The following is a 144,179-nucleotide window of genomic DNA, read 5'->3' on the forward strand; positions in this document are numbered from 1 at the left end:
AAAGTGATGGACATCCATTGTGATTTCCATCTCCACTTCACCGATGAAGGAAATTGTTGAGGATGTTTCACCCACCTTGAACCAAAATAAATTTTCCCACTGCAATTTGGTGTTTTTTTTCGGAGACACCATCTCCGTGGAAGATGGCCGATGGCTCCCAAAGGGAGCTCATCCGCCCTTTGTCAGGTGTTATTTTTCTTCTGGCAGGATATCACAGTCACCCTGCCCCCCGAGTAAAGCTCGTTTGGGGTGACGGTTTAGTCGCCAACAACCCAACCATGTGGCAGGCCACAGTGGGTTACATGTTACCTCTCGGAGTCCCTTAAGACCTGGCAAAGGGTGGATGTGACCTGACTCATGAATGAAAAGCACGAAGGAAAATAAACCATCCACAACAATGCCCACCAAAGGGAAAAGTTGACGGGCCCCAACCACGCCCGTCAAAGTGATGGACATCCATTGTGATTTCCATCTCCACTTCACCGATGAAGGAAATTGTTGAGGATGTTTCACCCACCTTGAACCAAAATAAATTTTCCCACTGCAATTTGGTGTTTTTTTTCGGAGACACCATCTCCGTGGAAGATGGCCAATGGCTCCCAAAGGGAGCTCATCCGCCCTTTGTCAGGTGTTATTTTTCTTCTGGCAGGATATCACAGTCACCCTGCCCCCCGAGTAAAGCTCGTTTGGGGTGACGGTTTAGTCGCCAACAACCCAACCATGTGGCAGGCCGCAGTGGGTTACATGTTACCTCTCGGAGTCCCTTAAGACCTGGCAAAGGGTGGATGTGACCTGACTCATGAATGAAAAGCACGAAGGAAAATAAACCATCCACAACAATGCCCACCAAAGGGAAAAGTTGACAGGCCCCAACCACGCCCGTCAAAGTGATGGACATCCATTGTGATTTCCATCTCCACTTCACCGATGAAGGAAATTGTTGAGGATGTTTCACCCACCTTGAACCAAAATAAATTTTCCCACTGCAATTTGGTGTTTTTTTTCGGAGACACCATCTCCGTGGAAGATGGCCGATGGCTCCCAAAGGGAGCTCATCCGCCCTTTGTCAGGTGTTATTTTTCTTCTGGCAGGATATCACAGTCACCCTGCCCCCCGAGTAAAGCTCGTTTGGGGTGACGGTTTAGTCGCCAACAACCCAACCATGTGGCAGGCCGCAGTGGGTTACATGTTACCTCTCGGAGTCCCTTAAGACCTGGCAAAGGGTGGATGTGACCTGACTCATGAATGAAAAGCACGAAGGAAAATAAACCATCCACAACAATGCCCACCAAAGGGAAAAGTTGACGGGCCCCAACCACGCCCGTTAAAGTGATGGACATCCATTGTGATTTCCATCTCCACTTCACCGATGAAGGAAATTGTTGAGGATGTTTCACCCACCTTGAACCAAAATAAATTTTCCCACTGCAATTTGGTGTTTTTTTTCGGAGACACCATCTCCGTGGAAGATGGCCGATGGCTCCCAAAGGGAGCTCATCCGCCCTTTGTCAGGTGTTATTTTTCTTCTGGCAGGATATCACAGTCACCCTGCCCCCCGAGTAAAGCTAGTTTGGGGTGACGGTTTAGTCGCCAACAACCCAACCATGTGGCAGGCCGCAGTGGGTTACATGTTACCTCTCGGAGTCCCTTAAGACCTGGCAAGGGGTGGATGTGACCTGACTCATGAATGAAAAGCACGAAAGAAAATAAACCATCCACAACAATGCCCACCAAAGGGAAAAGTTGACGGGCCCCAACCACGCCCGTCAAAGTGATGGACATCCATTGTGATTTCCATCTGCACTTCACCGATGAAGGAAATTGTTGAGGATGTTTCACCCACCTTGAACCAAAATAAATTTTCCCACTGCAATTTGGTGTTGTTTTTCGGAGACACCATCTCCGTGGTAGATGGCCGATGGCTCCCAAAGGGAGCTCATCCGCCCTTTGTCAGGTGTTATTTTTCTTCTGGCAGGATATCACAGTCACCCTGCCCCCCGAGTAAAGCTAGTTTGGGGTGACGGTTTAGTCGCCAACAACCCAACCATGTGGCAGGCCGCAGTGGGTTACATGTTACCTCTCGGAGTCCCTTAAGACCTGGCAACGGGTGGATGTGACCTGACTCATGAATGAAAAGCACGAAGGAAAATAAACCATCCACAACAATGCCCACCAAAGGGAAAAGTTGATGGGCCCCAACCACGCCCGTCAAAGTGATGGACATCCATTGTGATTTCCATCTCCACTTCACCGATGAAGGAAATTGTTGAGGATGTTTCACCCACCTTGAACCAAAATAAATTTTCCCACTGCAATTTGGTGTTTTTTTTCGGAGACACCATCTCCGTGGAAGATGGCCGATGGCGCCCAAAGGGAGCTCATCCGCCCTTTGTCAGGTGTTATTTTTCTTCTGGCAGGATATCACAGTCACCCTGCCCCCCGAGTAAAGCTCGTTTGGGGTGACGGTTTAGTCGCCAACAACCCAACCATGTGGCAGGCCGCAGTGGGTTACAGGTTACCACTGGCAGTCCCTTAAGACCTGGCAAAGGGCGGGTGTGACCTGACTAATGAATGAAAAACAAGAAGGAAAATAAAGCATCCACAACAATGCCCACCAAAGGGAAAAGTTGACGGGCCCCAACCACGCCCGTCAAAGTGATGGACATCCATTGTGATTTCCATCTCCACTTCACCGATGAAGGAAATTTTTGAGGATGTTTCACCCACGTTGAACCTAAATAAATTTTCCCACTGCAATTTGGTGTTTTTTTTCGGAGACACCATCTCCGTGGAAGATGGCCGATGGCTCCCAAAGGGAGCTCATCCGCCCTTTGTCAGGTGTTATTTTTCTTCTGGCAGGATATCACAGTCACCCTGCCCCCCGAGTAAAGCTAGTTTGGGGTGACGGTTTAGTCGCCAACAACCCAACCATGTGGCAGGCCGCAGTGGGTTACATGTTACCTCTCGGAGTCCCTTAAGACCTGGCAAAGGGTGGATGTGACCTGACTCATGAATGAAAAGCACGAAGGAAAATAAACCATCCACAACAATGCCCACCAAAGGGAAAAGTTGACGGGCCCCAACCACGCCCGTCAAAGTGATGGACATCCATTGTGATTTCCATCTCCACTTCACCGATGAAGGAAATTGTTGAGGATGTTTCACCCACCTTGAACCAAAATAAATTTTCCCACTGCAATTTGGTGTTTTTTTTCGGAGACACCATCTCCGTGGAAGATGGCCGATGGCTCCCAAAGGGAGCTCATCCGCCCTTTGTCAGGTGTTATTTTTCTTCTGGCAGGATATCACAGTCACCCTGCCCCCCGAGTAAAGCTAGTTTGGGGTGACGGTTTAGTCGCCAACAACCCAACCATGTGGCAGGCCGCAGTGGGTTACATGTTACCTCTCGGAGTCCCTTAAGACCTGGCAAGGGGTGGATGTGACCTGACTCATGAATGAAAAGCACGAAAGAAAATAAACCATCCACAACAATGCCCACCAAAGGGAAAAGTTGACGGGCCCCAACCACGCCCGTCAAAGTGATGGACATCCATTGTGATTTCCATCTGCACTTCACCGATGAAGGAAATTGTTGAGGATGTTTCACCCACCTTGAACCAAAATAAATTTTCCCACTGCAATTTGGTGTTGTTTTTCGGAGACACCATCTCCGTGGTAGATGGCCGATGGCTCCCAAAGGGAGCTCATCCGCCCTTTGTCAGGTGTTATTTTTCTTCTGGCAGGATATCACAGTCACCCTGCCCCCCGAGTAAAGCTAGTTTGGGGTGACGGTTTAGTCGCCAACAACCCAACCATGTGGCAGGCCGCAGTGGGTTACATGTTACCTCTCGGAGTCCCTTAAGACCTGGCAACGGGTGGATGTGACCTGACTCATGAATGAAAAGCACGAAGGAAAATAAACCATCCACAACAATGCCCACCAAAGGGAAAAGTTGATGGGCCCCAACCACGCCCGTCAAAGTGATGGACATCCATTGTGATTTCCATCTCCACTTCACCGATGAAGGAAATTGTTGAGGATGTTTCACCCACCTTGAACCAAAATAAATTTTCCCACTGCAATTTGGTGTTTTTTTTCGGAGACACCATCTCCGTGGAAGATGGCCGATGGCGCCCAAAGGGAGCTCATCCGCCCTTTGTCAGGTGTTATTTTTCTTCTGGCAGGATATCACAGTCACCCTGCCCCCCGAGTAAAGCTCGTTTGGGGTGACGGTTTAGTCGCCAACAACCCAACCATGTGGCAGGCCGCAGTGGGTTACAGGTTACCACTGGCAGTCCCTTAAGACCTGGCAAAGGGCGGGTGTGACCTGACTAATGAATGAAAAACAAGAAGGAAAATAAAGCATCCACAACAATGCCCACCAAAGGGAAAAGTTGACGGGCCCCAACCACGCCCGTCAAAGTGATGGACATCCATTGTGATTTCCATCTCCACTTCACCGATGAAGGAAATTTTTGAGGATGTTTCACCCACGTTGAACCTAAATAAATTTTCCCACTGCAATTTGGTGTTTTTTTTCGGAGACACCATCTCCGTGGAAGATGGCCGATGGCTCCCAAAGGGAGCTCATCCGCCCTTTGTCAGGTGTTATTTTTCTTCTGGCAGGATATCACAGTCACCCTGCCCCCCGAGTAAAGCTAGTTTGGGGTGACGGTTTAGTCGCCAACAACCCAACCATGTGGCAGGCCGCAGTGGGTTACATGTTACCTCTCGGAGTCCCTTAAGACCTGGCAAAGGGTGGATGTGACCTGACTCATGAATGAAAAGCACGAAGGAAAATAAACCATCCACAACAATGCCCACCAAAGGGAAAAGTTGACGGGCCCCAACCACGCCCGTCAAAGTGATGGACATCCATTGTGATTTCCATCTCCACTTCACCGATGAAGGAAATTGTTGAGGATGTTTCACCCACCTTGAACCAAAATAAATTTTCCCACTGCAATTTGGTGTTTTTTTTCGGAGACACCATCTCCGTGGAAGATGGCCGATGGCTCCCAAAGGGAGCTCATCCGCCCTTTGTCAGGTGTTATTTTTCTTCTGGCAGGATATCACAGTCACCCTGCCCCCCGAGTAAAGCTCGTTTGGGGTGACGGTTTAGTCGCCAACAACCCAACCATGTGGCAGGCCGCAGTGGGTTACATGTTACCTCTCGGAGTCCCTTAAGACCTGGCAAAGGGTGGATGTGACCTGACTCATGAATGAAAAGCACGAAGGAAAATAAACCATCCACAACAATGCCCACCAAAGGGAAAAGTTGACGGGCCCCAACCACGCCCGTCAAAGTGATGGACATCTATTGTGATTTCCATCTCCACTTCACCGATGAAGGAAATTGTTGAGGATGTTTCACCCACCTTGAACCAAAATAAATTTTCCCACTGCAATTTGGTGTTTTTTTTCGGAGACACCATCTCCGTGGAAGATGGCCGATGGCTCCCAAAGGGAGCTCATCCGCCCTTTGTCAGGTGTTATTTTTCTTCTGGCAGGATATCACAGTCACCCTGCCCCCCGAGTAAAGCTCGTTTGGGGTGACGGTTTAGTCGCCAACAACCCAACCATGTGGCAGGCCGCAGTGGGTTACATGTTACCTCTCGGAGTCCCTTAAGACCTGGCAAAGGGTGGATGTGACCTGACTCATGAATGAAAAGCACGAAGGAAAATAAACCATCCACAACAATGCCCACCAAAGGGAAAAGTTGACGGGCCCCAACCACGCCCGTCAAAGTGATGGACATCCATTGTGATTTCCATCTCCACTTCACCGATGAAGGAAATTGTTGAGGATGTTTCACCCACCTTGAACCAAAATAAATTTTCCCACTGCAATTTGGTGTTTTTTTTCGGAGACACCATCTCCGTGGAAGATGGCCAATGGCTCCCAAAGGGAGCTCATCCGCCCTTTGTCAGGTGTTATTTTTCTTCTGGCAGGATATCACAGTCACCCTGCCCCCCGAGTAAAGCTCGTTTGGGGTGACGGTTTAGTCGCCAACAACCCAACCATGTGGCAGGCCGCAGTGGGTTACATGTTACCTCTCGGAGTCCCTTAAGACCTGGCAAAGGGTGGATGTGACCTGACTCATGAATGAAAAGCACGAAGGAAAATAAACCATCCACAACAATGCCCACCAAAGGGAAAAGTTGACAGGCCCCAACCACGCCCGTCAAAGTGATGGACATCCATTGTGATTTCCATCTCCACTTCACCGATGAAGGAAATTGTTGAGGATGTTTCACCCACCTTGAACCAAAATAAATTTTCCCACTGCAATTTGGTGTTTTTTTTCGGAGACACCATCTCCGTGGAAGATGGCCGATGGCTCCCAAAGGGAGCTCATCCGCCCTTTGTCAGGTGTTATTTTTCTTCTGGCAGGATATCACAGTCACCCTGCCCCCCGAGTAAAGCTCGTTTGGGGTGACGGTTTAGTCGCCAACAACCCAACCATGTGGCAGGCCGCAGTGGGTTACATGTTACCTCTCGGAGTCCCTTAAGACCTGGCAAAGGGTGGATGTGACCTGACTCATGAATGAAAAGCACGAAGGAAAATAAACCATCCACAACAATGCCCACCAAAGGGAAAAGTTGACGGGCCCCAACCACGCCCGTCAAAGTGATGGACATCCATTGTGATTTCCATCTCCACTTCACCGATGAAGGAAATTGTTGAGGATGTTTCACCCACCTTGAACCAAAATAAATTTTCCCACTGCAATTTGGTGTTTTTTTTCGGAGACACCATCTCCGTGGAAGATGGCCGATGGCTCCCAAAGGGAGCTCATCCGCCCTTTGTCAGGTGTTATTTTTCTTCTGGCAGGATATCACAGTCACCCTGCCCCCCGAGTAAAGCTCGTTTGGGGTGACGGTTTAGTCGCCAACAACCCAACCATGTGGCAGGCCGCAGTGGGTTACATGTTACCTCTCGGAGTCCCTTAAGACCTGGCAAAGGGTGGATGTGACCTGACTCATGAATGAAAAGCACGAAGGAAAATAAACCATCCACAACAATGCCCACCAAAGGGAAAAGTTGACGGGCCCCAACCACGCCCGTTAAAGTGATGGACATCCATTGTGATTTCCATCTCCACTTCACCGATGAAGGAAATTGTTGAGGATGTTTCACCCACCTTGAACCAAAATAAATTTTCCCACTGCAATTTGGTGTTTTTTTTCGGAGACACCATCTCCGTGGAAGATGGCCGATGGCTCCCAAAGGGAGCTCATCCGCCCTTTGTCAGGTGTTATTTTTCTTCTGGCAGGATATCACAGTCACCCTGCCCCCCGAGTAAAGCTAGTTTGGGGTGACGGTTTAGTCGCCAACAACCCAACCATGTGGCAGGCCGCAATGGGTTACATGTTACCTCTCGGAGTCCCTTAAGACCTGGCAAGGGGTGGATGTGACCTGACTCATGAATGAAAAGCACGAAAGAAAATAAACCATCCACAACAATGCCCACCAAAGGGAAAAGTTGACGGGCCCCAACCACGCCCGTCAAAGTGATGGACATCCATTGTGATTTCCATCTCCACTTCACCGATGAAGGAAATTGTTGAGGATGTTTCACCCACCTTGAACCAAAATAAATTTTCCCACTGCAATTTGGTGTTTTTTTTCGGAGACACCATCTCCGTGGAAGATGGCCGATGGCTCCCAAGTGGAGCTCATCCGCCCTTTGTCAGGTGTTATTTTTCTTCTGGCAGGATATCACAGTCACCCTGCCCCCCGAGTAAAGCTAGTTTGGGGTGACGGTTTAGTCGCCAACAACCCAACCATGTGGCAGGCCGCAGTGGGTTACATGTTACCTCTCGGAGTCCCTTAAGACCTGGCAAAGGGTGGATGTGACCTGACTCATGAATGAAAAGCACGAAGGAAAATAAACCATCCACAACAATGCCCACCAAAGGGAAAAGTTGACGGGCCCCAACCACGCCCGTCAAAGTGATGGACATCCATTGTGATTTCCATCTGCACTTCACCGATGAAGGAAATTGTTGAGGATGTTTCACCCACCTTGAACCAAAATAAATTTTCCCACTGCAATTTGGTGTTGTTTTTCGGAGACACCATCTCCGTGGAAGATGGCCGATGGCTCCCAAAGGGAGCTCATCCGCCCTTTGTCAGGTGTTATTTTTCTTCTGGCAGGATATCACAGTCACCCTGCCCCCCGAGTAAAGCTAGTTTGGGGTGACGGTTTAGTCGCCAACAACCCAACCATGTGGCAGGCCGCAGTGGGTTACATGTTACCTCTCGGAGTCCCTTAAGACCTGGCAACGGGTGGATGTGACCTGACTCATGAATGAAAAGCACGAAGGAAAATAAACCATCCACAACAATGCCCACCAAAGGGAAAAGTTGACGGGCCCCAACCACGCCCGTCAAAGTGATGGACATCCATTGTGATTTCCATCTCCACTTCACCGATGAAGGAAATTTTTGAGGATGTTTCACCCACGTTGAACCTAAATAAATTTTCCCACTGCAATTTGGTGTTTTTTTTCGGAGACACCATCTCCGTGGAAGATGGCCGATGGCTCCCAAAGGGAGCTCATCCGCCCTTTGTCAGGTGTTATTTTTCTTCTGGCAGGATATCACAGTCACCTGCCCCCCGAGTAAAGCTAGTTTGGGGTGACGGTTTAGTCGCCAACAACCCAACCATGTGGCAGGCCGCAGTGGGTTACATGTTACCTCTCGGAGTCCCTTAAGACCTGGCAAAGGGTGGATGTGACCTGACTCATGAATGAAAAGCACGAAGGAAAATAAACCATCCACAACAATGCCCACCAAAGGGAAAAGTTGACGGGCCCCAACCACGCCCGTCAAAGTGATGGACATCCATTGTGATTTCCATCTCCACTTCACCGATGAAGGAAATTGTTGAGGATGTTTCACCCACCTTGAACCAAAATAAATTTTCCCACTGCAATTTGGTGTTTTTTTTCGGAGACACCATCTCCGTGGAAGATGGCCGATGGCTCCCAAAGGGAGCTCATCCGCCCTTTGTCAGGTGTTATTTTTCTTCTGGCAGGATATCACAGTCACCCTGCCCCCCGAGTAAAGCTCGTTTGGGGTGACGGTTTAGTCGCCAACAACCCAACCATGTGGCAGGCCACAGTGGGTTACATGTTACCTCTCGGAGTCCCTTAAGACCTGGCAAAGGGTGGATGTGACCTGACTCATGAATGAAAAGCACGAAGGAAAATAAACCATCCACAACAATGCCCACCAAAGGGAAAAGTTGACGGGCCCCAACCACGCCCGTCAAAGTGATGGACATCCATTGTGATTTCCATCTCCACTTCACCGATGAAGGAAATTGTTGAGGATGTTTCACCCACCTTGAACCAAAATAAATTTTCCCACTGCAATTTGGTGTTTTTTTTCGGAGACACCATCTCCGTGGAAGATGGCCAATGGCTCCCAAAGGGAGCTCATCCGCCCTTTGTCAGGTGTTATTTTTCTTCTGGCAGGATATCACAGTCACCCTGCCCCCCGAGTAAAGCTCGTTTGGGGTGACGGTTTAGTCGCCAACAACCCAACCATGTGGCAGGCCGCAGTGGGTTACATGTTACCTCTCGGAGTCCCTTAAGACCTGGCAAAGGGTGGATGTGACCTGACTCATGAATGAAAAGCACGAAGGAAAATAAACCATCCACAACAATGCCCACCAAAGGGAAAAGTTGACAGGCCCCAACCACGCCCGTCAAAGTGATGGACATCCATTGTGATTTCCATCTCCACTTCACCGATGAAGGAAATTGTTGAGGATGTTTCACCCACCTTGAACCAAAATAAATTTTCCCACTGCAATTTGGTGTTTTTTTTCGGAGACACCATCTCCGTGGAAGATGGCCGATGGCTCCCAAAGGGAGCTCATCCGCCCTTTGTCAGGTGTTATTTTTCTTCTGGCAGGATATCACAGTCACCCTGCCCCCCGAGTAAAGCTCGTTTGGGGTGACGGTTTAGTCGCCAACAACCCAACCATGTGGCAGGCCGCAGTGGGTTACATGTTACCTCTCGGAGTCCCTTAAGACCTGGCAAAGGGTGGATGTGACCTGACTCATGAATGAAAAGCACGAAGGAAAATAAACCATCCACAACAATGCCCACCAAAGGGAAAAGTTGACGGGCCCCAACCACGCCCGTTAAAGTGATGGACATCCATTGTGATTTCCATCTCCACTTCACCGATGAAGGAAATTGTTGAGGATGTTTCACCCACCTTGAACCAAAATAAATTTTCCCACTGCAATTTGGTGTTTTTTTTCGGAGACACCATCTCCGTGGAAGATGGCCGATGGCTCCCAAAGGGAGCTCATCCGCCCTTTGTCAGGTGTTATTTTTCTTCTGGCAGGATATCACAGTCACCCTGCCCCCCGAGTAAAGCTAGTTTGGGGTGACGGTTTAGTCGCCAACAACCCAACCATGTGGCAGGCCGCAGTGGGTTACATGTTACCTCTCGGAGTCCCTTAAGACCTGGCAAGGGGTGGATGTGACCTGACTCATGAATGAAAAGCACGAAAGAAAATAAACCATCCACAACAATGCCCACCAAAGGGAAAAGTTGACGGGCCCCAACCACGCCCGTCAAAGTGATGGACATCCATTGTGATTTCCATCTGCACTTCACCGATGAAGGAAATTGTTGAGGATGTTTCACCCACCTTGAACCAAAATAAATTTTCCCACTGCAATTTGGTGTTGTTTTTCGGAGACACCATCTCCGTGGTAGATGGCCGATGGCTCCCAAAGGGAGCTCATCCGCCCTTTGTCAGGTGTTATTTTTCTTCTGGCAGGATATCACAGTCACCCTGCCCCCCGAGTAAAGCTAGTTTGGGGTGACGGTTTAGTCGCCAACAACCCAACCATGTGGCAGGCCGCAGTGGGTTACATGTTACCTCTCGGAGTCCCTTAAGACCTGGCAACGGGTGGATGTGACCTGACTCATGAATGAAAAGCACGAAGGAAAATAAACCATCCACAACAATGCCCACCAAAGGGAAAAGTTGATGGGCCCCAACCACGCCCGTCAAAGTGATGGACATCCATTGTGATTTCCATCTCCACTTCACCGATGAAGGAAATTGTTGAGGATGTTTCACCCACCTTGAACCAAAATAAATTTTCCCACTGCAATTTGGTGTTTTTTTTCGGAGACACCATCTCCGTGGAAGATGGCCGATGGCGCCCAAAGGGAGCTCATCCGCCCTTTGTCAGGTGTTATTTTTCTTCTGGCAGGATATCACAGTCACCCTGCCCCCCGAGTAAAGCTCGTTTGGGGTGACGGTTTAGTCGCCAACAACCCAACCATGTGGCAGGCCGCAGTGGGTTACAGGTTACCACTGGCAGTCCCTTAAGACCTGGCAAAGGGCGGGTGTGACCTGACTAATGAATGAAAAACAAGAAGGAAAATAAAGCATCCACAACAATGCCCACCAAAGGGAAAAGTTGACGGGCCCCAACCACGCCCGTCAAAGTGATGGACATCCATTGTGATTTCCATCTCCACTTCACCGATGAAGGAAATTTTTGAGGATGTTTCACCCACGTTGAACCTAAATAAATTTTCCCACTGCAATTTGGTGTTTTTTTTCGGAGACACCATCTCCGTGGAAGATGGCCGATGGCTCCCAAAGGGAGCTCATCCGCCCTTTGTCAGGTGTTATTTTTCTTCTGGCAGGATATCACAGTCACCCTGCCCCCCGAGTAAAGCTAGTTTGGGGTGACGGTTTAGTCGCCAACAACCCAACCATGTGGCAGGCCGCAGTGGGTTACATGTTACCTCTCGGAGTCCCTTAAGACCTGGCAAAGGGTGGATGTGACCTGACTCATGAATGAAAAGCACGAAGGAAAATAAACCATCCACAACAATGCCCACCAAAGGGAAAAGTTGACGGGCCCCAACCACGCCCGTCAAAGTGATGGACATCCATTGTGATTTCCATCTCCACTTCACCGATGAAGGAAATTGTTGAGGATGTTTCACCCACCTTGAACCAAAATAAATTTTCCCACTGCAATTTGGTGTTTTTTTTCGGAGACACCATCTCCGTGGAAGATGGCCGATGGCTCCCAAAGGGAGCTCATCCGCCCTTTGTCAGGTGTTATTTTTCTTCTGGCAGGATATCACAGTCACCCTGCCCCCCGAGTAAAGCTCGTTTGGGGTGACGGTTTAGTCGCCAACAACCCAACCATGTGGCAGGCCGCAGTGGGTTACATGTTACCTCTCGGAGTCCCTTAAGACCTGGCAAAGGGTGGATGTGACCTGACTCATGAATGAAAAGCACGAAGGAAAATAAACCATCCACAACAATGCCCACCAAAGGGAAAAGTTGACGGGCCCCAACCACGCCCGTCAAAGTGATGGACATCCATTGTGATTTCCATCTCCACTTCACCGATGAAGGAAATTGTTGAGGATGTTTCACCCACCTTGAACCAAAATAAATTTTCCCACTGCAATTTGGTGTTTTTTTTCGGAGACACCATCTCCGTGGAAGATGGCCGATGGCTCCCAAAGGGAGCTCATCCGCCCTTTGTCAGGTGTTATTTTTCTTCTGGCAGGATATCACAGTCACCCTGCCCCCCGAGTAAAGCTAGTTTGGGGTGACGGTTTAGTCAAAGGGCGGATGGGTGAAACATCCTCAACAATTTCCTTCATCGGTGAAGTGGAGATGGAAATCACAATGGATGTCCATCACTTTGACGGGCGTGGTTGGGGCCCGTCAACTTTTCCCTTTGGTGGGCATTGTTGTGGATGCTTTATTTTCCTTCTTGTTTTTCATTCATGAGTCAGGTCACATCCACCCTTTGCCAGGTATGAAGGGACTGCCAGTGGCAACATGTAACCCACTGCTGCCTGCCACATGGTTGGGTTGTTGGCGACGAAACCGTCACCCCAAACGAGCTTTACTCGTGAGGCAAGGTGACTGTGATACCCTGCCAGGAGTAAAAATAACACCTGGCAAAGGGCGGATGAGCTCCCTTCGGGAGCCATTGGCCATCTACCACGGAGATGGTGTCTCTGAAAAAAAACACTCAATTGCAGTGGGAAAATTTATTTTGGTTCAACGTGGGTGAAACATCCTCAAAAATTTCCTTCATCGGTGAAGTGGAGATGGAAATCACAATGGATGTCCATCACTTTGACGGGCGTGGTTGGGGCCCGTCAACCTTTCCCTTTGGTGGGCATTGTTGTGGATGCTTTATTTTCCTTCGTGCTTTTCATTCATGAGTCAGGTCACATCCACCCTTTGCCAGGTATGAAGGGACTGCCAGTGGCAACATCTGCTACCTGCCACCTGGTTGGGTTGTTGGCGACTAAACCGTCACCCCAATCGAGCTTTACTCGTGAGGCAGGGTGACTGTGATACCCTGCCAGGAGTAAAAAATAACACCTGGCAAAGGGCGGATGAGCTCCCTTTGGGAGCCATATAGTCAGTCCTTGAGCCAACCGGCCATATTTTGAAGTGAATGCTCCGGCGGGGGGAGTAATTCTCATTATGATTTTCCATTAGACCAATGTCTCAAGTGTCAGAAAAGGTGTGATGGACATCTGAGAACGGTAGCTTAGTGCCCGGATGGACGCCATCTTTGAAACCACCCAGCTCAAAAATGCCCATTTGGTGGGGTACATTGTTGCACGTGTATCTGGACTTCTATACTAGCTATCGATGTGCGGTTGACGACTAAATATACGTCCGATGTGTACCGTCTAAATAAAAAATAATATGAAGCATTTTGTTTTAGATTAATTATTATAAAAATCAATTATCGAAAAAAAATCATATATTTTTCAATATTTTATTATTAGACTTGTACTTTTTTTAGTGAAACAACACTGGTATGATTTTCCAAATTATGCATTGCGCTACACCGTTTATCTGTCTATAAAAATAACTCAAAAACTAAAACATATCATCCACCACGAGTGTACACAAAAAATATATGAAAAGGCATGCACTTTCCACAAACCGAAACTATGTCAGTTGGAATTTCCCGCCGATAATCAACCCACAGAACCCAGTGCCGAAAGTGACGTCAGTCTATTCTATATCTATATTCTATATTCTATATCTCAGTCTGAGATTTGTTGCGGTGACCTGATTAATTTCTGAGGGGGGGGGGGGGGTGGGTGGCTTAAGAACTAAAAGTGAACATGTTAGATGGCGCCACATACAACTCTATTATAGAGTTGTATTGTGGCGCCATCTAACATGTTCACTGACTTGGATGAGTATGTCTATGTAAGCTGGCGAGCTTTTCGGATATCGGAGTAATCTAACGTCAGTCTTTTTGTTCTTTCAGCTGAGATGGCCGGTGTCGAGGCGAAACGGGCGAAGATTGAACCTGAGTCCGGAACGTGCATCCTGTGCAGCAAGAAGTCGCCACTCTCTGAACTAAGCAAGGCAGCGGGCAACAGTTCTTGGAAGACATTGTGTGACGCAGCCGCAGTTAGAAACTTTTATCCAATTCTAAAGCTAGTCCAAGAAGGCGCAGTTGAACTTCCTAATATTCCAATATTATACCATAGGGCTTGTAGATCAGACTTCACTCACAAAAACCACCTAGCTACTTTGACCAATGCAGCTAGAAGTTCTTCAGTTGATACTGGCGATGCGGTGCGACGGCGATCATCACGGGAAGAGACAGGATCAACTTCAACGGTCTACGATGATAAATGCATTTTTTGCCAGCGTGCTTCAAAATTCATAAAAGGCAGTCGTACCCGTGAAACAGTTGTCTTGGCTGTTGAACTTCGAGCAGATAAGACAATAAGAGATGCTGCGACAGCTCGCAATGATGAGAGAGTTTTGGCATTGACTACACGAGATATGGTTGCAGCTGAGGCTCACTACCACTTCTCCTGCTATAGAAACTACACACGGCCCCAAAAACCTCAAGTAGAAACTGACATTGAAGATAATATCGAGAAAAAAGAAATGATACGATGTATATTCAATTTCATTCGCACTGACTTGTTCTTGAACCCGAGGATTGTTCCAATAGTTGATGTTGCAACAGATATCCTGTCTTCAGATACATTTTCAGTTGATGTTCGTGACTCCATCAAGAAGAATCTGCAGCGCACATTACAAAGAGAGTTTGGAGAATCGCTCATCTTCTTCAATGTGAAACACCGTGTATACTTGATGCCCGATAATCTGACAAAGCGAGAGATTGCTGCAGAGTGCGTAAACCTGAAAGCAGAAGTGAAAGCATTTGAACGAACGGACGGTGAAAGTAACATTGTGCGTGCAGCTACTTCACTGCGACACCAGATCAAAGATGCTCATTACAATGAACGTTGGCCGCCTCAGCCAGCAGAACTCACTTCAGATTACGTGAAGATACCAGATATTCTTCGTGTATTTCTGCATACTTTGATTTGCGGGAGTGGGGGTAGCTCTGCGCGTGCCGACACACTGGTATGGTCGATGGCTCAAGATATCATCAATGCTGTACACCGGAGTACCATCAGAACATCGAAGCATGTCCTACTTCCGTGGGTCATGAAAACGCTCACCGGTAATACAGAGGTCATCAGAATATTGAATCGACTCGGGCACGGATGTTCGTACACAGTTCTGGAAGAAATCGAGACAGCGCTATGCATAGACAAATTAGCAAGTGTGGAGAAAGATACAGTACCACTTCCGTCACATGTGCACCCTTCGGTCCCGACTGTATTAGCATTCGATAACATCGACAGGCTAGAGGAATCGCTGAGTGGTGGCGGAACATCGCATCGCGTCAACGGTATCATCGTCCAACCGAAGTCGCAGTCGTGTTTGCCGCCCCAACCTCCATCGGCAGTATCCAAAGCAGATAAGAAGCGATCTATCCCGTCATCCAGCGATTTAGTTCCAATATACAGCGGTGGGAAACGAGAGGGCCCACCTGCAATCAAGCCTGCAGATCTTTCTGACACTCTTGCAGGCGCAACATCCCTTGCGCAGCGCCGAAATCACGTATGGATTATGACTCGCATGCTGGAACCATGCGACCAGACAATCAGTTCGTGGACTGGTTTCAACATCATGACTAGAGATCGTGTTCAGGTGACGGAAGATGTAGTTGGCTACCTGCCGACTATAAACGCGCCTGCCACAGATATGGCAACAGTGCAAGAAATCCTCAGAGAAGCTCTGAACATCATGTCATCACTTCAGCTTGAGCGTATACCGGTGGTGCTAGACCAGGCACTATTTGCTAAGGCGACCGAAATAGCATGGAAAGATGTCGATCGATATGGAAGAATCGTGCTCATGATGGGGAACTTCCATACCATCTGTAACTTCATGTCGAGCATTGGGAAAATGTTTGGAGATGCAGGCCTTCGGGATGTAGCTGTTGAGTCAGGAGTAATCGCTGAAGGTTCCATCAACAGGGTTCTGGAAGGCAAGCAATACAACCGTGCTGTGCGACTCCACAAGTTGATGTACGAGGCACTAATGCACATCATTTGGAAGGGCTTCCAGGTGTGGATAGAAAGCAATCATCCTGACAAGGAACCCCAGATTCGAAGCACTGACCTCAAAATTCGCAGCATCAAGGAGGATGTTTGCCACGAGACTCTCGCTGCTGCTCTCGATGATGATTCATGTGTACAGAGCTTTGACATGTTCGCGAAATACCTACATCTTCTGCGAACCAAACATGGAGACCTGGCTCGCTTCTGGATGATGTATATTGATATGGTAGAGACCCTGCTGGGGTTGATTCGTGCGGATAGAGAAGGCGACTGGATGCTTCACTTGGCTTGTGTCAGAAGAGTGATCCCTTGGTGTTTCGCAATGAACAAGGTGAACTATGCTAGATATCTACCAGTGTACTATGCACAGATGACGCAACTCCACGAAACATGCCCCGAGTTGTACAGGCATTTCAATCAAGGCTACTTCTCCGTACAGCTTAGACCAGGGAATCCATTTGCCAGAATCGCTGTTGATCAGACAACAGAAGAAACAGTAAACAAAGATACGCAAACAGCTGGAGGAACACGAGGTTTTAGTCTTCGACAAGGGGCTGTGTCACGATACTATCCAACTGCAGAAAATCGGGCTACTGCACTGAGGCAACTACGAGAAACTATCCTTGTGAATGGCAGCGACACATCTCACGCCAAGCACCCTGACTTGTCTACTTCTCGCATCAAACGTGATGAGTCTGGCGTCACAGCTATCTGTGATCTACTGGAAAATGACTGGACCAATCCATTCGCCGATGATCCGTCATGTCTTCTCAGTATATCTACCGGAGCGGCTGCGAGGGAGGACGTTTCTAATGACCTACTCAACACCCTGCAAAAGGGGGAAGCGGCGTATCAAAGCTTCCAGAAACGTCTTGAAGAGGGAACAGGCTTTCATGACACATTGAACAAGCTAAACTTGAAGACCTTTGGTAAGATCAAGCAGAAAGTTGTGAAGGGCACAAACAAGGAGATCGTCCTGAGAGCTGACAGACAACTGTTTGCCACCATGATACTCATCGCCAAGACAAGGAACCTCGACATGCAACTTGTCCTTTGTCACCCACTAGGGCCGTTACCATGGTCTTTGGCAAACGTTGATGGGTCAATGAAAAAAACGAACAAAGCTGCACTTGCGAAACACATGGAAGGTCTTGTGGAACCAGCCGAGAACGTTGACAAGCGAAGTGCAACAATAATTGATGCGATGGCTCTCATACAAAAGATGCATTGCGAGAACGACACATTCGAAGAACTATCTGACCGCATCCTTGCTGCAGCGCTTCACGCTGGTCAAGGCAGTGAGCGCATCGATGTTGTCTTTGACACATACACAGAGGAATCCATCAAAGCAGCTGAGCGTGTGAACCGCGGTTCAAATGAAGGCATCAGTTTCAGCGAGATCAGACCCGCACACAAAATCATGAACTGGCGGCGTCTCCTTGCTTGCCGCCAGACAAAGGAGAAACTGGTTGTGTTTCTGGCGGAGTCGTGGAAACATGAAACAAATCGCGAAAAGCTAGGCAACAGAACACTGTATGTCACCTGTGGTGAAAAATGTCTGGTACTGACCCGCGATAGGTGGAAGTTGGTGCAAGCACTCGAATGTAGCCACGAGGAAGCAGACACGCGTATGTTTCTCCACGCAAAGCACGCCGCTACCCACTACAAGACGATCATCTTAGTGGCAGATGACACCGACGTTCTGATCATCAGTCTTCATCTCAGCAGAACCATCGATAGTCAGCTCTTCATCAGACGAGGAACAAAGGTTCGAGTCAGAATGATCGACGTTGGAAAGTTGGCTGCGGTATTGGGGTCTGGAGTTTGCAGTGCATTGCCAGGGCTTCATGCATGGAGCGGGTGTGACACTGTGAGTGCTCTGGCTAGCCAAGGAAAGATAAAGGCTTTGAAGCTTGTGCAAGCGAATGAGCTGTATCTTCAAGCATTCACAGATCTGGGATCTTCGTGGAATGTACCAACAGACGTCTTCAATAGCATTCAGGCCTTCACGTGTCAGCTGTACGCCAAGAACACGAAGATCGTCGGTGTTAATTCGCTCCGTTATCACATGTTCTGTGCAAAGAAGGGCCAGATCGAATCTGGACAATTGCCGCCTTGTGAAGACTCCTTGATGCAGCATACGCTTAGGGCCAACTATCAGGCGGCTATCTGGCGACGCAGCCTTGAAAACCTACCAGACGTCCCAATAACATCAGCAGGACATGGTTGGGAACTCGATGATGGCGGTTCGCTCACAATCCGATGGATGGCGGGTCTACCAGCTCCAGATGTCGTCTTGAATCTCATCTCATGCACATGCAGAAGGACGTGTCGACCGTCAGATTGCTCCTGCATACTGAATGGGTTGAAGTGCACTGTTGTGTGTAAGCTGCAGGGATGCTCCAACATGGTGCAGGATGATGCTATCGTGGCTCAGGATGCCAATGACTCTGATGGCGACTCTGATGATTAACTTTGTGTGCACTGTATATTGTATAGCATATGTTGTTCTCTATTATAATGCAGGCCAAATTGCCTGAAAATCTTTATAGACAGATAAACGGTTTAGCAAAATGTATAATTTGGAAGATCATACCGGTGTTATTTGACTAAAACATGACATGTTCAATGATACCTCCGCTTGCTTATTAGGAATATACATCGTATGGTGTTAAAATCAGCTCCATACGTCTTTCCAAACTCTAGTAATGAATAATTAATATAATTGGCGGCCATTTTGAAATCCAAGATGGCCACCAAAGTGCAGATTTCCTATGTAACAATTTCCGCCTGCTTATTAGATATCGTATGGTGTTAAAATCCTCTCCGTACGACATTCCTAACTTGCGTTATCGTCAGAATAGATAATGCCAGCGGCGGCCTAAGTCATTTTATGCCTCTTTACATTTATTTGTTGTAAACTCGTGGTGGATGATATGTTTTAGTTTTTGAGTTATTTTTATAGACAGATAAACGGTGTAGCACAATGCATAATTTGGAAAATCATACCAGTGTTGTTTCACTAAAAAAAGTACGTCTAATAATAAAATATTGAAAAATATATGATTTTTTTTCGATAATTGATTTTTATAATAATTAATCTAAAACAAAATGCTTCATATTATTTTTTATTTAGACGGTACACATCGGACGTATATTTAGTCGTCAACCGCACATCGATAGCTAGTATAGAAGTCCAGATACACGTGCAACAATGTACCCCACCAAATGGGCATTTTCGAGCTGGGTGGTTTCAAAGATGGCGTCCATCCGGGCACTAAGCTACCGTTCTCAGATGTCCATCACACCTTTTCTGACACTTGAGACATTGGTCTAATGGAAAATCATAATGAGAATTACTCCCCCCGCCGGAGCATTACTTTTGGTCTGGCTCAAGGACTAATATGCCATCTACCACGGAGATGGTGTCTCCGAAAAAAAACACCCAATTGCAGTGGGAAAATTTATTTGGTGCAAGGTGGGTGAAACATCCTCAACAATTTCCTTCATCTGTGAAGTGGAGATGGAAATCACAATGGATGTCCATCACTTTGACGGGCGGGGTTGGGGCCCGTCAACATTCCCTTTGGTGGGAATTGTTGTGGATGCTTTATTTTCCTTGTTTTTCATTCATGAGTCAGGTCACATCCACCCTTTGCCAGGTATGAAGGGACTGCCAGTGGCAACATGTAACCCACTGCTGCCTGCCACATGGTTGGGTTGTTGGCGACTAAACCGTCACCCCAATTGACCTTTACTCGGGGGGCAGGGTGACTGTGATACCCTGCCAGGAGTAAAAAGAACACCTGGCAAAGGGCGGATGAGCTCCCTTTGGGAGCCATCGGCCATATACCACAGAGATGGTGTCTCCGAAAAAAAACACCCAATTGCAGTGGGAAAATTTATTTTGGTTCAAGGTGGGTGAAACATCCTCAACAATTTCCTTCGTTGGTGAAGTGGAGATGGAAATCACAATGGATGTCCATCACTTTGACGGGCGGGGTTGGGGCCCGTCAACTTTTCCCTTTGGTGGGCATTGTTGTGGATGCTTTATTTTCCTTCGTGCTTTTCTTTCATGAGTCAGGTCACACCCGCCCTTTGCCAGGTCTTAAGGGACTGCCAGAGGTAACATGTGAGAGAGATTCGCCGCCCCGACCGCTATGGTTGGGACTGACTGACATGGACTGGCAACTGCTGCTCACTGATATTACTCTGCTACTATGTGCTGCTAGCGGAAGTGTAGTTTTAACGGCGGGGAGAATGTAATGAAATTGTGTCTAAGTTGAACCCAGGTGTTATGCTGTCTCCAACCACTGAGAGGCTTCTATAAGAACGTGGACGAACATCGCTCCGATACATTCCTGTGACATTTATTCGGTGTGATAGTGTATACTCGAATGGTGCGTATATCTAGATGTTCCAGGCTTGCTTGCACTAATTGCTAATTGATTGCAACTTCCATGATTCCAGAATACTGATACAAAGCTTGATGATTTCTTACAGGTGTTGCCAGAGATCGAAACTGAATTAAACCTACGATTGGGACAATGTCGTAGATCTTGATTTCTTGCAACAGTGTCATTATTTAAAGACGAGTTGGCCAGATAAATCACTGTCCGAGGAGCTGTTACCATTTTCCGAAGACAAACAGAACTAAGCATCGACATGAACGGGGAGTGTATTGTATAGGGTGATTGTTCCCATCCCAGGCCGGGCTCGGTTCTTGGAGGAATTACATGAGGCTCATCCTGGAGTGAGCATGGAAGGGTTAGCACATAGTTATTTGTGGTGGCCGAATTTGTGTAAGGACATCGAGAGTGTTGTACATCTGTGTAATGCTTGTCAGATGAATGTGAAGAATCCTCCTATTGCTATGTTACATCCTTGGGTATTGCTTGCCAAACCTTGGTGGAGATCGATCACTCCACGTCAGATCAAGTACATCCAGTCAGTAACAGGTTAGCAGAACGTTTGGTAGAAACATTTAAATATTCCATGTAAAAGATGGCAGCGGACAATGATGAGTTGTCCAACAATGTCACTCAGTTCCAGCTAAGATATAACGCCACACCTCATGGCAGTCACCGTAGTTTCTCAGGCACAGTTGTTATTTCAAAGAAATGCAATATTGCATCTTGTTTTGATCAAACCCAGGTTATGTGTGCAGGTGGGAAAGTATCAGGACAAGCAGAGACATCGAGGTGAAACATCAAGGAAATTTGAGGACCATGAATAGATATGTCAAATATGCCAATAACATGGGGTAAGGGATACCATGGATACCAGGAGTTGTTTCGAAACAAACAGATCCAACATCATATCATATTCTAAATGAGTCAGGCCAAACACTTCGATTTCATGTTGATCAAATGCGGACTCGGGAATCTGATTGACAAGACACGAGGAGGACAGAGTCTGTTGGTCTGGTACAGCGTACAGCCAATAACGATTGTAAGGAAATGTAACACTTACAGTGGATGTTGAGTCTTCTGTAACACCAGTGCGTCGTTCGCAACGAATGTCCAAACCACCAGAGTAGATCACGTGAAGGATTTTGTTGTCACTTGATGGAAATGGACGTCATGTGTCAGAGTTCCACGTCAGGACTGCTCTCTATCCCCACGTCAAAGAGTATTAGCTCGTGGCTCATTTTTCTTGGGAACGATCCGTTTGTCTGGTTTGTTGATGTTCCGTTACTAAGCAACGGGCAAGCGCTTGCCAAGCCAGCTGTTCCTTAGCAACGGTTTCGAATGGAGTGCTTGCTTTAGTGCTTAAGCCGCTTGATAAGCCCTCGACAAGACATTTGGTAACTGAACACACCCGACCCTGATCTTAATAACGACGCATCTCTTAATCTAAAGGAAATGCAAAACGAAAAGAGGAAACGAAATATGTCGGGAACGAAATGAAGAAGGAACTGCGTCGCTTTCTCGATTAAATAGTGCAGAATGAAATGAGGAATCTAATTTGGAGGTGATTGTTGTATTGGTTCTTCAAGAGGACGCCGATTTAGATCAATTGAAATAGACTTTTACCGAAAAACATTCCCAAAACCCGCCATCGACCCGGAAGTGACGTATTTTCGGAGTAAATCCGGTTGTTGTTATAAATTCCGGATGGCATAGGCACTGCAGATGTTACAAATGTAATCAAATCGGGAGGGAACTGCGCGGCTTTCTCCACAGAAGATGAAATATGAGGGGTGAAATTATTGTGGGGAATAAAATCTGGAAGGAACTCCGCATCGTTATCTCCATTGGATGAAATAGGAGGAATTAAGGAAGGATTGAATACAATGTGAAGGTGATTGAAATCTGGAGGGAATGAATTGGGAGGGGTCTGCGCGGTTTTCTCCTCATTTGAAATACTGTAGGTGGGAATGAAATCTGTAAGGAATGAAGCGAAAAAGTGATTGAAATCATGGGAGGAAATGAATTGTGAAATCTGGAGGGAATGAATTGGGAGGGGTCTGCGCGGTTTTCTCCTCATTTGAAATACTGTAGGTGGGAATGAAATATGTAAGGAATGAAGCGAAAAAGTGATTGAAATGTGGGAGGGAATGAATTGTGAAATCTGAAGGGAATGATTTTCTCCACAGATTCAATATGGAGGAAATTTCACTCTCTCCGTGTCCATGCTGCCAAAAACGGGGTAATCGTCTCTCTCGCAGTAACGGGTCACTGGAATACCGCTTCATCTCGCGTGAATTGTTGCTTTTGTTTATTTTATTCTTTCCATTCCGTATATTGATGCGTTTTATAATTTATGTGATGAATTGTCTCCAAGGGTGCTTTAAATGTGTTGAAGTGCGGTGCTGTGCGCACGACCTGTTTGCCAAGAAGATAAGCAACAACGCGGGTAACCAAAAAGAGGATGAGGATGTTTTGAGGATGTTTCACCCACGTTGAACCAAAATAAATTTCTTTTTACTCCTGGCAGGGTATCACAGTCACCCTGCCTCATGAGTAAAGCTCGTTTGGGGTGACGGTTTAGTCGCCAACAACCCAACCATGTGGCAGGTCGCATTGGGTTACAGGTTACCTCTCGCAGTCCCTTAAGACCTGGCAAAGGGCGGGTGTGACCTGACTAATGAATGAAAAACAAGAAGGAAAATAAAGCATCCACAACAATTCCCACCAAAGGGAAAGTTAGTTGATGGGCCCCAACCCCGCCCGTCAAAGTGATGTACATCCATTGTGATTTCCATCTCCACTTCACCGATGAAGGAAATTTTTGAGGATGTTTCACCCACGTTGAACCAAAATAAATTTTCCCACTGCAATTGGGTGTTTTTTTTCGGAGACACCATCTCCGTGGTAGATGGCCGATGGCTCCCAAAGGGAGCTCATCTACCCTTTGCCAGGTGTTATTTTTACTCCTGGCAGGGTATCACAGTCACCCTGCCTCACAAGTGAAGCTCGTTTGGGGTGACGGTTTAGTCGCCAACAACCCAACCATGTGGCAGGCAGCAGTGGGTTACATGTTGCCACTGGCAGTCCCTTCATACCTGGCAAAGGGTGGATGTGACCTGACTCATGAATGAAAAACAAGAAGGAAAATAAAGCATCCACAACAATTCCCACCAAAGGGAAAGTTGACGGGCCCCAACCCCGCCCGTCAAAGTGATGGACATCCATTGTGATTTCCATCTCCACTTCACTGACGAAGGAAATTGTTGAGGATGTTTCACCCACCTTGAACCAAAATAAATTTTCCCACTGCAATTGGGTGTTTTTTTTCGGAGACACCATCTCCGTGGTAGATGACCGATGGCTCCCAAAGGGAGCTCATTCGCCCTTTGCAAGGTGTTCTTTTTACTCCTGGCAGGGTATCACAGTCACCCTGCCCCCCAAGTAAAGCTAGTTTGGGGTGACGGTTTAGTCGCCAACAACCCAACCATGTGGCAGGCCGCAGTGGGTTACATGTTACCACTGGCAGTCCCTTAAGACCTGGCAAAGGGTGGGTGTGACCTGACTAATTAATGAAAAACAAGAAGGAAAATAAAGCATCCACAACAATGCCCACCAAAGGGAAAGTTGACGGGCCCCAACCCCGCCCGTCAAAGTGATGGACATCCATTGTGATTTCCATCTCCACTTCACCGATGAAGGAAATTTTTCAGGATGTTTCACCCACGTTGAACCAAAATAAATTTTCCCACTGCAATTGGGTGTTTTTTTGTCAGAGACACCATCTCCATGGTGGATGGCCGATGGCTCCCAAAGGGAGCTCATCCGCCCTTTGCCAGGTGTTCTTTTTACTCCTGGCAGGGTATCACAGTCACCCTGCCCCCCCGAGTAAAGCTCGTTTGGGGTGACGGTTTCGTCGCCAACAACCCAACCATGTGGCAGGCAGCAGTGGGTTACATGTTGCCAGTGGCAGTCCCTTCATACCTGGCAAAGGGTGGATGTGACCTGACTCATGAATGAAAAACAAGAAGGAAAATAAAGCATCCACAACAATGCCCACCAAAGGGAAAAGTTGACGGGCCCCAACCACGCCGTCAAAGTGATGGACATCCATTGTGATTTCCATCTCCACTTCACCGATGAAGGAAATTGTTGAGGATGTTTCACCCACCTTGAACCAAAATAAATTTCCCCACTGCAATTGGGTGTTTTTTTTCGGAGACACCATCTCCATGGTAGATGGCCGATGGCTCCCAAAGGGAGCTCCTCCGCCCTTTGCCAGGTGTTCTTTTTACTCCTGGGAGGGTATAACAGTCACTATTCCCCCCTAGCAAAGCTAGTTTGGGGTGACGGTTTCGTCGCCGACAACCCGACCATGTGGCAGGTAGCAGTGGGTTCCATGTTACCACTGGCAGTCCCTTAAGACTGACCTGACTGATGAAAGCAAAACAAGAAGGAAAATAAAGTATCCACAACATTGCCCACCAAAGGGAAAAGTTGATGGGCCCAATCCCACCCGTCAAAGTGATGGACATCAATTGTGATTTCCATCTCCACTTCACCGATGAAGGAAATTGTTGAGGATGTTTCACCCACCTTGAACCAAAATAAATTTTCCCACCGCAATTGGGTGTTTTTTTCAGAGACACCATAAATTATTTAATTTTAGAATTGATTCTTCACCATTGGGAGATAGGGCCAAAAACGATACAGGATATCTCAAAAACTTATGCATGTATCTGGAGGAAACTTATTGCACAGGTTGTGTGTGTAAAATGGAAGAATCGATTCAATATTGGCAAAGATCCAGATCCAGCGAGTAGAACTTTCAAGTGATTCTTCACCATTGAGTGATATGGCCAACCAGGAGGTAATGCTCTCTACCCATTGCCATTCTATTTGATGGCTGTGATTTTGGTGGACAATTTCAACTCAAAGAAATATCAAGACACTGGTAAAAATAATGAAAGTGAAGAACACGTAAATGCTGAGGTTTTTGCAATTGTCATGCCTGTATTGTTTGTAACAGCACACATATATTTTGCAATCAAATTGAAACTATCTTCCCAAAACAGAATATTGAGTGATAATTGAAAATAGCACATTGCATTGATTGAAAACCAAAACAGCATCAAAGAATCAACTTCAATAAATATGTTGGAACCCATCTGTGGATCGGTCCCATCGGCCGATGGGTCTGACCCATCTGTGGATGCACGAGAAATGACAATGCAGACCCATCGGCCGATGGGTCTGCGCCATCTGCGGATGTGTTGTTCACCTTGAAGGAATGTGTATGCATCAATGGTGGATGAGTATGTTTATTTGACCTAAAAATAAGCAATTGATGTCATAAATGTTTATAAAGCAGTCCGTGACATGTGGTTTGTCGATAACCGTTTGACATCAATTGCTTATTTTTAGGTTCAAATAAACATACTCATCCACCATTGATGCATACACATTCCTTCAAGGTGAACAACACATCCGCAGATGGCGCAGACCCATCGGCCGATGGGTCTGCATTGTCATTTCTCGTGCATCCACAGATGGGTCGGGCGACTCATGCGGATCCGCAAACGGGTCAGACCCATCGGCCGATGGGACCGATCCACAGATGGGTTCCAACAAATAGACTCCAACAATAAAACCAATATACTTTTACTGAAGCATCATAGTTAAACACTTTTCCATCAGGTAAAAACAAATACAATCATCAAAAGACTAAATAAGAAATGAGGATGTCCATTTTAAATTTAAATTTCAAATCTATTTTGACAAATAAATAAAATGATGTTCAAAATTCCAGAGTATTGAGCAATAATTGAAAATAGGACATTGCACGTAAATTGGGGCATTTGGATTGACACCCAAAGGAAGACGAAAGTATAGCCTTCAATATTATCAAATAATAAATAATAATAACGATGTGTAAGGACATCGAGAGTGTTGTACATCTGTGTAATACTTGTCAGATGAATGCGAAGAATCCTCCTATTGCTATGTTACATCTTGGGAATTGCTTGAAAAAGCTTGGGAGAAACTGCATGTGGAATACTCAGGTCAATTTATGGGATGAATGTTTTTTGTAGCAGAAAATGCTTTCTCTAAATATGTAGAGATGAGGATTGTAACCTCAAATTCAGCATCCACAAAGTAACTGTTAAGCACCTCATGGATGTGTTCAAAACTTATGGAGTAGTTGAACATTTGGTATCAGACAACGGCACCTATCTCTTTTACGTCTGCTGAATTCAGGACATTTTTCCATCGTAATGGAAACTATCACTCCACCTCGGCTCCAGTACATCCAGTCAGTAACAGGTTAGCAGAACGTTTGGAAGAAACATTTAAATATACCATGAAAAATATGACAGTGGACAATGATGAGTTGTGCAACAATGTCACTCAGTTCCAGCTAAGATATAATGCAGACATCTATCTGCATTATCTGCATCATATCATCTTGGTGCTCTCATCTTGCATCCAAGCATCTTGGTGCTTGGTGCTATCATCTGCATCTTGATCCCTGGTGTTGGGCTAGCGGCTAGGGTGCCGGCTTAGGATCCTAGGATCCTGGGTTCGAATCTCGGTCATCGCCGAATTAATGCCAGGGGGGTTGACTCAGCCTGTCATCCTTCCGAGGTCGGCTAATTGAGTACCAGTTCACTGGTAATTCCCTGTTTGTCGTTGAAGGCGGCAAAAAGGGTTGGCGTCAGGAAGGGCATCCCGCCGTAAAACATTGCTTCAAAAAGGGGACCAAAAAACAACAACTACCACGGTCCCCGAAAAGGCCAACCCCCGCTTTGCGGGGAAAAATGGCCTCTAAACGGTGGTTTTATATCATCTATCATCTTGTCAAACTCCTCAAGCAGACCCCGGAGTTTCTCCGGCCCAGTTGTTATTTCAAAATGCAACATTGCATCTTGTTTTGATCAAATCCACGTTGTGTGTGCAGGTGGGAAAGTACCAAGACAAGCAGAAGGAGCATCATGGTGAAACTTTGAATGGAAATTTGAAGAAGACGAATGGATATGTCAAATATGCCAAGAATATGGGGAAAGGGACACCGAATACCAGCAGTTGTTTCGAAGCAAACTGATCCAGCATAATATCATATTCTAAATGAGTCAGGCCAAACAGATCGACATCATGCTCATCAAAGCATACTCAGGAATCTGTTTGACAAGACACGAGTAGTACAGAGTCTGTTGGTGGGGTACAGCCAATAACGATTGTAAGGAAATGTAACACTTACAGTGGATGTTGAGTCTTCTGTAACACCAGTGTGATGTTCGCAACGAATATCCAAACCAGCAGAGTAGGTCACGTGAAGGATTCACTTGATGGAAAGGTACGTAAGGCTGCTGGGCCATAGAAGTTCACGTTTCACGTGTCACGTTTCACGGTTCACGCGTGTAAAGAAAAGTGGACAAACGTAGTATGACTTGCTCTGGGCCATAGAACGCCTTTCATGTTTCACGTTTCACGTGTCACGTTTCACGCGTGAAAGGCGGAATGAACATGCACACTTTTTCTATGCGTGAAAACGGAGATCTCGGTCGACCTGATTATTTTTAGACTGACATCCGGGCAAAACTGACATCCTAGATCATCACGACCAACACCACATTATCCAAATTAATAGGTACCAACCTGAGAGTAATGATGAGCTTTTGTTCTGCTTCGATCGATTTTCTCCAGTTTGTTTGACCTGGCTGTAGATGTTCCAGGACGAGGGTCTTCAAGGCATCGTAAGTCCTGTATGACATCCTGGTATAATTGAAAAACAGTTCTTCATCGGGATTGTCAAGCAGATAACGGAATGTTCGGTGGAATTCACCACGGGTTTCTCTCAGAAGGAAGTGCTCTCGGCTCCAAATTCTGTGCCTTTTTCTCTTCCTCCGTCTTTGTAGAAGCAGAATGAGGCAATCTTCTTCATCCGAAGAGTCCATGTTGACGGTTACTCGGCCAAAGCAGAACTGGCGCGCAACACGTGAACAGCCAAGCGTGAAATCCTATGGCCCAGGGTCCGATTGTTCACGTGAACGTGAACCGTGAAACGTGAAACGTGAACCGTGAACTTCTATGGCCCAGCAGCCTAATGTGTCATTTCCCAATGAAAGGGTTCCCAATGAAGGCGATTGAAATATAGAGGGAATGAATGTGGAGGGGTCTGTGGAGTTTTCTCCACAGATGAAATAGGTGGGATTTAAATATGTAAGGAATGAAACATGAAGGTGATTGAAATCGGAGGGAATGACATTCTCCAAAGATTAAATGTGGAGGAAATTTAACTCTTGCAGTGTTCATGCTGCCAAAAAACGGGATAATCATCTCTCTCGCAGTGACAGGTCACTGGAATACCACAAAAACATGGAGGAAAGTAATGTTGAGTCATCAGCATACGAGTGCATTTGGTTATTTGTCGAAGAAAGCAGGTCATTGATAAAAAGAATGAGGAGTGTTGGAGACACGACAGAACCCTGAGCGACACTGCTGTTGATAGGGAAGGAGGGAGATGTTGAACAAGGAGGGAGATGTTGAACAATTATGGAGATTGAGCGGTCGGAGAGAAAACTCAATATGAGAGAGCAGAGTGAAGGAGGAAAGCCGAAAGAGGGAAGCTTGGATATCAGACCCGGATGCCAAACTCTGTCAAAGGCTTTTGAGATATCAAGGCCTACAAAAGGGATTCCCCAAAGTCTCTCAGAGAAGAGGCCGAGACATTCGTAATGTAAGAAAGGATATCACCGGTAGATCTGGCCTTGCGAAAGCCATATTGATGGTCAGATATAAGACTGTGAAATTCAAGATGCTTGAGGAAATGGTTATTGAAAAGACATTCAAAGACTTTGTAAATAGTAGTAGTCAGAGCAATAGCATGGTAGTTGGAAGGGTTTGATCGATCACCCTTCTTAAAATAAAAACGAAACAAACGAGCAAGCATGGGTGCAAGTCCTGAAGCACACTCCTTCAAGACACGAGGAGGATGCCATCTTGTCCGTATGCCTTGCTTGTGTCCAGAGAGAGGAGTACTTTTTTTATTGCATGAAAATTGATTATATGGAAGGGCATAGGATTGGTAAGGGGTGCATCAGAGGGAGATGGTATGTTAGCGTCATCCAGAATGGAATTAGAGGAGAAAAGAACCAAAAAGAGTTGCTTTATCAGTTGGAGAGACAGCAATAGTATCACGGAACGGAAAAGCAAAAGAAAGGTAGAGTGACAGAAGTTGTTGGAAATACTTTTAGCGAAAGACCAGAAAGATATATTAGTGGAAGAAGATGAGAGGTTGTCACATTTGTTTTGGATAAAGGAATGCTTCGCCTCAATAATAACATGTTTGCAATGGTTTCTAGCAGATATGAAAGCTGATGTGAGTGGGAGGAAGAAGAGGTTTTCCATGTCTGATGTGCCGCATCCCTTGCACGAATGGCTGCAGAGCAGGAATTATTGAACCAAGAATTGGTAGGAGAGACAGCCTTGAAAGAGAAGGGGATGTATGCCTCCATTCCTGCAACAATAACTTCATCTCTATGTTTAGCAGAGATAGAGGCAGAATCCGAGGAGAGGCACTAATCTTTCCAGGGAAAATCAGAAAAGAAGTTTTGTAAACCAGTAGAGTCAGCGCTATTGAAATGCCAATACTGGTATTTAGTCACAGCAGTTGGGGGAGAAGGAATGGGGTAAGTAAAGTGATGTTCACACGATTGTGGTCAGAAGAACCAAATGGAGGTGAAATTGTGTAGCTGTAACGCAACGGATTGGAGGTGAAGAACAAATCCAAAGTATTGAAAGAGTGGTCATGACGATCTGGGATATGGGTAGAGTCGGTGAAAATTTGTTCCGAACCATTGAGAATGGAAAATGTAAGAGCTTCAACTCCCCCAACATCCGTGTGGGAAGATGTCAATCACTCTCTGTGGAGAAAGTTGATGTCATCTGGCTCTGGCATCTGGCTTTGAAAGACAGATGCCAGAGCATGGCATCTGGCATCTGGCTTTGATGTCATCAAAGCATTGAAGTCTCCTAAATAAAGGAATTCTGCTTGAGGGTGTTCGGATGTCATGGCCTCATAGCAGGAACTAAGATAGTCAAAGGGAGTTATACAGTTTGTAGAATAGGGAGAGCAGTAAGTGAAACAGAGAAAAATGGTGATGGTCCGGAGACAAATCTTAAGCCAGATGACATCAAAGTTTGGAGATTCGAGGTCCACAAGGCGTACAGCAGGCGTATTGATGTTGGAGTAGACACAGCCTCCTCCTGTGAAGCAGAATCGTGAGTGAAAGTTGTCGTTTGAAATGTTAAAGGAGTTAACAAGAAAATCATGTGACAATTGGGTCTCTGAGAGAATCAAGATTTGAGAGGAGAGGTACTTGCTAGATGATGTTTAACAGAGGAAATAGGACTCTTTATATTAAATTGGACGTTTCTGAAGAAATGGGAGGAAAGTAAATAAAAGAGAGAGAATGTAAAGATGAGGAGTGAAAATGAGTAAGAAAAGTGTATGATGTTTGTTTGCAAGAAAGAGAGATTGAAGCTAGCCCAGTAGCTACAGTTGCAGTGAGACAGAAAGTAATAATGCACAGTCACTGTAACAGGTGTATAACACAATAACTCCTGTCGTGAAAATCGAACTCTGACACGACTGGACCTCTAGGTAGGTTTTAATATCATTTAGATCCAAAGGCATTCCTAAAAGAATACATTCAAGCAACAGGCATTAAATCAGCATCACATGAGTAGCAACGGTTGCATACAGGTGCGTACAGGTAGTATAACTATAAGCGAGCTTGTGATATTTATAGCAGAGTCGTTACCTTTCTAGGGAAGCCCAGAGTAGCGAGAGAGAGTTACATTTCGATTATGGATGTACAACTCCTGTCCGCGCTGATATATATAGGAACCGCGAAAGGGTCGCGTAGCGGCCATGAGGCGAACAACATCCGTGTCGTAACTTGGATGACGATTGCATATGACGATTTCATCACATTCTCCCCGCGCTTAGATCTTAACTCGGCGGTGAAGAACAGCAGACTCATACAGAGGAACACGTAGGAATGCAAAGAACGAAATACATTTGAAAGATGTCACGGCCGGTCGGACGTCCAAGGGGCCATCAATCCCGATGGCAGGGCTACTGCGTTTCAGCCTGTTAGCCTGGTTAGCAATCAATCCCCAGCTATAGATGTGTCGAGGAGGAAGTCCCAGTCAAGAAGATATCGGACCGAGCAAGCAGTGGTCATCCCAGGGAGAAGACGTTGAGCCCGTGGGTAGCAGTAGTCTTCCAGTGGGGTAGTCTGAGTAGATAAGTGTACCCTTTGCGATTCGCAGCTCATAAGGTGTGCCATGACGAAGAGCGGCTGTCCATACGACGCAAAGCAACGCATTTCGGGCTGATGTGTCGGTGTGGAAGATGTGTAATTCAGTAAGTCATGTCTATTCGTCGCAGGGCAACACATTTCAGGAAGAGGTGTCGAAGCGGAAGATGTGTAAATCAGTAAACCTCAACAGTAAATCAGTAAACCTCAACAGTAAGTAAGATTACATAACAGGAGGCCACTACAGGAAGACCATTATAGTAGGTCTGTACCTGCCTTGGCTCCCAAGGGTACATACGCTGTACAAGCTCATGTAGCGGCACGCGAATCTACCGTTGGCAGCGATCGCTCGAGACACGAGCGGCCTCTGAAGGCTGCCTGGACGACCGGCATTTACGACGCGCCTCTCCAGCGAAACGCGCAGGTCCTCCGGGATGCATATGGCAAGCTTGTCCAGCAGCACAGCGCGCGGAGGATCGGAGAAGATCGGCAGACCGAGAGAGCCCCGGCTGGACAAACCATATTTGTCCCAGCGTCGTCCCGGATCGTTAAGATTGATTGTCATGTTGTCATGCTAGATGTCCCGGATGGATTGGCCATCCCGGATCCATCCAGTTAACGCCATCGTTGCATGGCACGGATCCAGCCGGACCGCGGAATGGCTCGGATCGACCATCCACGGACGCAAGGTCTCCCCGGATGGGCTGTCCATCCACGGATGTCCGACCAATCCATCCATTCAACACATGGAATGGCTCGGATCGTCCATCCGTTCATCACATGGAATGGCTCGGATCGACCATCCATGGACTCAAAGTCACGCTCAAAGACACAAAGGCATCCATGGTAACACATGGAATGGCTCGGATCGACCATCTATGGTCAACATACCGAAGTCAACAAGAATACCGGACGGCTCCCGGAGCGAGCAACAAGAACTTCCCGAGGTGGCCCGATCTCAGGGGGGGGGTCATGTCGAGGAAGGGTCGCAGGGGCCATGGGTCACGGTGTACCCAGAAGACTATCCACCAGCGCGACCTCAAGGAAGCGCGGCAGATTAGCAACATGGTCATATCCCTTGGACATACTATCCACAAACCGCAAGAACATCGAGGTAGACAAAACACGAGACAAAACAACTGTTAAGGAGGTGGCTGCAGCGCGCTGCATACCGAAGACAGACGGCCTTCACAGTCTGGGTCAGGATGAGTCACAGTCAGACGGGGGCAGAGGGGAGATTGGAATCAGACGAGGCGTCTCGCAGTCTCGAAATGTACGAGGCAAGAGCTCTGTTCGATAACAACGAGCCCAGAGTCAAGGACGAGCATGCGGTCAAGGGAGTCGGGCGCGACGCTCAATGTCACGAGGTCACCGTGTACACCCTAAATGGTGCTGGCGCGCGACCCTGAGGGAGCGCCGCGTTACGTTGTTCACGTCGTTACGTAAAGGACAATGGGTACGCAGTCACCAAGGTACACGGTAAGGCAAACGAACCCCCGATGAGATCACGGGAAGCACGCCATTACGCTAATGACGCCGCGAAGCGAACGCGTCAAAGATGCTGTAAAGCGAACGCGTGATACAGTCGATGACGTCAACAAGTAGGTCGGGCGGGTTGGCGAGCTCCAGCCGAGCGGCCTCCCCAGACGGAGTCGCGCGCAGCAACACCCGAGCGAGCCCGAGATCGGCACACGGCACACGAACCCGGCCGACGGCGAAAGCAACATCTAGGGCGCAGCAACACCCGAGCGAGCCCGAGATCGGCACACGGCACACGAACCCGGCCGACGGCGAAAGCAACATCTAGGGCGCACCGCGTACGAGGGAAACCGAAAGCCGCGTCTCGGCCCGTTGATCCAGAGCGGGCGAGCCCGCCGAGCCGAGGGGCGAGCAGGCCGAGTCGAGTTGGCGAGCACGCCCGGCAGCGACAGACCGCACGACCCGAAGCAGCGCTCCGCCTGCCTGGCTGTCGGGTCTAAGGAGCGAACACATACAACGCCCTGACGTAGCATCTCATTTGGAGGTGCATTGAGCATGAAGGATGAAGAGGGGCCTTTCGGTCCGTCAGGCCTGCTCTACACCACATAAACGCAATCCAACAGCTTATCAAATTAAATTAATTGGGTGAAACGCGGGGTGTGAAAAAGAAGAATGAAAGCATACGGTCCACATACATTCCATGCACAGCATTTTTACAATGGTCGCAGGTGGTTAACGAATACGCCGTTTGAAGATCGGGAACACCAAATCAAGGAAAACAAAGGACGATCACTTATAGAATACACATGGTAGCCAGGTATACGATCAACCATTAGAAGCATATGCCCGTGTGTCGTGAAAGGCTATGAAGGTCCCGCTCGACGTCCATAGAAACTCGTCCGTGCTGCGACGAGTCCTCGCCAGGGCCCAAGCGAGCCTCCATTGAGGCGTTTCCGGGCGATCCCCTACTCAGTGGGGCCGGCGAGAGGAATCCAGCGAAGATGCGGCGCGCGCAACGGGCGCGTCGTGCATAGTAGGGATTCCATCCAGCGACGGTGCGGCGCGTGATTCGCGTGTAAGAGGGGATCCGACGAGCAGCGAGGAATCGCCGGCAACGCAGAGAGGGCCGCGATGGGTGCCACGTGTGGCGAGTAGGAGGTGATTCCGAGCAACGAACGGAATCGAGGGCCACGCCGATCGTCGTGGGCCACGCCGAGTGCGGGAGCAACGTGCGGCGAGGAGGTGCTCAGAATCAGAATGGAGGCCCCGATTCGCGTGGAGGAGGTGGTGGTTCCACCGAGTAACGAGTGGTCGGAGTGAGCCGGTCGTGCCGGCGTGAGTCCGACGAGTAGTGCGCGATCCGCACGGCGGAGATGGGCCACAGAGTAGCGAGTGGTCGGAGTGGAGCCGGTCGTGAGAGAGACACGGCGTGATTCCGACGAGCAGTGCGTGATTCACGCGGAGGAGAGGGGCCACAGAGTCGCGAGTTGTCGGAGTGGAGCCGGTCGTGAGCTCTATGTTCCGCTGATCTCCGCTCGTCACGGAATCACGATCAGCGGAATGCGTGCCCCGAGCGGCCTTTCTGCAGACCTTTCGCAAAAGGGCCTTAGTGGAGCACAGGTGACACGTCGCCTGTCGGGCCGGCATTCGGAGCGAGGATGCGGCCGATGTCCACACGAGTAACGTTTTGCATACCGGGTAGGCCGGGCAGCGGCGGCTGCGGGGGAGCTCCGGAAGCGGGATGGTTCTCTCGGACGGAGCCGTTAGCGATTCGAGTAACCGAGGCGAGGTTCATACCTTCGGCTCCAAGCGGGTCCGTTGTTCCGACAGGGGGTTGCGGCCCAGGTCATTTCCCAGTGGCCTCCTTCAGCAGGTGCTGTGCCGGAGTCATGCCTGCTCCGGCTTTCGGGCCTACGCTACAGGAGAGCAGCCTGCGTTTTGACGACGCGGTCCCGCAGAAGGCTTGCGAGGTCCCCATCGTATCCGGCCCTCGTGAGGCAGACCGGTGGCGAGAGGAGTCGGAGCTCCGTCGCTGGAGCGAGCTCGACGGGTCCTCCGCCGGGCGTTCTTCTCCGTAGCGCCGCAGCGAGCAGTGCGGGAGCGTGGGTTGATTCCGAGCGATGTCAGGAGAAAGTTGGTCTGTAACACGGAGCGGTGGGCTCGGTCTCGTGAGCCGCAAAGTTATTCTGCCGCGCGTTGAGCCAAGGAGCAACTCCGACGCAGATCCCTCCGCTTGAGGGTCGGCTCCGCGAGGCGGTACCACGATCATCATCCGGCGATCTCAAAGATCTAAATGATATTAAATGTCGTGAAAATCGAACTCTGACACGACTGGACCTCTAGGTAGGTTTTAATATCATTTAGATCCAAAGGCATTCCTAAAAGAATACATTCAAGCAACAGGCATTAAATCAGCATCACATGAGTAGCAACGGTTGCATACAGGTGCGTACAGGTAGTATAACTATAAGCGAGCTTGTGATATTTATAGCAGAGTCGTTACCTTTCTAGGGAAGCCCAGAGTAGCGAGAGAGAGTTACATTTCGATTATGGATGTACAACTCCTGTCCGCGCTGATATATATAGGAACCGCGAAAGGGTCGCGTAGCGGCCATGAGGCGAACAACATCCGTGTCGTAACTTGGATGACGATTGCATATCACGATTTCATCACAACTCCAACAATGCACAGTAACAGGCACCAGCAATACTGACTGGAGAGTGTAAGATGGTTCCAGGCACCACTTTAACGCTCCTAAGTCCAAACAGTAGTACTACCATGGGCAGTTGCTGTCTACAACCTACGATATAAAAACCATTCCAACCGGATGTGTGTTTTTGAAGAGACACCATGTGTTACGGATTCGTCACTTCCGTTGTTGTGGTTCTCATCCACTGTAAACATTGTTGGTTGCATGTACTATTATTGTTATCGTTTAGGTGATATAGAGATAACTGTCTACGAAAGGTAAAAAAAAGTTAGTGTTTTAAAAGAAACCCGGAAACCGGATCGGGAACCGGACGAAGAAGAAGAGGAGGAAGCATAAAAAAGGAGGCGGAGCAAGTGAGGTCGGAGAAGGAGCCGAGCTGCTTGGAGGTCTGGAGCAAACGCTGGCGAACGGGGGTCACTAGCGAACTTTGGGGTTTCCTGGGAAAGGGATTCCTGCGACAGAGTTGTTATCGCTGTGACAGATAAACCTGCGTGACAGGTTTTGCGGTTGATTCCGAAGAGAATCATTGGAGTGCCGTTAAGTCTCGAGAACGGACCGTTGGCCATTTTGCCTCGTGCCTGATTTCGCATCGCTCCAGGTTTTTCACCTCGCTTCAACCATTTCACCGCATCCAGACGTAAATGGTGTGTGTGTGTAGCGTGGATTTTGAGTGGGAATTTGCGGTTCGTCGATTGGGAGCCGTTGAACGTCCATACCCGAAGGTGTGTTTTCCCAGTCGCCTCTTGAGGGTACCTTTGCCCATCTTTGGCAGTGTGACTGTCAACCGAACGGGATTCTTGTCTCGATACAACATCGTTCTGACGATCACTGGAGCGTGGATCGACTTTGGTTTGAAGCTGGGACAGACATTGGGAATGTTATTTTCGCTCACTTGGAACACAGTGAGTTATATTGTACGAAACTGATGGTACCATCATAGGAATGATATATTGGTTGTACAATTGATTAATATTGTTATTGTACTGTTATTCTTGTGTGACCTTAATGCAGTACTTGTTTGTTGGTAACAATTGGTGTGGTTTCACCGTTGATCTTTGACACACAGAATAACATATCTTTCTGCCGTGACTCCTCTCGGGGCTCGGAGGTACAATGTGACCGGGGTTTGGGGAGGAGCACGTAACACATGTCCTTACTGCATGGCCATTGGCTCACGAAGGGAGCTCATCCGCCCTTTAGCAGGTATTGTTTTTAGTCCTACAGCGTGTCACGGTCACCCTCCTCAGTGGCTGAGGGTAGTCGGTTTAGTTGCCGACTATCCGACCAGGCGACCATGTGGCAGGTTACACTGGGTTGCATGTTACCAGTGGCAGTCAAGTGAAGATTGCCTTCTATTTAAAACTAGCAGGAGTACGGCCTTGCCGGGGGAGTGGGGAGACAGGAGAGGGAGGACGAGTGAGGAAGGGAGTGGGGGGAGTGGAAGGGGGAAGATATACGACATACATCTTTTGGGGGGGGGGCTTTGACAGGCCCCTCCGTTTGGGGGAGAGGGGGAAGAAACATTTACCCATGCAAAGAGTGCTTTAATCTCAGTGTTGCCCAAGTAAAAAAGGAAATTGTAATACCCTCTGCCACTATCACCAGGTGGCGTTACATGGTACACATTTACATAGAGAATTTACGCCCCTCTCCTGGTCCCACACACCCCTGCATGAGGCCGCGGCCAGACAAAGTTGTATTTGTATTTGTACCCCAAGTAAAGTATATAAACGTTTATAGCTGGAGTACCCGGCATTGCTCAAGTGAAAAAGAACCATTTACATATTTAAAATGAGGGCAAATATAATGGAAAAGCAATTACATCTAAATCAGAATCCATCACAAATGTCAAATCATCATTTTACCTTTTTGTTGAATATATGCTGGTGAATGTGCCATTGATCACGTTTCTGAGTTAAGTATGATGACATTCAGGAAAAAGAAGAAGCCTTACCACCAACTTCAACTGCTTCCAGAATTGTTTGATTCTTTGTGTTTATATGTCTGTTAATTGTTTTGTATTTATTTATGTGAATGTGAACTTGTATATAACTGTCATTAATCAAAAAGGCTTCGGCACTACACAGCAATTTTTTTAAATCCAAAAAAAAGAACTTTTTTTTACTTTGCCTACAATACTCCCAAACCGTCACTGATTAACCTCTGAAAGTTTGACGAAGATCCGTTCAGCCATCTCTGAGAAAAATGGCAACACACACACAGCCCAGCGGCTCTCATATATAGTCGATGGTTGAAAAATTTCAAGATGACAGCTGTCTATCTATGTATCACTGAAATGAGTTGAAACATAATGGTTTGAAAATGGAGTTCATGTTTATTAACGCACAGGTTGTAAACCTGGTGCGTTATAGAGTTCGCCTGGGAATTTCTGTCTCTCCAAAAGTGAAGCTCCAACAGTGTAGACAGTTTCTGTCGCTCAGATGTGTAAACATGACGTGAAGCTCCAAAAGTGAAGCTCCAACAGTGTAGACAGTTTCTGTCGCTCAGATGTGTAAACATGACGTCATCAAATCTATATTTAGGCTAACCATGGGCTACCCCTTTGGCTGGTACGCGGCCGCTCGCTAGTACATAATGTGAATACATTTCGTGAAATGGCAAACTATGTTGCCGCTATGTTGGCGTTAAACTATGTTTTAAAACTAATTAAAACTAATTTGCGATTCTTTCGCTTTCCTGCGCGTTTGTGCACGCGATGGCGATTTCTTTACCAAACTCCGGAAGCCGTTCGCTTTGGACCAAACCATTTCATGTAAATAGAGGGGGGGGATTGTCACCGTACTCGCAAGCCGTTCGCTTTGGACCAAACCATTTCATGTAAATAGAGGGGGGGGATATAATTTTAGATATAGATATAGTACGGGCATGCCCTAGTAATGTGAATACTAGTAGCAATTTTACAAAAACCATGGCATAATTTCAAATCTTGACCCGAGATGATAATTATGCTACATCATAATTTCCATGTGCCAACCTGGGCGGAATCCAAGTGGATTCACTTGTTTTTGTTATTTTTGGTGAAAGCTTTATCTTTTGTCCCATATTGTTTTGGTATTTTGATCACAGTGGTCGACCTCCCTTCCATGGAACAACTGAAGCTTGTGGTGAGGCAGTTGCCCTGAAATGCCTCTTGGAAGGCTAATCCAACTGAAGGCAATCTCCATTCCTTTCACAACGCTTGGAACAAGTGTGTGTCTACCCTCAGGAGAGCCTGGAAACACTATCTCTCGACTCTCAAGACTGAACTCTCAAACATGTCTCCCTCCTCCAAATCCTGGTGGTGTCTGGTCAAATCTGTTTCTGGTGTTTGTTCTCCCCTCCATAACCTCCCTTAACTCAAACGGCTACACAGCCGACAGCGCACGTGACAAAGCCGAATGCCTAATTATTGTGTCCCAAACCCATCTCTATCTGTACCCACCTAACCCTAACAACCCAGCTGCTCCTCGACTCTGTCTTTCTCTCCTGACAAGGTGGATAGATTTCTGTAAAACCTCGACTCTGATTCTGCAACTGAACCTGACAGCATCAGCCGATGGGTCCTAAAATCCTGCTCTGCGGCTCTATCTCACCTTCTCTGTGTTCTCTTCCTTTGCTCAAGGTCATCTGCCATCTGCTTGGAATCAGCCAACGTTACCGCTTTACACAAAAAGGTGCACAAACAGATCCTTGCAACGACAGACCAATCAGCCTGCTCCCAATAATTAGCAAGGTCATGGAATCCATGGTCGCTTCTGACATTAAATCTTTCCACTTCGCCAATGGCTTGATCTCGGAACAACAATTTGGATTCAGACCAGGTCATTCTACTCTGGACATGCTGCTTCTGCTGTCTCAACAATGGATGGAGGTCCTCAATGCCAAACAGGAAATCAGAGCTGTATCCCTTGACATATCTCGTGCCTTCAATACGGTCTGGTACCCCGCCCTGCTCACTCCTACTATGGTATCCATGGAAACCTCCACGCATGGCTTGCAGACTTCCTCTCTGGTCGCAGTCAACGTGTGGCCCTGAATGGAATTCTCTCATCTCCCCTTCCTGTTCAGGCTGGAGTTCCTCAAGGCAGTGTTCTGGGCCCTGTGCTTTTTCTGGTCTTCATTAAAGATCTCACCGAATCTCTGGAAAATCCTCTCTTTCTCTTTGCGGATGACCCCTATGACAGCAGAATGACCCCTTTTCTGTATTCAAACTGGTTGAATGGGTGGTGGTTCATGTGCAGCCACCCGGCTGCTGAATGCATCATTTTTCTGTGGGTGCGTCTGCCGCTGATGCAATGCCTCTCTATAACCAGTTATCTGGTACTCATTTTGCCGACCTCGGAAGGATGACAGGCTGAGTCAACCCCACCTGGCGTTAAGTCAACGGGATTCAAACTCAGGACCTTGGGATACCAAGCCCGTCGCCCTAACCATTAGGCCAACACTAGATGATACTGGTTGAATGAGTGATTTTTATATTGCAGGCACCCATCAACTCACCAGAGGTGAGTTCAATTCGAAAGTAAAGGAGAATCACCAGATTGAAATCTAATTATTTCTAACAACTTCTAAAAGGTGCCAATAACACTGTCCAGTCCATTTTAGGATTTCTGTGTGGAATAAGCTATGATTTATTACATTTTTCAGCTTTTTTTGTTTTGTTCCACTGCAAACCAAAGAAATACATATGTGAATACCAAAATATTTTTTAATTTCAACAATTTTCTGGAATAAATGGTGCATTGTTTGAAAAAATTGCAAGGGTGCCAATATTTTTGGCCACAACTGTATATATGAAATGTCTTACTCCACTGGCGTCAGTGTCTGACATTACCAATGATATGGAAAACAGATTGTAGCCTAATCTGCATATTCTGTTAATCTAATCTGCATGAACAATACGATGTTTGTAAATCCTCCGAGGGTCAAACAGACCATTGTTGGAAAATTCACTCCGTCATCTCCGTATCTCTTTGGAATGTAAAGGCTTTGTTATGATAATCTCAACATATGGGACATTTGACCCACAAAGGGGGTGGTCATAAGCTGTCCTGCACTGATATCTCAGGCTATCTCAGGTTCTGTATAAATGGTGAAAGGTTTTCTGCCTCTTCACAGGTTGGCTTGATGTAATCCCAAGACAATCTCCCCGCAAGTGTGATGTTATGAACGATATTATATTTGGTTGTTTTATTTTGAGTTTAATAAAATATTGATATGCTCCGACAGCACCAAGCCACCTCCTTGCTTATGGAGCACACCAAGCGACCTACTTGCTATCGGAACACACCAATTGACCTCCTTGCTATCGGAACACACCAATTGACCTCCTTGCTATTGGAACACACCAATTGACCTCCTTGCTCACGGAACACACCAAGCGACCTCCTTGCTATCGGAACACACCAATTGACCTCCTTGCTAACGGAGCACACCAATTGACCTCCTTGCTAACGGAACACACCGAGCGACCTCCTTGCTAACGGAACACAACAAGCGACCTCCTTGCTAACGGAACACACCAAGCGACCTCCTTGCTTTCGGAACACACCAAGCACCTCCTTGCTAACAGGGCACACCAAGCGACCTGCTTGCTAACAGAGCACACCAAGTACACTCATATAGTCGATATTTGACATTATGTTGCCTTGACTGCTCACCTTCACACACAGTCAAAGCTAACTCAAACGGATCATTGATTTCGACACTGGAATCACTTTTGGCACCTTGAGTAGTCGGTTGTTTGTTTTGATGTTTATTGCTTAACAATATACCATTTAAATTACATCTCAGAGAATACACATTAGTAGTAGTAGGAGAATGGGGGTTCTGAAGCACACTAGAATTTAACATTGAAGTCAATGGAGAAAATTAAGGATAATTATTGACTCACTGGATTTTCAATGAGACTTTATCCTCAAATTCATTCCCATCCTCAAGATTTCAAGATGTCCAACAGATATTCGCTGACGCTCATTCTCACTCATTCTTTTTTTTATCTCCTCCATATATAATTGATGTTTATAACTTCTCATTGAATTCATCATTCTATACTCTTCCCTTCTCAACATCAAACAATCATAATCTTGCTCAAAATGTATAGTCTCTTGAATTACATTCTTCTTTATTCCCTTCCACTTTCTATCATTCTTTTTAACATCCCCATCAATATATTTATATGCAAAGACCTTCGCTCTCATTCCCAAAATTTAATCGTAACATTTCCACCCAATTCATCTTTAAACTTTCCAATAACCTTTTTATTAGTTGTAGAAAACAAGTTGGTGTTTTGGTTATAATTACTTGTATCATAAATATCAATATCTTGAGACATATCCTTAAAAATATCTTCCGTATTGATTTTCAAAATAAAACTGTCTGTATCTGATGTGGATTTCTTCAGACCCCTCAAACAGATGGAGCCAGATTGTGGACAAGACAAAAAGGTTACATGTTGCACTATGTCCTATAAAACAGCATTTCATTTATTTAATATGGGTGATAACCTCCCCTAGTCAACTATGTACTATTTCTCTGCACGAGGCAGCTATCCGTATCGGTTGAAGGAATGAACACAAGATGCATGTTGACAGTTATCTCGACCTTGGCCAAAAGTATATTAATGCCAGTGTAACTTGGCGTGGTTAAGATTTCTGAGTCGTGGAACTCTGAAATTCTTCCTTACGTAAGTCTCATCTTGAATAAATTTCTCTTGTGCACTGTCCGGAGTTCTAAGTGATTTCTTGAGTGATTGGAAACTGGTAAAATCCCTGACATATCCATATAAAATAAATTAATATCATCCACATATCTCCTCTTCAAGTTGTAGTAGTAGTCATCTATCTATAATTCCAGTAATCTCTGTGTGTGTGTGTGTGTGTGTGTGTGTGTGTGTGTGTGTGTGTGTGTGTGTGTGTGTGTGTGTGTGTGTGTGTGTGTGTGTGTGTGTGTGTGTCTGTGTGTGTGTGTGTTTGTCTGTGACCGCTGTTTCTCGACAACCACGGGTCCGATATACTTGCAACTTGCCAGGTATATTGCTGGGGACCCGAGGATGTGCCTTTTCAAGGTTTCATATTAATCGGACAAGTAGTTACCGAGCTATGTCCAAAAAACGATTCAACCAATCAGAGAGCAGCGAGCTATCACGTGTGCCGAACGTGGCGAACAGACTCTGCCTCGGACGGCACATTTGAGAGCGTATTCATTTATTTCACGTTGGCAAACTATGTTGGCGTTAAACTATGTTTTAAAACTAATTAAAACTAATTTGCGATTCTTTCGCTTTCCTGCGCGTTTGTGCACGCTATGGCGATTTCTTTACCAAACTCCGCAAGCCGTTCGCTTTGGACCAAACCATTTCATGTAAATAGAGGGGGGGGATATAATTTTAGATATAGATATAGTACGGGCATGCCCTAGTGTATTAATAATTTTGACAAGCCAAGAATTGTTGTTCCTATATAAACAGGCTTATCCATTTCAATACTCTCTTTAATCATATGAATAGCACAAAAGTTCTCTGAAAACACCTCTACTCTTTGAAAACTGGGTCTATTAATTAATTTAGATGCTTGTTTCCAAGATGTAGCAAGTCTTATATTTTGTCTGTTCCTAACTTTTTCCATTGTCTTCCAAACACAGCATTGTTCATCAATTTATAAAAGTCCTTCTCAAAATCTGTCTTTGCCTCTGTTCTTCTCTTTCGATTAAAGTCAATGTATGTTTTCAACCAATGACTTGGTTTAAACTTTAAAACTCTATGAATCTTCGTTCCTCTCAAACCAGCCGCCAAATATTGACTCACATTCCTTTGATGAATGAATGAATATGAATGAATGAATGATCGTTTTAAGGCCATTTTCCCCTCAAGAGCGGGGGTTAGCCTTGCGGGCCCCATGACAATCATGGTTCCCTGTTTGCGGCAATGTTTTTATGGCCGGATGCCCTTCCTGACGCCAACCCTTGGTCACGCTCTTACGATGCGCAGGGATACGGTGTACCTATTCTAAATCGGGGTACACACCGTGATCATTCATCCCAGCAAGCTGGTACTCAATTTGCCAACCTCGGAAGGATGACAGGCTGAGTCAACCCCACTGGCGTTAATTCAGCGATCGATCGGGATTCGAACCCAGGATCCAAGGATCCCAAGCCGGCACCCTAACCGCTAAGCCAACACCAGGCTTTGATGTAGGACAAAATTTTCTTTATCATAAAATGTAGTAAGTAGTTTCTCTGCAGGCTTTCCTTTAGTAGAAAATGATTGTTCATAATCACCAAACCATTCCTTCTTTGGTTTCATCTTATCAGGGGCAGAGGGTAGGTCTTTATGTTTGTTATGTAGTTTTTCCAGATATTTTAAATCAACCTCAAAATAATATCCTACCTTTGATTTATCCAATTCACTTTGATTTGATATAACAATATCTTGTAGAACCTTTTCATAATTCTTTTCTTTTACCCATTTAAGTTTTCCATAAGGTAAAGCCTGAGACATAGCCCATCCATACAAATTGTTAGCATCATAATGCATCAAGTAAGAACTATCTTTTGTTGCATCATAACCAGGAAGATATTTGTTGTTTGCTTTAGCATATCTCTTTGAACATACTTGAGATATTCCTCCTCTTTTAGCCTTCTCTATCATCAAAAGCATATCTACATCACCGATTAAATCCAAATCCTGTTTTGTCATTTTTAACATCGCACTCCAAGCCAACCTTGGAGCTGTATAATAATGAGCAGGGTCTAATCCATATGAATCCTTATTATGACAAACTTCTCTGAAAGCCTCAAACACATTAGCCAATAAGAGCACATCAGTCTTGAGATATAAATCATGATATTCACCAAGATTCTTTATATTAAACTTCTTCCAAACATTTTGTGCTTGAGTATAATCTTTATCAGTTATATGAGTTTTATTCAACTTGTTGTAGAAGTCTTCTTTAGAGGGGAGTTGTGTCTCTTCAAACCTCTCAAACGGGTTAATATAATCATATGAATGTATTCCCTGCTGTGATCGGAGTTCAATATCCTCTTGATTTGAAAAAGGTGATTTAAGATTAGGAAACTTTTTAATGTTTGATGCAAAATTAGATAAAGGACTTGACATAAATTTAAATGTGTCAAGAAATCTGATATGAGTTCTGTGAGATGTATGAATTTTTTGTGAAAGAGATGTATTTCTGATCTGTGTTAGGAATGGCTGAAATGTCTCCAGGTGTTTCACTCAATTATTTTATAAACAGATGTGTATCATAGTGTGCATTGTTGTGAAGAAAGACTGGAATGAAAGAGGGGGGTTTATAATAAATATTACAACTTTGATGAGCCGGAGCCCTGCAGGAACCTGTGAGATGACAATGATCTCTTACCTTCACTAATTTCCTCTTCACAAATATGACAGATATTGTTCTGCTCAAATTCCCTTTTCTCTTCTTTTGTTATATTAATTGGCTCATTGTGTTTTCTCATTATCTTAGTGAATCTAACACAGTCCTTTTCCTGTCGTCTCACAAACTCTTCTGAAGCATCTTCTCCTCTATAAAGTTCTAACCTGTTGTATTATCACCAACAGATGATTTGATGTAATAGCAGAAACCACAAGGAGTATGCTTTTGATATTGATTTGTGTATGATTGTTTGGGATTTGGAGAAGTAGTATTTATCTTTTCAAGGACACATTTAAAATCAGCGTATATTACAAATGGATGTTTTATAGTCCTGTTGAAATCTTTAAATGATATGTTTGAACCTACTTTGGGCAAAGTAATTACAGTTGAATTATTACTACAATATTTTGAATGTTGGTTTAATCGCTATTTCGTATGAAAGAAGTTGAGACCGCTTACAGGGATATGTTTTACATTTTCTATTGACTACTTGTGAAGTGGTCAATCTTGATAAATTTTTGATGTAAGCATAATGTGAATTTTCTGCTGAATTATAATGAAGAAGATCAATATGTGTTTTATCATTTTTGTAGTCATCCGTAAGTTTCAAGATCTGAACTTTGTTTGTATCCGTTAATCCATATACATTAACAGACAGTTTATTCATTTGCTCAAATTTAGGAATATCAGTTAATGACATTGGAAACTCTTAATCTTTAACATTCAGCATATCCTCATATTTCTTATAATGAGATACTGTTTCAGAATCCTTTTTAGAAGGATGTAAATGAGCAAGAACAGACCATAGAAAACATTTAATATCTTTGTTTTGAATATTAATAACCACCTTTTTAAGTTTAATTTCTCTTGGTAAATCAATGTAAGAAGAAGCAGGAAGAGGGTCTGATTTCAATATGTGTCGATCCAGAAAAATGATTTTACTCATGCTAAATCCACCACCTACCACAGTTTTATCAACATCCAGTTCTTGTCTTTGGAGTTCATCATAAACAACACAAACTGATAAATCTTTGAATGATGTGATAAAGTGAGGGTCTGTTCTCATATGGGGAGTTTCTTCATCTCCTTTTCTTGCCATATTCATTTTTACTCCCATATAAAACTTAAAAGTATTCATTTCACTTAATGTGTTTTTAATTAGAATTTCAACACTTGGTTTAATCATATAAATTGCCTCGGCTATTGAAGATGGTCCTGGGTCTTCAAATTGAAAGGTTCTTATTTTTATATGTCCTTTGAATGCATTATCACTCTTTTCATCGAGTATCCAAACATAGTCTTTTGTTTGCGTGATTGACGGTGAGACTTGAAGCCTCCCTTTTTAATGTCCCTATTACAGACATCACAGTGTATAACATTAGATGCCAGAGGCAGTTCTCCAACATTTCGTCTCTGCTTTTTTGTTGTAAGGTGTTTGTTATAACAGACCTTTGAGACATACTTAGAGCAGACATCACAGTGCATAACATTAGACTCTGGAGGCAGCTCTCCAGCATTTCGTCAATGCTTTTTTGTTTTCAGATGGCGAGCCAAAGCACGCTTATGATATTCGCGATTACAAACATCGCAATACCTTGTATTCACCATATTTATATAGAAAAAAACCTGATGAAAATCTCGTGGTAATCTATAGATACATTTTCGCTTAAAATAACATTTTCTTGATGAAAATCTTGTGTTAATTTATAGATACTTTTTTGCTTAAAATAATATTTTCTTGATGAAAATCTCATGGTAATTTAAAGATACGTTTTTGCTTAAAATAATATTTTCTTGATGAAAATCTCGTGGTAACATATAGATACTTTTTCACTTAAAATAAAATGTTCTTGATGAAACTGCCGTGGTAATTTATAGATACTTTTTCACTTAAAATAAAATTTTCTTGATGAAACTGCCATGGTAATTTATAGATACGTTTTTGCTTAAAATAATATTTTCTTGATGAAAATCTCGTGGTAACGTATAGATATACTGAAAACCACTTATTTTTGGTCATCTTTATGCAGGAAGTTCAATTTTTTTTTTACTTAATAAATACAATGTATCAAGATACAAAAGACAAGTTTCACTCAATCACTACATTTGTAAAATATACTGAGAAATATGTCAAAGATGTAAAATTGAACAAGGATAATTATAACAACTACTGGATAAACCAATTATGAGTGATAATATGAGTTCTTCAATTTCCTTCAATGGAAGAGCTTTTAATATATCTGGAAGAACATCCATTAAAGTAGTTCTAACAAAAGTTTCACCTCTAAAATAGCAATCTATTTTAAGCTGGAAAAAGCAATGAAAAAAGTAAAAGTATCAGAAAAGAAAACCCTTGTGGATGAAACTTTAGAAAGAGTAGATAAAACCATTAATAATAAGCATGGATAAATTTGTATTTTTTTTAACAACCCCAAATGTGTAAATCTTGATGAAATGAAGGATGTTAATATATCAGGTGAAATGACATTTCGTTCAGTGGTGGTTAAGAAACATTTTAAAATTATCTTTAATATAAAAAATGTAGTAGTTGAATCTGTTAATGAAAAAAAAAAAAAGGATATACGTATATGGCAGTTTTTTCTACTAATTAAATACGAGTCATTATTCAAGTGAAGATTTTGAGAATTATGATAGTGATAACAGTATCTCTAATGGAACAGAAGACAGTTATGATACTGAGAGTATGTGTTCAAACGAAAGTTATGAAAGTAGTTTTATAGATGATGATTATGAAAGCACTGATTATAGTGAAGATGAAATTGATTTAAAGTAAAGTTTTACGACAAAAATATGATGAATCTAAATGAAATACCAGATGTTCAGCCTCTTGAATTCCCTGACACTCCATCTATCTATAATTCCATTAATCTCTGTATGTGTGTATGTGTGTATGTGTGTATGTGTGTATGTGTGTTTGTATGTTTGTCTGTGACCGCTGTTTCTCGACAACCACGGGTCCGATATACTTTAAACTTGCCAGGTATATTGCTGGGGACCCGAGGATGTGCCTTTTCAAGGTTTCATATTAATCGGACAAGTACTTACCGAGCTATGTCCAAAAAACGATTCAACCAATCAGAGAGCAGCGAGTTATCGCGTGTGCCGAACGTGGCGAACACACTCTGCCTCGGACGGCACATTTGAGAGCGTATTCATTTATTTCACGTTGGCAAACTATGTTGCCGCTATGTTGGCGTTAAACTATGTTTTAAAACTAATTAAAACCATTTCATGTAAATAGAGGGGGGGGATTGTCACTGTACTCGCAAGCCGTTCGCCGTTCGCTTTGGCGTTGCGAATGGACCAAAACATTTCATGGACCAAACCATTTCATGTAAAGCGTTCGCCGTTCGCTTTGGCGTTGCGAATGAACCAAACCATTTCATGAACCAAACCATTTCATGTAAATAGAGGGGGGGGGGGGGGGATTGTCAGTGTTGTCACCGTACTCGCACCCACGTACCCACGTACGGGCATTGCACCCACGTACGGGCATGCCCTAGTATGATAAATTAGAGAATTGTCCGGGTTGTGATAGTGGGATTAAACACAGAGTCAAAAGCCCATAAACAATGTTTATTCTGTGATTACCTTTTAATTAATGACAATAAAAAATATAAAAAGAAACAACTATTTTAAAATTACACCAAAAATGAATTACTTTACAAGATTAATAAGAGAAATTAACGTTAAGTATGAGGGTGATACAGATAATACACCTTTCCTTACAACGGAAGAGATTGATAAAATTTGGGTGAAGTTTCAAGGATTGATGTTACTTGCTATTCACGATTGTCATTTTCAGGGAAATATCAACACAAGATATTATATAAATAAAATAATGAATTATCTTGAAATTAAACCTGAATTCAGGATAAAACATAGAGTTTCTAAAAATAAACGCCTTGTCGCCTGCAAAACAGCACAGAAAGTTCTCCCAAGACCAAAGAGACAACAGGAGACCTGATTGGCAAGTAAAATATGGACCAGATAGATCAGATAGTACAGGGGATGATAACAACTGATGTTTTCTGTGTGGACAACTGGGACATTGGAAGAGCCAATGCCCGCAGGCCAACTGGAGAAACAGTGGACGAAACCAGACGAAGTGAAAGTTCTCCATTAAACTTATTGAACGACAATCTTCTTGGAGGGGACTTCAATCATTTGCATATTCCTCCACCATTTGGCGAGCCAGGCAGGAGGATTCTCTTGGGAAAGTTCTCAACCAAGTTAATGCCTCTTGAGGTGGGAAGCGAAGTGCCATCTGCCCCGCCCGAATCCAAATTGTATCCTTAAGATGAAATAGATTAAATAGTGAGGTATGAGGAAGAATCACATTTTCCCACCGCAGGCGTCTTCCCCCTTCCCATGATCAACATGGGGGTCAGAAGGTTGGATCTGTTCAAGATGCACCTGTTGCACCTGGTATACCTGTTGTATCTGTTGCATCCCCTAGCGCACCTTTGGAAGAGCAGGTACATGTGGTAACACCTGGACCTGGTGAAGGAGCTGCTGCTGCAGGCTCCCCAGGTGAGACTGGAGGTGAGATGTCACCTGTAACCATGCATGTTGAGGTTGAGGAAGAAACGACTAGTCCAGGTACTGCCCAGGCAGGTGCTATGGGAGGACAGCAGGTAGATCTTGGTAATGTGGGGAACCAACAGAGTAACCAAGAACCGATGGTCCTGCCCTCAAATTATCTCAACCCTCAGCATGGTTCCCCAGCCCATCATTTGCGAAGTAGTGGGCCTGCTCCCGCACTGCCACCAGCCTCTCAAAGGGTGACACCCTTGAAGGGGGACCATGACACTGTAACGACGGGGATCTCTAAACTGTCATCCTACATTACTAATTTCTCCCAGAGACAGGTTCCGGGGGTTGGACAGAATAACAGAGTCTGTGTGCAGACCTTTTTTTTTTCTTTTTTTTTTGTATACAGAGTCGAGGCTCGTGAAAGAGCTAACATTTATCAAACAAACAAATCAAACAAACAAGCAAACAAAGTATATAAAAAGGGGAGCGGTCGACAAGATGGGGAGAGAAGGGGAGGAAGCACACAAACACAACATTTGAGAGCAGGGACATTGGGAGATGTGTGGGAGGGAGAGGGCCTGGGGGGAGGCAGGATAGGCATAAAACGCAAGGACACCAAGGACTTCCAGGAAAGAAGTCGGCACCTCAAAAAATTGGATTTGAGGTGAAATTAGCGGGGGTAGAAAAGATCAAGGTTTTGGATTGGGGAAGATAAGAGATGGTGGTGAACAGCCGTTTTAAAGACCTGGAGGGAGGAGTGGGATTGAAGAGAGTCAGGGAGTTTGTTCCAGAGGCGGGAGAAAAGAGGAATGAAGGAGTGAAGGTGAGCAGAGAGTCTTGATTTTGGCAGTTTAACCATAAGAGGGTTGCGGGCAGATCTTGTGCGACCTGTAGGAATATTTGGGGGACAGAGCCCACAGAGAGCTGGGGGAGCAAGGCCGGAGAGGAGTCGGTGGAAGACGGAAAGACCACCAACCTGCCTGCGGTGAGTAAGTGAAAGGCCCTCGGAGATAGCGTCATCGCGGGAGATTCCAATGATTCTGAACGCTTTGGTTTCAACAGCGTGAAGACGGGCTAGGTGTGAGGCAGGAGCACCAGCCCAGAGGGGAGAGCAGTACTCCATTGAGCTGCGGATGAAAGCCTTGTATGTGGTGAGGAGCTCAGGTGTGCCAAGGAAGGACTTCGCACGACGGAGGATGCCCAGTCGGCGACTGGCTTTGGAGGCCAGCTTGGAAATGTGGTTTTCCCAGGAAAGATCATGGCAGATAGTGAGACCCAAAAGCTTGAGTGACAGAACTTCTTGGAGAGGATTATTCAGAAAGTAGATGGGAGGGTTGTCCAGTCGGTCTTTTCGGAGAGACATCGTAAGAGTGTGAGATTTGTCAGGATTGAAAGACATGTTCCACTTGTTTGCCCAGTCTGTGATTTTGTCCAGGTCTGCAGAGAGTTAGGAGGCTGCAGACAGCCGATCTGAGGGATGAGGAATGGAGCGGCAGAGAGTGGAGTCATCAGCAAAGAGATAGAGAGGATTTTCAAGAGAGTCAGAGAGATCATTGATGAAGACCAGAAAAAAAGACCTTGGCCTTTTTATGAGCTTAGGGAAATAAAAAAAACAATGTGCCATCGATTAGGCGTGATCCGATTAAATTTTCAGATGAATTGAAGATGATTGTAGATACTCAACTACCAACTGTGAGGGACTTGGACATCCTTCTTCTGATTATAATTCCCAATTTCACACAGCTGGCACAATTGAAATTGGAGATCAGAATTAGATTGAAATTAGATTGAAATCAGTGCAAAATGGGGAATTGGGCTTGGGGGAGGGTGAAACGAAGGAGCAGGTAGGCAAGCTGATGTAGGCCATAAGGAAACTTCGACCAGAGGCTGACTGGAGCAAAGTAACGACTTGTAAACAGAAGACTGGGGATGATCCAACTGATTATTTGGAAAGATTGTGACAAGTGTTCAGATTACATTCAGGGGTCCCTGGGGAACAGGTAGACCATTCTTTGAAACATATTTTTGTGCAAGGCATATTTCCCAAACTGAGGGGAGAGGGAGAAAAACAGTGTGTTACCTGGGAAACTAGGCCTGTTGCAGAAATATTGGCGTATGCTTTGCATCACCATCATCTGCAGGAAAAGAATGCTTCATCAGCTGCAGCAAAGCTAATGCATTTGCAGACGCAAACCTTGTTGCCTGCAAAACAGCACAGAAGGTTCTCCCAAAACCCAAGACCCAATAGACAACAGGACACCTGATTGGCAAGTAAAAGATGGACCAGATAGATGAGATAGTACAGGTGAGGATAACAACCGATGTTTTCTGTGTGGACAACTGGGACATTGGAAGAGCCTATGCCTGCAGGCCAACTGGAGAAATAGTGGATGAAACCAGACGAAGTGGAAGTTCTCCATTAAACTTCTTGAACGACAATCTTCTTGGAGGGGCCTTCAATCATTTGCATATTCCTCCACACTGCAAAAACACAACAACAACATGCATTTTAAGGCCATTTTCCCTGCTAGAGCGGGGGTTAGTCTTGCGGTCCCCATGACAATCTTCTCCATCTTGCCCTATTTTCTGAATTTCTCCTTGTTAACCCCCTTGCCCGCATTTCTTCTTCCACCATCTTTAGCTAAGTCTTTCTCGGTCTTCCCCGTCCTCTACTTCCTTCTACATTCATTTCCATCACTCTTTTCAACAAGTCACTTTCAAGTTTCATCCTTCCTCAACACATGACCAAACCATCTCAACCTGTTCCTCTTCACAGCATCAATCACAGGCTCTATTCCTATCATTTTTCGCAATTCATCATTTGTCTTCCTCTCTCTCAACGATACTCCGCACATCCATCGAACCATTCGCATTTCCACCCTTTCCAACCTTCGTTGCTGCTCTACGTTCATTACCCATGTCTCGCTCCCATAAATCATAACACTTCTCACACATGCAGCATACACCTTTCCCTTCAGCTTCAACGACGCTCCCCTCCTCATCAGCACGCCACTCAGTTCCCGAAACTTCTTCCATGCACATCTCACTCGAGCAAACGTTGCCGAGTCTGATCCACCTTCTCCATTCAGCATGTCTCCGAGGTAGCAAAATGTTTTCACACCTTCCAGCTTCATGCGGTCTCCAAGATCCAACTCAACATTTCCTCCATCTGCAGCTCCCTCTGTGCACACCTTACATTTGAATGTAGCTGCCACACTGGTTAATGACCCTCTCAGACCACTACATTTTTGATGAACCCACTCAGCGCACATTGTACATTGAATGGAGTTAACTCCGACACCCTTCCTGCACACAGCACAGGGCCACTTCCCAGTTCTTTCCACCTCACCACATGCTTTACCACTTGCCATCACCTTCGTCTTTCTGATATTCACCTTCAGACCTTTTGTCTCCATACATTCCTTCCACTTGTTCATCTTTTCCTTCAGTCCATCCATACTTTCCACGATCAACACCAGATCATCTGCATACAACAACTCCCACGGTAAACCATCCTTTACATTCTGAGCCAGCACCTCCAGCACAGCTACAAATAGTAGTGGACTTAGTACCGACCCCTGATGCACTCCCACCTTCACCTCAAACTCACCACTGTTCCCGTCCTTCGTCCTTACAGCTGTGCGCGCTCTTTTGTACATTGCCATCACTACTCTGATCAACCATTCCTCCACTCCTAACCTCCTCATTGCCCATGTCAATACTTTGCGTGGAACCCTATCGAATGCTTTCTCCAGATCAACAAACCCAAGAATCAACTTCTTCCTCTTCTCCATGTACTTCTCCTGCAACTGCCTCACAATAAAAAGCACGTCTGTCGTTCCTCTTCCTTGCATAAATCCAAACTGCATTTCGTCGATCTTCACTTTCTTCCTTATCCTCCTCTCCAGCACCCTTTCCAATACCTTCATTCCATGCTCCAATAACTTTATCACTCGGTACGAGCCACACTCTAGAGGGTCACCTTTCCCCTTGTATAGAGGGACGAGGGTACTCAGTTCCCAAGCCACTGGAATGCGGCCTTCTTTCACTGCCAGATTACAGATCTCTGTCATTCTCTTCACACCCCAACTTCCTGCTGCCTTCAACATATGTCCCACAACTCCCGTCGGCCCTCCCGCTTTTCTACTCTTCATTGCTTTTATCGCTTCCTCAACTTCCTTCTCAGTTATCTTCTCTGCCGGTCCTAAAACTGGGTTACTCTCTATGTTGCCATCCCATTCATTCTCTGTATTCAACAGCATTTCCATATATCTTTTCCATCTTCCTTTAATTCCATCTGGGTCTACAATAATTTGTCCCACTTCATCCTTCAAGCAACTCACCGCCATCACATCACACCTCTCTTTCGCTATCTGCTTTGCAATCCTGAATACTGCTCTCTGACCCTCTTCCGAATCCAAGGGTTCTCCGAAAAATTTCCTACATGCCTCCTGCGCCTTTGCTACCTCTTTCTTTGCAGCCTTCTTGGCTGCCTTATAACTTTCATGCTCTGCTGTTTCTGCTCCCATTCCCTTCGCCCTCTGCCACTCCTTGAACTTCTTCCTCTTCTCGTCAATCCTCTTTCCAACTTCCTCATCCCACCACCATGTTTCCGAGTGCCTCTGTGGTCCTTTTGTCCATCCACATATCTCACCAACGGCTCCCAACAGACTAGCTTTCATTGACATCCAACCACTTTCAAGCTCAACCACATCATCCTCTACCCTACTCAGCCTCTCTTTTAATGCCTCCCTTACTGTCACCTCTTTCAACCTCCACACCTTCATTCTCGGTTGGTACTTCACCCGCCCAGCTCTCCTCGCACCTTTCACCATTATGTCGCAGACAACCAAGTGGTGCTGTGAAACAGCCTCTGCCCCCGGGGCACCTTTGTGTCCCGGAGGTGCCCCCTATCTCGCCTACGCACCATCAGGTAGTCAACGGTTGTCGTCGACCCACCTGACGTGTATGTAACAAGCTTATTATCCTCTTTCTGGAACTGAGTATTACAAATCAACAAATCAGCTCCATCAGCAAACTCCAAAATCCTTTCACCTTCTCCATTTCTCACACCATATCCGTAACCCCCATGACCTCCCTCAAAACCATCCATACTCCTTCCCACATGTCCATTTAGGTCTCCTCCTTCCACAACAACTTCCTCATCTTTCACGTTTTCCATCAGCTTCTCTATCGCACACCAGAACTTGTCCTTCTCTTCATCGCTCCGACCAACCTGCGGAGCATATCCCGAGATGACGTTCACCAAGAGCTTTCCAATCATCATTTTCACCATCATCAACCTATCACTCACTCTAGTCACACTCACCACACTGTCTACAAACTCCTCAGAAAACAGGACACCAACACCATTCACACCCTCCAGATACCCTTGCCACACAAACTTGTATTTCTGTCCCTGCCTACCCTTCACCATTCTCACACCACTTCCCTTCCATCTCGTCTCTTGCACACAACATATGTCTACTCTTCTTCTGACCAATACTTCCACCACTTCTCCTGATTTCCCTGTCATTGTCCCTACATTCCATGTCCCAAACCTCAGAAACCGATCTCCACTTCGGGCTGTACCCTGCCCATTTGTAGTTGTAATTGTCATGGTTCTCTTTTTGAGGCAATGTTTTTATGGCCGGATGCCCTTCCTGACGCCAACCCTCTTAGTCGTCTCTTACGACACGCAGGGATACGGTGTACCTATTCTAATCCAGGGTACACACTGGGAAACGTTTAAAACATGGAAATTCTAGGGGGTGTGGGGGGGTGGGGGGAGGCATCACGGCTGCGGGGGCCCCTTCAGCACCACGCCACGGCGGCCCGGTCAGCACCACACCACATCGGCCCGGTCAGCACCACACCACGGCTGCCCGGTCAGCACCACACCACGTCGGCCCGGTCAGCACCACACCACGTCGGCCCGGTCAGCACCACACCACGTCGGCCCGGTCAGCACCACACCACGTTGGCCCGGTCAGCACCACACCACGGCGGCCCGGTCAGCACCACACCACGGCGGCCCGGTCAGCACCACACCACGTCAGCCTGGTCAGCACCACACCACGTTTGCCCGGTCAGCACCACGGCGGCCCGGTCAGCACCACACCCTTAGAAAGGACTTCGATGCTGTGGAGAGATCGAAGCAAGCCTCCTTGCTCGAGCGGACCGGAAGCGGCAGTCCATATATATAAGCACATATATATAATGTGCACATTTCTCCAAGGATATAATATATTGTGGGCTTTCACTAAAAATACTCGCAAATAATAACGGTGGGGTAGCAGAAAAGGAGGTGGGGTTGAGAGGTTGGGGTATTAAACCAAGCCTCTCAAAATATCAGCACCACACACCACGTCGGCCCAGAGCCTGGCGCGAAGTCCAAGGATATCAGCACGTCATCCGAAAACAGCTCCGGTTGGTGCGAACCACTCGGTCAATGGCGCGAACCAGGTCCCGACACGCCCTTGCTCGCTTGGCCCCGATGAAGGCCTCGCCGGGTGTTCTCCAAACAGGGGCAAAATCGCCCAAGCCGCGCTGGATTTCGGCGGCGGAAAGCAGCCACGATGCGACGATATTCGGTCAGGATGAAAGGGTAGTGGTAGGAAGGAAGATAAGGCAGATGGCAGGGAAGGAAGGTCCGGGCAGATGGCTCTGGCGTCGAGGTCGATGTTGGTGGTGCTTATGACGATGGAGTAAAAAAAAAATTTTTTTATGTCAAATAAATATTCAACAAGGGAAACGAGTAGAGGATTTCTTCCGTTTCTAATTCCTTTATTTGCTGGTTTAAGTGTGGCGGGAGCATTGACGGGTGGTATTTCAGCAGCGGTAAAAACTGCTAACGAAAGGAAGGTTCAAATACAGGCTCAAAATAGTTGGGAAGACATAACAAGGAGTTGGAGAAACAAATTAGTGGAAGTGGTGTCATTGTAGATTTTGCTGAAAAGACTGAAAGCATACCTGAAAAAGCGAGATTAAAGTATAATTTGTCTTTGATATGAAATCCAACGTTGAGAGAGAAAGTTGATAGATTTATCGTGAAAAAATTGATAAGTGCTAAATTGAGACCTGGGCTTGGTTATCAAAAAACTATTAAGCTCTAATGATGTCATCATGACTGAAGAGCAAATCGTTTTAGCTGATGAATTACATAAACCTATAATCACAAAATTTCAAAGAAGGAAGGTTTATTTCAAAGGTGTTGATTACATCTGGTCTGCTGATTTAATTGAACCAAATAAGTATAGGGGATACAAGTATGCTTTAACCGTTATTGATTTGAGGAGTAGATTTGCATGGGTTGCTCCGTTGAAAAACAAAAGGGGTAATACTCTTATGTTAGCTTTCAGTGAAATATTTAGTAAAAGCAAAAGGAAACCAAAGACGTTATGAACTGATGAGGGATCAGAGTTCTATAACAAAACATTTATGAGATTTCTTAAACATAATGGTATTGCATTATCCAGCACCTTTAATGAAGAAAAGGCAGTTGTTATTGAGCGTTTTAATCGCACTTTGAAAGAGAGACGATATAAAAAATTTACTCAACTCGGTTCTCAACAATGGGTTTCGATAATTAATTCAGGACATTGTCGATAATTACAATAATACAGTTCATTCATCAACAAAATCAAAACCATCGGAAACATTTACAGAAATAGAATACGAAAAGGAGATTAATCTGAGAAAGCCAAAGTTCAAAGTTGGTGATGTTGGAAGAACATATGGATGGAAAAGCCATTTTGAGAAAGGTTATACAAAGAGATGGACTGATGAACTCTTTAAAATTGTTGATGTAATGAATACAATTCATTGGACTTACAAATCATATGATTTAAAAGGAAAAGAGATTTTAGTTTCATTTTATTCACAGGAATTACAAAAGACACAAGTAAGCAGATAATACCCTTGAAAGCAATAGGTTGACACTTTACAGTCCACTACTTTACAGAGATGGGAGGATTAATGTTGTTGTTTGGGGGTTAAGAATCTAGAAATATACCTTATTCCTGGACTACAATCCTCCTCAACCCTGAGTAGCTCTTCTGTGAGACCGCTCTCAAGAAACTCTTCATAATTATTTAGTAGTCTAAGAGTTGTTCTTAAAAATGGGTTCCTCTTTTCACCTTGTATTGAGCACCCAAGTCTAATAGTTAGTGGCTTGATTTATTAAAGGAGTTATTTAGAGCTGTTTTAAAGTATCTATCACATTGTTCCACAGCCTCCTGAATAGATTTAGGTTTATTAACAAACTTTTGTAACTTCATAATTGTTAGGGGTTTCTCCATATTACAACAGTGCTCCATTTACAAGGTAATATTAAGAGATGCTTCTTAGCTTAAAATAAAAATTTCCTGGTGATTTAGCCATTTCATCTCTGCTCAATAAAGATACTTGTACCAAGAACCAAGTTCCAACATATTGTTTGTCATATACTTGATGGTGATGAGTGTTATAAGAAAATTCAATTATTCCCGAAAGTAAAACATAAACAAATATTCAATGGTCCACTTAGTGAGTATAATCAAATGCAGTCTCCCTCCCCAATTTCTCCTTCCCTCATTTCTCCCTCTCCTTCCCCTCCGCAATTCCCCTTCCCCCAATTTTCCCTTCCACCACAAGTAGAAGGAAAATAAGGTGTCTTGAATGCGCCGACTGACAGTGAACGAATGTAGTGAGTGAGAATGAGCGTCAGCGAATGTCTGTTGAACATCTTGAAATCTCGAGTATGGGAAGGAATTGGAGGATAAAATATAATTGAAAATCCAGTGAGTCAATAATTAACCTTAATTTTCTCCATTAACTTCAATGTTAAATTTTAGTGTGCTTCAGAACCCTCATTCTTCTACTACTTGCATTGCATATTATATCACCTGCTTTATATTATGGCGATGAAGTTAAATAAGTATATCTTTTGAGAGAAACTAAACACAACCAATACACCGTAAATATCCAGGTTCAAGGTGTGACCTACCTACTGCACATGCGCAGCAATTATCACGATAATTCATTTACATTTTCGTTGTCGCGAGAGCAAATCTAAAGCACGATTATCATCCCATCGCTATTATCGCCCAGCACTAAATTATAGTGATAAACTTAAGCATTTGACGCCCAAATGGTTCATCGGAAACCAGCTTCCATCATCTCTTGTTCTGAAAGACCAATGAGACACCTTCGTCCCATGATGACGAAAACGAAGCCGACGTAGAAGACGAGATAAGTGACGCCGATAATGATGCACCACCAGGTAAATGATCGAGAACTGTGCTCCAAAAATGTTGAAAGCCGCCTTCAGTGCAATTAAATTATTCAGAGGACTCGGAAGATCAGACAAATACAGAAGAAGGAGATATGTTTTCAAGCTAAGAATGGGAACAGGATTTCACGACTTCGGAGGAAGAGAAGAGCGATTCTTCCGACAGTAACTATTTTCCTTGAACTGAATTCTGCAAAAATCCTTTGGAAAAACATTTGTCGCTTTACTATTAATCAATGTAAACCAAGATTTGACAATTTTTTTGATAAATAGACTAAACCCAAGAGTCAACCATTATGTTTCAACTCATTTTGGCAATGGTTAAACAGCTGTCGTCTTAAAATTTTGCAACCATTTTGAAAATAAGGCAATTAGAAATACCAAATTACTAGCTGTTAAAATAACTTGTTTTTAGTCCTTGTTTTGTGGGAAAATGGTTGTCACATCTTTTTGTTTTAGCAAAAAAAACAATGTGTCAGTGTCAAAAAACCCTTTTTCTGAAATCCAAAGTTGTGATGACGTCATCACCCAAAAATAATGATGTCAGCAAATCTAATAAAACTATATCAAATGAAAGCTTGTTGCAAAGTGAGTCTTAATATGTCATTCGTATTTCAAAATAGCTTATTAATGCAACATTATTGATTATTTTGTTCTGATTTTTAACATTTGAAGACATCATTGATCACGTGATACCTGAGCATTTCTGAACAGGTCACCTGATGAATTTTGAAAGTTTGAACCCTTCCCTGCAGAAATCCGTTGAGAAATCAAATGTTCGGCTACATGTCAGATTGTCAGGCTATATGCCCTGCCTATAACTGGATATTTGAATTAAGGATAAACGTTATGCACATGTTCATCAGGATCTATCCAACTCTCAATAAACCTGAATCATCATGGATGAATGTTCATGTTAGATCAGATCGACGAGCTACAACTTCATTTCTTATAGGATATAGCTATATACTCAGCAGTATAGCAAGCAGTAGGATATAGGATATAGAAGTCCAAACTCAAACTCAGAGAACAAGTCTAACCTGTGTAAGCTGATAGAAGAAAAAAGCAAGAAAAGAAGGAAAGTAATAAAAGCTGAACACTTAATTTGTTTCAAATATTTTATTTTTTGTATTTGTATACATAGTCTCGGCTTGTGGAAGAGCTAGTACACTGAATGGATCAGGACATAATAGGACAAAAAGGAGCAGTAGGGAGAGGGAACCAACAGCAGCGGCAAAGGCCAAGATAGAGTCAGACTTGTACAAACAATGAGTGTGTGGAGGATTGGGGGCAGCAGAGGACAAATGGGGTGGACAACATGGACACAGAAGGAAACTCCAAGGAAAAGTGGAAATTTGGAAGGATGGCATGGGATCGGAAGAGGGAGAGTTGGGGGGGGGGGGTTATGGAGGACAGAAAATATCATTGTTTTGGATTGGAAATAATCTGAGATGGTGGTGAACAACTGTGTTGAAGACCTGGATGGAAGAATGACATTGAAGAGAATGTAGAAGTTGGTTCCACAGGTGGGAGAAAGGAACAGATGAGTGCAAGTGGGCAGTGATTCTGGATTTAGGTAGTTTCACCAGAAGGGGTTGATGGTGGATCGTGTGAGCCCTGCAGAAGCCAGGGAGGGGGTGGGGGACAAAGCACAGAAAGAGCAGAGAGTGCAAGACCAGAAAGGAAGCTGAAGAAGACAGAGACCAATGACCTGTCTGCAGTGGCGAAGTGATAAACTCACAGACTCACCTTCAGCGTGGGAGATTCCAATAACCTTGAAGGTTTCCACAGCATCAAGCTGAGTAACATGCAAGGCAGGGGTGCCAGCTAAAAAGAGTGAGCGGTATTCCATCAAGCTGCAGATGAACCTTCTAGGTCGATAGGGGTTCAGGTGTGGAAACTATGTGGTTCAGCAAAGAAAGATCATGGCTGATAGTGAGACCGAGGAGTTTGAATGACTGAACTTCCTCAAGAGGAATGCTAAGAAAGTAGATAAAGGGTTTGCCACACTGTCCATTCGGAGAGAGAGATAGTGAGAATGTCAGATGTGTCAGGAATGAAAGAGATATTCCAAGTGTTTGACCAGCTAGTGATTTTTTTCAAGGTCTGAATAGAAGGAAGAGGCTGTAGCCTGCCTGTCTGAAGGATGAGAGATGTCATGGCAGAGGGTGGAGTCATCAGCATTATAGATAAAGAGGATTTTCCAAAGAGATCATTGTTGAAGATCAGGCATAGGACTGGGCCCAGAACACTGCCGTAAGGCACTCCCGCCTTGATAGGGAGAGGAGATGAAAGGATTCCGTTGAGTGCTACACTTTGGCCATTAGAGTAGAGGAATTCAGTAAACCATGTGTGGAATTGACCTTGATGCCATAAGCATCGAGTTTTGGAGAGCAAGGCAGGATGCCAGACTATCAAAATCACAACATATGCCCAGAGAGATGTCCCTAACCTCATGTCTGACATTGAGGACCACCATCATCGGTGCATGAGTATAAGCAGCATGTCCAAGGTGGAGTGACCTGGTCTGAAACTAAATTTGAGATGAGGTTGTTGGAGAAAAAGAAGGATTTCATATCAACTGTGATGATCGATTCCATGACCTTGCGGACGAATGGAACCAAGCTGATAGTTCTGTAATTAAGGGGATCAGTTTTTTGCACCTTTTTATGTGGTGTCGTGATGTTAGTGGATTTCCAAACAGATGCAAGACGACCGAGCACAAAAGACAGGGTGAAAGGGTAAAGTGAGAATGTGCAAAAGCAGCAGAGCAGGTTTTTATGGCACGTGAGCCGATGCCATCCGGCACAGTTACAGAATCATAATTGAGGTTTGCCAGACACTTCTCCACTATCTCAGGTGTAAAGGTCACATCGTTCAGGAGCAGTTGGGTATGACAGGTAAGGGTGGGGAGAGAGAGAGAGAGAGAGAGAGAGAGAGAGAGAGAGAGAGAGAGAGAGAGAGAGAGAGAGAGAGAGAGATTGAGAGATTGAGATTCGGGGTTCGGTCCGGAACACAAGATTTGGAAGCAAACACAAAAACGATATATGTAGCATAGTTCAAAAAGTTGTGGATGACGTGACAAAAATTGGTTGATGCGTTGGGTAAGTGACAAGAACAAGCCGATTAGATTTTGGTTGGGTCCGGATCCAGATCTGAACTATCAGTGGAATACAAAACATAAATTGTTCAGCCTGGCGGATGTATGCCCTCCACCGAGTGCCGTTCTAGTTCATTGGTGTATTACTCTCAGTGCATATTTGTATACTTTGAGGTTCAAACTTGGTAAGGCTATTGGTAATTGTGATGCTTTCAGTCGTTTTCCCCTACCCAAGGGAAGGTTACCAGATGTCCCAGATGTACCCAATTTTGAGTTTGTCCGGCAGTTGATGGACAATTCTTCAGAACCAATCACATACCTACAAATACGAGACTGGATTGGAAAAGACCCCATTGTTGTGTCAGGTGTGTCATTATTTAAAAACGAGTTGGCCAGATAAATCACTGTCCGAGGAGCTGTTACCATTTTCCGAAGACAAACAGAACTAAGCATCGACATGAACGGAGAGTGTATTGTATAGGGTGATTGTTCCCATCCCAGGCCGGGCTCGGTTCTTGGAGGAATTACATGAGGCTCATCCTGGAGTGAGCATGGAAGGGTTAGCACATAGTTATTTGTGGTGGCCGAATTTGTGTAAGGACATCGAGAGTGTTGTACATCTGTGTAATGCTTGTCAGATGAATGTGAAGAATCCTCCTATTGCTATGTTACATCCTTGGGAATTGCTTGCCAAACCTTGGTGGAGATCGATCACTCCACGTCGGATCAAGTACATCCAGTCAGTAACAGGTTAGCAGAACGTTTGGTAGAAACATTTAAATATTCCATGTAAAAGATGGCAGCGGACAATGATGAGTTGTCCAACAATGTCACTCAGTTCCAGCTAAGATATAACGCCACACCTCATGCAGTCACCGGAGTTTCTCAGGCACAGTTGTTATTTCAAAGAAATGCAATATTGCATCTTGTTTTGATCAAACCCAGGTTATGTGTGCAGGTGGGAAAGTATCAGGACAAGCAGAGACATCGAGGTGAAACATCAAGGAAATTTGAGGACCATGAATGGATATGTCAAATATGCCAATAATATGGGGTAAGGGATACCATGGATACCAGGAGTTGTTTCGAAACAAACAGATCCAACATCATATCATATTCTAAATGAGTCAGGCCAAACACTTCGATTTCATGTTGATCAAATGCGGACTCGGGAATCTGATTGACAAGACACGAGGAGGACAGAGTCTGTTGGTCTGGTACAGCGTACAGCCAATAACGATTGTAAGGAAATGTAACACTTACAGTGGATGTTGAGTCTTCTGTAACACCAGTGCGTCGTTCGCAACGAATGTCCAAACCACCAGAGTAGATCACGTGAAGGATTTTGTTGTCACTTCATGGAAATGGACGTCATGTGTCAGAGTTCCACGTCAGGACTGCTCTCTATCCCCACGTCAGAGTATTAGCTCGCGGCTCATTTTTCTTGGGAACGATCCGTTTGTCTGGTTTGTTGATGTTGTTACTAAGCAACGGGCAAACGCTTGCCAAGCCAGCTGTTCCTTAGCAACGGTTTCGAATGGAGTGCTTGCTTTAGTGCTTAAGCCGCTTGACAAGCCCTCGACAAGACATTTGGTAACTGAACACACCCGACCCTGATCTTAATAACGACGCGTCTCTTAATCTAAAGCAAATGCAATTGAGAGGAAACGAAATATGTCGGGAACGAAATGAAGAAGGAACTGCGTCGCTTTCTCGATTAAATAGTGCAGAATGAAATGAGAAGGAATCAAATTTGGAGGTGATTGTTGTATTGGTTCTTCAAAAGGACGCCGATTTAGATCAATTGAAATAGACTTTTTCAGAACAACATTCCCAAAACCCGCCATCGACCCGGAAGTGACGTATATCCTGAAAAATCCGGTTGTTGTTATAAATTCCGGATGGCATAGGCATTGCAGATGTTACAAATGTAATTTTATCGGGAGGGAACTGCGCGGCTTTCTCCACAGAAGATGAAATATGAGGGGTGAAATTATTGTGGGGAATAAAATCTGGAAGGAACTCCGCATCATTATCTCCATTGTATGAAATAGGAGGAATTAAGAAAGGATTGAATACAATGTGAAGGTGACTGAAATCTGGAGGGAATGAATTGGAAGGGGTCTGCGAGGTTTTCTCCTCATTTGAAATACTGTAGGTGGGAATGAAATCTGTAAGGAATGAAGCGAAAAAGTGATTGAAATCATGGGAGGGAATGAATTGTGAAATCTGAAGCGAATGATTTTCCCCACAGATTCAATATGGAGGAAATTTCACTCTCGCCGTGTCCATGCTGCCAAAAACGGGGTAATCGTCTCTCTCGCAGTGACGGGTCACTGGAATACCGCTTCATCTGGCGTGAATTGTTGCTTTTGTTTATTTTAATCTTTCCATTCCGTATCTTGATGCGTTTTATAATTTATGTGTGTAATTGTCTCCAAGGGTGCTTTAAATGTGTAAGATTTGACGAACGAAACTTGAGGCTGACAGGTTGGTCTTCGAGGTGCACACACTCGCCTCTTACCTCAGCTGTCTAGCCTGGGTTCGAATCCCGACCTCACCTCTTACCTCAGCTGTCTAGCCTGGGTTCGAATCCCGACCTCACCTCTTACCTCAGCTGTCTAGCCTGGGTTCGAATCCCGACCTCACCTCTTAGCTCAGCTGTCTAGCCTGGGTTCGAATCCCGAACTTGCCTCTTACCTTAGCTGTCTAGCCTGGGTTCGAATCCCGAACTCGCCTCTTACCTTAGCTGTCTAGCCTGGGTTCGAATCCCGAACTCGCCTCTTACCTTAGCTGTCTAGCCTGGGTTCGAATCCCGACCTCACCTCTTAGCTCAGCTGTCTAGCCTGGGTTCGAATCCCGAACTCGCCTCTTACCTTAGCTGTCTAGCCTGGGTTCGAATCCCGAACTCGCCTCTTACCTTAGCTGTCTAGCCTGGGTTCGAATCCCGACCTCACCTCTTAGCTCAGCTGTCTAGCCTGGGTTCGAATCCCGAATTCGTCTCTTACCTTAGCTGTCTAGCCTGGGTTCGAATCCCGAACTCGCCTCTTACCTTAGCTGTCTAGCCTGGGTTCGAATCCCGAACTCGCCTCTTACCTCAGCTGTCTAGCCTGGGTTCGAATCCCGAACTCGCCTCTTACCTTAGCTGTCTAGCCTGGGTTCGAATCCCGAACTCCCCTCTTACCTTAGCTGTCTAGCCTGGGTTCGAATCCCGAACTCGCCTCTTACCTTAGCTGTCTAGCCTGGGTTCGAATCCCGGACTCGCCTCTTACCTTAGCTGTCTCGCCTGGGTTCGAATCCCGACCTCGCCTCTTACCTTAGCTGTCTAGCCTGGGTTCGAATCCCGAACTCGCCTCTTACCTCAGCTGTCTAGCCTGGGTTCGAATCCCGAACTTGCCTCTTACCTTAGCTGTCTAGCCTGGGTTCGAATGCCGAACTCGCCTCTTACCTTAGCTGTCTAGCCTGGGTTCGAATCCCGAACTCGCCTCTTACCTCAGCTGTCTAGCCTGGGTTCGAATCCCGAACTTGCCTCTTACCTTAGCTGTCTAGCCTGGGTTCGAATCCCGACCCAGCCGTAACCGTTGTTCTCGGTTTGCCAAAAACCTCTCCATCCTCTCAGGTGCAAAAGTCCAGAAGCAGTTGGTAACGACAGGAAAGGATGGGTACAGAAAAAGAGAAAGGGGTTTGGGGACACGAGATTTGTGAAGAACCTGACTTGATTAGCTCGAACAGCACCGGAAGAGAGCGTGCATACCTCCGCCAGGCTGAAGAGTTTGTGTTTTGTATCCCACTGATAGGCCAGATCTGAATCCGGACCAGAACCAAATTCTGATCGGCTTGTTCTTGTCACTTACCCAACTCATCCACAAGGTTTGTCATAAGTCATCCATAACTTTTTGAAATGTCATGCTATATGTCGTTTTTGGCCCCATCACTCAATGGTGAATAATCACTTTGAAAAAAACTAGAATGGCACTCAGTCGAGAGCATACATTCCTCCTCCTGGTTGGCCGTATCACTCAATGGTGAAGAATCACTTAAAAATTAAATAATTCTCATATCCGAATCCTTCTTCAGATCTTCACCAAAATCGAATCGTCCTTGTCAGACACCCAACCTCTCCACCAAGCTTCGTCCAAATCCGTCAACAACTTTTTGAGATATCCTGCCATGTATCGTTTTTGGCCCTGTCTCCCAATGGTGAAGAATCGCTTAAAAAATTCTAGTAGCCGGATCCGAAGCCGGATCTTCACCAAAATCTGTCACGTACACAAAAGTCTCTGCCAACTGTCGTCCAAATCCGTGCACAGCTTTTTTTTGAGATATTTTGTCACAGACAAACAGACAGGGGTGAAAACATAACCTCCATCCACCTTTGGTGGCGGAGGTAATTAAAAATTCTCATATCTGGTTCCAGATTCGGATCTTCAACAAAATCTAAACATTTCGCCCGTGTAACATACACAACCTCTCCACATAATTTCGTCCGAATCAGTCCACAACCTTTTGAGATGTCTTGTTCACAAACAGACAAAGAAACAGACAGTGGTGAAAACATAACCTCCACCGATGACGCTATCAGGTTTTAGAAGAGAGAAGCAAGTTTTAAATTTCATTCTTAGGTTGGACAGATGATGTTTTCTGGCTCTCCTGTGAGTGGACACACCTCTCGCTGGCTTTGTGGAATGATCTGAGTTTGCCTTCAGTCAGATTTACCTTCCAGGAAAAGATGGCAAGTTGTTTTTAAGCCACTGCCTCACCACAGGATTCAGAGTACCAAGGGCGGAAGGATGGGTAAGATAACTGAAGACGAGATGGGAGGAATCTGTGCAGTGCATATGAGAGCGCAGGTTTCTGTGGAAGAATTCCCAAGCTGAATTAATATCAGGGGCCGTAGATATCGGAGTCCTGTCCTCAAGATAATATGGCTTCTTGCAGACTGAGTGAACTGCTACACTCACTGGCACTGAGGCTGTTCTCTGAGAATGGCCAGACAGATGTTGACCTTCACAAGCACTTGATCCGATGAAGCAATTGGGGTAGACGAAGAGCAAGACACATTTTATAATATTTTTTAAATCAGTTTGTGTGTTATAATCTTTACCAGTTTGAGTGTGAATAATTGTACAGCAGATGAAGTTATTTTTCTCTCCTTTAGCTTTAATAGTTAATTATATAATGTCATTACACAAGAGGATGAGCACTGCTCTTTTAACCCTCAGGATGGCTGGAGCAGAGACTCAGGGTCGCTGCTGCTGTGGCCATCGTGAGGCTCAGACAAAGAGGTAATTCTTATTCCACAGTCACTGTGCTCTTTCACCCATTCGTATTTTTGTTACAGGTACGTTTTACTTTCTTGGTATGCAATTACCCTTGTTTGTTTGTCTTTGAGCAGGATCTATCAAAAAACTATAGACGGATTCAGACGAAACTTGGTGTGCAGGTTGGGTGTGTGATAAGGACGAATTGATTAGATTTTGGTTAAGATCAAGATACTGTAATTTTATTAAGTGTTTTTTCACCATTGAGAGAGTAGCCCCAAAATAATAGTTAGCATGATATCTCAAAACAATGTGGACAGATTTGGTTGAAACTTGGAGTGCAGGTTGGGTCATCAGTTTGATAACCAAACCTTTCCACCAAGTCGGGCCTAGAACACTGCCTGGGGGCATTTCGGGGTCTACCAACTTCAGACGGGAATGATCGACCCGGAGGGCGGGTTCAAAAATGACACTGCTTTTTCACCTTCATCATAACTACCAAGTTTGGTGATTTCTGCCCAATCATTTAGAAGGAAATAGCGTGACGGACGGACTGTCTTGAGAAACAAGGGCCTGTGCAGGGTCTACGAGCAGCAAATATGATTGGTCGTTATGATGTAAAATGGCCTAATAATTTGCTGGCAGGGCAATAACTCAGTAGATAACTTTCATGTGAAGAACATTTAGATGATTATTTTATTCAATCTTCTTACTGTTTGTACTTGTATCCAAATTGATTGATGCCAATGTCCTTTTGGGTGGAGATCCATGATAACGGCTTGAGCAGATTTTTTGTTCTTGTCCCTCATTCCCTCTACTATTTGTCCTCAGGAATTTTATTACTCTGTGCTGAGGAAGCTACAAAAACAAACGAAGAGCATAATCAAAGAGAACAAAATGGGAGAGAGAAGGAAAATGGATGTCCATCAAATTTATATGTTGTGTCCCTTTCACGTACTGCACGCATCCTCCAGGGCCTTACCTCTTCCAGCCTCACACCTGGAGAGCTAGATCCGGCCCATCACACGTCGGGACACCCACGAAACTCTTGCCTTTTTCCCCCGCTAGACGTCATCCTTTCTGCCGTCTGTCACCACATTATCGATTTGGATGCTCGAATTTCTTTGGGCCAGTCTGAGGAGGTAAAACCTGGCTTTGGTTTAAATGTGATCTCGCGACCGGACACCCGTGTCCCGTGTAATTTTTGTACTTACGCTCCAGGCATTACCGGGTGTGGATCCGGGCTACCGGCAGGCGTCTTCGGCTCTCCAAAATCTAACGAGCCAACTGAATGAGTTGTGGCCAGGAGCGGCGGGCTTGTGGTCTCGTGTGAGGCGTGTTGCCGTCTGGTTTACTCGGGAGTTGCTGAAACTGCTGCTAAAAGATTGTGAGCTGGGAAGGGTGAGTAGTTGTGTGAGTATCTAATAGTCCAGTAATAATGTGACTTGACCTCACACTAATTGCAACAGAAGCAAACTCAACTGATTTGTGTATCTTCAATATGTCCTGAATGAGGAAAAAAAAGTGTTAAGTAATTGCATGGGTGGAAAGTTTTGAAAAATGCATAAATATGATCCTACCCAAAAACCGATTTTTAGCCCTTTCTGCTAGATTTGACTATGCTGTATTTTTTCCTTGAAGCAAAAAAAACACATACAGAGTATCAGTGATGAGAATTTATTGTGATCACATCATCACATAACTGATCAACTGTTGATCAAACGATTGAACCAATTAAATATGTGTACAGAATACATATAACACTACACAATGTCATCATCGTCGTCACAGGGCATCTGTATTGAGTTAGTGCAGCTGGATCCCCTGCAGTTTCCACATGCCGGAGTGCACTCGATATTGTTCTTTTTGCATGTGCATCTCAGGGTGCTGCAGTCAGCCTGGCAGTTGCACTTGATGACCCGCAGAAGCTTTTCAGGAGCAGGGGGTAGGGTTGTCTGAACTGGCACAAACCCCTCGACACACTTCTGCCATCCCCACTCTGTAGGACGAGGTCCATCTGTAAGATAAGACAGGGAATTTGGTTTTGTCACAGCAGCAATGATACAGAAGGTAGTGAAAATAATACACAAGATACACAGAACATCACAGTAATTGAACTTAATATATTAACTGAAATTAATATACTAAAATACAAGAATAAACATAGCAGCAATCAGGGCACACAGTAAAATGTAAAAGTACCAGATGTAGATCCCTTCCATTCTTGTACTTGCAAGTAGACACGCAGGCTGTGAAACTTTGCTGCTCCTGATGTTGGTGGTAAGACCTGTGGCTGAACGTAAGTAGAGCCAGATGCCACCTTCTCGCAGAACCAATGATATCGGAGGGAGTCCAGGGTGTCAGTTGATGTTCCATTGTAGAGAATCACCATCGCTTTCTCTCCTGCTTCTGCCACATCATCTGTAGAGGCTGAATGTGCATAGAACACCTCGGCTTGCTCTCGGAATATGTCGCTTTCTTTGAATTTCTTGAGGGAAGCTCTCTTCCCGATCCCGTGGAGGCGAGATGTAGTGTCACATCCAAGAACTGCATGTAAGAACAAGATGTGCTTACATATGTCTGGGCCAAGTAGTTGTTTTGTAGCCTTGATGTTCCAAATGCGAGGCTTCTTTGTTGTCTTCCTTGACTCAGAACAAAAGAACAGGTCATGGGAGTCCAGGCTTGCATGGTAGCAGAGAAGGACTAAGAGGTCTGTATCATCCCCCATTAGCACAGTATTGTTGGTGGTAGCACACTGCACAGCTTTCTGCACAATCAGCAGGTCAGCATCTCCTGAGGCATGGTATGTCTCACAGTTTGCCTTCTGCAGTTCTTCACTTAACATGGAAAGAAATTGCTGCTTGTTCTGCCTGTTGGCCAGGAACTGTTCCTTCTGCATTGTGACAATCATGTCGGCTGTAAATGTCACAGTGGCACCAATCTTCCCTTTTGACCGTCTGTGGTGTGTCATGTCCTTTGTGTTGTTACTTTCATACCCATCAAACACCACTACAGCCTTGCCATACTTCTTCGTTACATACTCCGTATACTGGTGGCATATGTCTTTATAAGTAGATCCATGGGACCATGGGATGCGTTGAAGAAGTGCTCCACCATCCAAGACATACTGGCAGCCATCAACTACATTATCTGCTGGAACATGAGGCCCGATAAGACCCCAGATGGCGTCGGCGAGGGCTGGCTTCTTTGCTTCTCGAAGCAGTAGAGAGGAATCAAATAGGGCTGGGGGATAGCTACATAGCTCATATTTGAGGGCTGACTCGAGTTCATCACTGTTCTGTGCCACTATGACCAGTCTCTGGAAGAGAAGCTGTGGATCAACTTGAATTTGATCTCCATCGATCCTTACAGAAGACTTCATGCCGAGAGTGACAGCTTGATCCTTCCTCTTGAAGGTGAACTCAGCAGGTGTTAGTCCATCCATGGACTTCAGTATCGCAGTGCCAACGGACTGTGCTGTATCAACGTTGACGGTGGAAAGGGCATTCTCCCCAGTGGCAATATTCCGGAAACTAGGGTCATTGCTGAATGGATTGTGCTCCTGTAGATAACTGAGAACTGTCAGTGTGTCCTTCCAGTCACGGGATTGCCTTGCTTTGGTCATGTCTTTGTTCTGCTCTCCAGTGTTGTAGTTGACCCCCGTGAGTCCCTCCATTGCCTGGTTTACTTCTGCACAGGCGGGCATCGATAGCAGCCACAACAGACGCTGTTGCTCCGTCATCCCTCGCCCTCGTGTGAGCCCACCACTGGTTTTTAAACTTCTCATCAGAACCTGCTCAATGACCAGGTCAGGTGAGAGACCTGCCCATAGGTGATCGCTTCGCCGAATCACGTGGAACCCTTCCTCGAAACGTTGTTGGACTTCTGGGTGTTCAGTCTTGAGGTTGTGCATCTGCTGAAGGTACACCCTGGCAGATTTGGTGTAAAGATTGTGTCCTGATGCTGCCAGATAGGGTAGCATGTCCTGGATAGCCTGCAGATGTAAGGCCCAGTTTCCAGTGCGTTCTGCACTGATGTATTTTCGTAGGATGTCCAGCATGTCCATGTACTGAACCCAGAGAGCTGAAGTTCTAGAGGACTTCTTGGTGGACTCGATGTGCTTTTGAAGGCGGTCTTTGATTCTCACTAGAACTTCAGACTGACAAACTTCTTCAGCAGATATAGCCCCATTTATCAGCTTCTCATAGATCTTATAAACTCCCTCCAGGTCCGCATCTCTGCTTCCATCTGTTATCTGATGATCCGGTGGCCTTGCAGCTGCAGCTGCTTCGGCTGACTCTGACTCTCCATCCTTACTGTTGTCTGGAGTTCCAGATTGCTGTGGTAGATGGAAATCGAACACGTTTGATAGCATCAGTGCATTGAGGGCTGCATCAACAATTGAGTGTGCACGAACTGCTCGCGCAACAGCTTTGCCACACATCATGTGGATTACTGCATTTGGGGCATAGATCAACTCCAGCAGTTCTTGTAGCCCAGATGAGGCCATCAAGTGTCCGATGCAACCGAGGAAGCTCATTTCTGCATGGAAGCCACCCAAACGCAAGACTATTCGTCTCAGATCACTTTCCATTGGCTCAGAGTTGATAATCATGAGAGCCTTCCACCAGAGTGGCTGATCAAACGTGATTATTGGGGTGACATTGTGGCATCGTGCATGCTCACTAACAAATGTCAGGGTCGAGAATATGCATGTGCTATCACTGGGATTCAGATCGATCATCGGCAGAAGCATAACAGTTGCTTTGCCAGGGTGGTCACCATAATGCACGAACTGCATCATTCCTGACCATGCAGGTCTGGGAGACCCAAAGAGGACGGATGCTTTCCACAGGACATCAAGATTTTCACAGCTGTTCTGGACCTGAAGGTTGACAAGCTTCTGGTAGGTCAGTGCCGTCAAATTGTGCCTTTCGTCTTTGTGGTACCGTACTTGTACCCTTCCAATCATTGCCACATCCAAGGAAGTAGCCTTGATCCTGGGGATTGGCTGCCTTGAACTAATTCCAGGGGTTATGGCTGCAATCATTCCTATACCATGGAATGTACCAAGGCCATCAAGCGTGCGGATGTTATGGTCGACATTGTCAGCTACATATTGGACAAACTCTGTCGATAGGTCAGGAATGTTTGTTCCATGGAATTTGGCTGCATTTCGTTCAAACTGGTGCACCTCCTGGTATGCGCAACAAAACCCAAGGTGATGAAGAGTATCAATGAGGAACCGCGATGCAAAGTGGTGATATAGTTGCACGCCCACCCCAAACTGAAGTGGTGCTAACATGACTCTTGGTCTAGTTGCCTGCATCATTGCTTGTCCAATTGCCGCCACTTTGGCTTGAGTTTTGGTCCCGGCAAATAGTTCTTCCAGGAGCACGCGAAGAGTATCTGGAAGAAATCTGATGCCAGCCTCTTGCGATTCTGTGTCATCAAGAGCTGGGTAAGACTCATAGGATAATCCGATGTCTTTGATATCTTGTTTGATGAGCTTTGCAGCTGCCTGCACAAGCTTGATCTTCTCTTGATCTTCTGTGTTTGTTTGTTTCTGCTGTGTCTCATAGTAGTCTTGCAGCACCACCCTGGCTGTTGTCCTGATGGTAACCACGTTTGGTTTCCCATTGATCTCGGTGTATATTATCTTCTCACCGAAGTGTTTTTGCAGACTCCTCTTCATATGGGTGTAACCGTATGGTTCATGTTCACTGTGTGCAAGCTTCTGCTGCATGAGGTCAATTAGATCATTTATGGTGATCTGCTCGTCATCATTTTCTTCTATATACTTCACAACCTCCAAGAATGCTGCTGTCCTCTCATCAACGACAGGCCGACCAGCCTTCCTCCTCTTGGAGTCTTCTGTGTTTGTCTGATACGCTACTGGTATCTGCTTGTATGTGCGAAAATTCACACTGCAAGTCTGGTGGTAGACTGCATCTGCTGCATGTAGGTCATGCACATGCAGAATCCGTGCCTTCACAGTCTCTGACCAGTCATCACCTCGTGCACGACATGTTGCCAAAAGCGTGTCCTTGAATTCAATTGTCCTGACTTGGAAAAGACTGACTTCACTTGGCTTCTTTCTCTTTTATCCAAACTGAGCTGGTGTGCCACAAAACAGGCAATCAGTACTGTAAGAGAACCTCCCTGTAGTCGATCTTAGTGTAGGACTCTCACTGCTTGTACTTGTTTCTGACTCTTGTTGCCTGGTGTCCTTGGCTATCTGTTGTGGATTAATGTATGTCCAGCGACAGTCTTTGTGTATCTTATCACCAGGTACAGCATGAATATTGTCTCCCCTTTTTTACTGGCCTGGTTGATAGATGAACTTCCCTTCTCTCCAAGTGTTGATACTGACGACCCTCCTCCGTCCACAGACTGCTTGCAAATGACACACTGTTCATATGCCTCCATTTCCTGAAAGTGGAAAAAAAATATGCACGTTGAAAAATATGCACGCACGGTTGAAAACGTGCATGTTTGGAACTGGATCCTAGTCAGGGATGTGCAGAGGATGTTAGAGGGTTCATAACTCAGAAAAGAGCACTGTAGTTGTGGCGTGCGCGGCGTGTTTAAACTAGTTAGCAGAATATGTACAATGTAACATAATGTAATAAATAGCTAGCTAACTATTATAGCTGGAGGAAATTATGGAAAACCCACCTGATGAGGTTAGTATATCGTACACCGCGATCGATGACACCGGCACAAATGCATGCTCAGGATTGTCCACTCAGTGGACGGCTTGCTGTCGCCTTCGACTGTCCAATCAGCGGACGGCTTGCTGTCGCCTTCGACTGTCCAATCAGCGGACGCTATTATTATATAGATGTTTTTTGCTTCAAGGAAAAAAATACAGCATAGCAGAAAGGGCTAAAATGCTAAAATGCTAAAGAAAGGGCTAAAAAATCTAGCAGAAAGGGCTAAAAATCGTTTTTTGGGTAGGATCATATTTATGCATTTTTCAAAACTTTCCACCCATGCAATTCCTTAACACTTTTTTTCCTCATTCAGGACATATTGAGGATACACAAATCAGTTGAGTTTGCTTCTGTTGCAATTAGTGTGAGGTTGACCCTTTTTTTTGCGTAAAATGCCTGCACGAAAAGGAGGTGAGTTTGATTAGTGTTTTAACTCAAGACTGATCTTTATTTCCTGGCGAGCCAAGCATCATTAGTGAATGCATGTTGTACCAGGATCTGATTGGTAACATACCACGCTGGTTGTACCATGATAAAGGGATGACTGTGCCGCTGATGCGGTGTCCCCTTCACATTCCGGCAAAAATGTGGAATTTGTTTGGGATGCCAATACATAATGTTCTATTCTTTTCAAAAGACAACGTGGGATATTTAATACTAAAACGAGTAGGCCAACCATACTCTTAACAGAAAGTACAGCACACGTTTAATGCTGCTGAAGAAGTTTCTTGGCAAGGGTTATACTGGATGGTTTGCCATTGCCTTCCCAGCATTGTTTATCCATGCTCTATACATTTAAATTCTGAGTGTCAAGCAAAGAAGCAGCGCGTACCATTTTAATGGTCTTTCGCATTACTCGTCCAGTGTTTGAACCACCGAAACTCCCAGACTCGGAGCGGACGCTCACTGGTGGGATCTTGGACCATGTCTGGTGGACTTGCATCACCGTGTCAATTGGCATTACATCACCGTGTTTGGTGGCATTTGTGGAAGAATTTTGTGTATGACTCACAGGACTCCAATGACCGCACACAGGTTTACAAAATGTCTGGTTTATTAACTGTATTTATTTCATTCCAATTACCAAAATGATACCGCATAATATAATGGATCAGGTTAACTCTTTTCGCTGGTCCTTCTCGTTCATCCGACACTCCCGTTCGGTCAGCGCTTCACGTAGCAAGTCCTGTCGACTCCACGTTTGCTCTAGTTTATATCCACAAACTGGACTTAATCCTCTGTCCGCTGAAACGTTAATCCTTTCTCCGCTGATGCCCCGAGGTCATGTATTGCACCAAGTCCTGGCATCAACTCGCTCCCCTCCTGCTGTGATTTCCATTTACACAGTAGGAGGGTGCTCTAGCCTGGGGCCTTGACCAGGTGTTTCAAGAGATTATCATGTTCATGCACATTCTGCTTCGTTACCAGATTTAATCAATGAGTTACCAGGGCCAATCAATACGTTACACTGAGTTACACTTCCACAATTCCCTCATCTTTTTGTTTTTGTTTATATTAACCATTAATCTAAACATCAATATAAGTAAACAATCAATCACTACTAGTAAACATCATTACAAGTATAAGTAAATAATCAATCACTTTGGTAATCAAATTCCCTTAGGCATACACCGTCATCCTGCAAGAATCACAAAACATTTCGTTGGTCATTGACTCCTTCCATATTGTTCAATCTATTGCATTTGCATCACAAATATATTTTCAAAACAACACTTCACCATCACCAAGATACAACAATTTCACTTCATTTTCAAGTTTTGTAAAGCATCTGCACCATCTGGCAAAAAACGTTTGCCTCCACACAAATGTTGACTTTGTTTGAAAGGAAGGGCTGATCACTTGTGTTTGAATCCAGGTATGAAACATTTTCTCCTAATGTCTTCATAGCTCCTGCACTACTTCGTGTAGGATTTCGCTGTTGTGGTAACACTGCGGAGTCATAGACTGACCCTTCTCTCCATGTAGCATTCTTGCCACTTTTTTGCTGTGAACCATAATGATTCCTTGAACAAGGCCTTCACCCAGTTGTAGTCGACTTGCCTCCTCCCTCATTGTGAGTGGGCAGCAAGTATTGGTGTGACGTTGATTGGCCAGCAAGATGTGGAACAGGGATGCCGGATGCATCCACACTGATGTTGGGACCATGGTGTTCAGGTCATTCATGGTCCTTACCAGGAGCAACCAGCAGAATCGTGCACAGCTGTTGTGACAAGGGCACAGCCGTTTTTTGCAGCTCCATGCTGGTTCCCCGGACGTTGGTGAAGTAATAACATATGTCCCCGCATTTCACAGAGGTTGCAGGTAAAATGTCATTGTTCTGCAACTTCTGATGTGGTGAATGTTCGAAGTCTTCGAACAAGAGTAAGTGATCGCCTTTCTTTCATATGTTGCAGTGTGATCCAGGCAAATGGTCACATAAATTTCCTTGGTGAAGGTAAGCATTCATCTCCAAGTTACACGGGAGAATGTCTTCATCATTCTTTGAGAAAGAGGGTGTATGCCACGATTAACTTCATTTTTTTAGCCACAAATTTTCTTTCTCGAACTTCTTCCCAATTCCGTTAGCAATCCCTCCAAAATGTGATCTCGTCTTATCTTTATGCTCAGTCACATCTGAATCTGCTTTCCGCACACACTGGATCAGATAGGGTGCATCTTACCATGAAATCAGCATAATCATGTATATCTTCCGACAGTTTCACATTCAACAATTTGTTGTTTTTCCTTAACACAAAAAGTTATATTCATTTATATGCGTCACACAAATAATATTCAATCAGGTATGTATTTTATTACTAAACTAAGAATAGCATCCACAATTGCTTTCAGGTTAATATAGTTCAAAAATTAACTCATGCAGGTATTTTAGCACTACTCTAAGAAAATAAATTGTATATGATTACAATCACAAACGGGAATACCTAATTCCCAACAACAATTTTCCCAAACCAACAAATTAAACATAATGTATTATTACCATAATTCCTCTCCACTTTTTCTTTTCCCTCTTTTTCCCTTAACAGTGTGGCACTCGTGGTGATATGAGTTCACTGATATTGTAATTGACACAACTCATAACATTGTCGTTATGCCATTATCTTAATTCTACTGTATTCATTTGCAACATCACTTGATTTAATCTTTTAATCTCAGTATTTATGTCGCCATAAAAGTCTTCCTTTTCTGGTTCCACATTTCTTTCCTCATTTGTCACTTCATGCGTTATCATCGTGTTGTTGGTTACCTTATTCAAACACACCGTCACTAAGGCTTTCAAGCAAGCCACCACTAAAACAATTGCCAATATAACTACTAAACCAACAAACAAATATTGGAGTATCTTAGCTACCACCCCTCCAAATGTGTTTCCCAACCATGCAAAGGCACCCCCTTTTATATAATCGTGGTATCTTGCTCCCTCTTGTCTGATTGTATCGGCTATGTTATAAATTTCTTCTGACTCATCAGGTATGTACGTACAGCAATCTGTACCAATGACTGCACATGTACCTCCTTTTTCTGCTAACAGCATATCTAATGCCATACGATTTTGTAATGCCATCGTTCTTGTTGCTGCCAGCTCTCTTGTAAGTTTTTCCAATCCACTAGCTGTTTTATTTGCCAACTTCTCCATAGCCAATGCCATGTGCCTGAGTTCTCGCCCTGCCTTCCAGGTTCCATAAAATGGAAATATTACCATTCCAATCCATTCCCCCATGCTAATAGTTCTTCTCTGCCTAGAATGCAGGATATGTGTTGGTGACTTTGTTAACAGGCGCATGTGTGGAAGCACAAACCCCAGAAAACATGTTCCGAACCATCCCGAGGGAAGATACGGATATGCCTTGTGTCCACATATAAAATACGTATTATTATATGTCCATGTGTTGTCCATTCCCCACATACCTTCCCAATATAAAGCTAAACCCTTCGTGCCATTTGGTCCTAGTGGGACAGGTGTTCTCATCCAGCCTTCTTCGTGACCATAATTGTGGCATTTAGAGGTTCCCATAGACCTGTTATGCGTAGGCGTTTGGGGTCTGGTGATACACATTAATCCTGTTATTTGCTGCTGGACGGTCATGTAAGAGGGCATTTTGTTCTTATCATATGTAGGTCTATAACTGTCCTCAAATTGGTTACAATTATATCCCCCTTTTTTCCATCCCTCTTCCCCGGACAGTTGGCCGTTAAAATCTGATGCTATCAGGGTGTGAGGGAAGCGGCTACATAATTCCGCCCAACCAAAAGGAACTGCCTCCAATGGTACTCCGATCTCACTAGAATGCGGCATTTGTGTACATATCCAACAATTACTTTCATTTGCTATAGCAGCCCTTGTATGGGCTAAATGTAAAAAAGTATTAATCCCGTGTAATCCATCGGATTCTAAAGGTGTGTCTTTATCCTTCATCAAACTTCTCTTCTGCTTTTGTCGTTCCGCATGATCATATATCTGTGTATCATTTGCTGGTGTTGCGTTTTGTTCCCTCATTACCCCAAAATAATCCATACAACACAGAGTCCCCACTACCAGAGAACCCATTCCTAGGATAAATATCACCATTTTCAAGGAGTATCTGAAGTAGAAGTCTCTGGTTTCCCTTGATTGGTCGGCTTGTCTTGATACGGTGTTTCCCTTTGTCCCACCTGTATCCATCTGTAAAACATGTGAGCTACCCCTTGTATATGTCCGTACCTATAACATAATTACATGGCAATAAAATTCAACATCGTAACTAACAAACTTCCTAACAGGTTAATGAAAGAAAATCCCTAAAAATTCCTTATTATTTAACATAAGTCTGATTATTTGCCTTTCCCTGATTCCCTTATATCCCGGGGTCCACCTAACTCCCTTGATCATGAGTGTAATTGTGCTACATTATCACTGATGCTGTACTAATATCAGTAGGTAATTGTATGTCATGTAGGCAAATAAATGTCACTAACTCAAGTAGGACTACTATATGATGAAATAATCAATCACTACAAGGGGCGTTAAAATGTAATTCAAATGAATGTAAATCACGAGTATCATTTATCCGCCACTGAATGTTCTGCTGGGCTGCTAGGTGCAGCCTCGTTTTCTGTGGGGCCATCCACTTTAGCACCATGTGCTCGCTTGCAATGAGAGGCATGAATCCAACTTGGTCTGCCTTGGCATTTTACTGCAGTATGCGTTGTCAACAGCACCTGATGTGGTCCTGACCATCGTGGTGTCAACGCAGTTTTTCGTTTGAAAATTTTGATGTACACATAATCTCCAGGTTGAAAAGAATGACACATTCTCTGCAGGTTCTGGTAAAGCTTCCTTCACCTGGGAATGAAACATCTTCACGATTTTGGTCAATTCAATACAGAAAGAGTACATCAAATCATCCATCTGGTGAATATCCATCTCCTTGATCATCAGGGGAGGTGAATGAGGTACCCGCATTGGTCTCCCCATCAAGATTTCATGCGGGGATAATCCCGTTCTCCTATTGGGAGTAGCCCTCATTGCGAGGAGTGCAAGTGGAATGGCATCTGGCCATTTCAAGTTAGTGTCCGCACAGATTTTGGCCAGCTTGTTCTTTATTACTCCGTTGTGTCGTTCCACTGCTCCCGCCGATTGGGGGTGATAAGGACAGTGAAGATGAAGGTTTATCTGCATTGTCTTACCCAATTCCTTAATAACATCTGCTGTGAAATGCGTACCCTGATCAGAAGAAATCCTGCAAGGAACTCCAAAGCGACATATGAAGTCCTTCAACAGAATCTTCACCACTGTTTTGGCATCTGCATGTCGACAAGGGTAAGCTTCTACCCATTTTGTAAACATGTCTACAATCACTAAGACAAACTGAAATCCAGCGCACTTTTCCATTTGGATAAAATCCATCTGTAAATGTACAAACGGACCTGTCGGTGCGGGATGAGCTCCTGGTGTAGTCTTTTCACCTTTGCCTGGATTATACGTCTGACACACCTGACATGTAGCACAACATTGCTCTGCCACACGTGTAAACCCAGGTGCATACCATTGTTTTAACACTGATGCACACATTCCTCCTTTACCTGTATGACTCACTCCATGAGCCAGACGAGCAATCCATGGCAACAATTGGCGAGGGGCGACAACACGTCCATCAGGAGTAGTCCATAATTTAGATTCTTTGTCAAATGTGCATCCAGTCTGTACCCACACCTCTTTTTCCCGGTCTTCCACCACTTCTTGCATAGCGCTGATGTCTTGCAGCGTCGGGGTATTTTCAGGAACCCTTACAGGTCCCTGTATGATCACCGGGTCTTGTTCCAAATGTGCCGCAAGCTTCGCTGCTTCATCCGCCCTTGCATTTCCCTGTGAGACCTCATCTCTTCCTTGTGTATGGGCCTCACATTTTACCACTGCAATGGCCGATGGTAGAAGGATTGCTTCCAAGAGGCTAGCAATCAACCTCCCGTTTTTTATTTGGCTTCCCGAAGATGTCAAAAATCCTCTCTGTTTCCAGAGAGCACCATAATCATGAACGACCCCATGCGCGTACCTGGAGTCTGTATAAATGGTTACTCTCTGGCTTTCCGCTAAATGACAGGCTCTAGTTAATGCATACAGTTCTGCCTGTTGAGCCGAGTAAGTGTTTGGTAATTTCCCACTCTCCCATGTCTCAGCATCTGTGCATACTGCATATCCTGTCAGTAGTGTACCGTCCAATGCTCTTGATGATGATCCGTCAACATACAGTACCAGATCTGCGTCTGGGATGGGAATGTCCTTCAAGTCAATGCGAGGCACTAGTGCATGTGCCAATACCTCTGCACAATCATGGGGCTCACCATCTTCCTCTGTTGGCAACATAGATGCTGGGTTCAGCGTTGGGCAACGCTGAATGGTGAGGTTTGACGGTGCCAACAATCCTAGTTCATACGTTGTAGCCTTTGATGCTGAAAGGTGCTGTGTTCCTGCCTTCAGCAAAACCGTCGCCACGGCATGCTCAACAAGGAGAATTAAGGGGCACCCCAGGACTATTGTAGCTGTGGCTTCTACTGCATACGATGCTGCTGCCACTGCTCGCAAGCACTGTGGAAACCCTCGTGCTACTGGATCCAATCGAGTGCTGTGATACGCTATAGGGCGCAGTTTTCCCCCATGTTTTTGCGCCAACACCGATTGGGCAAATCCTCCTTTCTCATGTGAGTAGAGAAAGAAATTTTTCTCATAATCCGGCAGTCCTAAAGCAGGAGCTGATGCTAAGGTATCTTTCAATGTCGTAAAAGCTCGTTCAGCCTCCGGGGTCCATTTCAAAGGAATTGGACTGTTTGGTAAGCTGATGTCCAGCAGAGGGCGAGTCAGTGATGCATAATCAGCAATCCACTGATGGCAAAACCCTGTTGTCCCCAGGAAAGATTTCATCTGCTTGACAGTTGTAGGTTTTGGGAGTGCCCTGATCGCCTTTACACGTTCAGGGCAAAGTCGTCTCGTATCTCCTTTCAGAATATGTCCTAAGTACCACGTGGCAGTAACGACCACAGAACCCCCCTCCTATTTACATGCAATGGTTTGGTCCATTCGCAAAGCCAAAACGAACGACCACAGAACCCCCCTCCTATTTACATGCAATGGTTTGGTCCATTCGCAAAGCCAAAACGAACGACCACAGAACCCCCCTCCTATTTACATGCAATGGTTTGGTCCATTCGCAAAGCCAAAACGAACGACCACAGAACCCCCCTCCTATTTACATGCAATGGTTTGGTCCATTCGCAAAGCCAAAACGAACGACCACAGAACCCTCGCCATTAATATCTATTGTAAGCGTGCCAAATCAATAAGTATCAATTTTTTTTTTTATGAGCCTCGACCAGAGAGTGGTTGCTACTCACAAAACACTCGTCGCTAGCTGTTCCATTGTCTGCCGATTCCCACTCTGCTGTTTTTGTCTTATAATCTCCAAACAAGAACAGTACACATTTCCTGTAATTATCTCTCATAATCAGGATAAATTTGGAACAGCCCTTAAACTAACATCAAGCAGATCAATTTTTATATTTAGGTTGAGGTTTCACACAAACTGGTTAACTAAATAATACAGAATTATTATTATTATTATATCTCCGCCTTGGTGACCAGTTTATGTTTTGTATCCCACTGATAGGCCGGATCTGGATTCGGACCTGAACCAAAATCCAATCATTTCGTCGTGTAGTGATGGACCTGGACAAAATTTTATGCAATTTTTTTTTCCCTCGCCATCTTTCATCATAATTCTGGACCGGCATGAGGGGGGGTTGTCTGTCATGAATTTATTTGTTGATCGAACGAGGTTTAATTTGTCTAAATCCGACCAGTCGTTTCCAAAGATATAAGCCTTTTTGTCGCAATACCATTAATTGGAATGAGGTAAAATATATATATATAAATATAATTCCCTTTTCCGGTTCCCTGTCGCTCGCCGAGTGCTTTGAACAAGTGCAAAAAAAGAAGTACTTTATACGTGTCGTGTGCGGGTGGGTAAACGAGTGTACCGGCCTTACACGTCCTGGAAGCAAGTGGTCGCAAGGTGCACACTTGCTCCGTTTGCTTCCAGGTCACAGTAAGGCCCTTTAATAACCAGCGCAAAAATACGTATTTACAGAAATCATTTAGAAAAAAAACGAATAAATTGCTACAGTCGTTTATCGAAATCCCATTCGTGATGGCTCACGCCACCTATATCGCGGCATCGGTGCGCAAAGAAGCCCCAGACCACCTGCTCCCCCATGTATGTACACATAACTTCCAAGTTCGTAAATCATATTGGACAAAACAAGACACACTCACCTTTTACTTGCTTGTACAATTGATCCCAGCGGTGCCTCCAGATTGTGGAAGAATTTTGTGTATGACTCACAGGACTCCAATGACCGCACACAGGTTTACAAAATGTCTGGTTTATTAACTGTATTTATTTCATTCCAATTACCAAAATGATACCGCATAATATAATGGATCAGGTTAACTCTTTTCGCTGGTCCTTCTCGTTCATCCGACACTCCCGTTCGGTCAGCGCTTCACGTAGCAAATCCTGTCGACTCCACGTTTGCTCTAGTTTATATCCACAAACTGGACTTAATCCTCTGTCCGCTGAAACGTTAATCCTTTCTCCGCTGATGCCCCGAGGTCATGTATTGCACCAAGTCCTGGCATCAACTCGCTCCCCTCCTGCTGTGATTTCCATTTACACAGTAGGAGGGTGCTCTAGCCTGGGGCCTTGACCAGGTGTTTCAAGAGATTATCATGTTCATGCACATTCTGCTTCGTTACCAGATTTAATCAATGAGTTACCAGGGCCAATCAATACGTTACACTGAGTTACACTTCCACACATTACATCACGGTGTCCGGTGGCATTACATCACCATGTCTGGTGGGATATTGGACCTACACCAGTCATTGCGAACAGACGAGACCCCCAGCTTAACGCTCATCTGAGGGAAGATAACACTTTGTGATGTGACTCATTTGCTGAGAAGCACCAATGTGACATTTTATATTCGGGTGAGGTGTCAAACCCAGACTCAATAGCTCAAAGGCAAGTGTTATACCTCTGCACCATTCTGTCAGACAGAGGGCCAAGTGTTCATCACCAAGGTGTGGGTGTAGTAAAAAAAGGACTGTGCTGGCTTTGATGGTTACTGCAGAATAAATGGTCCTTTTAATTTTTCAGTTTAATATTGTTGATCCAAACAAACCTTTGTACAGATGAGTATTTATCTTGTGTATATATACATATTGATACATTTGTGGGGGTAGGCATGAAATACCTCATAGGTAAGTTAGATTAGCATGCTCCGTATGCCACGAAGAAGCCATCTCGATGTACGTAAGTCGGCTGTCTGTCCGGGTAAAAGTGTTTGCATGTCGCCATAAGGGGCGTGGCTTTGTGATAATTAATTCTAGGGCTTAAAGATTAATTCCCGAGTGTGTAATTTGCCTCCTGTGGTCTTCCCTTCGGTTGTATTACATTTGGCCAGCCAGGAAATCGAGCGCTTAGTAAAACGACTATAACAAATGGACTCATTCGCTCACAGCACCGTCAGTGCCGACAGAAACAGTATTTGCCGATTGGCAAGGAAACTCCGACGTCATCTGAACATTCCCGAACGACGACTCGACTCCGCCCCACGATGACTCGTAACGAGGAGGCCACGCCCCGGCCTTCGTGATTGGTGGAGGCACGGTGGGATGATTGAGTAGCGCTCGATGATTTGAGAGAGTGTGATGTCAGCGTGGAACATTCGCGAGCTGGAGGACAAAGACGTGGTCTCGCATTTTGCTTCTTTTTGTCCTGACATTCATAGAAGGTGGTCGCATTTCCTCTTTGTTCTGGCTGGGTCATGGGCAGTGGCGCATCTTTGGCTCATGTGCGCTTGTGAAAAGAGGCTGAACAGGAGAGGTTCAGGGCAGTCGGCAGCACAAGAAGGACCTCACGTTGGGATGTCAAGGAGCGCGACTCCACACCATTTTGTGCGCTTCCCACACGGTGGTTTGGAGGCGACGAATGACCAGCTAGCCTTACCAACCATTTGGGGATGCAAAGCTGAGTGCCGGCCGATGACCAAAACATTATTTATTTTCTTTTACTTTCGTTTCCTTGTTTGTATACGAGTCCGAGTGGAGACGTCTCACATTAGGAAATCGTTTTTACCTCACCTTTCATTGTTATTTGCATTTACTTTTACTAGGGCAGCATGCCCGTACTATATATATATCTAAAATTATATCCCCCCCCTCTATTTACATGAAATGGTTTGGTCCATGAAATGTTTTGGTCCATTCGCAACGCCAAAGCGAACGGCGAACGCTTTACATGAAATGGTTTGGTCCATGAAATGTTTTGGTCCATTCGCAACGCCAAAGCGAACGGCGAACGGCTTGAGAGTACAGTGACAATCCCCCCCCCCCCCCCCCCCCCTCTATTTACATGAAATGGTTTTAATTAGTTTTAAAACATAGTTTAACGCCAACATATGGCATGCCCGTACCCGTACTATCCGTAATGGCGCACGCTCTCACAGGAGCTCCGGAAGGTCGCATATCGCAGGAAAGCGAAAGAATCGCAAATTAGTTTTAATTAGTTTTAAAACATAGTTTAACGCCAACATAGCGCCAACATAGTTTGCCGACGGGAAATAAATGAATACGCTCTCAAATGTGCCATCCGAGGCAGAGTCTGTTCGCCACGTTCGGCACACGTGATAGCTCGCTGCTCTCTGATTGGTTGAATCGTTTTTTGGACATAGCTCGGTAACTACTTCTGCGATTAATTTAAAACCTTGAAAAGGCACATCCTCGGGTCCCCAGCAATATACCTGGCAAGTTTCAAGTATATCGGACCGGTAGTTGTCGAGAAACAGCGGTCACAGACAAACATACAAACATACATACATACAAACAAACATACACACAGAGATTAGTGGAATTATAGATAGATTAAACCCATTACTAATTGCATTTCTTTGTCGTGCCTGTATATTTGTTTCTGTCTGTGGGGATTGGATTAACCCCCGTGTGGCTTCGTTTAGGTAAGGACCTCGCCGATCTGCAACATCATCGCTGAAGAGAGCGAGACCGACTTTAACTTCAGACAAGTACCATAGATGCCGACTCATCGCCTTCGTGCCCTTCCTTACGGTGTAAATAGGGTTATTAATTCACTGTGCGCCACACCTAAACATTGATATACAGTCATCCCTCGTTTATCGCGGGGGTTACATTCCAGAACCCCCCGTGATAGGTGAAAATCCGCGAAGTAGAAACCATATATTAATTTTATTATTTTTATATATTTTAAGCCTTTAAAAACCCTCCCCATACTCTTCTAAACCTTTCCCACACTCTTATAAACCCTTTCTACACTCAAACACACTTTTGAGACCCATCCTTACGTATTAGAAAAATATTTGTACGTGTATATATAGCTGTACAGTACATTTGAAAATACTGTAATAGATACTGGGTAAGTATATCAATAATAGTTTTTACTGTACTGCACAGCAAAGAAGAGCATTACAGCTCTTCTGAAGGCGCCACTTCAGCAGGCGCCTCGTCAGGTGGTGCAGTATCTTCGTCGTCGTCCGGAACTTCTGTTCGTGCTGAAGACGTAGGCGTGTCTTCTTTCTTTTTTCGGGTGAGGAACATAGTGATGGGCAGTTGCTGGCGCTGCCTTTTCTTCTGGGCGAGGAGGTTTTTATAGACTTCAATGCCTCCGTCGATTACATTTCTGAACTTCAACGAACGAATCATCTGGGGGTCCCATTCTTCAGCCCTTTCCTTAAGTTCTTTTGCCATTCTCACTTGGGTTGTGAGGCGTTCCAATGATAGGCCTTCTTCTTCTTCATCCCCTGGACCCTCTTCATCCTCTTCTTCTTCCTCACTTGCTGACTTCGTCATCTCCGCCAGGTCTTCGTCCGTTAACGGATCTGAGTGGGTCTCGAGCAGCTCCTCAACGTCATCGGGAGTCATATCGTTGAAGCCATCTCCTCCGAGTAATTTTGCCAGCTTCACTGCCTTATCTACTGCAGAGTGGTGGACTTTGTCAGGAGAGAAACCCTTGTACACGTAATCGTGGACTACTTCTGGCCACAATTATTTCCAGCAGGCATTCAAAGTTTCTGTCTTCATCTCCTTTATGGCCATCTGAATATTTTGCAGACACGTTGCAATGGTGTACTCACGCCAGTACGCCTTCAGCGAGAAGTTTTCGTCCGAGTCCATAGCCTCGACCAGGTGCTGCAGGGTGTTTCGCGTACAAAGTGCCTTAAATGCGCGAATGACGCCTCGATCCATGGGCTGTATCAGCGATGTGGTGTTTGGCGGTAAGAACTCTATTTGTACGCCATCATACGACAGGTCGAGCGCGTGACCTCCTGCATTATCCATGAGCATCAGCACTTTGAACTCGAGTCCTTTTTCTGCGAGATAAAGCTTGACCTCGGGAATGAAGCACTGGTGGAACCAATCCGATGTGAGGAGTTTCGTAATCCAGGACTTCTGGTTGTGCATCCAATACACTGGCAGCAGGTTCTTATTTTTGTTTTTGAGGACCCTTGGGTTTTTGGACTTATAAATAAGACCAGGCTTTATCATAAAGCCCGCAGCATTCCCACACATTACTAAAGTCACCCGATCTTTGTGGGCCTTAAATCCAGGGGCTCTGGCTTCCTCGATCATGATGAAAGTGCGAGACGGCATCCGTTTCCAAAATAAGGCTGTCTCATCCATATTAAAAACTTGTTCAGGCTTATAACCCCCTTCCTCGATGATCGTCCTGAACGTCTCGTTCACGTACCCCTCGGCGGCGGCTTTATCAGCAGAAGCAGCTTCTCCATGCAGGACCACGCTCTTTAGCTTAAATCGTTTATGAAATTTTTCAAACCAGCCCTTGCTGGCATTGAATTTGGTTGGTTTGGTGGGAGATGCGGTCGATGGTTCGGATTCGGGGTCGTCGTCGCCAGCGCCTTCAGCAAACTTGGCGTAAAGCTGCCTGGCCTTCTCACGGATAACGTTGGTATCCAGTGGGATATTCTTCTTCCTGCGGTCACTGATCCAAAGGGCCAATGCAGACTCCATCCTTACAATGGCCTTATTGCGTGAAGTTACCACCCTTTTCGCTGTCTGGTTAAAGGACACTGCTGCCGTCGCCCTTATATTATTTTCGTCCTTCTTAATGTACCGGACCGTAGATTCATTGAGCCCGTAATGGCGGCCTACAGCCGCAAAGCTTCTCCCTTCCTTTAACATGTCGAGGAGTTTCACCTTCTCTACGATATTAAGCATCTTCCTCTGGCGCTTAGGTTCAGTGCCAGAACCCTTCGAAGATGCAGAACGTTTACCCGTCATCGTAGGGCTTGAAACAACTTCACAATTTTACACAAAATGCACAAAAACACAACACCGCAGGATACTGAACAGCGTGCTCTGATTGGTCGCGTCTCATCCATCTGCCAATAGTGTGCCGCGTACGAAATCATCTGGGCAAACTAGCGCAAGCAACCCAAGCTTGGTTTTCCATACGCGCGATTCTTTGTCTACTCATTTATAATGCGTATTTTATTTCGATTTACTGTAATATTCTTTTAATATAGGTTTTAATTAATGTGTTATATTTTTATTTTTATTATTATTAATTTTTTAGGCTAGAAAATGCTTATTTTACCGCAAAAATAATTAAAATCTAAAAAAATAAAAATACCTATAGGCCGCAGAATCCCGCGATATAATGAAAAATCCAATATATAATTTTACATATACAAGCGAGAAAAACCCGCGATGTACCGAAGCCGCAAAAAGTGAAGCGCGATATAGCGAGGGATGACAGTATTTAACTGATTTTTATATTGCCAGGTTTTCTCATTAAGTCAAATTTACAAGCGAGCGAACGCATGTGACAACTTCATGCTTTTTGACGCACCCTAATATATTGTTACGGTTTTTAGAACCTTCACTTTGTAAATTTTGGTAAATGTTCCCTTATAAATAATCCCCTGTAAATATTCCCATTTTTGGTAAAGGTTAAAGATCGCACCCTAGTTAGTCCATGTACAACACGTAGAGCACCATAGGACCTCTCTAGTTATCTCATTATTATGTGTTTTAGTTAAGGATCTGTTCCCAATAGTTGAATCTGTGTTGCATTAATCAAATAAGATAGGCCCCTTCAATTTCCCCAATCATCTCCCACTCTTCAAAGTGCAGTAGCGGTAAGGCAGCGTTCGCTGCCCCTTGTCTTGGTTTGTTTGATGGCCCCAAGCCGCCATTGAACATGCGGTCTCAGGCCGAGGAAAAATGGGGCAGGACACAAGAACAAGGTGTGGCACGTCAACTCACCATCAGAGGTGGAGCCAGCGAGCCCTCGCCGGCCAACCAGGGCCGAGGTGAGCCGACCGGTAGGCGTGTCATAGGAGCCGGCGGCTGGATACAAGAACGCCCTATAAAGGCAGCTGCGTTGGACTGCTTCCGAGATGAGTGCGTCGGCAGATGTGTGCGAAGGTCCGAAGTGCAAGGTACCAGAGGAGAACACGCTGAATCCTGCCGCCGGGTTTCGCCTCAAGCCCGGAGCGTGGACTGGAGCGGACCTCGACGCTGTGCATCTGCCCGGACCTTCCTGCCCTACCATCTGCTTGGACCTTCTCCCCCTTCCAGCCATTCCTTCCTGCCATTCCCTATCCGTGTAAGTCTGTTTGTTCTGTGGGGCGTATGGTAATATAAGACTGTTTAAGGCTGCCCTGTGTATCTGCTTCTTCCTCTCCTTGTAAATGCCCTTCTTTCATTTCCTCTTCGGGTTTCGTGTACATAATTAATAAATATCTGTTCTTCCTTTACTTTGGTTTCTTCTTCCCCTGATCACTTTAGTCCCTTCCCAATTGAGTACCTGTGGCACGATTTGGCCAACCGCTATAATCGGGTTAGTTTATTGCTAACGGCTCGGATCGTGGATTGCTAAACCGCTCGGCAATTACCATCACATCCGCGGTTCGAGCAGAAGTAATGTCCTGCTTTGCGGAGAGGTTGGCGAAAGTATCTGGGACTCCATTGACCAGTCACCCTGGTCAACCTCAACCCCGCAAAGGAGCGCGATATCTTCTAGGATTCGGACGGCCAGCTTAAAAGACGAGGGGATTAAACCCCCCTCGGTAAGGGGAGCGCCGAAACCGAGATCCGTAACAATATATATATATCTATGTATATACAGTGCGTATCAAAAAAAAAGGTAATCCAAATTCAAGGGGTTAATATGCAAAGGTTATTTATTTGACAATTTACATGTGGTTTACTAATATTAAGAGGAGATCCTCAGCTTTCCATTGATACCTTCCATGCATCATTGCTGTCACACATGACTGAGTACATGTTCATTGAAAATGACAAGTTCAAATCGCATTTTTACAAGTTTGGCTAATCGATGCAAGTCAGGATAATTGGTGCAAAATGAACGTCAGATGTGAACTTTTCTCAGGAATGATTGGCCTTTATGCACCCACACCTTCAACATGTCCACCTCCCCTTTCAACATAAAGCTCACAGCGGCGGAGCATGCCCTGAACTGCTCGTCTCACCATAGCCGGGTCATTGCGCAAAGCATCCACTTCATGTCGAATACGGCCCTGCAATTCGTCAAGATCACGGGGAGGAGTTATGAACACCTTGTTCTTTAAATGTCCCCAAAGAAAATAATCACATGGTGTGAGGCCAGGTGATCTTGGCGGCCATTCCACTGCATGGTTGAGGGCGATGACTCGGTCTCCAAAGAGTTCCCTCAGTCGATCTCGGACAGCGATAAAACAATGTGCTGGGGCGCCGTCTTGGGCCCACCGGAGATATCTGAAGACACCACGAACCTGTTGCTCAAAGTTCTCCTCCAGCTGCAGTAAAACTTCATCATTGATCATCTGCAGATACCTGTTACCATTGACATTCCTTTGAAAGAAAAATGGTCCGATCACCTGACCACTTCCACAAAGTCCCAACCAAACAGGCCACTTTTGTCGATTCATGTTGGTGTCAAAATTAAATTCCGGGGGTTGTCCTGTCGGTGCATATTCAAGAACATTATGGGTATTGACCTTGCCGTCCATGGCGAAAGCAGCTTCGTCGCTGATAACGAGATACCGCAGGAAATTGACATCTGCTTCACAACGTGCTATCAACCATCTGGCAAGCACCAGCCTCCTGGCAAAATCCCCTGGCGTAAGTTGATGCCGGATGTGAATCCGATATGGATGTTGGTGGAGGTCCAGTCTTGTGATTCGGTTGAATGTCCCATTTCGTCTTGCATCCCTAGGATGCTCCAAAACTTGCTGCCTTATTGCTGCAATGTTCATTTCCGATCGCCCAGTGCGCCTCCTACCAGAATTCTCCTTGTTGCGGTTGAGGCCAGTGCCATGCTCTTGGTATTTTCTAACATTCGCCCAGATGGTTTTGGCTGCTGGAGGCTCCCGGTCTGGGAAACGTTCCCTGAACGCATCACGAGTTCGCTGCAAACTTCCAGTTTGGTGAAAGGTTGTAACCACGAAGGTCCGCTGTTCAATCGTAAGTTGAACCATCTTTTCAATGACTCAGACTGTCTCGAAACCCATACACAGTAGGCCATCTTCAATACCCATCTTAAACAAAGGATGATGCAACCGACGATTACCAGACCAGCTTAACAATTTTACATAATCAACTTGGCAGTCGACAAGTAATGCGTCCATTAAAACTGTCTTGCACCGATTAGCCAAACTTGTAAAAATGCGATTTGAACTTGTCATTTTCAATGAACATGTACTCGGTCATGTGTGACAGCAATGATGCATGAAAGGCATCAATGGAAAGCTGAGGATATCCTCATAATTGGTAAACCACATGTAAACTGTCAAACTAAATAACCTTTGCATATTAACCCCTTGAATTCGGATTACCTTTTTTTTTGATACGCACTGTATATAAGGGTGCGTCAAAAAGCATGAAGTTGTCACATGCGTTCGCTCGCTTGCAATTTTGATCCACTTAATGGGAAAACCTGGCATTTACTTTTGGTATATATATATATATATATATATATATATATATATATATATTATATATATATATATATATATATATATATATATATATATATATATACTGTATATGTATATATGTGTCACACTACCAGATTCTTGTACCAGATGCGCTAAACATCTACTGCGTATAAATGCTGTTGAAAGGCGGCGCCGCGTGTTTCACCCGTTTTCGCTTCCGGGATTGATCGTTTATCAGCAATAAACTTCCGTAAATATACCTTTATTGGACACACTTTCGTCTTATATTTCACCCATCGATGGAAAAATATACGATCTTTCGTTCCATGACAGTGGCATTACCTGTTATGACCGTTGAAGCCTGAATTTTGCTTCGGACTCGACGGTCATTTGACCGTCGATTCCGCGGCAACAGTCGCCTGGTGTCGCGCTAGTCGCGACACGTGTTTGTTTAGATAATGATTAATGATACTGGTAATGATAATACTGATACGTGACTGATAATGATTAAGACAGTCATCATAGTTTGTGCAATTGATAAGACCTGTACATGCTGCTCAGTGCTGTGCATCCAGTGTGCATGATATTTTATTCATATACTGGACAAAGAATATAGTTTACTGAACAATGCTGTACTTGTATGTACTTTGTGAATTAGGCTCACAAGATAATGACTTGACCTTTGAATCGCACTTCTGGCTGCCAACTTAATATCCCGTGGGTTTTCAAATGTAAGTAGTATGATGCCACATGCATTTATTGTCCTTCATGGATAAGTCAAGCCTAGTGTACATACGTCTTGTAAATGGGGCTTCACCAAACATGTGTGTGAAAATTCTATACATGTAGGCCGACTCGTCATTTTGCCTTGATATTTTGACAGCTTGGGCTAGCGTACAGATGGCGGGCGATGATTTACAGTATTTGTGTACAGTTGCAATGCAGATTATGCTTGAAGATTCAATGCAAATTATGCTGTACATAATAAATACAGCAGTATTAGAAGAAACATGTGCGTGTTTGTTTCCCATAAATTCCAATTAAAATCAGTGCTGGTCACAACTTATTTGCTCGAAAAAAAGTGAAAAATACAGAATATTGGCAAGGTGCTAAAAAAATTATTGGCACTCGGCCAATAACTCTTATGGTACTTTTATTCACTTTACTTGTCCAACATCATGCTTGAAAAAAACCTTTAAACCCTAGAAATTGATTCTGATTGTAAATTACTGGTTGGTATTTTTTGCGAAATTTTCTAGATTTCCTGGCATGAAAAGTTGAAAAACTTGACATTTTGGGGAACACATGAATATTTAAATTTTTGTTTTAATGCATTTGTAATTGCCCAATTTGACCAACCCTGCTATTTTATGAAGGTACAGGGTTGGTACTTTAATGCTGCAGGTATAACTCGAAATCCATAATTTGAGCATCTGGTACAAGAATCTGGTAGCGTGACACATATGTATATATGTATATACATATGTATATATGTATATACAGTATATATATATATGTATGTAGATATGTATATATATATATGTATGTATATATTGTTACAGATCGCGGTTAGATGTTGTAGACCGAGCGGTTGGTGACCGCGACCTAACAAACTTACCCGATTCCACCCGAACTTTGGCCGTATCGCACCGTAGCTGCCCAATCTGGAAAAGACTAAAACGACCGAATGCAAAGAGGAAAAGGAATAAAACGAGAAGACGGACAGAAGAGTGACTGGGTTTATTATTATTTACACACAAGCAAAAAGCAAGCAGTCACGTTTATTTACAACACATAAGACGCAGGTGACACAGTGCAAATACTAGCTTATCTACAGACTTAACTTATTCCCAGGACAGAACAAACAAAACAAACTCACGTATACAAGAAGGATGGAATGGAATGAAGGTGGATGGCTGGAGGGAGAGGGAGGTCCAAGGGGGTCCCGCAGCACAACCGGCGCGTTTAGCAGCCGCCGTTCAGGCCAGGCCCCACGCTGCTGTTTTGGCTGCTGTTTTGGCTGCTGTTTTGGCTGCTGTGTACGTCGCGTGCTTTGCCAGGCCTTGTCCCACTCGTCTGGTCCAAACCCTCAACTCTTTCTTGGTTCACTCACTCCTCACCACCGACTCCTCACCGCAACCAACTGACCACCGACTCCTTACCACCGCAACCAACGCAACCACTGACCCTCCTCTGGCAACCGACTCAGACCAACTCCTTGTGACCAACTCCTTGCGACCAACTCCTTGCGACCAACTCCCTCTGGCAACCGACTCAGACCAACTCAGAGTGCATCTCTCCAGGCCTTTCTGTCTTCTGCTCTCCTCTGTAAAAACGCATCTCCCCCTGGACACGCCCTGCCTTGGGTTATATAGGCCCCCGCCCCTCAACCTTTGCGAACCTCCCCGATCGCTCTTCCTCCGCCCTCTCTAGCCAAACCCCTGGCTCATGGTTGGTCGCGCGACCCTCGGGCTCCGCCCTGGATGACGACGGGCAGGCACGCCCCTCCTCCCCTCTGACGAGGTGGAGACACGCCTTTCTTCCCCGACTCGAGCCTTGTGGTCAATGGCGGTTATTGGAGGGGAGGTAATATGGGCAATCGAGGCTCGGCAATGACGAGAGGGGATGTAATATGAAATGGAGATTTTGGGGATGGGAAGGAAAGGGGATCTATTCTCTTTCACTGGTGCAATGGAGTATTTCAATTAATGGAAGACACAGCCTTAAGCTAATACACATAATAAGGATATAACTGTCAAAAAAGATATATCGTGTCCTGCATGTATGTTTTATGGACTAACTACGGGAACGCCCTTTGACCTTTATACAACCACAAACGGAGGGAGGAGGGGTGATATTTTACAACAACCTTTTACAACAACATTTTACCACAACAATAAAATAAAAAAACATTCTCATATCCACAACACTGCACCCTCCTCCCCTTAGGCACGTCCCGGGCCTATAACTTTTACCTTAGTGTGGCACGTAGGTGTAGTTCCCTCTACTTTTAACCTGACCCTGAGTGCGACAGTTTTAAAACATAAATAAATGTGTCCCGCTGCTCCATTGCACCCTGCCTAACAGACTTATGCCCACAGTTAACCGAATTGCGGAATGGTCTTCAAACTATACACTGACGGTGGGAAGCATTATTTACAATGACGCTATTTTTATTTACAAAACTAACCCAGGACCTGTGATTGTTCTTTCTGGGGGGGGAGACAGTCTGCTCTGCATCGACGCACCATGAACGCACCCAAAAACGCACCAATACACACCCAAGCACCAATCGGTGCAGTCACATTGTTCATCAGTGTTCCATAAAAATAAAATCAACAACCCCTAACCCTGCAGGTGATCTCTTGCTCTTCGGCTCCCTCTGCTGGTGATTATTATTTGTCTTCCAGATGTTGTCATTTTCATTTTGCTTTGCTTACTGGCGGCCTATTTGTATTAAAACTTGCACCCAATGTGTCCTTTTTATTTATTTTATTTATGGCCCACAGGGCCGACGTGTGGTTCACCTGTGGGGCATCGGTGCCCTGTGGCCAAGGTCCGCCAGCAAGATTTCAGGCCCTCATGGCCGGTTCCAGCAGAGGGGCCATGCCCCAACCCATGGGGTCCATAAGTGGTGCTCGGCCACAGGCATGTGGTCCATAATGTGGTGCATCGATGCAGACAGCTGGTTCTGGGAATTTCGGGCGCACAATGGCCGACCCACGCACGCTCCCCTCGGCACCCAATGGCGCACAGGTCATGTGGGAGACAAAAGGGGAAAGACAATTGAGCGAGGGGTAAGGTCACAAGGGTACACATCAATAAGGCAATGCAAGGCGAAATGCGTACGGAGGGCGAAGTGAGAAAGCTCGTCCCTACCGTACGTCACCCCCCTGTCACCTACCCTACCCTTGCCCTTACCCCATATGTACAAAAATCTACACATTTACAAATTCGTCACTACTGTCACGTCTTCCCCATATTTCCCCTATACCAAATTCGTCTCCACAATCCCTCTACTTCAAAATTTGCCATCACCAATTCATCATCAATCCTCATAAGGAGGGAGAGATGGAATTACGCACAATGTCACACCCACGTCATGATGCGTCTCACAATCCAAACATTTGCATCATAAAAATAATCAAAACATGGCATGGTGTGGAGTACCTGTCACCTCAGGTGAGTGGATGCAGATGGTGCGAGGAGACTTCATCCTAACTACTTTCTAAATGACATTAACACACTTTACACTACCCGGGGTCTTCCCCTGCCAATCCATTGGCCAACTTACACCATGGGTTCTAAAAACCAATTCCCATTGACCAAACTGTGGTGCTTCTCAATTTGGGGTCTCACTCCCCCGATTCATCTCCCGGTGCCCTCGCACAATTTCTGGGCTGCGACGTGTAACTCTCCCAGCAGGTCTACCCACCTGCACACCTCCACCACTGTAGTTGCCACCCGAGCTTACCTAGCTCCTCACCCTAACCTATCTAACTGGGGCAGGCCCCTCCTGGCTCTGTCACCCCTCTCGGTGCCCTCTGGCACTGGGCTACCCGGGTCCGTCCTCCGGATCCTCGGGCCCCATCCACTACTACCGGCTCCCAGAGCCCACCTGCGGCCTCACCTGGCCGACATCCTCACAGTGGTGGAGTGCCCAACCAACTACACACACTAACAGGCTACACGCCCAGCCATTTCCACAACACTAATGCACCCATCCAAATACCATTCTTTCACCTCGCACCACAGATGCCAATATCCAACCACAATTTACCTGTACCCTCTACCTAACACTTACACTACCCGCCCCGGGTATCCGTGATGGGGGTCCACTCTTCCCCCATCACACCTTCGCACCATCCACTCCACTCCACAATTTCCACCATATTCACTCCACGACCATCCATTCCAATACTCCATACCATTTATTCCATACACCTGTCTTTCATTCACCTGTCGTTGCACACCTGTGCAATCCTACCTGGTGCCACCTGCACCCTCCTCCTCTTCCTGGACCATTTGGTCAACACAACACGCAATCACCACTACTCCCTCATACACTGCTCCACACACCTGTTCAGTTGCACACCTGTGCAATCACACCTGTTCAATTCTCAAACACACGGCATCATCTCAGCTAACTACTCCCCTCTGAAACTTGCGCTTCCCAGTCGTCCCTTTAAACTATTGCGCTCCCACGTCATTATCATCCACACTAAACTACCTGCGTCCCCACTACAGGTATCAGTCACTAACTAATCTTAACGTTACCTAATGTCATCTTCGCTAGATCCCTACCAATATCCAAGCCCTCCCTGGCTCGGTTGTCATAGCCACCCCATAATCTATAGCTCCTTTGCCCCCACCTGTGAGGGATGGTGGATTTGCCATCCCACCACATCGGGGGTCTCTCACTATAAATTTTGCTCGTCCAAATTCCAACCAATTCAAAAATTTTCCATTTACTGCCAATTCTACCCATACCATCATCAAATTTTGCTTTTTTCTAATTTCGGGGCCAAAACACTATCCTCATCACCCGTCTACTTATTACATCCTCTCGGTGCGCCAATTCACGTCTACAGCCCGGCTTCGTACAGCCGAGCAATGAACGCGGATTCTTTTGTGCCGGCGGCTGGATGCGTCCCGCATTCGGGGCAGGGGCGGGGGCTTACCCGGGCCGAGATCCCACGCACCACCTCGGCGTGGAGCCATCCAATGTCCCGATCTCGACCTGCCGGCACGTCTCAATAGAAAGTGGTCGCCATGACGACCCGTCCTATCGGGCTGCCCGCTCCGCCTAGTGGAGCCCGGACGCGGCCGTTCCACGCGAGGCCCAGCGTGGATCGCGCACGGCGGTCCTTTCGACCCCGCCGTGGCTCGGATCCCCGCTGGTTCTCGCGGCACGCGAAGCCCGGCACGCACCGAGGGCCCGATTCGGCTATAAGTCGCTCTAACCGCTAAACCGGTTACCGTTGATGCTTCACCTGGACGCTTACATGCATACGCTACCCCTTTCTTGCTCATACATGCAGCCGTTCCAATGCTCCTCGTACCTTTCCTTACACACCTCGGTACACTCATTCCGCTCGCCGACTTGGTCACACACCTGACCACCGAACACCTTGGCACACATTCGTCGCTCGCACACCTCACCAACACACCTCTTCGCGCCCCTTTCTCGGTCACCTCCTTTGTGACAATCACAGGTGTGCTCTCACCCGCACACCCAACCACGTGCCTCACGACCAATTCCAGCGTGCATTCCCACTCACGCTCTACCATTCCAGGTGTGCATCCTTCCATTCCAGGTGTACATCCTCGCTCACCTGCCACAACCAACTCACGCTCCGTGTCACTCTCACTACTCTCACCTCCACTCTCGGTCGCGCACTCACCCTTACTCTCGACAGCACACTCTTTCCTCATGCACCCGTCCGTTACACACCTTTCTCGCGCACACTCTTCCGCGCATTGTCCCGTTACACCCTCTGTAACACTCACCACAGGCATGCATTCTCCCTTACTCTTGACAGCATGCGCTTTCCCCATGCACCCGTCCGTTACACACCTTTCTCGCGCATCCTCTTGCGCACACTTTTTCGTTACTTCCTCCGTAACACTCACCACACCGCGCTTCCCTGTGCCCCCTCGCACACGCGCTTCGACCAACTCGCTCCTGACGGCACACTCACTCCTCGGCGTGCACTTTTTCCTCACACACCCCATGGTCGGACATTCTCGCACACCTCTTTTTTCGCACACCTGACCTGTCGCACACTTCACCAACGGCCTCTCACGAACACCCGGATCCAAACCAATCCCCAAGCCGACTGAATCTCCCCTCACATCATATACATTGCCACTCACCTCTGTACTTCGTCGTCGCACCTCGTCTGCCACCTGCAAACTTTTTATTTGGTTAGTGAGCATCACATCATGAGTTGAGCACCGACCTTGCACATATTCCATCACCTCCTCCTGGATTTCTCTTTTAGTTTCTGTTCGTCCCTTCTTAATTTCCCTCACCTCTTCTTCCACTTCCTCTAATTTTTGTTTAACCTCTTTTATTTCTCGGTGCGTCTCCTCAAGTTCGTCCTCTAAGGCTACCGTGACCGTCTCTATGTGCATCCTCACCTGCCGGTCCTTTGTCTCCATTATCTCTGTCACCTCGTCCACCCTCATTGTCAGTTCCTCACGTACCATCTGACATTGCCTCTGTGTCGCTATCAAGTCATTTTTAATTTCTTTTTGTGTCGCCTTTAACCCTCCGAGTACTGCAGTGTTCCTTTGAACCTGCTCCACTAACTTCGTTTGTCCCTCTGTCAGCTGTTCCACCTCCTCCGTCAGATCTTCTATTCCCCCTTGTAACTTTGCCGTATTATTTCTCACTTCTTTCTCCATACGCTTCTCACCTCGCTTTACCTCCTCGCGTAGCCCCGAGACCTCCTCACTTACACCTCGTCGTATCTCCTCCATCTGGTTCCCCATCTGTTCGATTTCCCGGGCGGATTGCTCCCCTATTTCCCGCAATTTGTCTTCCATCCTATTTTCTAACCCCATTAACCCATTTTTCACCCCCTCTAACCCATTGTCTAACCCCTCAAATTTAGCTTCTAGCCGTTCCCCCATTTCTCCCATTTTGCCCCCCATTTCGCCCCCCAATCGCTCACTATCAGCCCTCGCTCCGTCCCTCATTACCCCCATTTGGCCCTCCAATCGCTCACCCTGAGCATCCATCCGGTTCCCCATTACCCCCATTTGGCCCCCTATCCTGTTTTCCATCCCTTTGAAATTATCGTCTGTTTTTACCATAAAGGCCATCATCTGTTTCATAAACAGGTTCAAATCCATTGGCATCTCGGGTTCGACTACCGCGACCATGGGCGTTGCTAAATTTGGTGCCGCTGTAACCACGTGCGCGAGAGCGCCATTTTGTGCACCTGATACTCCCTCAACCGCCTCCTCATTGCTCCCCTCCATTTGATCCTGGGTTACTCCTAAACCCTCTATCTCTCCCACCGGCATCCCGTCGCCTTGACCAGCCATGGCGCGATTTCAAAGTTCAGGTTTTGTAAAACAAAACAAATTTCGGCCGCTCCAAATTTTTGACCAAATTTTTTCTAGATGTTTTTTTTTTTTAAATTTGGTTCGGGCTCCGAATCCCACTCCCAACACCAATTGTTACAGATCGCGGTTAGATGTTGTAGACCGAGCGGTTGGTGACCGCGACCTAACAAACTTACCCGATTCCACCCGAACTTTGGCCGTATCGCACCGTAGCTGCCCAATCTGGAAAAGACTAAAACGACCGAATGCAAAGAGGAAAAGGAATAAAACGAGAAGACGGACAGAAGAGTGACTGGGTTTATTATTATTTACACACAAGCAAAAAGCAAGCAGTCACGTTTATTTACAACACATAAGACGCAGGTGACACAGTGCAAATACTAGCTTATCTACAGACTTAACTTATTCCCAGGACAGAACAAACAAAACAAACTCACGTATACAAGAAGGATGGAATGGAATGAAGGTGGATGGCTGGAGGGAGAGGGAGGTCCAAGGGGGTCCCGCAGCACAACCGGCGCGTTTAGCAGCCGCCGTTCAGGCCAGGCCCCACGCTGCTGTTTTGGCTGCTGTTTTGGCTGCTGTGTACGTCGCGTGCTTTGCCAGGCCTTGTCCCACTCGTCTGGTCCAAACCCTCAACTCTTTCTTGGTTCACTCACTCCTCACCACCGACTCCTCACCGCAACCAACTGACCACCGACTCCTTACCACCGCAACCAACGCAACCACTGACCCTCCTCTGGCAACCGACTCAGACCAACTCCTTGTGACCAACTCCTTGCGACCAACTCCTTGCGACCAACTCCTTGCGACCAACTCAGAGTGCATCTCTCCAGGCCTTTCTGTCTTCTGCTCTCCTCTGTAAAAACGCATCTCCCCCTGGACACGCCCTGCCTTGGGTTATATAGGCCCCCGCCCCTCAACCTTTGCGAACCTCCCCGATCGCTCTTCCTCCGCCCTCTCTAGCCAAACCCCTGGCTCATGGTTGGTCGCGCGACCCTCGGGCTCCGCCCTGGATGACGACGGGCGGGCACGCCCCTCCTCCCCTCTGACGAGGTGCCTGGAACGTGAGGTGCCGAGGTGCCTGGACGAATGGAAAGCCTTTCTTCCCCGACTCGAGCCTCGTGGTCAATGGCGGTTATTGGAGGGGAGGTAATATGGGCAATCGAGGCTCGGCAATGACGAGAGGGGATGTAATATGAAATGGAGATTTTGGGGATGGGAAGGAAAGGGGATCTATTCTCTTTCACTGGTGCAATGGAGTATTTCAATTAATGGAAGACACAGCCTTACGCTAATACACATAATAAGGATATAACTGTCAAAAAAGATATATATATATACTCAAAGGCAAAAGTTATTGTGACACACAAACAACAAACAGAATCAGTGTTAAACTTTTACTGCCACGAATGAAATGTTATTACATGGAAAGACAAATGTTTCAAGGTATGGTAACGATCAACAGTCCATAAGAACAGTGCACCTGGCATATGCAAATGAGCCACAACACAAGAGGGGGTTCACAAGCAAGTTCACACAGTCAGTAGCGAGTGTGTCCACCTTGTGCATTGGTGCAGGCCTGGCACCTTCGCCTCATTGAGGCCACTAAACGTCGATGAAAGTCCTTGGGAAGATCATTCCATATCCGAGGAAGGATTTGGTGGAGTTCCTGCAGCGTTTTTGGAGGATTCGGATGACGTCGTAAACGTCGCTCCATTTCATCCCAGTCGTGTTCAATGGGTGACAAATCAGGGGATCTTGCAGGCCAGGGTAACACATTAACATTGTTCTGATTAAGATACTGCTGTACAACTCGAGCAACGTGTGGTCTGGCATTATCGTGTTGAAACGTCACTCTAGGGCCGTTCTGTTGCAAAAACGGTAAAGCGGCCATTTGCAAAATCTCGTCTCGGTACCTCACAGCATTCAAGTTCCCCTCAATCACAATCATTGGCGTTCTTGCTGCAGCTGTTATCCCACCCCAGATCATAACGCCCCCACCTCCAAAACGATCCCCTTCCAGAACACATGGCCTGATGTAACGTTCACCTGTGCACCTCTAGACACGTGTCCTACCGTCAGCTCGGTGAAGCTGTGCCAAATGGTGTTTCTATGGACGTTGAATCGACGAGCAACATCACGCTGCGAGGTACCAGACTGAAGCATACCTAGAGCTCTCCATCTGTCATTTTCCCCGAGGCGTGGCATGTCGAACTTGTTCCAGAACGATGAATCGAGGTGTTTTTCTGACTTCTGCACTTCTTAAGACTGCATTGAGTGGAAATGATAAGCGTCTGGTTGTCTGGCCTTTTAAAGTGAACATTGCTGGCCATTTTTCTCGAATATGTCATGCTTCTTGCAAATTTCATGCAATTCGAACAACAACTGCTTGGTTGCGTTTCTTCGACCATTTTAACACACTCTTTCTCTGGTTCAAATCCAAAAATTCATTCACAAGATTACCAATGAAAAAATTCCATGTCACACTAACTTTTGCCTCTGAGTATATATATATATATATATATATATATATATATATATATATATATATATATACAGTCATCCCTCGTTTATCGCGGGGGTTACGTTCCAGAACCCCCCGTGATAGGTGAAAATCCGCGAAGTAGAAACCATATATTTATTTTATTCTTTTTATATATTTTAAGCCTTTCAAAACCCTCCCCATACTCTTATAAACCAATGCAGACTCCATCCTTACAATGGCCATATTGCATGAAGTTACCACCCTTTTCGCTGTCTGGTTAAAGGACACTGCTGCCGTCGCCCTTATATTCTTTTCGTCCTTCTTAATGTACCGGACCGTAGATTAATTGAGCCCGTAATGGCGGCCTACAGCCGCAAAGCTTCTCCCTTTCTTTAACATCTCGGAGACGGTGGGAGGGATTTTCGAAGCTCCACACGGTCTCCACGTTTTTCGAAGTTAAGTCTGTTCACAATTGTATTTTGTCGAAACTGTATTTATCTTTCGGTGTGTGAAGTTATTGTGTGCAACTTTGGTTGTTTCTCGGTGTTTATCTTTCATAAATTGATCGTCTGTTTGCCGTGTCGCGAGCAAGGCCTTTGCCGCGTCGCGAACGATTTGAAATCGAAGTTAAGTGATTGTTCCCATTTGTATTTTCGTTAAAACTGTATTTATTTATGGTGTTGTACGTATATTGTGTCCCGACGAAGATTTTTCGGTGCAAATCTTTCATACCTGTATTGAAAATCGTGTTAATTCGTGTCGTGTCTTGAGGCTTTGTACAGTGTACACTGTACAACCTTGAGGCTTTGTTTTTTCTCTCAGCGGTCCGTCGTTTGTGATCCAATAACTTTCGTTCTCTGTATTCCCAGGCTTTTCACCCATAGCCTACTTCCTTGTGTAAATCTCAACTCAAAAAAAAAAAAAAAAAACATTTCCTTCTCTGTTCTCATTCGTTTATTCATTCTTATTCGTTCGTTCGTTCTTTGACCACGTGTTTCTCCCCCATTTCCCCAGATAGTTTTCACTGTTATTAACCTTCAATGTTTACACTTTCCCCTCAAGTTATGTATTCCGTCATATTTTATAACACCTTTTTCTTCTTCTTCTTTAAAAGGCTGCTTTCGACTTGCTCACCAAATCAATTCATCCCAAAAAAAATATCCATCTCCTATAGTGCCTTTTTTCTACATTCCCTAAACTCTCCTGCACTCCATCCTCCATCCAGCGTCCTTAAACGTATTTTTAACTCGAAGGTCACAAGAAACTCATTTTGCAATAAATGTTCGTTTCCCATAAATCGTACACTTTCTAAAATCCAATCTCACCCCTCCCCTCCAAATCTTCCCCATAACCCCTCCCCTCCAAATCTTCCCCATCACCCATCCCTTTCAAATCTCCCCCCTTGCCCCCTCCCTCCTAAACTACCCCCTCACCCCTCCCCGCCAAGACGCCCCCTCGCCCCTCCCCACCTAGACTCCTCCCTCACCCCTCCCCTCCAAATCTCCCCCATATACCATCCCTTTCAAATCCCTCCCCTTGTCCCTTCCCTCCCAAACTCCCCCCTCACCCCTCCCCTTCAAATCTCCCCACCCTCATTGCTTCTCAATTTCCCCCCTCTCCCTCCCCCTCCTCAAAGCGTCCTCCCCGCTTCTTCCCCCTTCCAACTCTCACCTCCATCTCCCCCAACCTTCTGCCTCGCTCTTCCCCCTCCTCAAATAACACCTCATTGTGCCTCACCCAATCACCATCAAACCTTTTGTCCGCCCCATCCTTCCCTTTCTCCGAGCTATTCTGAAATCTCTGACACACCTTCAACAGCTCTCCCTACCTCTTCCACCTCTTCCACATCTTACCCTACCCCTCCTCCCCCCTGTTCTGTATCTGATGCTCCCCCTTCCTCTTCATTACCGGTATGGACCTCAAACATCCGGGGCCTTCGTTCAAACTTAACTGATCTCTCCATACAGGTTGCTTCTGTCAAACCAGACGTGATCTGCTAAACAGAAACTTTCCTCCTTTATGATGTCTCTGATTCCTTAGTATCTCTCCCGGGCTACTCCCTCCTCCGGTATGATAGACCTGAGCCTCGTCCTGGAGGTGGGGTTGCTATCTTTATCAAAAACTCTCTTCCTCACTCGCCCTGCACAAAAACCTATCAAAAACACTACTCTCCACCTCACCCCCAGGTATACCTCTGGCAACGGCTTCCCCTTCGCTCCCACCTCTTGTTCATATGTGTGTTGTACCGTCCACCAAACAGTGATGACTCCATCTCCATCTCGCTGTCTGATAATATGGACCAACTTCTATCTACTCATCCCAACTCTCTCTTCCTCATATGTGGTGATTTCAACTGTCATCATGCCAGTTGGCTGGGTGTGGGTACCTCTCTCACCAGCCATGGCTCCTCAGCAAAGGACTTCTGCGACTCACTGGGACTGACACAATCTGTCAATTTCCCGACCCGGATCTCAGTCAACGGAACATCTTCTCTTCTGGACTTGGTTATGACTAACTTCCCTGAAAATGTCTGCTGCTCTTCTTCTGCTCCAATCGGATCATCTGATCATGTCCTTGTTAAAGTGGACATCTCTCTGACCATCCTCAGGGAGCCTGCTCAGCGTCGACGAGTCTGGCATTTCACTCAGGCCAACTGGCATGGTCTTCAAGCAGCCATCAATCATCTGGACTGGTCTCCCATCTCTACCACCTCTGACATCAACTCATCCTGGGAATTCTTCCAAAGTAAATTGCTCTCTCTCATGCACAGATTTATCCCATCTCGTCTTCAGTTGTCATACCCTTCCTCCCGTCCATGGTACACGGAATCTTGTGGTGAGGCTGTTGCCCAGAAACAACTTGCCTTCGTCTCCTGGAAAGCAAATCCAACGGAAGGAAATCTCATTTCCTTTCACAAAGCCCGAAACAAGTGTGTGTCCACCCTCAGGAGAGCCAGGAAACAATATCTCTCCGTTCTCAAGACCGAACTCTCTTATCTGTCTCCCTCTTCCAAATCCTGGTGGCGTCTGGTCAAATCCGTTTCTGATGTTTGTTCCCCCTCCATCCCCTCCCTTACCTCAACCGGCTACACAGCTGACTCCGCACGTGAAAAAGCTGAATGCCTCAACTCTGTGTTTGCCTCTAAATCTTGTGTCCCAAACCCATCCCTCTCTGTACCCACCATACCCAGTCGTACCCTGCTGCTCCTGGACTCCGTGTCCTTTCCTCCTGACAAGGTGGAAAAGTTTCTGTCAACCCTCGACTCTGATTCTGCAACTGGACCCGACGGCATCAGCCCACGGGTCCTAAAATCCTGCTCTGCCGCTCTATCTCACCCTCTCTCTGTTCTCTTCACCCTCTCTTTTGCTCAAGGTCAACTGCCATCTGCTTGGAAATCAGCCAACATCACCGCTATGCACAAAAAAGGTTCAAAAACAGATCCTAGCAACGACAGACCAATCAGCCTTCTCCCAATTATCAGCAAAGTCATGGAATCCATCATTGCTTCGGATATGAAATCTTTCCTCTTCTCCAATGGCTTGATCTCTGATCATCAATTTGGTTTCAGACCAGGTCACTCTACTCTGGACATGCTGCTTCTGCTGTCTCAACAATGGATGGAGGTCCTCAATGCCAAACAGGAAATTAGAGCTGTCTCCCTCGACATATCACGTGCCTTCGACACGGTCTGGCACCCCGCTCTGCTCACCAAACTCTCCTCCTTTGGTATCCATGGAAATCTCCACGCATGGCTGGCGGACTTCCTCTCTAGTCGTCGTCAACGTGTGGCCCTGAATGGGTTTCTCTCATCTCCTCTTCCTGTTCAGGTTGGAGTTCCCCAAGGCAGTGTTCTGGGCCCCGTGCTTTTTCTGGTCTTCATCAATGATCTCTCTGACTCTCTTGAAAATCCTCTCTATCTCTTTGCTGATGACTCCACTCTCTGCCGCTCCATTGCTCTTCCCTCAGATTGGCAGTCTGCAGCCTCCTCACTCTCTGAAGACTTGGACAAAATCACAGACTGGTCAAACAAGTGGAACATGTCTTTCAATCCTGACAAATCTCACACTCTTACTTTGTCTCTCCGAAAAGATCGCCTGGACAACCCTCCCATCTACTTTCTCAACAATCCTCTCCAAGAAGTTCTGTCGCTCAAGCTTTTGGGTCTCACTATCTGCCATGATCTTTCTTGGGAAAACCACATTTCCAAGCTGGCCTCCAAAGCCAGTCGCCGACTGGGCATCCTCCGTCGTGCGAAGTCCTTCCTCGGCACACCTGAGCTCCTCACCACATACAAGGCTTTCATCCGCAGCTCAATGGAATACTGTTCTCCCCTATGGGCCGGTGCTCCTGCTTCACACCTAGCTCGGCTTCACGCTGTTGAAACCAAAGCTTTCAGAATTATTGGAATCTCCCGCGATGAAGCTATCTCTGAGGGCCTTTCTCACTCACTCACCGCAGGCAGGTAGGTGGTCTTTCTGTCTTCTACCGACTCCTCTCCGGCCTCGCACCCCCAGCTCTCTCTGTGCTCTGTCCCCCAAATATTCCTACAGGTCGCACAAGATCTGCCAGCAACCCTCTGATGGTTAAACTGCCGAAATCTCGGCTCTCTGCTCACCTTCACTCTTTCATTCCTCTTTTCTCCCGCCTCTGGAACAAACTCCCTCACTCCCTTCAATCCCACTCCTCCCTCCAGGTCTTTAAAACACCTGTTCACCACCATCTCTTATCTTCCTCCATCAAAAACCTTGATCTTTTCTACCCCTGCTAATTCACCCCAGATCCACCTTGTTTTGAAATTCCAACTTCTTTCCTGGAAGTCCTGGCAGTGTCCATATGTTTTATACCTCTCCCACCGCCCCCTTCCCATGCCTCCCTCCCCCCCCCCCCCCAAAGCCCTCGCCCTCTCTCAGATCTCTCGATGTCTCCATGTCTCTCGGTCCCTGCTCTCAAATGTTGTGTTTGTGTCCTTCCCCCTCTCTCCCCATCTTGTCTACCGCTCCCGATGTTATATGTTTTATGTGTCGGTTTGTCTTTCTGTGTGATTAATGTTCGCTCTTTCACAAGCCTCGATCTTGTATACAAAAAAAAAAAAACGTCGAGGAGTTTCACCTTCTCTACGATATTAAGCATCTTCCTCTGGCGCTTAGGTTCAGTGCCAGAACCCTTAGAAGACGCAGAACGTTTACCCGTCATCGTAGGGCTTGAAACAACTTCACAATTTTACACAAAATGCACAAAAACACAACACCGCAGGATACTGAACAGCGTGCTCTGATTGGTCGCATCTCATCCATCTGCCAATAGTGTGCCGCGTACGAAATCATCTGGGCAAACTAGTGCAAGCAACCCAAGCTTGGTTTTCCATACGCGCGATTCTTTGTCTACTCATTTATAATGCGTATTTTATTTCGATTTACCGTACTGTAATATTCTTTTAATATAGGTTTTAATTAATGTTATATTTTTATTTATATTAATATTAATTTTTTAGGCTAGAAAATGCTTATTTTACCGCAAAAATAATTAAAATCTAAAAAAATAAAAATACCTATAGGCCACAGAATCCCGCGATATAATGAAAAATCCGATATATAATTTTACATATACTAGCGAGAAAAACCCGCGATGTACCGAAGCCGCGAAAAGTGAAGCGCGATATAGCGAGGGATGACAGTATATATATATCAGGTATCAGGTTATATATAGATATATAATCGAGAGATTAAATCAGACGCGAACGTAGCTTCAGGACGTCGATCTTTAATTGTCGACATACAAAAAAAAAAAAATTGTCGACAATCTTTCGACCAACAAAGGTCTTCTTCTTAGTCGTCCCCAAGTTCAACAAGAAGAAGACCTTTGTTTGTCGAAAGCTTGTCGACAATTAAAGATCGACGTCCTGAAGCTACGTCCGCGTCTGATTTAATCTCCCGATTATTTATTTAATGCAAATGAGATGCCCTGCTCGTAGTGTGGAGTTTCTACTATTTCTCACAGTTATATATATATATATATATATATATATATATATATACACATATATATACAGTCATGTGAAAAAGTAAGTACACCCCATGTAAAGTTTAGACTTTTTCAACATATTTCAACATACAGCTATTTGATCTTCATTTCAACAATATTGATAGATAAAGGTGATATAATATGACAAATATCATGAAACATTTACATTTTGTAGTCCATTGTATAATTTAAATAAACATAAATGCAAATTTCACATGTGGAAAAAGTAAGTACACCCTTGGCTCTAATAGGTGGTATTGCCCCCTTTGGCAAAAACAACCTCAAGTAGGTGTTTCTTATAACTGCCTACCAGTCTCTGACATCGACTTGGAGAAATTTTTGCCCACTCCTCCATGCAGAATTCTTTCAGCTGTGCGATGCTTGAGGAATTTCTTGCATGCACAGCTCGTTTCAAACCCCCCACAACATCTCGATGGGAGTTAGATCCGGGCTTTGACTTGGCCATTCCAGAACCCTTCATTTCTTTCTTTTCAGCCATTCCTTGGTGGATTTACTGGTATGTTTAGGGTCATTGTCATGTTCCAAGGTCCACCTTCGATTGAGCTTCAACTTTCCGACAGATGGCCTCACATTATCTTCAAGCACCCTCTGGTACAATGATGAATTCATAGTGGATTCTATGATGGTGAGCTGCCCAGGCCCTGATGCAGCAAAGCTGCCCCAAACCATAATATTTCCACCACCATGATTTACAGTTGGTATCAGGTTCTTGTGGTCAAATGCTGTCTTTGGTTTTTGCCAAACATGTCTTCTGATACTGTGGCCAAATAGCTCTACCTTTGACTCATCTGTCCAGAGCACATTGTTCCAGAAGTGCTGGTATTTGCCTAGGTGTTCATTGGCAAACTTTAGTCTTGCCCTGATGTTCTTTCTGGACAGCAAAGGTTTCCTCCTGGCACACCTCCCATGTAGATCAAATTTGTGGAGCCTCTTTCTAATGGTAGTCTCGTGCACTTTGACATCAACAGTGGGACGAGCTAACTGTAGGTCCCGTGATGACATTCTGGGGTTCTTGGAGACTTCTTTCAGCATCTTGCGGTCTACTCTCGGGCTGCACTTGCTGGGGCGGCCTGGCCTGAACAAGTTGGCAGTTGTTTGGAATCTTTTCCACTTGTGGATAATCTTCTGGACAGTTGAATGATTGATTTCAAATTGTTTGGAGATCTTTTTAAATCCCTTCCCTGACTCGTAGGTATCTATAACCTTCTTTCTGAAGGCCTCAGAGAGCTATTTTGTTCTAGGCATGGTGACGCTGCACACTTCAACAACAAAGAGCAAACCAAACTAAATGTCTGAGGTTTAAATAAGACAGGTTCCTCCAAGATCCTCTCTAACGATGTTCTAATCATTTGCACCTGAGCTGGTGCACCTGATTCTAATTTTAGGTATTTGAAGTAGTGACAAATGTAGGGGTGTACTTACTTTTTCCACATGCGAAATTTGCATTTATGTTTATTTAAATTATACAATGGACTTCAAAATGTAAATGTTTCATGATATTTGTTATATTATATCACCTTTATCTATCAATATTGTTGAAATGAAGATCAAATAGCTGTATGTTGAAATATGTTGAAAAAGTCAAAACTTTACATGGGGTGTACTTATTTTTTCACGTGACTGTATATATATATATATATATATATATGCCCTGCTCGTAGTGTGGAGGAATTGAACCCAGGTCCCATATATATATATATATATATATCCCATAACCCATATATATATATATATATCGACATACATGGGGAAATTACACGCCGAGGCCAGGAATTGAACCCAGGTCCTCTGGTGAACCGTACCAGTGCTCTGCCACCTGAGCTATCTGGGTGACCCTGATCAAGCATGTAATTTTCCCACACATATAATTGCCACTCTCTTTCCACCACTACTTCCGGGCCAGGATGTTGGTGCTCCTATGGTTGGCAGTGAGTCAAGTTGGTCCAACTTAATGCTGGTGCTCCTATGGTTACATTGAACCTGCATTTAACCCTTGTGAAGAAACTCCTTCAGCAGCACCGACGATGCTCCATGACAGAGTATGGTACATCAGATACAATGTCTGTTGAGACGATGTATTAATTGTGAAAGTTGAATGAAGTAAAAAGGTGACCAATAGTAATATATTAAAAGTAAAAAGGTGACCAATAGTAATATATTAATTAAATTATAAGCTGTGTGGGGAAAAAACGCTGGAATTCGGGAAGTTACTGGTTACTTCTGGATATTGAACCATCTCTTTTTAACAAACAATTTTTCGCAGCATTTGCTAATAGAACCATCCAATAATTCTGAATCTAGTGTTTGGAGGGAACGACTTGTGTGAATGTCATTGGACTGACCATAAATAAATGGTATAGCAGAGTGAGTGAAAGAGCAGAAGAAGAAGATCCAGTCATAATTTGCTTTGCTGTGTACAGTACGATGTAAGTGTGCTTTGTGTACATTTCTTGTGCTTTCTCTCTTAAATAAATACAAGTTTGGACTCCACTCACCCACCAGTTAGCAAGAACCTTAGGTCATGTGACAGTTAGGAATATGACATCTCTGTCTCTGTTAGGAATATTATGAAAATAAATGACCAGATCTCATTGTTGTGTGCCTTGGCTTTGTATCTGCATGACGGAACAAATGTTTTATGACGCAAGGATTGATTTTAGGCTAGCTCGTCAACCATCTCCTTACTGTTTGTCTATTCAGGGTAGGCCCTGTAATCATCACTGAGTTGCAGAGAAACTAACCACAAGTCCCGTATCCCACAAATAGTGGCTTTACTGATGGGATAAACATGCTTGCACTGTCGACCTTTGTTATTTTATTTTGTACATTCAACAAATGGTCCTAAAATGACACATGATTAAAAGTAAGCAATGGCCTATGGGTTTACTTAACATGAAAGATAAGGCCAGTGACATGAGGATCGTGCTTTTCTTCTGATCACCCTGAAAGTTAAGACCGTTAATTATAAGTCGTGCTTCTGTGCTGATAACGAGCACCTGTAGGAATGTTTAAGAGAAAGAGGATGCTTGTACATAGGTCTCGGACCGAGCCTTGTTTCCCAGTTCCCTAGGCAGAGGCAGCGAGCGGCCCTGCTGTCCAATTTGGCCTGTGCTCAGTTGTTGCGGCCTCTTCTGACTTCTGAAATATTGAACGCACTCAAATATTTCTCCAATATTGTACAGGTAACTGATATGCAGACACACCTATAAACAAACACACACACGCACACACACACACCATTAACTGTGTTGCATTCCGCCAGTATAAGGTAACCTCACCTCTTGCGGTATTCTCTGAAATAATGTTGCCACTGTGATGTTTCTACAGGAAATATTTTTTTATGAAAATTCGATCTTCCTCCTGGATCTTCTCATGCCGAATGAGCTACTGGCTCCACTCACTGGTTCCTCATCACGATTACTCCACTCAACCTTGTTTCTGCCTTCTCAGTATCCACTTTATCGCATGTACAACAGCCATATATTTCCCTAACTCATTTTGCTTTGCATTAAGCTCATTCTGTTCTGTGTACTCATGTAAATCTCTCTCAAGGATCTTTTTCAAAATTACACCATGCATTGAACACTGCTTGCACCCTCCAATCGCACGTTCTTCTCTCTGGGAACATGTGATAACAAACCAGTTTACAATGACACCATGAACAATAGTACCCTGTTTTTATTGATGTATCACACCATGTACACACACCCTGTTGTATTAAACACATGTACACACACCGTGCTTTATTTACATTTACCCTCGTTACAAATGGAGTTTTATTACCCAACATGCATAGCACAAAGTGGAGTTAAACAATTGGTTCACTCTATGTAGTTTATCTGTGTACAGACATCAGTCTCTGATGAAGAAACTGCTTCATTTCAATTGAATTTTATAGTTTGAACACTGTAGAACACAAATCATGTAAAACCTCCTGAAACATGTCAGTAAACCTCCTGAAAATGTTTTTGTTTCTATACAACCTTTAAAATCTTTATTTTATTTCAGTTGAATTATATACTTGAACACTATAGAAGACAAATCCATTGGGAAATAGGGCCAAAAACGATATATAGCAGGATATTTCAAAAAGTTATGGACGGATTCGGACGAGATTTGGCGGAGAGGTTGCATATGTGACAAGGAAGACTTGATTCAATGTTGGTTAAGAGCCGAATCCGGATCCAGATCAGAGAATTTTAAAAGTGTTTTTTCACCATTGAGTAATAGGGCTAAAACCAACACATAGCACGATATCTCAAAAGGTTATGGACAGATTTGAACGAAACTTGGTGGACAGGTTGGGGGTGTTACAAGGATGAAATGATTAGATTTTGGTGAATATCTGAATATGGAATTCTGATAAGAGAATTTTTTTTTTTTTAAGTGATTCTTCAACATTTAGAGATTTGGTGAAAAGCGATATATAACATGATATTCAAAAAGGTTGTGGACGATTTAGGACAAAACTTGGGGGATCAGTTGGTTATGTGACAAGAACGGGCCGATTTGATTTTGGTTCAGGTCCGAATCCAGATCCGGCCTGTAAATGACAACATCGCATAATTATATTTGCCATTAGTGGTTGTTAAATATAGCCTCATTGTATGATATATTTTCATTTTATTTGTACTGCAACTGGTAATGTTAAGTTTAATCATCTGGTATCTTGATTTATTTCTGACGCATTTCCGGTCATACAGTACATTGTTCTTGGCGAGGACCGCATCGCAACTCACAAGTTTGTGTACATACGTAATCAGGAAATAGTGCTATATATTACCACTGATTTGTATAGGTGCCCGCGGAACTACATAACTTCCGGTTAGTGCACCCTTCGCGACAACAGTCACGTGATTGAATACGTTGAAAACAAACCACAAAAGGGCACGTGTTACAGCCCGAAATTATGGAAACGGTGAAGGTTATTTGATCATAACTCGCTTAATTCTTGTCTGATCTTTAAAATTTTAACTTTCCGCCAAGGTAGAAGTAATTATCTTTCTAACAATATAAAGTTTTATGAAAAATAATACGAAATGTTTGTATAGCCGCCCGCGGAACTACGTAACCTCCGGTTAGTGCACCCTTTGCGACAACAGTCACGTGATTGGATACGTTGAAAACAAACCACAAAAGGGCACGTGTTACAGCTTACTTCCGGTAGTCTCGCCCTCACCTATCGATATACTTTAATTTGAACACTGTTACCACAAGATGTGTTTGTCAAGCCCAGAGTTATGCATTGGAATACTTTGTAATGTGTATGTGTGTGATTATTTAGACCATGTTCGAAAGTAGGTCTAACGGCTTTTATTCATTCACCAAACGTCTTTGAATGGAAGAACGACCGTATAATCTAAGCACGGCAACTCGTTTTTAGAGCCCAGCATAAAGAGGCAACAAGTTTCTACGGTGCCAATATAAATTCGCAACTTCCTTATGGTGTGCAAGCGCTGTATTATGAGAAGAATAAAGTTCAAGAGACCCATATTGAGAGCTTTGCTCATGATTATGCTGAGGCATCTCATACAAAATGTAAAACTGATCAGCCTGGCGGACGTTTGCACGCTACCGACTGCCGTTCTAGTTCTTTCTGTCATACTAAAATAAGCTATTTGGTGTCTGATTGTCTATCTGTCTGTCTGACGATTTTTGACCGCGATACATTCGGTCGTTATTTATCCAATCTTTACCAAACTTGCCAGGGGGACTAGAGGTCACACTGAGGCATTCTGTGCTTATTGCGTCCACTACATACTAATGGATCGAAGCCCTATCGACTTGCTAAGCCTCTAGGTAGGCTGCTAGCTATGCTGCAATGATTTTTAGTTAATAAAGGTGCTAATAAGTCTTCAAGCATGAATGATGGATTCCATTTCCTGTCCGATTTTTCTAGCCACCAGATTAGTTTTTGTATATGCAGTCGAGGCTCGTGGAAGAGCTAGTATTAGTCGTACATTGAACGAAACAGGACACAACATGACAAAGGGAACAGTAGAGAGAGAGAGGGGGGGGGGGGGATGACACCAACAGCAGAATTGAAAGCCAAGATAGAGGGAGACTTGGACAAACAATGGATGTGTGGAGGAATGAGGGGCAGGAGAGGATACCTAGTGTGGACAAGATGGATACAGAAGGAAACTCTCAGGAGGGAAAAACTAATAATTTGGAAGGAGGAGTGATTGGAATGGGGTGGTTGGTTAGCGAGGGTAAAAAAGATCATGGTTTTGGATTTTGGGATCAGTTTGGACAGCAAGGCAGGATGATAGACAGTATCAAAAGCACAATATATGTCCAGAGAGAGAGACGGCCCTGATTTCGTGTCTGACTTTGAGGGCCCCCATACATTGCTGGGTGACTAGAAGCAGCATGTCCAAGGTGGAGTGATCTGGTCTGAAACCAAATTGGTCATCTGAGATGAGGTTGTTGGAGAAAAGGAAAGATTTCACATCAACTGCGATGATGGATTCCATAGCCTTGCTGATGATTGTGGAAGTAGTTAAGAGGATCAGTTTTTGCACCTTTTTGCAAAGTAATACAAAGTAATGTATTGCAAAGTAATCCTGGTTGTAAGCTGGACCCATAATTTTCATGTCAGCAAAAATGTACACAAAGTTCTTGAACATGTCTAGGAGATTGTTAATAAAGACAACAAACAACAGGGGTCCTAGTACACTGCCCTGTGGTGCACGACCCCAGTTTGAGCTCATTTCATTGATAGCGACTTTGAAGCCTTCCTATTGGGAATGCTCCAATCCACATGAGGCGTTTTCCTCCCATACCATATGATGCAATCTTCATCAGTCGTTTGTGCAGAACAGCATAAAACACTTTGTGGAAGTCAAAATAGTAAAAATATACTGCATGTCCCTCATCAATCATATCTGTCAGTTCCTCAAAAGAACATGACAGTAGTGACATACACTCCTGTGGAAGAACCCCTTCATCAAGAGACTTTTGGAAAATCATATGTAGAGGGTCTTTAATTACATAATGAGCTGTCTCAAACATCTTGGATGTATATAGCCCAGTCCTGCAGACTTTGAGCACTTTAGTGCTAGAAACTTTATTTCTAACCGCCTTTGCGGTGATTAAGATGACATCCAAATTAAGGCCTTGAAAGTGTTTCTTTTTAATCATTTTAAGCCTCTGAGGGGAGTTGACAAACACCTGCACACACACACACACACACCCGATTGTCAGATGAGTCAAACACAGATGCTTCTACGAAGTATTACCTCGGGGGTTGAAGACATATGTCGATTAGATATTTCTGTATTTCATTTTCAATAAATATGCACAAATTTCTAAAAACAAAATTACACTTTGACATCATGGGGTATTATGTGTAGATCAGTGACAAAACATCTCAATTTATTCCATTTTAAATTCAGGCTGTAACAACAAAATGTGAAAAAAAGCCAAGGGGTGTAAATACTTTCTGAAGGCACTGTATACACCATCTTCAACCATAAAATATATATGAAAATATACATAACAAAATAGAAACATATTGTTACGGACGTCACCTCTGGATAACTCCAAGAGGACGGCATGTCTTTGAGAGATCACGGATGCCATCTGCAACACTCATCTCTGGCCGGATCTTCGCGCCCAAGGTCGGTTTACCATGCCGGTGAGTTTAGCGAGGCAAATGGGGATCCGTGCTGATGACTACATGGTGGTTAATCAATTGCCCAAGTGAACCAACGCCTCATGCCACATTATGTGGGCTACCATTATAATTACAACCTCGGTCCAATCGCCCTGGGAACGCTATTTCAGCCCAACCACAAGCAGGATAAATCAGGACACATTCAACAATTGCATGAACTTATTACAGAAGTGAAAGAGCGAGAAAAGGTTGGAGGATGATGAGGAGAAATAAAAGAGAGAAAATTACGGGAAGAAATCACAATTCTTTTTTTTGTATACAAATTCGAGGTTTGTGTAAGAGCTAAAATGCAATAAATGGTGGGAAAATTCAGAAGAGAGAAAATGGAAGGAGAAATTAGACAGCATCACAAGCAATTGAAGCACATATGCAACACGTATAAATTTTCCCTGACAACTACGTGAACATACTCGGAACACTTACAATAATCACTTAAAAACCCCTTTTTTGTAATGGTACATGTTGTGGAAATCATTCAAGACCACAACTTTAGTCCATCTGTTGGTTTAATTACATTAAGACCTTTGACATCATTCTGCAAATACAGGGATGCAATAGAAATAAGGTTTGGTTTCACATAGGTCAATCCACAATATCATTAAATGAAAGCAAGCGTAATATTCTATGCGGTACGTACCGTTATCGAGTCTACTAGTCAATGTAACATGTCACAGGAGAAGACGCCTAGAGCAGCGGCCGTTTCGGGTCTTATAGCTGCGCCCCCCTAGCGGTGTCAGCGAGCAGCGAGCATCACCTGGGTTCAGCATTAATACGATTTCACTACATTCTCCCCACCGTTAGAATTACACTGCCGTGCGGCTAGAATCGAGCGAGGCGTCAGCATTAACAGGGTGCGGAATATGGTATCAGTCGGCCCAACCGTACCGGTCCGGGCGGTGAATTTCCCTGCCAGCACGTGTCCGAAATTCCCCGGGTACGGCATCACGTAACCCAGAGACCCCGGCGTCGGAGTAGCTGCCGGAGGCAGGTGACGAAGGGGGTACCGCCAAGCCTTCAGGCAAGGGTGGCTGTGGCGAAGGGAGGGTCGGCAGACGTTCAGTGACGGAAGTGTCGGAAGAGTCCATAGTCTTATAGATTGGCTCGTCTGATTCCTTATAAGGGTCGGTGACCCCGCATGGGGCAAGATGGCGTACGGAGACAGTGGACTCACGCCCATCTGCCGTCATCACACGTGCATGCTCGGGATTAGCCTGGAGCACCTGCACTTTGTCCACTAAGGGGTCGTATTTGCTTGTGCGGACCGCCCGTTTGAGATAGGCCGGCCCGGGCTCAGCGAGCCAACTAGGTAAAGACCGGATACACCTCGAGCTCCTCGGGTGGTGGAAAAGTCTCGTGGGGAGTCTGGTTGGTGGCCGTACAAAGGAGAGCCCTAATCGAGTTCAGCGCCGCAGGTAGCAACCAAGCCGATTTATCGAGGGTCCGGAGATTGAGCACGACGGCCCTCCATATAATCCCGTTGAAGCGTTCGATCTGCCCATTCGCTTGGGGTCTGTACGGCGTGGTATAACTAGAAGCGACGTTATTTTGGAGCAAGTAGCCTCGCACTTCCTGAGACAAAAAGACCGCACCCCGATCTGTATGCACGTAGGCCGGGTACCCAAACATAGAGAACAAATTTTGCAGGCATCGCATTACCGTGGCAGCCGTCATATCCACGCATGTATAAGCAAAAGGAAATCACGAGTACTCATCGACGATAGTGAGCAGATAGCGAGAGTTACTCGACACCGGCAACGGGCCCTTGAAATCCATCGCCAATCTTTCCCACGGCCTCGTAGCCCTAACCAGTGTCCCCATGGGAGGGTTATAGAAACGTGGTTTGATTTCTGCGCATATAGCGCAGTCGCGACAGATACGGCGGATATCGTCAATCGAGTACGGCAGATTACCACTACGCACAAAATGAGCGAAACGCGTCACGCCCGGATGCCCTGTAGTTGCGTGCAAAACACGTAGGCCCTCCAGAGTGACGATACCCGCGCACGTAACCGGCCTCGATAAGGCATCGGCGACCTGGTTATCCTTCCCCGGGCGGTATTTGATAGTGTAGCAGAAGTCGGCAAGCTCGATACGCCAGCGAGTGATTTTCTCATTCTTAATGCGCTGGGCGTGTAAGGTGTCGTACATGAACGCAACACTTTGTTGGTCCGTGATGATTTGGAAGCACTGCCAGAGTAAGTACGGGCGCCATCGCCGAATCGACTCGACGATCGCGTACGCTTCCTTTTCGACAGACGAATGTCGCCGCTCAGCGGAGGTAAGAGTCCGTGAAAAGAAAGCCACCGGGCGGCCTCCTTGGGAGAGGGTCGCCGCTATGGCATGATCCGAGGCATCACTTTCTAGGACGAAAGATCCGCTCTCGTCGATCGTCGCCACAGCGGCACTGGCGATGTCGGCCTTAAGGCCCCCAAAGGCCGATAAAGCGGACGGACGCAGAGGGAATGTGTCGCAGGTCACAAGGGGGCGACGTTTCGCGGATAAATTTTGGACCCACTTAGAGTAATGGGCGAATAGCCCGAGAGTGCGCTTCAGGGACGCCCGATCGCTGGGAGGGGCCATGTCGAGCAGAGGTCGCAGACGCTCCTTATCCGGAGCGACAGAGCCATGGGTCACGGTGTACCCCAGAAGATCTATCTTGCGTAGGGAGTATTGACACTTAGCCTCGTTCATGGTTAAGCGATACCTCTGCGCGACCTCGAGGAAGCGCTTCAGATTAGTATCATGGTGCCCTTGGTCATACCCACAAACCGTAAGATTGTCGAGATAGACGAAAACATCGGTCAAGTTCTCCCTCGCAATGAGGTCATCCATGGCCCTCTGGAAACAGGTGACCCCGTTCGTCACCCCAAAAGGCAATCGAGTAAACTGGTACAACCGTTGCCCCGACTCAAAAGCGGTATAGATACGATCTGCCCTAGAGATAGGGATCTGATGATACGCACTACGGAGATCGAGAGTGCTGTAGACCGAGTATTGGGCCACCTGTCACACCAGCGCGTCCATCCCCGGAAGGGGGTAGGCATCCAGCTGTGTAAAACGGTTAATCGTTTGGGAATAGTCGATTACCATGCGTCTGCGGTGTGCTTCGCTTCGCACCACTAAGGCCTGGGCCCGCCACGGTGACCGGCTGGGTTCTATGATGCCGTCTTTCAAGAGCTGAGCCGTCTCTCCTGCAATGAATTGCATGTCCGCTCGAGAGTAGCGCCGTGATTTTACCGCTACAGGTGTACAGTCGGAGGTTAAATTGGGGAACAGCGAAAGTGGCTGAATTCCCATTTTCGCTAGGGCACACACAGCAAGCGTGTCAGTCCCACCAACAGCAAGCGTGTCTGGCCCACCAAACTCCATTTCCAGTCGTCCATGTCGCTTAAGGAAATCATGTCCTAACAGAATGTCAGCATATAACGCAGGTAAGACCATGAGGTGTACATCTGGGAAAACCCGTCCCTTTATCACGAGTTTCAATCGACATTCCCCCTTCGTGCTGAGCCGAAGTCCCTGGGAAGCCATGAAGATCCGTCTCGTAGTCCCCAAGACCCGCCAACCATGCCTGTGCACTAGTCGCTGACCGATAAAACTATCCGTAGACCCTGTATCCACCAAGGCATGCACACAATGGCCCTCGACCATGAGGGGAATAACGGCTTGAGCCAGGCCGGACGAGCCTGCTGGGAGTGGGACTGAACCTCCCGAGTGAGGCGGTCGCGCCTCGCGGGTGGGTCCTATGCCAGCCGCAGTTTTCCGGGCGTCAGAGAGTGCCCGTGGAGTTTCGTATAAGTTGTCAGGGAGCGTTCCCATGCAATCTGCAGTGTTGCGGTCGTTGCCAGAGTATTCGTTGTTCATGGGGCATTCGTTAAAGCTGTCAGAGAGCCTCCCCATGCATTCCGCAGTTTTGCCATTCAAAATCGCCGTTTGACGAGTATGGGCCTCCGTAGTCTTGCCATTCAAAATCGCCGTTTGACGAGTATGGGCCTCCGTAGTCTTGCCATTCAAAATCGCCGTTTGACGAGTATGGGCCTCCGTAGTTTGTACCAAACGCGTGTCGCCGCCAGAGGACGCCGTAAGCTCTTGAGAGACGTAGCGTGTACGTACCGCCGGGGTTGGGCGAGGCTCCAAAGTCCCTCGCGTTGCCCGGAGTGCAGTCAAGGACGCACGTTCCATGTCCGATTGAGGATGAGACTGTTGTGGCTGTTCGGTGTCTCTCGCCAAGGTCGATTGGGCGACCAGGGGCCCGCGAGGAGGGACACTGCCCATCAAAGCCGGGTAAGGCGCCGTGTTCCGTGCTCGGCCCGTAGGCTCCGCAATAAGCCCATTCAAGGTCGCGCGCAGCCTCGAACCGCGTGCGGTTTTCTGGCACACTTTTGCATAGTGCCCCTTCTGCGAGCACAAATGGCATATCGCGTCCCGAGCCGGACACACTGACCGGAGATGTCGTTGACCCCCACAGAAGTAGCATGTGGCTCCGCGTAAGGCCTTGGGTCTGGCCATAGCGGCAGTCATCAGGATCACCGGATCCTCCGCCGGGGCAACCTGGAGTTCCGCGAGCGGGTCCGCTCCCGGTTCATCGGCGGTAGCACTCTCCGGCCGTGCGTGTAGCGAGGTCCCCGCCAAGAGGCGCGTGCGATCATAGTCGTTCGACTGCAGCCGCGCTTCGGTATATATTTTTCCTTGTTCCAGAGCCGCCGTGAAGGTCAGGTCGGTCTTCTCCAAGAGCTTGAGCCTGAGGTCCTGAGAGGAGACCCCGGAGACGAAGGCGTCTAGGAGAAGGTCATCTTGAACCTGCTCGTGAGTCCGTGGCTCCCGGGTGCTGTCTCGCAGGAGTTGCCGGAGCTCCTGGGCATAGTGATCCATCGGCTCGTTTGGTTGCTGGCGTCGCGATAACAGCAAATGCCGAGCATATATCACGCTCTTTTGCTTTATGTACAATCGCTTGAGCTCCGCAACAGCGAGGTCGTACGTCGCACATCGCGCAATACTGTTGTACACCTTGTAGTCGACTCTGGACTGGAGCGCTGCTAGCTTCGCGGCAGCTGTCGGCTCGGTGTCCTGGTCAGCGAACTGATTCTCCAAAGTTTTCAACCAGTGAGTCAGTTGCAAACCAGCATCCGGGGCTTGCGGGTCGGCGCAGAATTGCGAAACCGCCAGCATCTTGCTTCCCGCCATGTCCGTAGATTTTAATGAAATTAAGTGTTGTGGAAATCATTCAAGACCACAACTTTAGTCCATCTGTTGGTTTAATTCCTTTAAGACCTTTGACATCATTCTGCAAATACAGGGATGCAATAGAAATAAGGTTTGGTTTCACATAGGTCAATCCACAATATCATTCAATGAAAGCAAGCGTAATATTCTATGCGGTACGTACCGTTATCGAGTCTACTAGTCAATGTAACATGTCACAGGAGAAGACGCCTAGAGCAGCGGCCGTTTCGGGTCTTATAGCCGCGCCCCCCTAGTGGTGTCAGCGAGCAGCGAGCATCACCTGGGTTCAGCATTAATACGATTTCACTACAGTACAATCAACAACTCCCCCTTTTTGTAATGGTACAATCTGTACTTTGAATCGGGAAATGGGTAAAATGAAACGGGCCTTAATTTCATGGGCGTAAGAAAAGCACTCAAAGTTGAGCATGAAAGTCAAAAGATAAATAATGCAAATGAAAAGGAAGAGAATGGTGAACAGCTGGGTGTCCCATGACCCATTCATTTGTAGAGCACTCACCAAGTGGCTTAAGCACTCAAGCAAGCACCTCCACCAAAACGGTTGAGATGATTAGAGTGTCCATCAATGGCTGAATTGGACAAAAGAACACTTTTTGAAGACAAAACTGCTGCTAAGGTCAATTCCGCTGTTAAATTTTTGAAAGTTGGTTCAGGTGAAGAGATTCTCGAGCTTATCACGTATTACATGTAAAACGTATGCGGAAATTAAATAAAGGCATGGACACTGACGTTCATAAGCATTGTGATGTATACAGTAATACAGTGATTCGTGGGGATGAAGATCCATGATAGTACAATTCATAGATATGAAGCTTTGTTGTGCAGAAACTGACCTGTTCTGTGGCAAGGCAATTTTGAGCTGAGCGGACAAAATGGTGGAATTAAGACTGCGAGCTGAACACAGGATGACCAAAGGTAAGCCTGTTTCGAGTTGTAGCATAAATGATCTTCAAAAGGGGTGTTTATACACACCAAAAGACCCAGTTTTCATGCAAAGTATCCATGCAAAGTTTGGGGCCGCTAGGTTTCATGGTTTTGGAGTTATGCAAACAAACACTAACTGCCTTTAAATTATTACAGATTATTATTAAATATATTATTATATATAAAAGCCTGGTGTTGGCTTAGTGGTTAGGGTGCCGGCTTGGGATCATCGGATCCTGGGTTTGAATCCCGGTTGATTGCTGAATTAACGCCAGGGGGGTTGACTCAACCTGTCATCCTTCTGAGGTCGGCAAATTGAGTATCAGTTCACTGGTAATTCCCTGTGTGTCGCAAGAGGAGACCAACAGGGTTGACGGCAGGAAGGGCATCCGGCCATAAAACATTGTTTCAAAAAGGGGACCACTGTGCCCAAAAAAGGCCAACCTCTGCTCTGCGGGGAAAATGGCATGGTGGTGGAAATATTATGGTTTGGGGCAGCTTTGCTGCATCAGGGCCTGGGCAGCTCACCATCATAGAATCCACTCTGAATTCTTCATTGTACCAGAAGGTGCTTGAGGATAATGTGAGGCCATTTGTCGGAAAGTTGAAGCTCAACCGAAGGTGGACCTTGCAACATGACAATGACCCTAAACATACCGGTAAATCCACCAAAGAATGGCTGAAAAGAAAGAAATGGAGGGTTCTGGAATGGCCAAGTCAAAGCTCGGATCTAAATCCCATCGAGATGTTGTGGGGGGACATGAAACGAGCTGTGCATGCAAGAAACCCCTCAAACATCGCACAGCTGAAAGAATTCTGCATGGAGGAGTGGGCAAAAATTTCTCCCAGTCGATGACAGAGAATGGTAGACAGTTATAAGAAACGCCCACTTGAGGTTGTTTCTGCCAAAGGGGCAATACCATCTATTATAGCCAAGGGTGTTCTTACTTTTTCCACATGCGAAATTTGCATTTATGTTTATTTAAATTATACAATGGACTACAAAATGTAAATGTTTCATGATATTTGTTGTATTATATCACCTTTATCTATCAGTATTGTTGAAATGAAGATCAAATAGCTGTATGTTGAAATATGTTGAAAAAGTCAAAACTTTACATGGGGTGTACTTACTTTTTCACATGACTGTATATTGTGCTGCTCTCTCCCTCTCTCTCTCTCCCTCTCTTTCTCTCTCCCTCTCTTTCTCTCTCCCTCTTTCTCTCCCTCTCTTTCTCTCTCCCTCTCTCTCTCTCTCTGCCTCCCTCTCTCTTGCTCTCCCTTTCCAGCAATATGATTTGTTATCTGATGTTTTTTGTAACAACTCTCCAACACAAGTTATTTTTGACTCAGTGGTGGTGCATGACACCTGATGCTTTCTTTGTGTTAAATTAGTCACAACACCAATTTGGTGTTTTTCTTCTTTGGCACTGCAACATCCTGACATCTGCTCCCTCGCATTAATTCAGCGTCATCTGTGCTGTCGACAATTATTCTTCTTAGCTCGGGCGGCCTGACATCCTTGACATTGGCTTGCCTTCACTGTGTGCCTCCGCGCCTCACATTCTTCACTTCGCTTGCAATGCTTCCACTCAGATTATACTGTGTATAAACTCAGTATACCATAGATCTACTCTGTATTAACAAGGGTCAATCAGAAAATATCTCTACAATGAAATGCCACACAAACAAAACTGATGGACATATCTCAAATCACCGTTTTCACAGCCATTATTAATGAAGGCCAATATTTAAATGGTTTCCTGAGATCATTTATGGCATCCCACTTTGCAAAGAGACTACATTAAGGGACACACTGAAAATTCAGCATCCAAAGTACTTCACAAGTGGGGAAGATGTGTGATAAAGCAAAGAAAATCAGTGTACTCATAAATACAAGCAGTAGCTGCAGCTGCAACACTCCAAAAATACAATACCGAGGTCAATACAAAAATACAATGCAGAATGTCAGGTCTGGCCAGGCCAGTTCATGAAAGATTTGGGCGTAAGCTTCCCCTAGCCAACCCCACAAGATTGGATAATAGTAGCCGTTAAAGAGCAACAACAACAACAAAATATTTGTTATTCAGATGTTGAATTTTTTTTTTTTTTGGTATTACTACGTGAGACTTTGCTTCAGGCGTTGTTACATGTTAGCATATAAGAGTTTGACTATTCTTCAAGTTTTACGACATTAACAGTTCATTTTGTCGTGTTAACACGTTACTGTGATGTGACTTGTCACTCCGTAACAGTTCTCTTGTAGCTCCGTAACAGGAACTTTCACTTTTACCATTCCAAATGGCATCATTGCTGAAGGTTTAAAACCCTTCAATAGAAAGTAGACATATTGTCTATTCTATTGGTCAAATAGAAGTTCCAAACCTTGCATGACAGCAGGATTTTAAAATTATCTTACCACTGTCAAACTTGGTCAAATAGTCTGTGTAACTCCGTAACACCAATTGCATTTCATGACTGTTGGAATACATGACAATGTGGATGAATTTCCTTAACCGCTGAGCAAAGACATGGGTGAAGTGTATGCCATAGCCAATAAAAAGTCTGAAAATAATGCTTGCATTTTGCTGATATATTTCGGGAAATGGAAAATTTTGACTCAGTTGTCACTCTGTAACAGCATGGAATGTTTGAACTCCAAAACCATGACACCCATTGGCCCAAAATTTGCATACCTACCAAGGGAATATCAAGGGGAATGCATGAATGAAAACTGGGTATTTGAGTAAATTTAAACACCCCTTTTAAAATTAATTAATGGGGTGCTCATCATGGAAAAACAAAAACAGGCTTACCTTTGGTCAGCCTGATTTCCTCACAGGGGTCTTAGGCCACCATTTTGTTTTGGCCTGCTAAAAAATGCTTTGACTTGGAAACACAATGTATATATTGGTCCCATTCTGGGTAGCTAAAGATTAAGGTAATTGAGAGGTAATTTTGAGTAAGGCTCTGTGTAGTAAGGTAATTGAGAGTGATCTAGGAAGAGAGGGAAGATGAGGAAGCTATATGGAAGAGAGGCATTTTGGAAGGACAGAGGTATGATGACAACAGGATTATTCCCTCCGTTGTACCTGTTCATGTGTCTTTCACTGAGGAGAGGCTTCCGTCTGGCCACTCTGCCATATAGCCCAGATCGGTGGAGTGTTGCAGTGATGGTTGTTCTTCTGGAAGTTTCTCCCATCTCCACACAGGATCTCTGGAGCTCAGCCAGAGTGACCATCGGGTTCTTGGTCACCTCTATTACCAAGGCCCTCCTCCCCCGATTGCTCAGTTTGGCCGGGCGGCCAGCTCTAGGAAGAGTCCTGGTTGTTCCAAACTTCTTCCATTTAAGAATTATGGAGGCCACTGTGCTCTTGGGAACCTTCAATGCAGCAGAGATTTGTTTGTAGGTTTCCCCAGATCTGTGCCTCGACACAATCCTGTCTCTGACCTCTGCATGCAGTTCCTTCGACCACATGGCTTGGTTTTTGCTCTGATATGCATTGTCAGCTGTGAGACCTTATATCGACAGGTGTGTGCCTTTCCAAATCATGTCCAATCAATTGAATTTACCACAGGTGGACTCCAATCAAGGTGTAGAAACATCTCAAAGATGATCAAGAGAAATGGGAGGCACCTGAGCTAAATTCCAAGTGGCATAGCAAAGGGTATGAATACTTATGTAAATGTGATATTTCAGTTTTTTCTTTTTAATAAATTTGCAAAACTTTCTAAAATTCTGTTTTCTCTTTGTCATTATGGGGTATTGAGTGTAGATTGATGAGGAAAAAAATGAATTTAAACGATTTCAGCATAAGGCTGCAACATAACAAAATGTGAAAAAAGTGAAGGGGTCTGAATACTTTCTGAATGCACTGTAGATTTGGTGCATTCAGAGAGCTTGCTCGATAATTAAGTGACAAGCATACTGCATTGTGTGTTTTGATTCAATATGGAGTGGGCCCAAGCAGAAATTGTAACTCCCAATGGTGTATAGTGCCTTTAGGCATTTTTTTGTGCTGTTCTTTGCTTATGGAAGAAAGAGGTGAAAACAGAGGGAACTATAGAATGACACTCAGTAGAGCGCATGCCTTCACTAGACTTAACAGTTTACGTTTTGTATCCCACGGATCTGAATCCGGACCTGAACCAGAATCGAATCGGCTTGTTCTTGTCACCTACCCAACTTATCCACCTAGTTTTGTCATAATTCATCCACAACATTTTGAAATACCATGCTATACATATATCGTTTTCGCCAGTCTCTCAATGGTGAAGAATCACTTTAAAATTATTCGCTTAAAATTCACTTTAAAAGAATCGCTTATTTGGTGAGGATTCACATCTTCACCCAAAATCGAATCATTTCTTCCTTGTCACACACCCAACCTGTCCACCAATTTTGGTCCAAATTTGTCCGCAACTTTTTGAGATATCTTGTCCTATCGTTTTTGGTTCCATCTCTCAATGGTGAAGAATAACAAGAAATTCTAATATTCGGATCAGCATCCGATTCTTCACCAAAATCTAATCAATTCGTCCCTCTCACGCACCCAACCTGCCCACCAAATTCTGTCTGAATCCGTCCATTACTTTTTTTAATTCTGCTCACAGACAAACAAACTGACAGACAGACAAGGTCAAAACATAACCCCTGCCCACCTTTGGTGGCGGTGATAAAAGGTAATGAAAGTAATGTACTAACTGGGTAGTGGAAGCAACAAGCATTGGAATGAAGGACTAAAAGGAAATGAGGAGAGAGGAGGGGAGGAAACACAATAACCTGCAAGTAGGAGGAGGGTAGTGTTAGGTAGGGATAATGGGGGAAGAAAATATTGTGGGTAGAGCTAGATTACATTACATTGTGGTGCATTACATGCTTATAGCTATGGAAGGAACATTAAAATTGAAACATCTCTGGAAGATAGTTCCACAAATGAGATAATAGAGGAACAAAATATTGGAGCTGGTCAGTAATCCTGGATTTTGGGAGTTTAACTAAAATATAGTTACTGAAAGAAAAAGTGCATTCAAGAGAAGCTGGCGAGAGGTCAGAGGGTTGAGAGAGCACAGTGACCCGAGGAAAGGCAGTAAAAAAAAAAAATAACAGGTTACCAACTTGTTTTAGATGTGAGAGACACCAGCCTTGTGCTTCGGCCTCATTGCGAAAAATGCTGGTTGTATTGAGAGCTTTACATTGCACACAATCCAGGAGAGACAGCCGTATTATGGGTTACCAGCCCATTCCTCTTCTCCGTTTGTATGCAGAACAAGGCTGTGGGATAGCATCATTGGCTGAGGGCACAGCTGTGCTCTGCCTGTGAAACAACAGGATGACAGTTTATAGCTGGGTTGGGATTCAAATCCAGGCTAGACAGCCTAGAGGCGAGTGTGCATACCTCTAGGCCATTCTGTCAGCTCACCAGCCCTTTGAAGACAGCAGTACTCCATTGAGCAATGGACAAAGGCCCTGTAAACCTAGTTCAATTTTTTCAAGGAATAAAATGGAACGATGGAGGATATTATTCTGTCGTGTGTCAGACACGGACAGTCTGCAGCTGGCTTTTGAGGCCAGCTTTGAAATAATGTCAGCCCAGGAAAGGTCTTGGCTGATGATGAGGTGAGAAGATAAAGAGATTGAACTCTATTGGTTGGTCATGGAAAGAGATAGAAGGGGTTGTTTGACGATCCTCCTGAAGCGACAGGATCAGACTTATTTCCAGGATGGAAAGACATGTTCCAATAATCGGATTAGTGTTTAATCAATTCCAGATCAGCAGAGAACGATGCAAATGCTTTCTTCCTGCCACTAGAATGGGGGCATTGTATGGCATGATGCGGAGTCATCTTTGAAAAAGAAAACAGGATTCTGCAGAGCATTGGAGAGAACATTTGTGTATATAAGGGAAAAGATTGGGCCCAAAACAAGTCTTTTGGCACTACCACTAGGAGAGGAGAGGAGACGGAAGGATTCCATTGATAGCAACGTACTGAATACATGAAGGGAGGAAGTGAAAAGGCCAGGTATGCCAAAAGCAAAAGCTTGCCCGGCACAGCAGGTTGCCAGACTATGTCGAAGGCCAAATATATTTCCAGAGGAATGGTCCTGGCCTTTTTGTTTGAGATTGTGGCCCTCCAACTATTACTGTGAGAGAAGCAGTCGTTTGTCCATAGTTGAGTGAGCAGGAGGAAATCCAAAATAATAGTCAGATGTCAGGCTGCTTGAAAAGGGGAAAGAAGTGAGCAGAGATGATAGATTCCATTACTGTACTTTGCTTATAATTGGAAGTCAGGTTACTGATTTTCTGAGTCAAAGATCTGATTTTGTACCCTTCTTATGAATGATAGTTACCTGTCTTCTCGGCTGACAGGAGGTGTCTAAATGTAAAGTACATGGTGAATTCAGTAAAAGTGGAGAATCAATAGCTGCAGAGCAGGATTTGAGAACATGGGCGCTGACAACTTTTGGGCCCATCACCAATGCAATGTCGAGGCAGGACAGAGCATCCTCTATCTTCTCAGGTGAGAAAGACACAAAGTCCAGGACACAGTGAGTATGAGTGGATAAGATGGGGACAGAGCTAGAAGGGTCGGGTACATGATTTTCGAAGGCAAGCATCGTGTTGAGACATTCTGCCTTATCGCTAGCAGGATCTACGGTGATGCTGTTTGGGGTGAGGGGAAGTTGCCGGGGGAGCATACACCTGAGACAGAGTTGATAAGGTGCTGTCATGATATTGAGTAAGGAGGTTACCCTCAGTCGTGTTCACCTTCCATGTTGAGAAAGCTAGTTGCTATACCTCAACTCCATTGGCACAATATTCAGTGTCCCAGACCCAAGAGGGTGGAAGGGATAGCTGCAGACATGGTGGAACAAGCCAGTGCATGTCAGATAGTAGGCTTTAGGAAAAGTATTGCCAAGCAGAATCAATATCAGATATAGTGGATATGGAAAAGCAATCCTCTTTTTAGAGGGTATAAAATTGTGTGCACAGTCCAATTATGCAGCACTGAGGACATTAGCGATAGCCAAATAGCTATGGACTTTGAGAAGAGTCAAGAGGCACAGAAGAATAACAGGAGAGATCGGATGAAAATGTAGTCAGTACCAGCTGCAGTGGGGAAGATGTACCAGATGAGAAGATGTTTGTTGGAAAGATTACAGGTGGTGTCCGAGACACAGAAGACCTTAGCTGTAATTCCATGGCTTGTTGGTTTTGAGCTGACACCCAGACAGCTGACATGGTGGCAGTTTAAATCACCACAGATGAAGGACCTAGGGTTTGGATGGGAGATTACGAGTTGGTTCTTATTCGCGAAAATATGGGTATATGTGGAGTAATCATCATTGGGTGGATGTACACCACAAAGACAAACATTCGGTGATTGCAGAATGGAATGCACAGACAGAGGTATTCCAGTTGGATTGGACGGTTTCAATTAGACATGAAGACTGGAGTCCATGACATATATATATATAGCAAGAGGACCACCAACACTGGTGGTGGATGGAGGGGTTGTCACAACAAAAGAGATAGTATCTCGGGAGAGAAATAGAGCAATTAGAGACATCCTTCGAGAGGAACGTTTGCTGTTATACATAGAATGCTCGTATCTGCGGCACCAACCTGAACGGAGCGATCAGTGACATTAGAACAAAGACTCAGAATATTGGTAGTCCTTAATGTTTGGAGAAGGGGTAGTGGACAGAGGGTGGCGTTCAAGCAGGTGGTGGAAGACATGGGGTGTGTGGAGGCAGATGGACGGGGTAAAGGGTTAGGTGTGGCTGAACCTATGAGGAAAAATAGTGCTGTATGAAAATGATGGGACGTAGGCTGCAGATAATTGAGAGTGATCCAGGAAGAGAAGGAAGATGAGGAAGCTATATGGAAGTCATTTTGGAAGGACAGCAAAGGGGAAAAGTGACCAGTGGAGTAAAAACGACTGTCCAGCCTGTTTTAAGATCTTGAACCTTAAAGATTTGTCAGTCTTTGAAAAGACTTGATTATTGGGTGCCAGTGTTATGGCTAAATAAATGCCTGCTGTTTACCTTTATAATTATTACTACCTGCAATTCGTCGGTGAGAGTGCTAGGGTCTGGATATTCAACGACTATGATGGATCAAAATGGTCTTTACTTGTGTAATAATTCCATTGTGATACTTTATGAGAATGAATATAAGCCTGGTGTTGGCTTTGTGGTTAGGGTGCCGGCTTGGGATCCTCGGATCCTGAGTTCGAATCCCGGTTGATTGCTGAATCGTTGTTCTTGTTGAGGGTCGATTTTTGAAATGTGCACCCATTGGTCAGACAGCAGCAAGACCACACCCACTTCTGTTGCTCGACTCCACCCACCATAGCAAGTGGACAAAATTATATGGCTGCCATCTTCTTTTCTGGTAGGCTTACTTAACCCATTAGGCCTGTAGGCCTCTGCTGATTATACACTGCCTGGGTTTGTTGCATCAGCTTTCCATTGGCTTTGTTTGGGTCGACTGTTATTCACGATGAGGCACCCTGGAAAAATCTATTAATCACATGTCAAATAATAATAATGTTTAATCAACCCGTCAGAATGCACGGAATGTCAGAACGCACAGTAATCTAGCGTTAAGTTACGTAATCAAGCGTTACATTCCGCAAATTACTAACAAAAAAAATTGTGTTACGTAATTTTAGAATAGCACAAAATTGGGGTTAAGCAGGAGCAACCATCAATGGCAACCTTCTTTTTTGAGTCAGGAAGGGAGGAATTTGCAAGTATTGTGCTCTGCATGATGTCTTCTTGTTTAATTGTTTCTATGCCTCAGTGGTGTTTGTAATAGTGGACATGTATTTGTCCCCCCAGACTGCTGCCTACGTCCTTTCTTGTCCGTCTGTCTGTCTGTGAAGAAGATATCTCAAAAGGTTGTGGACAGATTCGGACAAAATTTGGTGGAGAGGTTTGGTTTGCGACAAGGACAAAATGATTAGATTTTGGTGAAGATCCGGATCCGCGTACTAGAACTTTTAAAGTCATTCTTCACAGTTGAGAGTTAGGGCAAAAAGCGATATTTAGAATGATATCTCAAAACATTTCGGAAAGATTCTGACAAAACGTGGTAGATGAGTTGGTTAGGTGACGAGAACAAGTGATGAGATTTTGGTCCAGGTCCGAATCCAAATCCGGCCTATCAGAGATACAAAACGCAAATTGTTCAGCCTGGTGGAGGTATATGCCCTACCCAATGCCGTTCCAGTTGCTTCTGCCTTCATCTTGACTTCTTAAACCCATGATCTAATCAAACATCATTAGTGATTCATTACACTGTCATCATCACAGGCATTTCCCTGAATTTTGTTTCACCAATCAGAGCTGAGGATCTGGTCACATGACAGGGGGACAGTGTTTCGTAACCATTACAGTTGCATATTTTACTAAAAGGAAATATAATAACCTTCTGTGGAACGTTTTGGTGTCCCAGCATGTGTCATAAGGTAGGTAGGGGTTTCAGAAATTCCTCAATACAATTATGATTTTGAAATGGGATCGACACGGATCTTGCTCCCGAATCCAGACGAGAACAGATGATGACAGTTCGCTGATTTGATAATATCTCAACACAATCGCGATTTAACATTATATTTTGATAAATTAATAGCGCAGTATTAATTTGTGATTGGAATGATGAATTATGTTGTTTGGAATGAAAATAGAGATATTGAGTTTAAAACAGATTGAGGAAATGACGTAAGGGTTTCCATCCGTGACATTCACAGGTTCCCCATTTGCAGTTTCGCCATTGACTGGATATAGCAACAATCAGACTGGGTACGTTTCTTTTTGTCCATGTCTGAAGTCCAAAAAATGTAATACTGACTATTTGCTCACAACTAACTGGTATCCCCACCCAGGTCATACCATCCTCTTCAACTGAAGTATCAAACAAGCCCGGCTATGCCGTTGTTGGACTGTCGATCTTGTTGTACTAATAATAGGCATCCACAACCATCATTGATCATGGTGTGGAACGTCTGCCGAAGCCCTCCAATTTTTGTTCTTCTGCCCTCACCTTTATTTGCTTTTAAATTTGATTTCTCCGCAACTGCTTGAGCAACTGACACGAAACTTTAAACATAGGAGCGCCTACCCCTGGAGATTTCTAAACAAAGTTACACGATTATTAGAGGGAAAATGCTATGAGGGACTCCAGCCCCCCTTCCCCCCCGTTTTCTGCAGGCATGGGTTGCAGGGTGTTTCATGTACCAGGAATAAAATTAATGAAATCTACAGTGTGAATGCAACAATAATCATTTGCTGCTGATGTTGAATTCTCCTCATCACAGTATTAAAGCAGGAGTCTTTCAGTCAGAGAGTGGTGGTTAATGCATGGAATGGTCTCGCCAGAAAGGTAGTGGCAGTAAAGGGGGTAGATAGGTTTAAATTGGAATTAGATATACAGTCACGTGAAAAAGTAAGTACACCCCATGTAAAGTTTTGACTTTTTCAACATATTTCAACATACAGCTATTTGATCTTCATTTCAACAATATTGATAGATAAAGGTGATATAATATAACAAATATCATGAAACATTTACATTTTGTAGTCCATTGTATAATTTAAATAAACATAAATGCAAATTTCGCATGTGGAAAAAGTAAGTACACCCTTGGCTCTAATTGGTGGTATTATTGGTGGTGGTATTGGTGGTATTGGCCCTTTGGCAGAAACAACCTCAAGTAGGCGTTTCTTATAACTGTCTACCAGTCTCTGACATCGACTGGGAGAAATTTTTGCCCACTCCATGCAGAATTATTTCAGCTGTGCGATGTTTGAGGGGTTTCTTGCATGCACAGCTCGTTTCAAGTCCCCCCACAACATCTCGATGGGATTTAGATCCGGGCTTTGACTTGGCCATTCCAGAACACTCCATTTCTTTCTTTTCAGCCATTCCCTTGTAGATTTACTGGTATGTTTCGGCTCATTGTCATGTTGCAAGGTCCACCTTCGGTTGAGCTTCAACTTTCCAACAGATGGCCTCACATTATCCTCAAGCACCCTCTGGTACAATGAAGAATTCATCGTGGATTCTATGATGGTGAGCTGCCCAGGCCTTGATACAGCAAAGCTGCCCCAAACCATAATATTTCCACCACCATGCTTTACAGTTGGGATCAGGTTCTTGTGGTCAAATGCTGTCTTTGGTTTTCGCCAAACATGTCTTCTGGTACTGTGGCCAAATAGCTGTACCTTTGACTCATCTGTCCAGAGCACATTGTTCCAGAAGTGCTGGTCTTTGCCTAGGTGTTCATTGGCAAACTTTAGTCTTGCCCTGATGTTCTTTCTGGACAGCAAAGGTTTCCTCCTGGCACACCTCCCATGTCGATCAAATTTGTGCAGCCTCTTTCTAATGGTAGACTCGTGCACTTTGACATCAACAGTGGCAAGAGCTACCTGGAGGGCCCGTGATGACATTCTGGGGTTCTTAGAGACTTATTTCAGCCTGCTCTTGGGCTGAACTTGCTGGGGCGGCCTGGCCTGAACAAGTTGGCAGTTGTTTGGAATCTTCTTCACTTGTAGATGATCTTCCGGACAGTCGAATGATTGATTTCAAATTGCTTGGAGATCTTTTTAAATCCCTTCCCAGACTCGTAGGCATCTATAACGTTCTTTCTGAAGGCCTCAGAGAGCTCTTTTGATCTAGGCATGGTGACGCCGCACACTTCAACAACAAAGTGCAAACCAAACTAAATGTCTGAGGTTTAAATGAGACAGGTTCCTCCAAGATCCTCTCTAACGATGTTCTAATCATTTGCACCTGAGCTGGTGCACCTCATTCTAATTTTAGGTATTTGAAGTAGTGATAAATGTAGGGGTGTACTTACTTTTTCCACCTGTGAAATTTGCATTTATGTTTATTTAAATTATACAATGGACTACAAAATGTAAATGTTTCATGATATTTGTCATATTATATCACCTTTATCTACCAATATTGTTGAAATGAAGATCAAATAGCTGTATGTTGAAATATGTTGAAAAAGTCAAAACTTTACATGGGGTGTACTTACTTTTTCATGTGACTGTAGGAGTAGGTGCATAGAAGTATTACCTGGTGTTGGTTTAACGGTTAAGGTGTTTGGCTTGAGATATTAGGGTTCTGAGCTTGAGCCTCTGTCATGCTATTGAAATAACATTAGGTGGGTTGGCTCAGCATCTCATCCTTCAGAAATTAGCAAAATGAGTACCATCTTATTGGAATAATAAGACATTCGAGTATCCTGCGTCAGATTGGCGACCTGTCCAGAATTGTACCCCTTAGTCAATGAAACTGCCTCAGCAGCCCTTTGCACCTAACGACATAATATTATTAGGTTTACTCTCCATGAAATGGAGAGAAACCTATTATTACTGCTAGAGTTTTTCTTATTATTATTCTTCCACCCTATTTTGCACCTCCGAAAACTTCATAATTAAGTTTCTCAGCAACCGCTGGTCGGATTGACAGGAAATTTTCATCAAATGATCGGCTAGGCTCGTATAAATTTTTAATGCTAATGATGACGTCATAGGTCACGTGGTATGGGCGCCATCTTGTAAAACACCTTCAACTTTGCCCCTCTGTATCTCCGAAACGGCTCAATGGAAAAATTTGAGGAATGGCTCATTCTAAAGAACTCTGCAATGGGAACAAAAAACATGTGCATTGAGTATATCAAAAATGCTAACGTTAAGAGGTTAGAATTCGTCAAACACAATTTTTCTCCCCCGAAAATGAGATTTTTTCCCCAGATGCTTAGTTAAAAAAAACTCAGATTGCAAAAAATTTCGAAGTCATACGTCACATGGTTCGGCCGCCATCTTGTTTTTCGTGAAAAAACACAAAAAACCCTTTTTCTCCGCAACGGCTGAACAGATCGAGCCCAAACTTGGCATGCGTATTCGCATACCCATGACGAACAAAAAAGTCAGCGAGCACGACGTCATCCGACACGTGGTTTCAGAGTTATGACGTTTTAAAATTTCAAACTAGAAATGGAATCACCTCCATAATTTGTGGAGATATCGAGTGGAAACTTTACACAAATGTTCCTCATGGGGGGATGTTTCATCGTTACTTGAGACGTTTTGATAAGTCACATGGTTTGGCCGCAATAAATAATGGAAGTTTAAATTTTAAAAAGCTTGTAACTCTTGAACCACTGCATAGATCGACTTGAATTTTTAATGCAATGTAGCTCTCATCAAGCGGAACAAGTGTGCAAAATTTCAAGATGATTGGATGTACGGTCGCGAAGCTATGTCTTTATTGTTGAAAGAAGAAGAAACACACCATTTTGTCTTTCCAGAACGTGCTCACGATAACACGATCTCCCGCGGTCATTTGAACCGCAAAAAAAATTATAATTGCAGATTTGTCAATAGATGAGGCATATTAACAAACGAATGAAACAGATTTGCTCAAATTCTGACTTTTTAACTCGATCGTATTTCACTGAAAGTAAGCCCATCAAGGCGCGTACGTAATACACGAAAATACAGTGGCCCATTTGCGCATATGCAAACATCCATCCACATATTACGTAAGGTGCTGTGCGAGAAGGAAATGGCTGTCATGGTCGTAATTGGTCTTGAAATTTGCGCAAATAAATGCCCTACACGATGCCGTTTATTTCGTCACAATCCATCCAGCCGATCTGAAGTTATATGAAGAAATGCATTTACGTCGTGACGTCATCACGCGATTTTCGAATGCAGACGTCTTTTCGGAAATTAAATAAAGATAGAAATCGAAATGAATCATGTCCGCGATCTGCGCATGCGCGGTTTTCTCAGTCGCTTTTCAGTGGTATCGCAGTGCAACCCATCTGCGCATGCGCCAGCTATTGAAAATTGGGTCGCCACGGCAAAATCCAAGATGGCCACCACCATATATATGTCTGACCTTGCAACCTGCATATCTTGAAAAATAAGCGAAGTAGCAACTTCTAATTTGGTGTGTGGGTGTATCTAGGCACAAGGAAGAACGCTATCGAAAATTGGGTCACCACGTCAAAATCCAAGATGGCCGCCACCATATATATGTCTGACCTTGCAACCTGCATATCTTGAAAAATAAGCGAAGTAGCAACTTCTAATTTGGTGTGTGGGTGTATCTCGGCACAAGGAAGAACGCTATCGAAAATTGGGTCGCCACGTCAAAATCCAAGATGGCCGCCACCATATATATGTCTGACCTTGCAACCTGCATATCTTGAAAAATAAGCGTGTGTGTGTGTGTAGGGGGGATGTGTGTGTGTGTTGGGGTGGAGGGATGTGTGTGTGTGTGTGTGGGGGTGGAGGGATGTGTGTGTGTGTGTGTGTGTGTGTGTGTGTGTGTGTGTGTTTGGAGGGGTGTGCGTGTGGGGGGAGGGGTGTGGGGGTGTTTGTGTGTGTGCATGTGTGTTAGGGTTGGGGGGGGTTGGGGGGATATGTGCATGTGTTTGTGTGTGTGTTAGGGGTGGGGGATATGTGTGTGTGTTTGTGTGGGGGTGGGGGGGATGTGTGCATGTGTGTGTGTTAGGGGTGGGGGGATATATGTGTGTGTGTGTGTATGTGTGTGTGTGTGTGTGTGTGTGTGTGTGTGTGTGTGTGTGTGTGTGTGTGTGTGTGTGTGTGTGTGTGTGTGTGTGTGTGTGTGTGTGTGTGTGTGTTGGGAGTGGGGTGGGGAGATGTGTGTTTGTGTGTGTGTATGTGTGGATGTGCGTGTGTGTGTATGTGTGTGTGGGTGTGAGGGGGCGGGTGGATATGTGTGTGTGTGGAGGGGTGTATGTGTGGAGGGGTGTTCGTGTGGGGGAGGGGTGTGGGGGTGTTTGTGTGTGTGCATGTGTGTTAGGGTTGGGGGGGGTGGGGGGGATGTGTGCATGTGTTTGTGTGTGTGTGTTGGGGGTGGGGGGGATGTGTGCATGTGTGTGTGTTAGGGGTGGGGGGATATGTGTGTGTGTTTGTGTGTGTGTGTTGGGGGTGGGGGGGATGTGTGCATGTGTGTGTGTTAGGGGTGGGGGGATATATGTGTGTGTGTGTGGTGGGGGTGGGAGGACGTGTGCATGTGTTTGTGTGTGTGTATGTGGGTGGGGGGTAGGGGGAATGTGTGTGTGTGTGTGGGGATGTGTGTGTGTGTGGGGATGTGTGTGGGGGGGGGGGCATGGGGGTGTGTGTCGGGGGATGTGTGTGTGGGATGTGTCTTGGGGTTGGGGGGAGGGGGATGCGCGCTTGTCTGGATATGTGTGTGCGTCTGGGGGGAGGGGTGTGCGCGTGTTTGTGTGTGTGTGTGTGTGTGTGTGTGTAGGGGGGATGTGTGTGTGCACGTGGGGGGAGGGGTGTGCGCGTGTTTGTGTGTGTGTGCGTGTGTGTGTGTGTGTGTGTGTGGATATGTGTGTGTGTGTGTGTTGGGGGTGGGGTGTGTGTGTGTGTGTGTGTGTGTGTAGGGGGGATGTGTGTGTGTGTGGGGGTGGAGGGATGTGTGTGTGGGGGGAGGGATGTGTGTGTGTGTGGGGGGAGGGATGTGTGTGTGGGGGGGGGGGGAGGGATGTGTGGGTGTGTGTGTGTGTGTTTGGAGGGGTGTGCGTGTGGGGGGAGGGGTGTGGGTGTGTGTGTGGGAGGGGGGATGTGTGTGTGTTTGTGTGTGTGTGTGTGTGTGTGTGTGTGTGTGTGTGTGTGTGTGTGTGTGTGTGTGTGTGTGTGTGTGTGTGTGTGTGTCGGGGTTGTATCCAAGGGGGTTGTGTCAAAGCATGTCCAATGAAAGTGGGGTTGTATCACAAGTGGGGTTGTATCAAAAGTGGGGTTGTATCAACAGTGGGGTTGCATCAAAAGTGGGTGCGAGTAAACCAGTCATCACTGCCAGCAGTTTTAAAGTGGCAGTTCTAGTTATTATGATTATTATTATTACTACGAAGCAGCATTGGAGTTGAAGTGTACAGAATTACAGGGCTTGAAGGCAGCTTGTGGATGCGGATGGGTGATAGTATCTGATGTTGGTGTAGTGCAGCTGGCATAACATCATGGGTGAATGGTCTCCTCTTGTACCAAACTCCCTTGCCTTGTCTACCTTTCTAATTCAGGAAGATGGTTGCCTTTAATCAATTAATGATTCAAAAGGCATGCATTAAGCTGGATGTCACATTTGCTTGCAGCAAACATTGTGTTTAAGTATGACATTTTTATCACGTCAAGTCATTTGTTTACCATCGACACAATGTACTGTTGAGGTTCTTCTCATCAGGAGTTTAGATGCTGCGGAACGAGTCGTCATGGGGAATACATCGGATGGTTTGTTATTTCCCTCCAAACAACAGGCAAGGGAGAAATCTGGAATTTAGCCAGGTATACTCTTTTGAAAAAAATACTGCTGCAATCAGAGCCAATGATAGCCATTATCAGGATGTCTGGTGGTGAGCTTGATGTGACTTTCTCCATCACAGTTTTACTGCTTCTGATGTTGTGGTGCATTGGAGTTCTGATGTTGTGGTGCACTCCTTCATTGGAGTTGTACAAATTTCAACATCTACTATATTTATAGACGTTTCTACAGACGAAACAAAATCGAGAATTCAATTTCAGTGTATTTATTTATATGGATTACGATGAGGGAAAAGATAGAGAACACGTACACAGTCCTGTGCGAGTAGTTACCCTTCTTGGCATGACTCCCTTGAGTATATAATCAGTGACCCCCATCAAGCAGCTGGAGCCCTGTGGTGAGAGTGTCAGGGATGACCGCAACTAAAAATTACCCAACAACAATGGTGATTCCTGCTGAATGGAGAGTGCAACTCTGAACTCAGACTCAAAATAAAAGTGTAGGGACATAGACCCTCATAGGGTTGGAGCCACTTCTGTACAGACACATCCGAGCAGCCATAATGTGCACCAAAAAGGGGAGAGCCTGCAATTTTTCAAGTGAGGAATATAGGAAGAATAAGTGAGGAAGAGGAACAATATCCAAAATAGAGGATGTGCCAAAACAATGGAATGAAAAAGCTGTAAATGTGCTATCTGCCTTAACAACACCATAAACTATGCTCCAGACAAACAAGGTTAAAGTGACAAGTCTTGTTTGGCAAACAAACAAACAGACTGAATCACAGACCAGACCAACCAATACACTTGCGAATCTTCGGCTTCGCAACTAACAAACAGATATGGCGTGAACACACAACCTCCATCCACCTTCGGCTCATCAGTTTACGTTTTGTATCCCACGGATAGGACTGATCTGCATCAGGACCTTAACCAAAATCCAATCGGCTTGTTCCTGTCACTTACCCGACGCATTCATCAAGTTATTCATAATCCGTCCATAACCTTTTGGAATATCATTTGATATATCGTTTTTGGCCCGTTGGCCCCTTCCCTTGCCGGTGTTTATCCACTGCCCCACTACCCTCACTAGCCTGGCAAGATGGCCCAAGTATGTGCACACTCGCCTCTGAGAAGTCGAGCCTAGGTTTGGCCGAACCTGGGTCCAACTACAAACTGCCATCCTGGAGTATTGCAGGCAAGGCGAGGCATCGATGTGTGTGTCATGTCTTGGATGGACGTTAAACTAGGCAGATGGATGTCTGCTGGCATTAGTGATTTATACAGACTATTTCTACCCTGACCTACAGAGGTTGTTGCATCAGCGGCACAGCCACGCTAATCATGTTACTAGCAGTCTTGTGCTGTTAGTGAAAGACGAAAAAGAAGAAGATTACCCCACTGCCAGTTAAAAAAATATGCACAGCCAGAGTATGGAGGAGGAGGAGGAGGAGGGGGAGGAGGAGGAGGAGGAGGAGATCATCCTCGACTGACAAGTGTGTGAGAGAGAGAGAGGAGAGAGAGGAGAGAGAGAGAGAGAGAGGAGAGAGAGAGAGAGAGAGAGAGGAGAGAGAGAGAGAGGAGAGAGAGAGAGAGAGAGATAGAGAGAGAGAGAGAGAGAGGAGAGAGAGAGAGAGAGAGAGAGAGAGAGAGAGAGAGAAAGAGAGAGAGAGAGACAGAGAGAGACAGAGATAGAGAGAGATAGAGATAGAGAGAGAGAAAGAAAGAAAGAACGAGCGCGCATTGAAAGAAATAAAAACGTTAAGAAGAAACACAAGAACAACAAGAAGAAAAATATATAAAATGTCATACCCCTGTGTTTTTTGTAATTTTTCTGTATGGAGTTAAAGGCCATCAGTCGGCCATCTTTAGTCGAATTACAAAACAAAATCTTCTGCATATGTATGCTCTCATGTATTTTCTGTGTGCAAAGTTTGAACAAGATCAGTAAATGCATGTCCGAAAAATGGTTGAGGACGTGGTCAATATCGGGGTTTTTTTACAACTAAAATGGCCGCCAGTCTACCAGTCGGCCATCTTTAATCAGATCACAAAATAAAGTCAGGGACACGTGTATGCCATCATGTAGTGTGCTTCTGCCAAGTTTGAACAAAATCGGACCACAACAAACATCAGAAGACCAAAAAGTGGTCAAGTCTCTGGATCTCGAAAATGCACTGAAGATAAATCGACCTCATATCAGTAAGTCAGAAAAATGGATTGATCAATAAAAACAACCTTGGGGGTTATTGAAAGAGAAAACAGAAATATAACAATAAACCTGAAAGCTGTCTGGAGTTCAATAACAATCCTTAAAATATTATTTGGAGCAAAAATGCTATGATAATGAACACCTGGGAATGCTCCTCCACCTAGTCTTTATAATGTTCATCACAACTTTGTCCACAAAACAAAATCGAAAAAATGAAGACGAATAGTCCCTGGAAGAGCGTTATTCTGCCTTCTGATCCACACCGAATGAAATTACAACCAGTGAATAGCAATACATCTGAGTTACTCAGTGCAGGTATGGACTGTAAAACATCAACTGTCATTTTTACACTGATTTACTGGCCTGACATTTACTGTAAAATAAAAGGCTTCTCATGCTCTCTCCACATTCCCTTGCCTGTGTTTATCCACTGCCCCACTACCCTCACTAGCCTGGCAAGATGGCCGAAATGTGTGCACACTCGACCCTGAGAAGTCGAGCCTAGGTTTGGCCGAACCTGGGTCCAACTACAAACTGCCATCCTGGAGTATTGCAGACAAGGCGAGGCATCGATGTGTGTGTCATGTCTTGGATGGACGTTAAACGAGGCAGATGGATGTCTGCTGGCATTAGTGATTTATACAGACTATTTATACCCTGACCTACAGAGGTTGTTGCATCAGCGGCACAGCCACGCTAATCATGTTACTAGCAGTCTTGTGCTGTTAGTGAGAGGAAAAAGAAGAAGAATACCCCACTGCCAGTTTGTTGCCTTTCTGCCACTTTGTCTCTTTGCTCTTTGCTCTTCCATAAGCCTCATTTGTTACTCCTGCCAGGGAGTAATGCATTCGATCGTGTGTGTGTTTGTGAACAAGATATCTGCAAAAGTTCTGAACGGATTTGGATGAAAGTTGGTGGGATGATTGCCCTTGGGATAAGGAAGAATTGATTAGTTTTTGGTAACGCTCAGGATATTATTCCGGATCCAGGAATTTTTTGAAGGATTTTTTTACCATTGGAAGAGAGGGTTCATTTTTTAAACATTATCTTCTCTATATTCTATATTTAACATTGTGATATGAAAATAGTTTTCATATTTGTTGTAAATGTAGTTTAAACTCGTGGTTATGCGTTAGAGCGGTGTATTTTGTTAGCAGCGTCATCTTCAAGGTTCTTTTTTTTTTTCTAATAAAGACATTCTGTCATTTTAAAACCACCAAAGTGTGTATTAGGTTTCCTCGTTTCATAAAATGTATCGTTTGATACTTATAATGCTTTAAAACTGTTTTATTTTTGTTTTGTTTTTTTACCTCAGAAGAGACATCAACATTTACCTCAGCGAATGTCAATCGCGGTGTCAGTATTTGATGAACTTATAAAGACTTAGGTGAGTTATAAGTGTGACAAGCATGTGCACGGGATTCTTCCCAGAAGAATGAGTGGTCGCATTAGCTTGTACGACTTAAAATGAGCGAGTTTTGTTTTGACGTTTGGGCCAGTTTTACATGTTGTATCCCTAAGGAATGAAATGAGCGTTTTTCTGGCTTACAATTTTATTTGAAGTCACACACGCCTCAAAATACACTCACCTATATATAATTGAACGCTGAATCCGAAAATGTCATTGAAATTGCTTTGTTTTTTTTTTAACATTATCTTCTATATATTCTAAATATATATCTGTGCAGTGTCTGTCTTGTGTTGTCTTGTCTTGTGTTGTCACTGAACTACTCCCTCAAACTTTTGTGAAATCGTACTATTCCAACTTGACCCACGGCGGGAGTATGCGCTCTACTGAGTGGCGTTCTAGTTTTTTGTTGTTGTTGTCATTTTGTGTAATATTGAGGCATGTGGGGGAGCCAAAACACAGAATGGATCAGAACATAACAGAAGGAAACTAGAATGGCAGTCGGTAGCCACCTACCTCCGCCAGGCTGAACAGTTTATGTTTTGTATCCCACTGATAGGCCGGATCTGTATCCGGACCGGAACCAAAGTCTAATCGGCTTGTTCTTGTCACCTGCCCAACTCATCCACCACGTTTTGTCACAATCCAAGACAACCTGTCAAATATCATGCTTCATATCATTTTTGGCCTTCTATCAATTGTGAAGATTCAATTTTTAAAATTCTAGTATCCACTTCTGGATCTGAAGTTTCACCAAATTTTAATCAATTCTTCCTTACCACACACTCAACCTGAGATATCCTGCGCACAAACAGACAAACAAGAAAGATGTCGTGCAGAGCACGATACCTGCGTAATGCAAATTAACAACAGTTTGGTTGACCTATTGACCTCAAGTTAATTGGTGTTTGAATTAAATGACCTGATATGCAAATACTGTTCAAATTTCAAGTCAATCGGATGAAAAGACGATTTTAGAAATGGCACCTAAGTTGTTAACCTTTGTCCCGTGTTGATCTTTATGCCGATGTTGACATCAAAAATAAATGGAAGTTACATTCAGTGACCTGATATGCAAACAAGAAGACGTCATGCGGAGCACGATACTTGAAAAATCCGCCCCCCACCCCCAAGAAAAAAAATTCCATTCATACAGCAAAGTGTCCATTTCATAAAGATTAAAATTGGCAATCTTGATCAAAGCTCGGATCAATAGGAAGAAAAGTGACGATTTTTCAGATGAAAAATGGTAATTTTGGAAGATTGACCTTGAGTTGACCTTTGACCTTTTGACCTCAAAAATAGTTTGTTTCCCTATTTAGTGACTCAATGTGCAAATGATGTTCAATTTTCAAGTCAATTCGATGAAAATTGAGGATTTTAGAAATATGGCCTATGTTGACCTTTTGGCCTATGTTGACCTCAAAAATACTTGGTGGTTGAATTCAGTGACCAGATATGCAAGTCCTCTTCAAATTTCAAGTCAATTCGATGAAAATTGAGGATTTTAGAAATATGGCCTAT

The 144,179-nt window shown here is 45.1% G+C and overlaps 1 protein-coding gene and 1 long non-coding RNA gene across 2 annotated transcripts; one reads left to right on the forward strand and one right to left on the reverse strand.

Moving 5' to 3' along the window:
- Positions 1-49,842: 49,842 nt before the first annotated feature.
- On the forward strand, positions 49,843-112,886 carry LOC137415244 (uncharacterized). The gene is made up of 8 exons (XM_078775312.1): positions 49,843-50,120; positions 50,291-50,468; positions 62,974-63,103; positions 67,961-68,023; positions 68,831-69,141; positions 69,221-69,400; positions 111,931-112,050; positions 112,196-112,886. Exons 1-8 carry the CDS (start codon positions 49,843-49,845, stop codon positions 112,358-112,360), a joined length of 1,425 nt encoding a protein of 474 aa, XP_078631438.1. The 3' UTR covers positions 112,361-112,886.
- On the reverse strand, positions 69,661-74,479 carry LOC137415243 (uncharacterized). Its single transcript, XR_010982028.2, has 2 exons — positions 74,327-74,479; positions 69,661-70,016 (listed from the first exon to the last, which is right to left on the reverse strand). It is a non-coding gene; the product is annotated as an uncharacterized LOC137415243 (long non-coding RNA).
- Positions 112,887-144,179: the final 31,293 nt, after the last annotated feature.

The sequence above is a fragment of the Myxine glutinosa genome, chromosome 4 (assembly GCF_964187855.1).
Source record: "Myxine glutinosa chromosome 4, kmMyxGlut1.1, whole genome shotgun sequence".
NCBI lineage: Eukaryota > Metazoa > Chordata > Myxini > Myxiniformes > Myxinidae > Myxine > Myxine glutinosa.

Coding starts and splice junctions, on each gene's coding strand:
- LOC137415244 (XM_078775312.1), top strand. CDS start 49,843: ATGATAACAACTGATGTTTTCTGTGTGGACAACTGGGACATTGGAAGA. Junction 50,121..50,290: donor GCCCCGCCCGAATCCAAATT/GTATCCTTAAGA, acceptor TGCATCCCCTAG/CGCACCTTTGGAAGAGCAGG. Junction 50,469..62,973: donor GTGCTATGGGAGGACAGCAG/GTAGATCTTGGT, acceptor CCCCTACCCAAG/GGAAGGTTACCAGATGTCCC.